The sequence below is a fragment of the Antechinus flavipes genome, chromosome 4 (genome assembly GCF_016432865.1).
Source record: "Antechinus flavipes isolate AdamAnt ecotype Samford, QLD, Australia chromosome 4, AdamAnt_v2, whole genome shotgun sequence".
NCBI lineage: Eukaryota > Metazoa > Chordata > Mammalia > Dasyuromorphia > Dasyuridae > Antechinus > Antechinus flavipes.
Window position 1 is genome coordinate 256178506 of NC_067401.1, and position 144179 is coordinate 256322684.

General features: G+C 35.1%; 1 protein-coding gene and 1 pseudogene across 1 annotated transcript; one reads left to right on the plus strand and one right to left on the minus strand.

The window, feature by feature from the left end:
* Positions 1 to 9210: 9210 nt before the first annotated feature.
* Positions 9211 to 99056, plus strand: LOC127561496 (hormonally up-regulated neu tumor-associated kinase homolog A-like). The gene is made up of 6 exons (XM_051996717.1): positions 9211 to 9373; positions 80305 to 80607; positions 82325 to 82617; positions 85380 to 85435; positions 90142 to 90280; positions 98921 to 99056. The coding sequence occupies exons 2-6, from the start codon at positions 80335 to 80337 to the stop codon at positions 99054 to 99056; spliced, it is 897 nt and encodes a 298-aa protein (XP_051852677.1). The 5' UTR covers positions 9211 to 9373; positions 80305 to 80334.
* On the minus strand, positions 29768 to 31691 carry LOC127561966 (actin, cytoplasmic 1-like; annotated as a pseudogene).
* Positions 99057 to 144179: the final 45123 nt, after the last annotated feature.

Genomic DNA, 144179 nt, shown 5'->3' on the forward strand with positions numbered 1-144179 from the left:
AATTGATCAAGGATGGACAGAAGCAGCTACACCCAAAGAAAGAACACTGAGAAATGAATGTAAACTATTTGCATTTTTGTTTTCCTTCCGGTTATTTCTACCTTCTGTATCTAGGATATACTGTGACATATTTAACATGTATAGGACTGTTTGCCATCTGGGGGAGGGGGTGGAGGGAAGGAGGGGAAAAATTGGAACAGAAGTGAGTGTAAGGGATAATGTTGTAAAAAATTACCCTGATGTGGGTTCTGTCAATAAAAAGTTACTTTAAAAAAATAAATAAAGAAAGAAAGAAAAAAAAAAAAAAAGAATAACAATTTTTGGAACACTGAGTCTCAGTATATCTGGTGTACATTATGATAAGGTTTAAAGAAATACTTAGAAGAGGGCAAACTATTTTTCCTGTCCACTACAATAAAGAGCAATAAATAATCTCTATATAAAAAGCACAAATAGGGAAATGCTGCTAGTATATTTTCTAACAAGTTGCAAAATTCCTACTTGGAAGGGGAAAAAAGGAGTAATTGCATGCAAACAGAAATAGAAAATTCTCCAAATTCAAGAGAATCAACAGTGAATTGAAACCATATCTTTGAAATGCTGGTTAATAAATTACTGTAGAACCTGCTTTTATTAGAAATTACAGTCATTTCCTGTTTGTTGAAATAAGTTGTAACAGGAGATATATTTAGAAATAGCATATTTGCAACTTTAATCCTTTTGGCATAAGGTATTAACCAACAATCACAGAATAGGTAAGATGGTTAGGATAAGTTTCTTCCCACTTAATGGGACTGATTGGCTGAAGCTTTCTCAGTATTGAAACTAGGCCTAAGTCACATGATTCCTAGTCCCAGAGCCGGAAGATGAGGTTTTGAACTCTGGGTCTTTTCCTATTTAATCTACTTCCGGCTGGTCAGGTTCAGGAGCACATGGCGGCAGTTGGGATGGTTCTCGGGTGTGTCTGAGCCTCTCTCTGCAAGGACTAAATAAATGCTTTCTCTTTGTACCTGAAGATGTCTCTGATTAGTTAATTTGGGAAAGGGGTCAGCACCCGTCCACAAACCACCTTTATTCTTATCAATGCAGAAGTAAATAACTTTTACCATCTTGGACACTAAGTGTGGGGGATCAAGAGCTCAACTCCTAGTCTAGTGCTTAACAGATAGAAGCCAAAGCTATAACAAAAGCAGGGGAACTAGGGTTTTGCCCAAGAGGGCTAAAATTTTGATGACACTGACGTCTCTCATGTCTCTTGATCTAAGACAATAGATAAACAATTGAGATTTTCACCTAGTTTGTGAGAATAGTTAATTAAAATAATAAAGACAGTGACTTTATCCTTTTACATCAACTACTAGTCATATGTCGGGTAAACTCTCCAGCCTCAGTTCAACTTGATCCTTGGAACCAGCTTTTCAGATTCCCAGAAGTTGTAGCAACAGTATAAGGTTATGGATAATTTTAGGGTACCTTTCCTGATGTTTGTGGCATTTTTTCTGGGTGTCAGAATTGCTGTTTCTAATTCTGAGAGAAGACGTTACTTTTTCAAGTTTCTGTTCATTAAGCCCCTGGAGCTTGTTAATTAATCCTTTATACGACTACCAAAACAAAACAACAACAACAACAAAAAAAAAAAAAAAAAAAAAAAAAAAAAAGAAAGTAATTATAGCATTGAGGTCTATAGAAGGCAGTTAGAAAGAAAATTCAAAATCTCCTAGCTTAACCTCTTTTCTTTATAGCTGAGGTCCAAATCACTTTCTATGATTTATCCATAGCTTGTGACCTTGAGTTGTGTTCAAGTTAAAAAAAAAAAAATCCAGGTCTTCTGAGACTCAGTCCAAGAATCTTTCCACTCAACTATGTTGTTCTCTGTGGATAAATATTTGTAAAGTAATTTTGAGTTTTTCTACAGAATCCGATCAAAATTCAAAATATTTTGGAACTACCCAGAAATCAGTGAAAGGAAGCTAATGCTGTCTTTAAAGTTTGGAGGAAGGGGAGTGGTGAATAAAACATACACAGAACAAAAGTTCTTTCCCTCAGATCAGGTTAAAAATGAGCCTTTAATTTGTGTTAAGACTAAAACAAAAAGATCTTCTAAAAGATGGATCATCCCACTACCATCACCACCATCATTTCTTTCATGTATGTCTTGAAGACATCTAGAGCCCTCTAGTCTTTGTCAATGTTCCTCTCACTTAGACTCTCCTCCAGTATCTACTATTCCCCTCCCAGCTTTCTTAGTAACCAGAAAAACACCAATGATAATACTTTATTTTTTCTCCTTCTGGATGGGTCAAAGGTAATAATAACAACCAACATATATATAGCACCTACTATGTACCACTCACTGTATTAAATAAGTGCTTTTTAAATGTTATATTGTAGGTACTGTCATTGGCTCCATTTTACTATGGAGGAAATTAAGACAAACAGTGGTTAAGACTGGATGACACAAATAATAAACATCAGAGTTTAAATTCAAACTCAGATTTTCCTGACTCTGGGCCCAGCATTCTAATATTATAGACCTCATATTGGGCAGCTAGGTGACCTCAAATCCAGTCTCAGAAATTTACTATCTGTGGGACCCTAGCTAAATCACTTAATCCTGTTTGCCTCAGTTTCTTCATTTATAAAATATACCAGAGAAGGAAATTGCAAACCACTTCAATATTTTTGCCAAGCAAATGCCAAATAGAGTCACAAAGAGTTAGACATAATTGGAATGACAACAAACATTCTTATTCCTAGGATATTTGAAATATGGATTTTTTTTTAAAAAATTGATTTAATTGGAAAAATACAGATGAATCCAGTGAAAACAATTCAATTCAGAGATATGACAGGTAAATAAAACTGAGAACCAATTTTTTCCCTAAGGAGAATATATGTGCAATAGTAAACAACAAGTGATGCAGGTATGAGATAGCAACATGATAATTCATCCCAAGAGATCAGAACAATTTTCAGTTATAAACAATGACATATAAAGTTAAAGGAGTAGAAGGAAGGGATTAGAGTTTAATCAATCCTTTCTGAGAGCCTAGCAAATCTTACTAGGAATGATGCATTCTTAGTATCGTAAAATCTAAGGTTTGTAGAAGTGGAATAGATATTATCAATCAAGTAGAATGGGAGGTGGGAGGCTTTGAACCCTAGATTTCATCAATATAGGGAACTCCCAGGGAAGAAACATCTTCTATTGTATATATTGGCAACTCCTCTATTCTTTACAATCTTGAGAAACACCTGGGGCATTGACAATTGATGATGGTCAAATAGCCAGTCTGTGTCCAAAATAGGACTTAAATCAAATGTTCCTGACTTTATGGCTTGCCTTTAAACCCCAAAGCCATTCTGCCTCTCATTAATAATAGCAAACATTTGTAATGACACTTGAAAGTTTATAATGTTTTATATACATTGTTTCATTCGATGCTCATAATAACCATGAGAGGGATGTAGAAGTATTATTATTGTCATTTTGTAGGTTGGGAAACTGAAGTTTAGAGAGAACATAGGATTTGGAGGTATAAAAGGCCATAGAGATTATCTACTCCAACCCTCTTATTCCCTTAAAAATTAGGTAACTTTTTTTTAATTAAGTAACTTTCCCAAGGCTACATGACTGAGACACTTAAACTTTGTTCTACTGACTCCAAATTCAGTGCTTTCTCCACTATTCTCTGTTGCCTTTAGGTCTTAGAAATTTCATTTACAAATGAGAAATCTGAGTCCTGGAGAAATAAAATGACATGATCAATGTCATGAAGCTAATTAATGGCAAACTCAGCTATTGGTATTTTACTTTAGCTGATTTATAAGTGCTATCCAAAAAAGAAAGAAAAGAAGAAAGAAAAGAGGGAAAGAGAGAGAAAGAAAGAAAGGTAAGAAGGTAGGAAGGAAGGAGGGAGGGAGAGAAGGAAGGAAGGAGGGAAGGAAGAAAGGAAGGAGGGAAGGAAAGAAGGGAAGGAGAGAGTGAAAGAAGGAAGGAAGGAGGGAGGGAAGAAGGAAGAAAAATTAACATGATTAAGAAAGTAATTCCCTTTTCTTGTCTCCTTACCATAATTATGAACTGATTATAGAACTAATATAGTTCTATTGAGAAAAGGAGCAAGAGAATGGGAACTATAAATGTATAACCTATGTCTCAGAGCTTCCCAAGATTGTGGGGGACTGATCCAATTCTGGAGTCTAATCCCATGAAGATCATTTTCTTTTTAATTTTTTTGTTCCCAAATGAGAATTGTGCTCCATGAAAATCTCCAATGTAAAGTTTAGCTATAACTCATGTGCAGATTACTCCAAATATGGATAATAAGACCCCCCCCCCATTTCTCATTTCAGTGTAATAAATGACCCAACAGACACTCATTGTATAGCATGAGGATCACATACGTATAGGACAACCTTTATTCTACCCCTACAGAATATACATAAGACACAAACTGTTCACCAGAAAACAAGAATAAATACAAAAACATAAAGCATTCACATAGTCAATAAGCCCTTACCCACCCCCACCTTCCACCCCACAAGGGACCTGAATTTGGAAATACAGTCAAGGTAATCCTTTGTCATCCTACCAAGTTCCTCTGCTTACAACCTTTACAAGCATTATTCTAGAGTGATTTGACAAATAGTCTAAAAAATAGTTAAAGGATTTAGGCTCATTTTTAAAAAGAAAAAAAAATGGAATACATTCTAACTTCCTCATTTTATTGCTTCTCCATCCTTTTAGTATCCACCTCAGATGGAATATTTTGATAATTCACTACTAAAAACAGTGTAAAAAATACTTAAAACAGAAGGTACAGAATGAATATCTACAAAAAATCTTTACTGTATTGCATATATAAAATCTGACTTGAGTGAAAAGGGGATAGCGATAAAAGACCTCTGAAAGATATAGTACAAAAAGATAGGTTGTTTCACCTTGAAATGGAACTAATTAGAAATAGGATGAATAGGGAAAGTGGCTTATTATGTGTCTGGAAAATTGTCTTCTGATGAAAACAATTGTGAACAATTTCTAAATATTGCTCTTCACTTGTGTCCAAGTCTTTATGACCCTATTTAAACTAGAACCTTCCTAACTTCAGGCCCTATACTATCTCTACTACAATACCTAGTTGCCCCAATTTCTAAATAGAAATGCCATAATTTGGGACCAGACCAAGACTCAAAGTTTACTTCATAGAGAAGTGTCTTCCCTTGGTTATGATTTCAGTTATTACACACATTTCTAGGTGAGTGACAAAAGACATGAAGATGAATCTTTTTTTTTTCCTTTACTCAAAGGAAATTGCACCTATGTATTGTACAGCTTCAGCATGTGGCTGCACACTGAAAAATGCAAACCTCATGCTTTTGAAGAGAAACAGAAGTTTTTCTGCCCCTGTGACAGAGAAGTGTCCAAGAACAAAGCCAGGAGTATTTGAGCCCATGATTGGTACCCACAGGATTTTTTTGTTGTTGTTGTGATAGATTTTTATGACCAGTTTTAAAGATGTTGACCTGCTGGTCTCATTCTGGTTTTCATTCACTGTATCCTTCTTAAAAGAAAAAAAAATAGTCCCCAGAGAGAGGCAGCATTTTAATCTTTTAAAACTGAACCAAGTAATAGGATGCTAACTTGAAGCTCATTGTTTCTCTCCCATCATACATAGAAACCCTGTTTCAAATAGAGAAAGGGGTAAATGGTATATGGTGGTGAGGAGTTAGATAAGAATCCCACATGTTAGAATCAAAATTCTACATGCCACTTCATATGTTTTGTTCCTCTTGGGCAATGTAGAAAGATAAAGTATTTTTTGTTGAAATGGTATATCTGATTAGCAATAAAAGTCCATGAAAATTTAATTTGGTGCTAAGGACAGGCCATCTCATCTCATTTTTTTTCTAAGCTGTGTCTAGATCATCATGCAAGGAACAGAAGGACAGAAAAATTGCATAAGTTCTAGCCTGATGTTTTCTCCTGTACAAACATATAATTAGGCTGTCTTAACCTCCCCACTCAGCAATAAACACCACTTCACAGTCTAATTTACAGGCTAAAGTCACAGAAGGAATTGGAAGGAACTCTCTAGGAGACACACACCCCTACTATTCAACTCCAAGAGGTATTTCACTGGTTCAAGGGGGGGGTGGAGGGAGGGGGGGGATGGAATGTAAAATTATAATAACCTTTTTGCACATGTTACAAACTGAAATGAGATTGAAGACTATATATTCAGAACTTTGAATGCATCAGCTAATAAAAATACATTTGTGATGAGAGACAGACAGAGACAGCAGGAAAGAAGGAAGGAGGGAGAGAGTGAGAAAGAGAAGGAGAGGGAGAAAGGGAGGATGTAATTGTGTTCTAGGAATGTCTTTTAATTACATTATTTGGAGAGACAAGTCTCAATAATATTGACTTTACTAACACTTCTACATTTTTCTGCCTACATAATTATGTCAGTCAGTAACACTTACCTGCTAGAGCTGCCAATATGGATGCAGATACTGAGAGGCAGGAATTGAAGAGTCTTTTTGAGGGGGATGGGACTTATTTCTCCATCAAGATATATTTCCCCAATCCATTTCCCAAAATGACTATGTTAGAAAAGATGGGGACCAGGGAGAATTTCATAGCAGACCAGCAGCAAATATAAAGGGAAGCTAAAAAGACTTAATTCTTTTTGATAAAATTTTAAGTTGCCCATATTGTCTTTACGGAGTCAGGAATTGGGGGTGAAGGGGAAGAGTGAAAAAGAAATTAAAGGAGAGGGATATAAGAAAGATGAAAGGAGTTCTCAGAGCTCTGAGATGCAGAATGAGATATGTATTCTCTGTCTTGAACATGTGACTTCCTTTTACTAGGCTTAACACATTTGTTACAAGGGAGTTCTGCTGGAGGTAAGGGTATGAGAATGGTAGATTAGTGGATCATGATATATATGGGGAAAAAAAGATGTCAGTAAAACTTTTTTAATGCAAAAAGAAAAATTTTACAAAGGACAGCAGAGAGACCAAATTGAACAGTTTTGTTATTTCCTTATTAAATTATATACATATATACAATACTTTTAAGGATATGCAGAAGAAATCTTATAATTTCTTGTTCTCTGTGAATTGAAATTTTTACATCTATTGATGATTGCTAAATTCACAATTTAAAAAAAAATAAAAGGTAAGGCAATGCCATTGATGAGCTATGTTGGAAGCTGGGGAGGAGAGAGTGATCTGTGATATGTGTATTTCACAGTGTATTCTCAATGTATATACACAGTGTATTCTTGGTATTCTTAGACTATAATTTAAAGCTAAATATAAATGTTTGAAGGATTATTCACATCATAATACTAATCTATTAACAAATCGAGTTAAAATACATTAATCAGAATGTAATTATAAGAGACAAAGTGGTATGTTGGATGACTAGAGTGAATAAATCTGTAATTGCGTATTTTTGTCCAATATCTGTTTTTATCTCTAAACCCTATTGTAACACTATAAACAAAACATGCTAATTATTCTGATATTTTTTTTAAATCACAATTTTTTATTTGTATGCATAGGAAATAGAAATGCTTAGACAATTATCCTATTTAATTAATAGGCAACCAAATAAGAACAATTCAGCCTTCACTTTTTTGACCCCCTCCTCCAATGGGACTTTTACATTTTCCTTGGCCGATGGCCATAATTAAAAATGTCATTTGATCTGCATATTTTTAAATACTGTTCCTTATGATAATAAAAAAAATCATATTCACATTTTCTATAGAAAAAAATGATACTTTTGTTTCCATCTAATAATTTTACGTGTCAGCTAAAACCTTTTCTTTGCTGGCAAATGGCAATTTCTTGATCTGACAAAGGTCTCCAGCTCTTGGCCTGAAGTCAATGAAGAAAAAAATGCTTTTGCTAGAATTTGAGTAAATATACATCTTCAGTCCTTTATTTCTGAAATTATATAAGATTAAACCTTAAACTCTCTCAAAATATTCCTACTCACATATATTTCATATCCCCAAAACCCAGCAATTATAAGGGTGTCTGAAAATTGTGGTTCTTGAATCTAAGATGATATACAACTGAATATATATATATATATGTGTGTATATATATATATACACATATATATGTATATATATATATAACCTGAAGCCTTGTGATAATGTCTCTAGTTGAGTTATCATCCTATTAGAAAACACATTTCCTGCATATATTATGACACAAATTTCCTTTTTAAAGATGTGTTTGCTATCTTTAATATATTTGAGAGGGATATTATAATAATCAGTCTATTTAACTTTTTGGTCTTTTGAAAATCCATAATAACTAAAAATCACTGGCATAAGGTTATATACTGCCATTGTTAAGTGAATAAAATGTTTGTTCCAACTAGATGAAACTCACTTTCAGAGTTATTACAATCACTTTCCTTTTGTTATAACTCTACTAGAAAAGAAATACACCCAAACTTCATTAGTGTCAAGTAATTCAATAATTCTTCCATTTTTCTTAAAGAAAAATGACAATGTTTCATGTCCTTTTTCCTATTGTTTATGAAAAAGAGAAACTGGGATTGAGTTGGAAGAACATTAAATAAAATGTAATCAGAATATGAATGCCAGAGAAGTATGGTGGATAGGCATCAGGTCTTCCAGTCAGAAAAACTTGAATGCAAATTTCATCTCTGATACATACTGATTCTGGGAAAATTGCTATATGACTCAATAACACTCCCCTCCCCCCGCCAAGATCTTCCACAATCAAAAATTGCAAAACAGAACAGTTACTGATATGCACTGGTAGATGGAGCTTGAATTTTCTTCCAAAATATTCTCTATACCAGTGAAATCACAGGTTATGAAAAAAGAAGGAAGGAAGGAAGGAAGGAAGGAAGGAAGGAAGGAAGGAAGGAAGGAAGGAAGGAAGGAAACCAACCTGTGGATATTTTAACATATACATATATATGCACATATATACATACACACATACATATGTGTATTTTGCATATGTTTGAGTAAAAAACCCTGTAGAAGGATCACAGGGCACTGGAAAGCTTATTCCTAGCAGTGAATACTCACCCAACCCTCCTAGAGTGAAACTCAGTCATTGTTGAATAGGGAAAATAAACACTACAAAAGAGTAAATGTAGCTAAGTGGAAATACTTGTTACCATAACACACTGGGTTTCACAAATACCTTCTATTTAAGGACCGACCCTCTGCTTAGCTGAGGCTGATGAAGGTGGGAGGTTGGGGGAAGGGAAGCTGGCCCAACCCCTCTCACCAAATGGAGCTGCAGTTCCGGCAAAACCAAGATTATATTGTATTACAAGAGTCCACCTAAGAAAAAGAGAAAATTCATCAAGGTAAGAAACAACACCATAGTTTAATTATGCGTTCTTTAATGTCTTTTCATAATCAGTTAATAAATACCTTAACAATAAAATTGAATTTAAGCTTTTAATAGGCTGAGCTGGCTTGAACCTAAACAAAGGCATTAGCAGCTTGAGGCATTGTGCAATAACCCTGCACTGCCTGGTGCCAGGAGAAACAAAGCATTTCAAGTACATTTTTTTTGTACCTCACACTAATAAACGCTTGTAATATTCCCCAATTTCTGGAGTGTAAGACGCAGATCTTATTTATCACAGTATGTGACACATCTGGCACAAGGATCAGGAAACAACTGTTTTACTTCATTTCTGTCATCACCTTCCAACAGCTTTCTTTCACATTCCAATTTGGATGGGAGGACTTGGACTTTCTCTCCATAAGTTCTCCATTAACAGTTTCACAGGAGAGAGAGAGAGAGAGAGAGAGAGAGAGAGAGAGAGAGAGAGAGAGAGAGAGAGAGAGAGAGAGAGAGAGAGAGAGAAAGGGAAAGGGGGGGGGAAGAGGTGGGGAGAGAAAGGGGGGGAGAAAGAGCCGGGGGGGCGGGGAGAGAGAGAGACAGGGAAAGAAAGAGAGAGGGGCAGAGAGGCAGAGAGAGAAGAGACAAGAGAGGCAGAGAGAGAAGAGAAAAGAAGCAGAAGAAGGAAAGAAGAAAGGAAGGAAGGAAGAGAGAAAGAAAAAGAAAAAGAAAGAGAAAAAAGAGAAAGGAAGGCAGGAGAAGGAGGGGAAAAAAGGAAGGAAGGGAGAGAGGGAAAGTGGTAGGAAAGGAAGGATAAAAGAGAAAGAGAAAGAAAGGAAGGAAGGAAGGCAGAAAAAAAGAAAAAGAAAGGAAGAAAACAATTGCAACAATTAATTATACCAAGCTGTGTGTTGTAAATGAGTTTGCAGAAAATATGTGCAATCACTAGTATTTATTTAGATAGGTTAACAACATCTTTATCATCAGCCCGATACACTCACTTTTTCACTGGAAAATGTGGATGGAGATTATTCATATGCAGAGAATAACGGATCACATCAGGCCTGCAAACACAAATTATAACTTTAGCTCTCTTTTGCCCCGTTTATTAATCAATGTTTTACTTAGAGTAAGGTTATTGGTTCCATCACCTGGAGCATTCTGCAGAGAAAGACTAACTGTACCAATAGTGGCCAACCTAGCAACCTCTAAGAGATTTGAGCTAAGCAAACTGTATGAACAACTGCTCACTAATAAAGCTTGAAAAGCTTGAATTACACTGTAACCCACAAAAATTTTCAAATTAAAAAGCCATATTTAGAGGACCCCTGTGGATAGTGTTTTTATTTGGTTTAATCCCCTCTTGTGGCCAATTAGATAGACACCCTTCCTTACAGGCACACACTTGGAGAGAGAGAGGGAAAAATATAACTTTAGTTTTGCGAAAAGAAAAATAGCAATATATCATTCTTTCATAGACAGAAATTATTTTTCCTGCCGTTGTCCTATAAAGAACCTGGCTATTAGAAATAAATGAGAATTGGATACAGGATGTTTTGTTTTTTTTTTTCTTTTTTGGTTTTTTTTTTTTTTTTTTTTTTGGTTTTTAATGTGGTGCTACAATCTTTCTTGGTCAGCTGAAGTGAATTGTAGAAGTCTGGGTGTTTATTTATTTATTTATTTGTTTTTGTTTTAATGAATAAAAGTAAAAGACTTACTGACAGAATAGAATTTCCCTGCCCATTCCTCTGCCTCCTCTGGCTAAAATGATTTCCTTTCTCCCTTACCTCTGATCGAATGGTTAACAATATTTTGAAGGTTTGCCCCCAAATTAAAGGTACTTGAAAGAAGTGAATTCCATTTGTATCCACTGCAACTGGATCTTGTATCCCCAAATTGAATTCAAATCACCCCAAGGGATAGTTCTGCTGCAAATACAATTCACCACCATGGTTCTTGTTTTTCCCTACTGTTCTTTCCATTAGAAGTGCAAAGTTTGCCTCTTTCTTCTCATCTAGTGGCAGGCTCCATATGTACCATATGAAAAAGGAGTTAATAAAAGGCACATTGGAAATATAAAACAAGGTCAAGGGCGACATTTTGAAGGCGAGGCCTTTCTTTCAGCGGGGAAGACAAAAGAGCTAGTTGGTTGTGGCCCATTGCAGCTGTCTGGGGAGCTGCTTATAGAGGGCAGTAGGCGCTGAAATTACAGCTACCTGTTTTCATGCTTTCCATCAGAACCACCGTTAGGACTCCAACATAAATAAACTGCTGTCTAGTAGCCTTAGGCTCTGTAAAGTTCTAGAAAGAAAAACTAGGCCATGTGGAGTCACCTCCTAATCTGGATCCCAAGGGGAGTCCATGGAATTAGATGGATAAGACTGTTGGGGTATCTGGCTGCAAAGATTGTAGCCTCAGCCCTGGAGTGACAGATCTGGTATAAGCCACAAAAACCCTGAAAATTCTGGTTGTTTTCTTTTTCCTCCTCTTTGTTGTGATGAATGAATAGCATTACTTTGCACAAGGGGGGGTGGAAATCACCCAGATTTGGAGAAATGTTTGAAACTTATTTTAGAAAATGAATACTTGGGATTCTGTGGTTGTGTGTATAGTACCAACTCAACCAACTGAAAAGTATATGGGGAGGAGTATAGTCAGAGAAAAAAGTCAGTCCATCAGTTTCTTCTTGTACATGGCCTCAAATATTCAGTTTGACCAGTGGTTTTGAATGAATTGGATTGATATTTTAGCACGGTGTCACATAACCTTCAGATAAAGATTTCCAATTTATTTCCAAATTGTTCTATAAAAAAGAAGAGTAAGAAAACACAAAAATCATACCACAGTAACTATTGAATAGGTTTATGAAATGAGATGGATGCCTTGAATTCTTTTTTTTTATTAGTCTTTATGATTTTTGCATTGTAGTCATATGACCTAAACCTTTCCTTTTGGTTCCCTGACTCCACTCTTTATTTTTTTTTTAACAACAAACAAACAAAAAACTAAGCAAAATTAATCAAATATAGCAATCATTTCCATCTATGCCCACTAGATTTAGTTTTAATACTCACCTAAGGTTTGGATTCCATTGTAGTTATTCATTTTGAGTTACCTTTTCTCATTGTTTTAATTTACTTTTTTTGAGGTCATTTTACATATTGTTCTTTATTTTGTATCAGTTTATTTAAGTCTTTCCAAGATTCTCTGATTTCACGTTCCTCATTCATGTTCATTTGTTCAGACATTTCTCAATTCATGACCATCCTGTTTTCCTTTGCTACCACAGATATTTGTGTATATACAAAACCTTTGTTTTTGCCTTTGATTTCTTGGGGTTATAACTCAATAGTTGGATCTTAAATCAGAAGTTTAATTCTTCAAATACTGTAGTTCAAAAAGAACCTATGGGAATATTTATAATTGTGAAGCCCATTCCAATAAATCTCTCCCCTGGAAGAGGGGGAAGAAACAATCATCAATCTTAATACAGAAAGGTGTCAAGTCAATAGCTGAAACAGAAATAGGTATCCATTGTCTATTAATGGGAAAATATCATCTCTGATAAACTGGAAGCCAGAAAAACTCTGCCAAAGATAGAGGGCCACAATAGAAAAAAGAAAAATAGTCTTGAAGGAGATCTTTGGGGGGAACAGTATGAGTATGCCAGTCTTAGAAGAATACCAAAAAACTCTTAAAGAATAAATAAAAGAAGGGATATGTGCTGTGTTCCTGGGGAGGAAGGTAGTTAAGAAAGAAAAATTCATTTCCTCATAATAAATTCTAGGCCTTATAGTAGGAAGAAACTAGTAAAGTGAGCCCAGGAGTATACAATTTGCTAAATGAACCTATCCTAATGATTTCATTGAATTTGAAAGAGTAGAAACAAATGGGAGTCACCTACTCTAGAGATAGATTAAGCAGTTACCCAAAAATTCATCCCTTTCCCAGCCAAAGCTTATTTTCCTGGCATTTCCACCTACACAAACACTTTGTCAATCTTATAAAAATGTAACAATTAGTTAAACAATTAATATGAATATTGTTATTATTTGGTAAAGATAATCCACCAGCACTCACTATTAATGAATCACTGTCTTGATGGAAAAGGACAGATCCATGAGAGGAAGTCCTCTGGTAGGCCTTAGGAAGCCTGGGTCCTCTGGAAGTAAAGAACACTTAAAGTTTTCCATTTCACACAATTTTGTCAAGTGTCAGCCCCTAGAAACAATCTATCCATTATGGGATTGGAATCAAGAGACTGGAACTACTGTTCCTACATTGTCATTAATTAGACTCATGATTTTCTGCCAGACATTTCACCATCTTAGTCCTCAATTTCTTCATTTTTGAAATGAGAGGGTAAAATTAGACAATCACTAAGATTCTTCTAGCTCAAAAGTTTAACTGTCACTCTCATTATAGAACATTATTATTATTTTCGTCATGCCTTTTCTTTAAAAATGTGTTTTATTTTGAGTGATTTTTAGAGGAAGAAGAAGGTTCTAGGCTAGTAACTCCAAAATTGGGAGATCTATTCCCTCCACTACTACTATTCTACAACTTCATTAATGAAGGGATGAATGAATACATTTTGAAAACATTTAGTAAGCATTTACTGTGTGCAAAGCACTGTGCTAAAAACTCGAGTGCAAACAGAAAGCTGAAGATAGTTCTTGCTGTCAAAGAGCTCACATTTTAATTAGGGAAACAATACATAAAGAACATTTCAGCTGTAAGTTAGATGGAAAGGTTTTAGGAACTTTAGGGCATAACAAAACAGATCCTAACACATCTTCTTTAATGCCATTTCCACTAATATAGTCATCTTTTTGATGTCTAATTATTTGATGGTACCAAGATCTTTGGTATTTAGGACCTTCTTTTCTGGCTTTTCAGTAGCTCTGGGAGGTGGAATCTTCAGCATATGCAGAAGCATGGGTTAGCATGTGCTGGGATGGAAGTATGAACAGTGGTCAGGAAGGTACAGGGCTTCCCAGTATTCCTACCCTTATTTGTCAGTGGTTATCAGCTAGTTAAATGGTTGTTCCTTGTTGTGTCAAAGACCGTCAACTCATTCCCCAGAAAGATTGTTCCCCTCAATGATGGTTGCAGAAACTAAGCTAGAAGTAGGAATTGTCCAATGATGTGGGGGGAGGGAAGGAATAATACTGACATTCCCAGGAATCTTGGGTTCCAAGTCCTGGAGTGTATCCAGTGGAGTCCAAGGGGAAATAATGATTGAGATAGTAGTGATGCTTTCATTCACCTAATACATAACACCGTCTATCTCTTATTTCTTTTAGGATACTTTGATGCTTTATTTGTTCTGTACGTGTGTGTGTGTATGTGTGTTCAAAAGGGAAAATAAAATAGGAATCACTTATCTTGAACTTAATTAATTGGAAGAGATCATTGTCTTATTACAGAAAGAGGTCTAGGTTTGGAGATTGAGGACATTTAGTCAGCTACTTACTACCTGCACGATCTTAAACCAGTAACTTTCCCCTCTTACTATAGATAGCTAAATCAAAGTATAGCTGTTTTAGTACAGGAAGCTATATAGTACAATATTTAGAGCACTGAGTTTAAAGTTGGGAAGTACAAATCCAGCCACAGATATTTATTAGCTCTGTGACCCTGGGCAAGTAACAATCTGTTTGCCCAACTGTAAAATGGGAATAATAGTACCTACCTTGCAGGGCTATTGTGATGGTCAAGTGAGTAAAGTCCTTAGTACAGTGCCTGGCATAGTAAAAGCTTAATGTATGCTTCCTTCCTCTTTTCTTCCTTTCTTCCTTCTTCCCTGGATACTCAATTTCCTTATCTGAATGAATTGAACTAAATGGTCACAAAATTCCTTCAGGCTATTGTATTGAGTCATTTTTCAATTGTAATTGACTCTTTGTGACCCTTTGGGGTATATTTTGGCAGAGATATTAGAGTGATCTGCCGTTTCTTTCTCCAACTCACTATACAGAAAAGGAAACTGAGGATAACAGAAAGGGACCTGCCCAGGGTCACACAGCTAGTGTCTGAGACCAGATGTGAACTCAAGATGTGTCTTCCTTACTCCAGACTTGGCAGACCTCTGAGTTCAAGATTTTCCTGACTCCAGACCCCATTTTCTATCCATTAACTGCCCCCTCTGAGGTATAACTTCCAGACACAATGCTATAGAAGAATTATGAGGGCTTGAGAGTGCTGAAATTTCTAAAACTTGGAGAGTGAAAGCAGGGGGAATTGAATGCATATTTTTTTCCTAGGTTTTAGTACAGGGCACCTCTAAATTTTCAAAGTACCAAGGCAGGCAAAACATTTATTGAGCTGAGCCCTGGTGTTTATTGAGATTGCCCACTTCTTCCTTGACTTGAGAACTCTGTAGGGGAGGTGACTTGACTTGAAAAAGCTGTTTTATAATTAAATTATTTTAACTAAAGGTTTATGTAACATGCGGTACTATTAAACAGTAAATAAAAAATACTGACAAATTTTGAGTCTCTCACAGGTAGTTTGGCACATCCTTAATTATCTGGTTTATGAGTAAATTGCCACCTCAGCTTTGGTTTTAAATTTGCACACCATACGGGCACACATACACACACACACATACACTTTTTTTGGCATCATACCAATGGATGAAGCTTTTAAATAAAGCTGCCAAAACATGTTGTAGGGGAGGAAGGGGGGTGGGGGTGGTGTCTAGTAAATAAAAAACTTGCAGTTTGCTTTGGAGATGTTAAGTTTGGTTATTGGTTTTGTTTTATTACAGCGATTCCGCCATCTTATACATTAATACAAGTTGACTGGTCCAGGAACCTGGGAGGTGATGGACCACATAAACACAGACTACATTTATAATCAATCCAGTGGCAGTTCATAGAGTTTGGTGTTGTCAATTTTCAATCATGTCCAATACTTCATGACCCCATTTGAGGTTTGCTTGGCAAAGATATAGAAATGGTTTGCCATTTCCTTCTCCAGCTCATTTTACAGCTGAGGAAACTGAGGCAAATAGGTTAAGTGACTTGCTCAGGATCACGCAGCTAATGAATGTCTGAGGACCCGAGTTCAAGGTCTTCCTGACTCCAGACCCCATTTTCTATTCACTAAACCACCTCGCTGCTTCCATAGGGATTGGTAGTGAAAGTTAAGAGAGTGTGTCAGAGCATGGATCCATACATTGTACTTCTTCATGGCAATTCAGGTGTTTCTTTAACAACTGAACAAATAGTACTCATCAAAAGAAATTTTTTAATGTAGCAGAACCAAGAGAGTCCTCTAAATAGATACAAAATCAAAAGTCCCTCTCGCAGAGGTCCTCAAACTTTTTAAATAGGGGGCCACTTCACTGTCCCTGACTGTTGGAGGGCCGGACTATAGTAAAAACAAAAACTTTGTTTTGTGGGCCTTTAAATAAAGAAACTTCATAGCCCTGGGTGAGGGGGATAAGCGTCCTCAGCTGCCACATCTGGCCTGCGGGCCATAGTTTGAGGACCCCTGCAAAAGGTTCTAGTCACATAACCTCAACTTTCACTAAAATAATTTTGCTTTGGACAGCATTTAAAGACTTTTGTCTTCACCTTATTCTTTTGTAAATGCCCTTTTCCCTGTAATAAAACTCCCCAATATTTGCAGCTTTTACTAATCTGAATAATATCTGAGAAAGGCTGAATTCTTTCAAAAAGTTCCTAGAAGCTAGACTGTTGGAATAATCACATTTCCATATCAGACTAATATGTGGATTGTCTGGTGGTTACTCGGCAATTCTCTACTACTTTAGGGAAATCCCAGTGAAACTTAGGGCAGTATCTTTCACCTGTAGATTTAGTGTGTCCATTAAAAAAGGAGTAAGCTCAATTACTATTTTATAACCTGAGTCAGGACATTCATATGATGAGTGCTATCTGGGATAGGGGGTAAGTGTGCGTACTTATTATGGAACATCATAGAGTCACCTTGCTGAATGTAAGGAATGTAATATTTTATTCAATTATCAGACTAAAGCAGCTTATCATTACACAGACATTGAAGAACATACCACATTGAGCTCTTTGAAGTATGTAAAATGTTGTTTTGTTTTAACTCCCCAAATCCTACATCCAGAATTGATTAAACAATGTCTGGACCTGACCAACATTATTAATATGTAGAATGCTGTTGAGATTGATTGTTCTTCTTTCATTTTCCATCTTCCTAACAGTCCTTTATGGGGAAGGCAATGCAGCTGTTGTGAATGTAATTGTCAAACTCATTTTATAACCTGTTTTGCTATCATACAAATAAGCAGTCTCTCTGCTTGATACAGAAATAAATCAAAGTGTAAAATGGAAGTTAAGGCTCAGTCAGGTATTGCTAGTAAATTCAGGTAATAAAAGATAATAAATTCTCTCCTATATTTTCTGACAACACACCTAGAACAAACACTTTTGGGGTTATAGAAGTAAAACCCCAGGGATCAGCTTTTCCTGACAGATGTTCATTTACTACCTCAGTATTGATGTTAATTAATTTGCTGACCCATAAAGGAAGAAAAATTCATAAACTATTTAAACCTGGTATCATACAAAATGTATTCTAGGGCCAAGGATTCTAGAAAAAGTAAGTTCCTAAAAGCAGATATTAGGCAATGTTTTTATGTTGCTATTTGTTGTTTTACTTAAGATTAAATTAAAAAAAAAAAAAAAAGAAGGCAAAATACTTTATTTCTTTGCCTTCCACATTTAGTAGCATGAAATATAGAAGAAATAGGAAGAGGAGATGAATTATTGTAATTCTCATCCACCCCTCAATTTCCATGCCCAGTGATAAGTGATAAATATATAAATAGATGATTTATTAATTGGGTACTATATGCCAGGCACTGGGTCTCATATGCTCAGCTTTAGTGGACCTATATATCAATGAAGAATATAAAAATAATGTGATTAAAAATCCAAGTAATCCAATCTTTTTTTATTCTGCTCTACCCTCCTAATAGCTACCTAATTAATTTTCTCAGGTTAACATTATGATCAGATCATTCTTCTATTTATAAAACCTTTAATGGCTCTACTGAAAATTGATGATTACTACTACTACTACTACTACAAATACTACCACTCTCACCACCATCATCAACAATAATATCAACAACATAATAACTTTTATTATGAATATGATAAGAACTTTAACAACAACTATTATTACTAGCTGACATTTATATAACACCTTAATGTTTTCAAAATACTTCACAGAAATTATTTCATTTAATTTTGATTATGAATATACCAAGTCCTCAATCTGGCATTCAGGGCTATTCACAGCCTAACTCCAATTTCTCTATCTAAGCCTTTCTTCCCTTATTCTCCTGTATATATCATACACTCCATCAAAATTGAATTACTATTTCCCAAGCACATATTGCCCTTTCCTGTATCCATAACTTTGTTAATGTGGTTTAAACAAAGAGATATGATTTTTTCTAGACTGACTGTCATCCTTCAATCTCATTGAAATCCTACTGGTCCCTAAAAGCTGAGTTGAAATGCCACTTCCTCAATTAACCTTCATATGACCATTGTCGCTAAAAATTCTCTCCCTAACAGAATTTCTATGGCATTTTGTTTGTTCTCCTATGGTTTTCATTGTGTTATAGTGGTTTTTCCAAATTCTTAGCAAAAGCTCCATAAATAATCCATTGATTCAAAACCTTCTGAAAAATACTTACTGACTTGTAGATAAGAACTAATATAGTAAATTTCACTTAATAGTTCAGAAGTAAATATTTTGTCATCAGTGAACAAATGGGGCCTCTTGTTTTTATTTCTAAGGATTCCCAGACTCTTTGGTCTACTATAATACATACTCAAGTCTATCAGTACTATACTGAAATCCATATTTCCCTTTCCATCCCAACTGAGAAGCAGCAACAAAACTAAGATAATGTGATTCAATGATTAGGAATCAGGATTGTGGTCCCACATCCAAGTTCTAATCTTATCTCTGATAATTGCCAGCTTTTTGATATTAGGAAAGTCATTTAACTTATTTTGGTCTCAGTTTCCTCATTTGTAAAATGAGATAATTAGACAAGATGATCTTTAAAGGCTCTTCCAGATAGTTCTAAAACTATTATCCTATTCCATGAACTTAGTATCAGAGAATAACAATGCACACTTTGTAGCAGTTTCACATTGTTATCAAATCAGTTAAAGTATTCTTAGAACAGATGCATGACAGATGACTAGATCTATAATCAAAACTTCCACAAGAAGTAGTATCTGTCTTTGCTTCCTCACTATTCACTAGTTCTTTAACCTTTCATAATCAGGTTTCTTTTCTCATCATTCTATCCCCAACAGCACTCTCTATAGTCAGTAGTGAACAAACTGTATGTCACTACCTCAGTTGTTCTTTTCTGTATTCAACTTTCCCAAAATCTCTCTGGTGTGGTATTTGTTTCTTTAGACCAGTACCATCTTTGGAATATCTTCTTCCTATGTTGTTGTTTTTAGTTGTTTTTTTCAGTCGTGTTCAACTCTTCATGACCCTATTTGGGCTTTTCTTGGTAGAGATACTAGAGTGGTTGGCCATTTCCAACTCTAGCTTATTTTTCAGATGAAATAACTAAGGTAATTTGAGTTAAGTGACTTGGCCAGGTTCACACAATTAGTAAGTGTGTCTGAGGTCAGATTCAAACTCAGGAAGATGTCTCCCTGACCCCAGGCCAACTACCTAACTGCCTACTTTCCTCCCTTTATTTCTACAATATTACACATTCATGTTCCTTCAGCATCTATGACTGCTCTTTGTTTCTTTTAGTGGATCTTCAACCCCTTTCCATGTTCTAAACATGAGTTATCCTCATGACTCTGTCCTTAGTCTTTTTCCTCAATCTATACTCTCCCTTGATGATTTCATCCATTTCTGTGCCTTCAATTATCACCTCTATACATTCATCCATCACCTCCAATCTTTTTAAAGGATCTATTTGTTATGGGCCATACATTAGGCTAAACAATGAGGATACAAAGACAAAGTGAAATAATATCTGATCGCAAGGAACTAATATTCTAATTGGGGAGAAAACAGAAGACTTAGAGAGATACACACAGATTAATATATATGCAAAAATAGCAGGTGCTGTACAAGGTCATTTTAGGAGGGAAGGCATTATTTGCTTCAAGTAAAGTAATAGATAGTACTTAAAATTAGTATTGAAAGAAACCAAGGATTTTGAGAGGTGGGATGTAAGAAGTAGTGGGAGGGGGAGAAAGCATTCTAAAAATAGGTTATAGCCTATGGGAAAAAAAAGCACAGAGACAGTAAGTGGGAAAAAGTATCATGTGTGGAAAAACAGCAAGTGAGTTAATATGGTTGGACCACAGAATGTGTAGAGAGGGAAATAATATATAAGATTTTTAAATTGTAGGAATGGGTCACATTGTGAAGAGCTTTAAATAAAAAAAAGGACCTTTCCGTTTAAGGGAGTCACTGGAGTTTACTGTGTAGAAACATGACATAATCAGATCTGTGCTTTGGGAAAATCACTTTGTTCATTGTGTTGTTGGCATATTAAAGCAGGGAAAAGGTTGAAGTGAGGGGACCTAGTAGCAGGCTGCTGTAGTAGTCCAGATAATAGATGATGAACTACTACACTAGGGTGGTGTTGGAGTGAGTAAAGAGAAAAGGACTAAGTGAAAGATGATATAGCAATAGGAAAAAATTAGCAACTGACTATGTGGGTGAATGAGATCTAGCAATTGAAGATGATACCAAAGTTACAAACTTGGGTTATTAAAAGAATAGTAGTCCCCTCAGTTGTAATAGGGAAATTCTTCAGAAGAAAAGTGGACTTGCATTAGATGAAAATGATGTTTGCTTTTGGACACATTTGATTTGAGATTCCCAGGAGACATTTGGTTTTAAATGTAAACAGGAAGTTTATAATGTAGGACTCTTGCTCAGAATATCTGTGTGAAATTAATAAATGAACCCATGAGAACTGAGGAGGTCACCAAGTGAAACACTAAAGAGAGAAAGGAAAAAATCCAAAATAGAGACTTGGGAGGCATATCCACATTTAGGGGCATGATATAGATGATGTTCCTACAGATATTCCTCTGACCTAGACCCCCAATAAACAGAGGCATAGCTCTGCCTTCATGAGTCATTCTGATATCTTAAATTCGATCTCTCCAAACCTGTCATCTTCTCAGCCCCCCCCCAAAAAAGTCTCTTCCCCTAACTTCTCTTTTTCTAATTCCATGAATCCTCCTTGTGTACAAGATCTATTATTTTTTTATCTTATCTCCCAAACTAAGAACAGAACCTTGCATATAATAGATGCTTAATAATTATTTATAAAATTGTATTGAATCCTCCCAGCCTTCAAAGCATATCATTTATAATGTGATCTTGGGGAAAATACTTAACTATAGGCCTCAATTCCCTTAATGTGGAAAATAAAAAGATTAGCTTAGATGGCCTTTAAGGTCCTTTCTAACTCTAAATCTATAACCCTTTGATTGTCCCTATCCTCATCAATTATATCTGATCAGCTACATATCGTGTGAAATCTACCTAATCTGCATCTCTCTACTCCTGCTTCAACCACTCTTGCTGTTTTCCTTAAATTATTATAATAGCTTTCAGCCTTTCTGTTGTCAAGCTGTAAATGTCCCAATCACTGCATTTGTATCTTTAAAGGATTACTTCCTTTCCTATTTGAGAGTATTAGTTTGTGCCATGTAAAGGATATAAAACTAAAACAGAATCATTTGGACCTTGGAATGAGATGCTAAGCAACTCATTTGCACATGTAAAAACCAAGAAAAAAAATGAGCAAGAGTTGAATACAATCAACTTATCACTGGCCCTAGAATGACTTTATATATTTGTATATCTGTAGGGATAGATAGATAGATAGATAGAGAAAGTTTGGGAAAGTCACCATAAATTAGGCTGAGGTCTTTTACTAAGGAAACGCAGTTCTTTACCTAGAAAAGTTGCTGAAAGAAGGTTCTAAAGGCAAAAAGACAATTTCTCAATGGAGCAACCCTTCTTTCCTACCTCCTGCCTAGGAAGTATCAGGCCTCAGAGCAAAGACAAAAGAATACAACTGGAGGGGCTGCTGCCAATCCTATTCTTTCTGAAAGAGAACAGTATTCCCAGATAAAGACTGAAACTGAGTCTGGAGGTGATTAAAAACTACAGCTATCCAATCGAGTGGATTCAGATGGGACAAGCCCAGCTCCTCAGGACTCGCATGGAAGACATATAAAGATAGAGAAAAGGATTCTGAGAGATACCACATGGAGCTAGGAGAGTAGAAACAAAGGTAGAAGAAACTCTTCACAAGGATCAGTACCTACATCTCCATGAACAAGATGGTTTAACTGAATGTAAATGTGAAAGTAAAAGCTATATCATTAAAAAAACCTCCTCAATTATAAATTTCAAAATGATAATTCTGTATTCTCTATTCTCTCCTACAACTCCCTCATTAAAGTCTGAGACCAGGAAAAAGTCTGTTTACTTTTTCTTGTCTTTATAAACAATGCTAACAACAGCCTAATTACTAGAAATATTTGGGAGAAATCAGTTAAGAAGAAAGCATCCTCATAGAATTTAGAAAACAACAATAACAACAATCCTGAAGTTTTATATCAGAGCACTATTTCTGGTTGGGGACTCAAAGCTTAGAAAAGATAAAACAAGAATTATAGATACTTTAACTTCCAAAATACAAGACTTTATCCTGGGAAACCTGTTTTGGCAATGAGTCAGTATGCAGATGGAAGAAGAAAATAGAATTGGTTAAACAGCCCTACTCACTATCCATCCCATCTCTGCTACAAGTCTATATATATCCTTTCTAATCCTTCTTCATATAATTTATTGTACAAGTAATCTTCTTAGTATATTCTGATTGTACCTCATCTCTACTGAAAAATGTTTCAACTGCTCCTTGTAGCAATGGTGGTTGTTGAGTCATTTTAGCTGTGTCCCAACTCATTATTTTGTCCCCATTTGTTTTTTGGGGGTTTTTTTTTGCAAAGATCATGGAGTTTGCCATTTCCTTCTCCAGTTTATTTTACAAAAGAAGAAACTGAGACAAACAAGGTTAATGACTTGCCCAGAGTCACTCAGTTATTAAGTAACTAAAGCCAGATTTGAATTCAGGAAGTTGAGTTTTTCTGACTTCAGGCTTGGCACTTTATTTACTGCACCACTTAGATGCCTAAGCTGAGTGAAGCATAAACTCTTGACATTCAAGATTGCAAAAGAAAGAAGGAAAGAAGGAGAGAGAGAGAGAAGGAAGAAGAAAGGGGAGGAAGGAAGAAGGGAAGGAAGGAAAGAAAGGAGGGAAGGATGGAAGGAAGGAAGTAGAGAAGGAGGGAAAGAAGTGAGGAAGGAAGGAAGGAAGGAAAGGAAAGGAGTAAGGAAGGAAGGAAAGGAAAGGAGTGAGGAAGGAAGAAGGAAAGGAGTGAGGAAGGAAGGAAGGAAAGGAAAGGAGGAAGGAAGGAAGGAAAGGAAAGGAGTGAGGAAGGAAAGGAAAGCAGAAAAGAAGGAAAGGAAAGGAAGAAGGAAAGAAAGGAGTGAAGAAGGAAGGAAGGAAGGAAAGGAAAGGAGGAAAGAAGGAAAGGAAAGCAGAAAAGAAGGAAAGGAAAGGAGGAAGGAAGGATAGAGAGGAAAGGAAAGGAGTGAGGAAGGAAGAAAGGATAGAAAGGAAAGGAGTGAGGAAGGAAGAAAGGATAGAAAGCAAAGGAGTGAGAAAGCAAGGAAGGGAAGGGAAGGAATGAGGAAGGAAGGAAAGGAAGGAAAGGAGTAAGGAAGGAAAGGAAAGGAGGAAGGAAGGAAAGGAAAGCAGGAAAGAAGGTAAGGAAAGGAGGAAGGAAGGATAGAAAGGAAAGAAGTGAAGAAGGAAGGAAGGATAGAAAGGAAAGGAGTGAGGAAGCAAGGAAGGGAAGGAAAGGAGTGAGGAAGGAAGGAAAGCAAAGGAGTGAGGAAGAAAGGAAAGGAAAGGAGTGAGGAAGGAAGGAAAGCAAAGGAGTGAGGAAGAAAAGAAAGAAAAGGAGTGAGGAAGGAAGGAAAGATAGAAAGGAAAGGAGTGAGGAAGAAGGAAGTAAGGAAGGAAAGAAAAGGAATGAGGAAGAAAGAAAGGAAAGGAAAGGAGTGAGGAAAGACTGGAGGGAGAGAGGAAGGAAAGGAGGGAGGAAAGGGGAGAAAAGAAGAGAGAAAGGGAAGAAGGGAGAGGAGAGAGAAAGGAAAAGAGAGAGGAAAGTAAGGGAGGGAGGGAGGAAATTAAGGGAGGGAAGGGAAGGAAAAAGGGAGGAAGGGAGGAAAGAAGGAAGTGAATGGATGGATGAAAATTTTATATAGTCAGTCCACAAAAATTTATTAAGCTCTTATTAAATGTCTGGCATTCTACTAAGTATTGGGGATACAAAAAAAAGGAGGGGCAAAAACAGCTGTATGTGACAACATTATGGTCATCATCTTCTTTAAGCATGTTTACATAATTCACAGTTTAAGTAAGTTCCATTTCCCAACCACCTGTTTTCCTGGATATCTGTTATCTCCAGAAATTATCATTATGCAAGATAAAAATGTACTCTGAAACTTTCACCTCCTCAAGTCATTTCCAACCCTGGTGGCAAGACTTTTTCATGTAAATGAGCTAAGTAGGGTAAACTCTCCCTCCTCTTTCAGCTTCTTTTTAGGTGTTATTTCCCCCATTAAATATGTTATCTCCCCGACATGCTACTAAATTCTTCCTTATTGACATAGGTACCCTATGTAGGGACATATGAAAAGGTAACAACAATGGTAAAATGATAAGATTTGTTGATTACTAAAACAATCCATCAGCTTTATTTTCATAGCTAGTTAAATCATTTTTAAGCTAACCATCTTGAGTTCTCTTTACTTAGAGCGGAAAACCAATTGTGTTTTTCAGTTAGATTTTTTTCTTAGTCTTTTTGGGAACTCATTTAAATAATACAGAAAAAGAAACCCACAGCTTTGTTGAAAGATTCCAAAATTGGAAATATATGCATAGTAGCTCTGAATAAGGAATGCAGTCTTGTCTTTTAAAAAAACAAAAACAAAAACAAAAAAGCCTATTTATTTTGGAAATAAAATGATGGGTATTTAAAAAAGAGAGCCTTCACAATATGATTCCTTGTCTTCTGACAAATATGCTCCCTTCTTGGATTTGCCAGCCTTTCTGCTCAAACTGGAAGGCAGGTTGAAGAGGTCAAACCAAGGGTCTTCATTTTATTCTTAAGTTAAACATAGTTCACCAGCAACAATAATCCTTTTCAATTTATCACCTCAGAAACAACATTATCTGGCAGCTATATTGGAGTTAGACTCCTAAATATTTGTTTACTAATATGTAATGGTGTCTCTCCATCCCTTCTTCTGCAGACTCACTCTGAAAACCACCTCTCCCACCACCCTAAAAAAAAGAAATAAACAGAAAATGAATGGATGAATAAATGAATGGATGAATGAATGAAAGAAGGAATAAGCAATGTACAGTTAAAAGAAACAATCTGATAATTCCTTTTTAGCTACTCTTTTCCTCAAACAGATCAATACAATGAAGCAGATTTATTTTAGATCTCTTAGAAGTTGGATTTTTCTCTTTCTCCTGTCTTTTGGTTAATATTTTTAAAAATTATTTTAGCTTTTTATTTACAAGATATATACATCAGCCTTGACAATTGCAAAACCTTTTGTTCCAATTTTTCCCCTTCTTCCCCCCACTCCCTCCCCCAGATGGCAGGTTGACCAATACATGTTAAACATGTTAAAGTATATGTTAAATGCAAGATATGTATACATGCCTTTTGATAATATTTTAAACCAATTTTTAAAATTATATCCTCACCACTCTTTTCTGAAGAAACAATCCTGAAGCAAAGATGGAGGGATAATATTTATTATGCACATTTAACATTTTCCTAAACCCTTCTTTCTCAGAGAGCAGTTGGAAGTTAACTATACTTAATCCTATGTCCCAATCCGATCTGGATTTATAAGAAAATACTACAAAGGATGATCTCTAGTTTTAGGAATCAAGGTTTCTAGTCCAAACTATAATTCTAAAGGTAGCTTATTCTCTGACTTCTGGGAGCCACAGTATTGTTGTTATTGTTGTTATTTTGGTATCTTAAATTCCCATTAGTTTGGGAGAGTTCCTTCTGACCCATCCAAAAGGGAAATTATTTTACAGGGTAGCATGATGTGTAAAGGCAAGTAGAATAGTATTCTTTTCCCCCCTTTTTGGTTAGGTCTTGAGCTCCAGAAAATTTCCCTGGAAACAAAGAAGAGTTGATTCCAAAGTAAGAATTTGTGAGGAGTTAGAATTTTTTAAAAATGGAGATTTTAGGAAGCTAGAGAAATAGGTGCACATCTAGTTCTTGACATATGTGTAGTAGAAGATTCCAATTCTCCCCCCACACACACACACACACATTACAAGATAGGTTCTGTTCCCAGTTCTCCAAGCCCAAAGCAAAACAAATCAAGCAGAACCATATAATTTATTTCACCAAACTGGAATTGCCCCCACCCACTTAAAAAATCTGGCATTATTTCAAGGAAATAGCAGCTTGTAGCCCTGGTAGTACTCAGTCAACGTGGGTGATCTGTATGACATGTGGCAAAAATATAGGACTCATCAAATTTAATAAAACCAAGTTCCTACAGGATTGGAAGGTCTCTCTCAACAAAGGCTTGGAGGGGTTACTACAGTCGGTCCCCAGACTTTCAGGAGAAATAGCCCCCTCAGAGTCCAAAGCATCCTCATCACTCAGATGTACTGACAGAGAAACCAGCTGGTTCATGGAACCATGTTAGGTAGGGAGAGCCATTTTGGGTGAAGCTAATTCCGTTTTTTAGAGTAAGGGAAAAGACAGGAACAGCAACAAGTAAAACCACCACAGGGGATGGATGAATTCAAGTTAATTTGGTTCTTTCCCCCCCGTCCAGTGATGGCTCCATTTATCTTTCAGTACATGCTAAAGGTGCCCTCTGCTGACTTTCCATTGAAGTACATCACAACGGCAAAGCTTTCCACAGTCTGGCAGCTAAGAATCACAGAATCTCAGTTTCAGAAAAGACCTTAGGGATTATCCAGTCTATATCTGAATACCTCTCCACAACAAACCTGACAAAATTCTATTTGCCTAAGCAAGTTGCTATCAGAAGCCCAGGGGAGAAAAGAGGTCAGATAGCACAGTATTACTGGCATAGAGCCTTCTCCCTCATCTGGAGATTTTTTTTTTCTTTTTTAAGCACCATTTGGACAACAGCTGTTGATCCCTCAGCCCCTTTTCAGCTACTTTATATATGGGGTCTTCCCTCTTGGAGTGTAAACTCCTTAAGGGCAGGGATTATTATTTTTTGTTTGTTTGTTTTTCGTGTATTGTATTCCCAACACTTAGCACAGTGCCTGAATCAAGTTCTTTTTTTTTTTTTTTTCCCAATCACATCCAGCTTTTCATAATTCCATTTGGGATTTTCTTGGCAGAGTACTAAAAATGGTTTGCCATTCCTTCTTCATCTCATTTTACAGATGAGGAAACTGAGGCAAATAGGACTAAGTGACTTGCCCAGAGTCACATAGCTACTAAGTGTCTGAGGTTAGAATTGAACTCTGGTACTCTTTGACTCCAGACCCTGGACTCTATCCACTGTGACAGCTAGTTGTCTATATGAATGCTAGAGACTATAAAAATGCCTATATTACAGGTGGGGAAACTGAGTCTGATAGTTCAAAACTTTGTCTCAATGGCCCTAGAAAAGTCACGTTAGCCGAAATAAAGATCTGAGGTAGGATTTGAATCCATCTTCCCTATTCTTCATGTATACTCTGTCTACTATTTATAGGTCCCTGGTAATCTATGAGTCAAAGAATCATTTTTTGTGTGAAATTAATAACATATTCTCTCATGTGTAGTGAATCTAAATTTTTAGATCTCAAGTTTATAATGTCAGGGCTCTCAATTCTATAGAGCATCATTTTTGTACTGTTCCTGTTATTTCATTGGTATGTGGAGATTCTAATTAGCAAATTCTTCCACAGATTTTTTTTGAGATTTACTGTCAGAGATTTTGTCTGCAGCATGGAGAAACTAAGGGTCTTGCCCAGGATCACATTGCCAGAATTTTTCAAGGATTAAACTTGAATCTTGGTCTTTTTAATTCCAAGGACAGCTCTCTACATCACATTGTATTTTATTAAATATACTGCTTATAGCTCCCAAAACCCATATTTTCAAATCAGTGTACTAAACACTTAGTGAAATGCTTCCTTCTTTCTCTCTTTCTAAAGACTCAGGGCTATCTCTAAAATCCATTACAGAGAGTGAAAAACCAAGAGAAAAGAGCATCACCCAAGTTGTGTATGTGCATAGGTATATAAATGAATATGTGTATATACACACACACATTTATATATATACATTTATATATATATATAGTATATATGTATATATATGTGTATTTATAAACATAGAAGCATTTGTATATATATAAATATGTATATAATGCATGTGTATGTGCATATAAATTTAGATATTATATATAAATATTTGTTGTATATTATTGTATTATGTCTGTATATGTGCTTATTGCACACATCAACAAATATGTGTACAAATACAAATGTATTGTGTACTGTAAACATACATGTATATTCATATTTTATATTGTGTGCATATATATAACTATATACTATATTATATTCTAAATTCATGTGTGTATTCTGTGTGTTTATTTTATCTGTACATATATGTAAGATATGTATGTGCTGATGTGTAATGTAAAGATGCATGTACATTATATGCTTGTACATGCATGTTATATTGTGTGACTATATCATGCTATAAAAAAGGAATACTAATAATAGCTATAGCCATAGTTGTACATACCTATATGTATGCAGAATTGCATAGTTTCCAGAGCTCAAAAATATTATGCTACTTCCTCACAGTCAATCAAGTAGCATCAAATTTGAGAGTGAAACTTGGGTCTTGTCATGTCAAGTCTTTTTTTCTAATTATACAGTATATTATATGTATATTAAACTTTTTAAAATACATATTTCTCTTAGGAATCACATTGGGAGAGAAAAATTAGAACACAAAGGAAAAATCATGAGAGAGAAAAACAAAAGAAAAAAGTGAACATAGCATATGATGATTTACATTCAATCTCCATAGTTCTGTTTCTTGATGAAGATGGTGTTTTTTATCCAAAGTTTATAGGGATTGTCTTGGTTCAAGTTTTTCATAATCAATCATCACACAATCTTTCTGTTACTTTGTACAATGTATTCCTGGTTCTGCTTGTTTTACTCAGCATCAGTTCGTGTGAATTTTTCCAGGCCTTTCTAAAATCAGCTTGTTCATCATTTTTTTTTTTTTTCTTTAACGTGTGCACTTTTATTTGAACTGGTCTTAAGTCAGTGTACAGGTAAAGCTCCTCCCCTCCCCCAAGTACTGGCACCAGTCTCAAAACTCGGCGGGAGACTTGTTAAGTCTGCATTCACATCTATGTTGGGGGCAGGGAGGGAATTTAGGGGGCCATTCTTTATGGCTCTGACAATTAAAAAAGGAACAAGTATTAAGGCGGAAGATACAAAAAGTTTTTTTTGTTTGTTTTAAAGGATTACATAATTTACATGTAAAGCAATACTAGTACCTTCCCTCCTCCCCCTTCCCTCCCCGCCTGGATTTTTAAGTAGCTCCTTTGCTCTGTGTGTAAGAACAGGACAGCCTTCATAGAGGCAAGTAACTCTGTAAAAATGCATTATACAATATTTGGAATGACTTAAAAAAAACAAAAAAAAACAAATGTACAATCAGAGTCCTGAAGACGCACTGTAGAACTCTGAGGATGTTTGCCTCCAACATACTTAGACTGCTCATCACCTTCACCGATCCAGTTTTTAAATCCTGAGTCAAGCGCCAAAAAAACAAAAAACAAAAACCAAAAAAAAAAAACAAAAAAAAAAAAAACAAATAAAGCCATGCCAATCTCATCTCTTTTGGGCAATTATCATGTCACACCCTTTGAAAAAACCAACCAAAAAAAAAAAAAAAAAACAACACAAACAGTCCATTTAGAAGCATTTGCGGTGGACAATGGAGGGCCCAGATTCATCATACTCCTGCTTGCTGATCCACATCTGCTGGAAGGTGGAAAGAGAGGCCAGGATGGAACCTCCAATCCAGAGCGCTCAGGTGGGGCAATGATCTTGATTTTCATTGTGCTGGGGGCTAGGGCTGTAATCTCCTTTTGCATCCTGTCAGCAATGCCTGGGTACATGGTGGTACCACCAGACAATACGGTGTTCGCATACAGATCCTTACAGATGTCAACATCACACTTCATGATGGAGTTGAAGGTAGTTTCATGAATTCCACATGATTCCATACCTAAGAAAGATGGTTGGAAGAGAGCTTCTGGGCATCGGAACTGCTCATTGCCAATGGTGATAACCTGACCATCCGGAAGCTTGTAGCTCTTTTCCAGAGAGGAGCTAGATGCAGCAGTGGCCATCTCCTGTTCAAAGTCTAGGGCGACATAACACAGCTTCTCCTTGATGTCACGTACAATTTCCCTCTCAGCTGTGGTAGTGAAGCTGTACCCTCTCTCGGTCAGGATCTTCATGAGGTAGTCCGTCAGATCACGGCCAGCCAGATCCAGACGGAGGATGGCATGGGGAAAGGCATAACCTTCATAGATGGGCACAGTGTGGGTCACACCATCACTGGAGTCCATCACAATACCAGTGGTACGACCAGAGGCATACAGGGACAGCACAGCCTGGATGGCAACGTACATGGCTGGGGTGTTGAAGGTCTCAAACATAATCTGAGTCATCTTTTCTCTGTTGGCTTTGGGGTTCAGGGGAGCTTCTGTGAGCAGCACAGCGTGCTCCTCAGGGGCCACACGGAGCTCATTGTAGAAAGTGTGATGCTAGATCTTCTCCATGTCATCCCAGTTGGTGACAATACCATGTTCAATGGGATACTTCAGGGTCAGAATACCTCTCTTGCTCTGGGCCTCATCCCCCATATAGCTATCTTTCTGGCCCATGCCCACCATCACACCCTGATGTCTGGGGCGCCCAACAATGGAAGGGAACACAGCCCAAGGGGCATCGTCTCCTGCAAAGCCAGCTTTGCACATTCCAGAGCCATTGTCAACAACGAGAGCAGCAATATCATCATCCATGGTGAACTTTGAAGTGACAAGTTTAAACCCTTAAGAGAGAGGAGATGGTGCCGCACCTGGAGGCAGGGGGGAGGCAAGTGCACGCTGGGTGGAAGAGCTCACAGCTTGTTCATCATTTTTTATAGAACAATAATATTCTATTATCTTTCTATACCACAACATATTCAGCCATTCTCCAATTGAGGGGCATCTATTTATTTTCCAATTCTTTGCCACCACAAAAAGAGCTGCTACAAACATTTTTGCACCTGTGAGTCCTTTTCCCTATTTTAAGATTTCCTTGGGATACAAAACCAATAATGGCACGACTGAGGAAAAAGATTTTGCACAATTATATAGCCCTTTGAGCATAGTTCCAGGTGGCTCCTCAGAATGGTTGGATCATTTCACAACTACACTAATAATTGCATTAATGTCCCAGTTTTCCCACATCTCCTCCAATGTTTCATTATCTTTTCCTGTCACTTTAGGCAATCTGAGAGGTATGAGGTGGTAACTCAGAATTCTTTTAATTTGCATTTCTCTAATTGATAATGATTTAGAGCATTTTTATAAAACTACATATGGCTTTAATTTCATCATTGGAAAATTGTTTATTAGTGTGTTTGACCATTTATCAATTGGGGAATGACGTGTATGCTTATAAATTTCACACAGTTCTTTATATATTTTAGAAATGAGGCCTTTATCAAAAACATTGTCTGTAAATTTTTTTCCCAGCTTTATACTTCCCTTTTAATCTTGTTTGTGTTAGTTTTGTTTGTGAAAAACTTTTAAATTTAATATAATCAGTTGTCCATTTTGCATTTCACAATGTTCTCCAGTTCTTTAATATAAATTCCTCCCTTCTCCAAAGATCTGATAAGTAAATTATCCCTTGCTCTCCTAATTTGCTTATGCTAACACATTTTATACCTAAGTCATGTACTCATTTTGACATTTTGTTTTGGGGTGTGAGATATAGTTCTATACTGAATTTCTGACATTATTTTCCAGTTTTCCAAGCAATTTTTGTGAAATAGTTATCCCAGAAGCTGGAGTTTGGGGGTTTATTAAATAATAGATTGCTATAGTCATTGATTATTGTGTTGTGTTATACAGTGCTTTTACTGAGCTCAAACTTCTTCCCAAAACAAAGGTCCATCTCTTAAACACTAAAGCACTGTAGAATGGATATAAAGCAAGAAATGTCACAATCTTTTAAGTACTGAAATGTTAAGTTACACAAAGACAATAGAGAGACTTCTAATGGAAATGAAAAGTTGCATTATGGAAGAGAAGTTATCATAGTGCATCACTAAAGAGATGAACGATAGAAGGAGGTAGACTGTTCATTAGAGAGTCCAAAGGATACTGGTTGTCTAAATTGTATACTTCATTAGTATATATTCAATGTTAAGAGATCAAAAAGAAAGCTGCACAGGACTTTTGCTGGAGGAATTACATATAGAATCACTCTTTACATCCAAATCAGTTACCTGTTTGACCTTATTTTGGTATAGAGTATAAGATGTTGATCTATGCTGAGTTTCTGACATGATTTTCTAGTTTTCCCAGCAATTTTTATGAAATAGTTAGTGAGTTTTTATCCCAGAAGCTGGAGTTTAGGGGTTTATCAAATATTAGATTATTATAATTGCTGATTATTGTATCATGTGTATCTAACCTATACCACTGATACACCACTCTATTTCTTAGTACCAAATGATTTTGATGCTTTATAATAGAATTTTAGATCAGTACTGCTAGACCATTATCCTTTGTATTTCTTTTCATTAATTCTTTTGACATTCTTGACATTTTGTTCTTCTGGTTGAATTTTGTTATTATTTTTTCTTGTTCTATAAAATAATTTTTGAAAGTTTGATTGATATGGCACTATCAACTTAAGTAGAATTGTCATTTTTATATTAGCTCAGCCTACCCATAGGCAATTGTTATTTTTTCCAATTGTTAAAATCCGACTTTATTTGTGTGAGAAGTATTTTGTAATTGTGTTCATATAGTTCCTGAGTTTGTCTGGGTAGGTAAACATATGTCTGAATCTGCTCACTAGAGGATTTTGGTACTAGCCTGAATCCTAATCATGGGGGAGGAGTGCAGGGGCAGAACTCCTGTAGCTTGTCCATTTATACAAAATTTTCTCAGTCTTATATATATACCTATGTACCTATATACCTATATGCATATACCTTATATACATAAATACAGCATGTTACATATGTGCTAACTATAGGATGCTGCATATGCAGACCACATAAACAACTTGTTATTGTGTGCAGATGTTTCCTTGCCACTTTAACACTTTACACTTTAATTACAACACAGGTTGTCATGCCCCCTGACTTCTCAGAAAGGCTGAGACACTCCTAAGAGGGATGGGGAGCCAAACCAGACCTGTTAGCTGAGTTCCACTGGACTAAAGGGTCTTATACCTCTCTCAGGATTCCCCACTATCTGTGTCCCTCTACAGACACCCAAATAATTTGTTTTGTTCATAGTTATTTTAAATGGAATTTCTCTTTCTATCTCTTGCTGCTGGGCCTTTTCAGTAATATGTAGAAATGCTGTGGTTTATTTTATATCCTGCAATTTTTCTAAAGCTTTTAATTATTTCAAGTAGGTCATGTCAAGTCTTTCAATGACCTTGTATTATACAAATTGTTCTCAGGATTCTGAAGCAGTTGTTGAAATTTGGCTGTGACAAGCTGTAATATGGATACCAAAACTCTTATGTGATCATAGGACAAATGTAACTTATCAGATTATAGAAAGAAGATGAAAATTCAGTTACTAATTATAAGCTTATGTAAGATAGAGAGTTTCCAGAATCTGAAGCCAGAAAAATAGATAAATGAAAGGACAGATTTTGAAATTTCATCATCTACCTTTGAAGTTGGAAGTGATGAACCGTACCACTGCTGCTGAGGGATGTCTGGCTGAACAGAGAAACAACCTGGAAGCAGAGAATCAGAGAACTCATACAGTGGGTCAATTAGTTTGCCTGCAACATTATGTTGTTCCCCAAATCTCTGCCCAGGGCCTTTCCTTTTCTTTCTCAATACCATTTCTCCTTCACTTGATGACCTCAACAGCTCCACTGGGTTTAATTATCATCTTTAGGAAAATGATTAATGCATCTATAATCTAGTCCCAGTCTCTTTTCTAAACTTCAGTACCACATTCCAGTTGCCTATTGGAATTTAACATTGTGTATTTTGGGCACATCTCCAAATCAGCCTCCCCCCAAAAAGGAATTCATTATTATTCCTCAAAAATCCACCCTTTTTCTAAATTTCTTTATAGAAAAGGCAGCCAGATGGCACAGAGTCTTGGCCTGGAGTCAGGAAGACTCATCTTCCCAAGTTCAAATATGGCATCAGATAATTACTACTATGTGAGCCTGGGATAGTCACCTAAGCCCATTTGCCTTAGTTTCCTCTTACGTAGAAAGAACTGGACAAAAAAATGACAAACAACGTTAGTGTCTTTGCCAAGAAAACCCCAGATGTGGTCACAAAGAATTGTATGTGACTGAAATGACTAAACAACAACAACAACAATTTATGTAAAAGATAACTGCTTTTCTTCTAATTTTCCAGACTTATAACCTCAGCATTAACCTTAACTTTTCATTTTTCTCACCCTACATATCCAATCAGTTGCCAAATCTTGCTGTTCTACTTCCATAAGCATTTCTCACATAGAGTTGTTGTTCATGCAGATACCTCATTATTTCAGATGCTTATGAATGTCTAAACTATTGCAGTGACCTCTAAATTGATCTCCCAATCACATTCCTCTTTACATTAATCAATCCTTTATATAGCTATCAAAGCAATCTTCTTTAGCACAAATCTGACCTATCACATATTTATTTAATAATCTGCCTCCATAATAAAATAGAAACTCTTCTGTTTACTATTTAAATCCCTCTATAACCTAGCTTCAAATTATCATTCTATCTTTATTTGTCATTCCCATTCCCACACTATAAAATCCAACCAAATTGACCTTCTCTCTTTTCTTTCATATGGAAACTCATTTCCCAAATTGTGTCAAATTCACTCTTTTCCCTCAATATACAGCTCAAGCACCAATTTGCTTATAAAGTCTCTCTTCATCTTTTTAATGGCTTGTGTCCTTCTTCCCTCCCTAGTAATCTGATCTTTAACTATCTTGTACTCATTCTATCTAACAATCAATCTATCTACCTATCTCTTTTATAGATTCTCAGATGTGTATACAATATTTTTCCCACTCGAATGCAAGGTCTTGGAAGGTCATCTCATTCTTTGTATCTCTAACACATAGCATAGATCCTGACACATAATAGCCATTTACTAAATGTTTGCTGGTTGTTCTTTTGTTTTTCTTATGCAGGACTTGATACTTAGCTCTTGAATAGAAAAGGAAAGAGACTGAGAATTATGGCAAATAGGGCTAATACACAGCCATCCCTTTCTCTCTGCCACTGTCACCTTAAGCCATACCATCATATCCTATCAGGGTTATCACTAGAAGAATAGCACCATTTTTCATAGTAGTACTGCAGGGATAGACTGGCTTTTATGTAGGTCCTTAGAAATTATAATTTTAGTATTCCTGCAACCATGGAAAATACAAAAATAACCTCAATGTTTTTCTACCACTAGAAGAATGTCAAAGTGTCATGGGTGATAGCTATCTTTATCCACAAACACACCCTGTTTCCATAGTGACAGGATGCAAGAGGTGTATATAGATTGACTGAATATACTAAGCATGCAACCTGGGAGAATGAAGAGTTGGAGAATCAGATGATATCATGAACACTTATTGTTTTTTCTGCCTTAAGGGGTAGGAAATTGGGAAATGAGTAGAATGTTGCATTCTGTGATACATGTTTTTATTGTCTTTTAATTTTACTTACTTAAAAATAAATTAAGTAAGCTATTTATTACCTATGATCACTGAGGCAGAGGTTGACCTGAAATAACACTGAGCCTAAAAGCCATGGAAGAAGTCAAGAGATGGGAGACTAAGTAAAAGAATGACTTGTCATGATTGACATACTCGGACAAAACCCTGGTTGTGACAGGGATAGTGTTGAGGAATTAACACCTACCTATTTCCTGGTTCTGACTGTTGACTAGGCTAAACTCTTACACATTTTTATATAAATGTATTACCACAGCTTTAGTTTTATCTCTTGTTGCTGTTTTAATCATTTTAGTAGTGCCTGATCCTTTATGACCCCATTTAGAGTTTTTTTAGCAAAAAAATAGGAGTGGTTTGCCATTTCCTTCTCTAGCTCATTTTACAAAAGAAGAAACAGAGGCAAATAGCACTAAGTAATTTGCCCAGTTCACACAGCTAGAAAGTATTTGAGACCAAATTTGAATTCAGGTCTTCCTAACCAAGGCCCAGTGTTCTATTCATCAGGTTTATCTCTAATAATGGAAAGAAAGAGTTTTCTCCTCTGTTAAATCTAGGATTGTCATGTAACTTATTAATTTAATCTTGGTACTTATTAGTTACTTACTTAAAGTACACTAAGTAGATAAGGGTATTCATTGTTTATTTCTCTCTAAGATCTTTGCCTTGGTTATAATCTGTAGAAGGCAAAAAAATGGTGCAACCATTACATGGAAGAAAGAGAAATCTGTAAGAAAAAGGATTTGGGGGATGGAAATTGGAAATGTCTATGTATCTGACTTGCTCAGGTTAGAGAATTGATTACTTTCTCTTGATCTTTCATACCATCAAAAGAGATGGAGAGGTTGGGATAGAGAAGAGAAAATTTAGGCAAGAAACTTCTAGAATGGAGGCTTCTTTCAGTTTGGGATCTTTACCTCACTTCATTTTTCTTCTAAAAACTGAGAAAATGAGAGGTAATGAGAGGAAAATGAGAGGTCATGAGAGGTAATGAAAGAGTCCTTCCTAGTAAGCCAAAAGGCAAAATCTGTGTATATAAAATATTGATAATATTCATTGGTAGCATGTAAAGTTTGTTTCTAACCTTCTTTCCAACAAATTCCTGAAAGCTCCAAAATAATCTATATGTTTGATTTTGGGTCCGAATCAAATTATTGGAACCCTGAGTTAAAAACATTTTATACAGCTATTCTTTAAGATTTTTCTTCATTCCAAAGATGGCTGATTTTCTGATTTTGGAAAAAAACATGCTTTTGCTCCCTCTTTTCCTTGGAGAAGTGGTAGACCAGGGTTGCAGAGTGCTGAATATACTGTCACATACAGACACAGTGTCATTTTTTTTCTCACCTGTATTTCTTTGATAAAAGAAAATCTCACTATATGACTGTAAAAATAAAAAGCATGAATAAAATTCCCATTTGAAACAAAATAATGCTGGGAAAGTCAAGCTCAACATATGAACTCTGGCCTTCCAGAATCATGGGAAAAAAAAAAACTAATTTTAATGCCAGTTATGACATTTCATTAGTATCAGTTTCTCAGTTCCAGATTATGTGCAAATGGTGGGTTTTAGCCAAAATAATGACAAAAACAACAAAAGAAGAAAGTTCAAAAACTCTCTGTATAGCTACTGCTTCTTCACCCAACATATAAAAATTAGTGGCTTCAGAAGTTCCATAAATAACATTTTTCTAAAGACCTTTTTCTCTGGGACCATGTTTCTTTCTGAGTAACATACATGGTCAAACTTGGTCCACTGAAAAAAGAAATTGCACTAGACTAAAAAAAATCTCAAAATGTTAGTCTATACAGGAAAAAATTTCACACATACACAGAGAGAGATGATAAGGAGTTCATTTTTTTTTTGTTTCAGAAGAGACATACTAGCAGAAATCCCATTCTAACTTTGACTGTCAGCGCATAAAAGATTTACAATTTCTAAGACAGTTTTCTCTAACCCTGTAGAATACACTTTTAAGAATCAGCATTTTGTCCTTTTCCAATTATCTATATCTTTTCTATTTTATATTGCTTCCTTCTCATATCTTTTCTCTTTCCCTCTTTGGTTCATCATTCCCTTTCACTGAGGCTTTTCATCTTTTACCCTCTCCAAGTATTCCAGTTATCATCTGGACTTCCCAACTCTGCCTTCTTTATAATTCCCCCAACAGAGTTATTTGATTTTATCTTTTCCTCCTTGACTTGAAACTATACCTTCAAACTTGGAAATGCAGAAGTAAAATTCAGGAACTGAAGCAGAAAAGATATAGCAGATATAACTAGGCTCAAAGATGCTCAAAGATGTCCATATTAACAAAGCAGATCATTTCTATTGATACAGAAACACATATACTTTCTTTTTTGTTGTTATTGTTATTGTTATTCAGTCATTTATTCACATCTGACTTTACATTATCTCATGTACTTTATCAATCTTCTTAGCAAAGATACTCAAGTGGCCTACTAATTCCTTTTTTTTTTTAATTTTATAATAACTTTTTATTGACAGAATCCATGCCAGGGTAATTTTTTTTTACAATATTATCCCTTGCACTTGCTTCTGTTCTGATTTTTCTCCTCCCTTCTTCCACTCCCTCCCCTAGATGGCAAGCAGTCCTATATATGTTATATATGTTGCAATATATCCTAGATACAATATATGTTTGCAGAACTGAACAGTTCTCTTGTTGCACAGGGAGAATTGGATTCAGAAGGTAAAAATAACCCGGGAAGAAAAACAAAAATGCAAATAGTTCACATTCATTTTCCAATGTTCTTTCTTTGGATGTAGCTGCTTCTGTCCATCATTTATCAATTAAAACTGAGTTAGGTCTCTTTGTCAAAGAAATCCACTTCCATCAGAATATATCCTCATACAATATCATTGTTGAAGTGTATAATGATTTCCTGGTTCTGCTCATTTCACTTAGCAACAATTCAACACATATACTTTCAAAAGCAAAAATTATATAATGTCATTTAATTGCAGTGGAAGCAGAGAACCTGGATTCTAGTACCAGCTCTGTCACAAAATAACTGCATAACTCTGGATAAGTCATTTAATATTTCTAAACTTCAATTTCCTGATTTACCAAATGAAAATATAGAATATCATGACCCATAAGATTATTTCCAGTTCTAAATGTTTATCTATTATGCTAAGAAGTAATAACCATATCTTTATGTTTACAACAAATAAATAAAATATATTTTAAAATAATTAGTCTCCTTAAGTTCTAATAGTAACTCAAAGCTTGAGTACCATAGAGTCTTTATTTTCCAATATCAAATATGTCATCAGATACAACTCACTTGAATCTCATCCAGTTTGTGTTCTGAGAAAGGAATCAATAAGAAGCTATTCCCAAATTGAATGTAAATAGCAATTATTTTTGTTCTAGCCAGAAACTCTGTAGGTCTTCTCCCAGGTTGATTTTTTTTTTCACTTTTGTGAAGGAAAAAGCTAGGTCTTTGCCTCAATTCTTACCTAGCCTTTAATTTCTGAATGAGAACTGCTTTAGACAAACAAACTTGGGAAAGACTTAAGCTTAAAAAAACCAAGGTCTCCCATTGCATCCTGAGTTGTCTCTAGTCATCCTGTCCTATGTTCTGTCATTGGACTCTGATGATGCTGGAGGAGAGAGTGATGCTGATGATTTTGCATAGCTCTATTTCACTTAATCCAATTCATGTGCAAGTCAAGACATCATCCTCCTGATGTCATTGGTCTTTTTCAAGAACAAAGAACAAACAACACAATTCATCCAATTATTAGACTCCTCAAGTCTATTTCTTTATTTCTGAACCACTTGTACTTTGGCTTCCAACTCAATCAGGCGATACTAAAACTCAAAGTTTACCAATTATCTCTTATCTGCTAAATCCAATGGCTTTTTCTTTCTCCATTTTCATCTTACTCACTTCTTTGCAATTTTTGATTATGTCTCCTCCATTGGATTTTATTTTCTCATTTGACCTTATCTGTCCTACTTATGTGAACATTATTACAGCTACTACAATGAATTTTTCTCTCTCTCTCTTTCTTCCTAAGCATAAGAGTTTCCAAAACCTGTGTCCTAAGCCCTCTTTGATTTGCTCTTTTATATTTTCTCTTTAGATGAATTCTGGATCCTATATGTTCAATAGTCATCTCCATGCAAAGGATTTCTAAAACAATATATCTTCATTTGGATATCCCATAAGTACTGCAAATTTAATGTGTACAAAAGAAAATTCATTCTCTTCCTTCCTAAATCTGCCACATCACCAAATATTCTTATTTCTTTTGGTCCCAACATGCTCTCAGGTTCCCAATCTGAAATCCATTCTTAATTTCTCATGTTCCCTTCACATTCTTCCTCCAGTATCTAATTAGTTCCAAGTTGTATAGATCATATCTCCATTTATCCACTTATATGTTGTTGTTCAGTTATTTCAGTCATGTCCAACTTTTGACAACCCCATTTGGAGTTTTCTTGGCAGAGATACTGGAGTGGTTTCCCATTTCCTTCTCCAATGGATAAAGTAGATCCAGTTTGCCAGGCAATCAGAAGTTAAGTGACTTTCCTGGGGTTACAAAGTTAGGAAGTGTCTAAGGCTGGATCTTAACTCAGGTCTTCCTGATTCTAGGATAAGTGCTATATTCCCTAATCCACTTGTTATCTCTCCATTTATTATGACAACTAACTTAATTCTAGGTCTTTACCACTTCTGCTAAATTACTGTGAGAGTATCCTAATTGATCTCTTTTCTTCTAGTTATTCTTCTTTCCCATTTATCTTCTACATTACTTCCAAAATAATCTTCTTAAGGCTTAGGTCATTCCTCAGTGACCTTTTGCCTCTGGACAAAATACAAATTCCTTATTCTAGCATTTAAATGTCTTCATAATCTGGCTTCAACCTACTTTTTCCTTTCCCCTCAATTTCTTTGAAATGAATATTACATCTCAGAGTTTTTTTTTTTTTTAAGGCTGCTATCCATGCTCTGAATATATTTCCTCCTCATATGTCTCTCATAATCCTTATCTTCTTTCAAGACTTAGGTCTAGAGGCACCTTCTCTATAAAGCTTTTCTCAATCCCCTCAATATTCTTCCTATCTAAAATTACCTTCTGTACATTTTTTTCTTATATAAATCTTGGTATTTTCTTTTGGGGGCACATATTTCATTCAGAAGATATGAAGTAAGCATCACTTTCTGTTGATAACCATCACCTCCCTGAGATACCTTCAACTGAGTGAGGAGTAAGGGGATGTAACATTTATTGGGACGATAGAATTAGTTTAACACAGTGTCGAGAAAAACTTTGCCTTTTTGCATTATGTTTTAATATTCTTAGTCTATCTATAGAGCTGGTATTGAGACTCATGAGAGAAGGGGAAAAAAGGAAGGAAAGAGGAAGGAAAAGAAAGAAGGAAGGATAATGAAATGTATAAATATTCTTAGTAAGTAGTAAAGAAGTCTTAATGTGCTCTTTGGTCATAGATTTAAAACTGGAAGGGCCATCAAAGTTAAATGGTCAATACTCATCTTACATAAAAGTTGGATCACTTGTCCAAGATCAAAGAAAAAGAAAATGTTTTACATTCTATTTTGGAAAACCAGTTTCATACAAAAAAGTAGAGAAGAAACATCTACAAAGCAAAGACAAGGTAATATAAATGTGTGGGGGAAGAAGCAACAGAGAAGGGGATCAGAAAATGCTTCATAAATGAGATAGCATATGAACTGAGCTTAAAGAGACGGATTCTGAGTCGCTAGAGTTATTGTCCTTGTCCAGATAGACCTGACATCCGCAATTTTCCAGCATCACATCTCAGTGAAACTCCATCAGTCCATGTATTCCCAGTAGAGACGAAGAAAATACCAAGGAAAAACACAGCTTTTCTAGGATTTGCCCCCAAACCTTAACTCTTAACCAGCATAGAAATGCCACAATTAGAACAAATAAAAGCAATTTTAGTAGCTACAGGTCACTCCAGATGTAAAACAAATAGATGTCTTCTTTAATGGGCACAAAAGTAAGTGATTCAGATGATATTCCAGCCAAAGAAAAAGAAAGAGAAGGAAAATAGAGAGGAATTACAACATGAAAATGAAGATCTATGTAATATCTAGTGAAAGGAAATAGGATTTTGGGAGTTATCACTCAAATATGACCTTAATGATCTAGTCAAGCAAACATCCATGCTGGCCTTTCTTGGAAAATAGAACTCTATCTTAATCACTTTGTAGAAATTCTATGTTGTAGGACAAAGTATGAAAATGGAATTATAAGTCTCCTAATTCCAAAAGCAGAAATAATGCAATCCTCCTGTGAACAAAGAACAAAACTAGGTAAAAGTTTCTTTCCCTTATTGGGATAGCAATGAAGATCATAGCCAATAACAACACTTCTTGAAGACTGCTTTTTTTAGATGTGCTACATAAAAAAACTTGCTCAGTGAAAATTAAGTTAATTACTAGACAAAGTCATTTTTATCTTGAGCAAAAGTTCCCTTCCTTTAACTAGACTCTATTCTGTTCTTTTTGGGAAATAGTAACATAAGATCCTAGTTTTAGTGCTAGAAGGAACCTTAGAAATTATGTAGTCTAACTCTTTTGTTGCACATAAGAGAAAACTCAGGTTAAAAAAAAAAAAGGTTAAATGGCAAAGAATTGGAAAAGTGAATAGATGCTCATCATTTGGGGAATGGCTGAATAATGGAATGTTATTGTTCTATAAAAAATAATGAACAGACCAATTTTAGAAAGGCCTAGAGATTTACATGAACTGTTGCTGAGTGAAATAAACAGAACCAGGAAAACATTGTACATAGTAACAGCAGGATTGTGCAATGACCAACTATGTTAGATTTCATTTTTCAAAGCAATTCAATGATCCAATGCAATCCCAATATACTTTGGATGGAAAACACCATGCACATTAGAGGGAACTATAGAGATTAAATGTAAATCAAAATATACTATTTTTGCTTTTTTCTCTCATGGTTTTCCTCTTTTCTTCTAGTTTTTCTCTCCCAACATGATTCATAAGGAAATATGTAAAAAATGAATATACATGTATAATAAAAATGTTTTTACATATAACTAAGGAAAATATTTTTTTAAAAAAAGATTTATCAAAGATTATAAAGGGAGTGTCAGAGTCCAGAATCAAACTCAAATCTGTTTATTCCAAATCCAGAGCTTTTTCCAACTCTACCATGACAACTTACTTTTGAGACCTATTAAAAGCTCTTGAAAAGATGTTTAAAGCAATATTTCCTTAACCTAGATATTTATTAATACCATTTCTAAAGTAATCCTCAATTAGAAAACAAATAGCCTATGACAAAAACAGGAACCAGAGGATGAGCTGAAGGTCATTAGAAAAGGGGAAACATTGGCACATGTTTAACATATATTAGATTGCTTGCTGTCTAAGGGAAGGCATGGGAGAAAGGGCAGGTGAAAAATCTGAAACATGGTTTTTTGCAGGGGTGAATGTTGAAAACTATCTTTGCATGTATTTTGAAAATTAAAAGCTATTATTAAAAATAAGAAAGAGGAAATGTGGATAAAAAATGAAAGGCAGATGTCTACAGTTAAGAGTATGAGGAAGGAGAAGGGGATAAGAGAAATTATTACATAATACTATCTCTTCTAAAGGATGTTCTGGGGACTAGATTTCTAAGGTTAACAAAAATTTGGTCAGAGCAGGCTTTTTATTTAAAGAAGAAATGGGATGGGATCATCAGGATGGATTAATAGCCACTTTCAATAAATTTATGCAATTCTAAGAAACAAAAAACTAAAAGGAATTGTCCATAAAACAGTGAATATATATAGTAAATATAGCAAAATTCTAACGATATGAAGCTAGAAATCAGCTTGTCCCTCATTTTATTCTATCCTATACACAAGGTAAGCTCTCCAAGAATTAATTTCAGAAAACTTTAATGCAGAGAGAGCCTCATTCAATGTCCCTAATACCAAATGATACCACATTTCTGCTGCAATAATCATAAGAATAGCACTTTATCCAGAACTATCTTTCCAATTTAATATCCACAGTTTGTGAATTGAGTCTCCAGAATTTCTCTGACTACTTTGGGTTTTAATGTAATTTGTGGATCTTCATTCCTATATAACTATACAATTATAAATCATCAACTCCTGACAAAACACAGCCTTTTTAGGATTTATCCATAAACCTTAACCCTGAACCAGGATAGAAATGCCACAATTAGAACAAATAAAAGCAATTTTAGTAACTACTTTGCTGGGTATAACTGGTTCAATTCATACTGCTCTCTTGGAACTGATTTGGTTCATCTCATCACTGAAGAGGGCCGCGCCCATCAGAATAGATCATCATATAGTATTGTTGTTAGGTATATAATGATCTCCTGGTCCTGCTCATTTCACTCAGAATCAGTTTGTGTAAATCTCTCCAGGCCTTTCTGAAATCTCCTGCTGATTGTTTCCTACAGAACAATAATTTTCCATAATATTAATATACCACAATTTATTCAGCCATTCGCCAATTGATGGGCATCCACTCAGTTTCCAGTTTCTAGCCACTCCAAACAGGGCTGCCACAAACATTCTTGCATATACAGGTCCCTTTCCCTTCTTTAAGATCTCTTTGGGATATAAGCACAGTAGAAACACTGCTGGATCATAGTTTGATAACTTTTTTGAGCATAGTTCCAAATTGCTGGATGTATTCACAATTCCACCAACAATGTATCAGTGTTCCAATTTTCTCACATCCCCTCCAACATTGCACATTATCTTTCTCTGTCATTCTAGCCAATCTGACAGGTGTGTAGTGGTATCTCAGTTATCTTAATTTGCATTTCTCTGATTAATAATAACTTGGAGCATCTTTTCATATGGCTAGAAATAATTTCAATTTCTTCATCTGAGAATTATCTGTTCATATCCTTTGACCATTTATCAATTGGAGAATGGTTTGATTTCTTACAAATTAGAGTCAATTCTCTATATATTTTGGAAATGAGGTCTTTATCAGAACCTTTGACTCTAAAAATGTTTTCCCAATTTATTGTTTCCCTTCTAATCTTATCTTCATTAGTTTTGTTTGTACAAAAACTTTTCGATTTGATATAATCAAAATTTTCTATTTTGTGATCAATAATGATCTCTAATTCTTCTTTGGTCATAAATTCCTTCCTCTTCCACAGGTCTAAGGGGTAAACTATTCTATGTTCTTCTAATTTATTTATAATCTCATTCTTTATGCCTAGGTCATAAACCCATTTTGACCTTATCTTGGTGTATGGTATTAAGTGTGAGTCAATGCCTAGTTTCTACCATACTAATTTCCAATTTTCCCAGCAGTTTTTGTCAAACAGTGAGTTCTTATCCCAAAAGCTAGGGTCTTGGGATTTGTCGAATACTAGATTATTAAAGTTATTGACTATTTTGTCCTTTGAACCTAACCTATTCCACTGATCAACTAGTCTTATGTCTTAGCCAATACCAAATGGTTTTGGTAACTGCTGCTTTATAATATAATTTTAGATCTAGTACAGCTAAGCCATCTTCATTTGATTTTTTTACCCATCAGTTCCCTTGAAAGTCTTGACCTTTTGTTCTTCCATATGAATTTTGTTATTATTTTTTCTAAGTCATTAAAATAGTTTTTTGGGAGTCTGATTGGTATAGCACTAAATAAATAGATTAGTTTAGGTAGTATTGTCATCTTTATTATACTTGCTCACCCTATCCAAGAGCACTTAATATTTTCCCAATTGGTTAGATCTGACTTTGTGTGGAATGTGTTTTGTAGTTTTGCTCATATAGTTCCCGATTTTCCCTTGGCAGATAGATTCCCAAATATTTTATACTATTAGTAGTTACTTTAAATGGAATTTCTCTTTGTAACTGTTGGATTTTGTTAGTGATATATAAGACCAACCATTCTGGAGAACAATTTGAAACTATGCATAAGAGGTTATAAAAGTATACATGCTCTTTGACCTATAGTACCAATACTTGGTCTGTATCTCAAAGAGATAAAAGATATATATGTGTGTATGTATATATATACACACACACATACAAATATTTATAGCAGCTTATTTGATTGTGGCAAAGAATTGAAAATCAAGAGGATGCTTATCAATTGGGAAATATTTAAGAAAGTTATAATGGAATACTCTTGGGTTATAAAAAATGACAAGCAGGATGGTTTCAGAGAAACCTAGGATAATATAAATGAAGTAAAGCAAGCAGAACCAGGAGAACATTATACATAGTAACAGCAATATTGTAAAGATGATCAACTGTGAATGACTTAGCATTCTGATCAAGACAATTATCCAAGATAATTCCAAAGGGGGATGAAAAATTATAGCCACTTCCAGAGAGATAATTGATAAATTCTGTTGGAGACTGAAGTGTATTTTTTACTTTTTCTTGTTTTATTTTTTGACTGTGTTTTCCCTTGTAAAATGGCTAATATGGAAATGTTTTGCATGACTTCACATGAATAAACAATGCCATTTAGCTTGCTTTCTCTAGGAGGAAGTATAAGCAGGAGGGAGGGATGGAATTTGGAACTCTTTTAAAAAAATTTAAAAATATGTGTAATGTTTTAGCATATATTAGATTTCTTGCTGTCTAGGGAAGGGGATGGAAGGAAGGGAGGGAGAAAAATTTGGAACACAAAGTTTTATATGGGTGAATGTTGAAAACTATCTGCATTTATTTTGAAAATAAAAAGCTACATTATTAAAATATGTGTGGGAAATATTTGATAAAATAAATAAAAATATAGCATTAAAAATAACAGCTATAAAATATGTCCTCTATTAACTAGAGGCACACTCTATACATACATAATCAGTAAGAAAAGTATACAGCCAGGTACTAAGACACATATATAGGGAATACATTTGGTCAAGGCAACTCATCTCCAATACTACATGGACCCAAAATTCTTTTTCTTCTTATGATTTCTGCTCCTCTTGTTCACAGCATCTTTACAGGACATGTTACTCAGCTAAACTCCCAGGGTCTATTCTCTACCATTTGACTTTTTACCATCATAGATCAGTCATTTTATTTATTCTCTCTTCAATCCATGGCTACATGAATTCTCTATGAAAGATCTTTTTCCTAGAGACCAATGATAGGGAGAGGAATAAAACCTTCCAACGTTCCACCATGCAGGCATCACAAAGCTTCCCTTTATGTGGGTCAGAGTGGTCAAGCTTGCTTTTCTAAGGGTCACCAAAGGCATGGCCAATCTCTAGTCAATCAATGGAAAGATGTCCTTCTAATTTTTCTAGGAAAACTCTTTCATACTCAGTAAAGGGGTAATAGGACATAAAACTACCTCTGTACTTCATTTAACACATTCATACTCATTTCTGTTACCTGGACTTCTTTAATTATCATTTTTATCACTTTTGAATGTATAGTCTAATACTACTGAGAGGGAAAGAAAACATAGTGTGTGTGTGTGTGTGTGTGTGTGTGTGTGTGTGTGTGTGTGTATCTTTGTCAGAGTTAGAAACCTTTCCAGTGTGGCATGAAAATTTTTCATTTCTTGTCCTGCTTGGGAGTACAGGAAGGAAAGGAATGGAACTTGGAATGCTTTCAGTTTGCCTGACCAACTTAGCCAAGTCTGTCAACAGCTGTCAAGATCAGAGAAACAAAGAGTAAAGCTCTCTTGAGCCTCTAATTCTTGACACTTGGGCACCCTCTTCTCTAAGAAGTACCCAAAGTCAAAAAATGGTGGAGAAGTAAACCAGGTAAACTCTCTCCTTCCTTACCATATCTGTACATCCACCCACCCACACATGTTGGCCATACATATGCCACTGAAATTCATTAGGTGTTAATTGATAGAACCCTATGGCTTAAAAATCATTTTTAAAAATAATTCATAACAGAATTTAGTTGGAATATATTTTGCTGCTAAAATGGGGCTAAAATATTTGTTGCCTCAAGACCAACTTAAATAGACCCTATTTTCACTATTAATTTGTCTAGAACTTTTTAAAAAATGCATTGCTAAGTATAGCAATAAACTTCTTAGATTAATAGCATCAAAGTCTGAGGAAATACGTTTTTAAATTATAATGAATATATATATATATGCGCATATATATATTAGCTCTCAAAATCAGTTAATCAAAAAGAAGTATTCATTTAGAAACTTATCCCATTGATAGTACTCAGAGAGTAGTCACTGGTACTCTTAATTCCATTTTCTAGTGTGCTTTGATTTCTTTCATCATTTTCTAGTAATAAGCTAAAATTCTACCTTCTATAGGAAGCTTTTCCCAAACGCTCTTAAGTCTAGTACTTTCCCTCTTGATTACTTCCTTTTTATCCTCTACACTTAGTCCTCAGTTATTCCCACGTTGTCTTCCTTGTTGAATTGCAAACTACTCAAAGATAGAGGTACACCCAGTACTTAGCATGGTACTTGACACATAGTAGATACTAAATAAATGCTTATTGACTCAAAATTATTAGAAGAAAATATTAGAATTTTTGAAAATTCTTATATGCAATAATACACTAGAATTATACAAAAATCCATACACCCCCAAGATGATTATTTTTGTTGTTGAGTTATTTTTCAGTCATGTCTGACCTTCTGTGACCCTATTTGATATTTTTTTGTCAAAGATGCTAGAGTGATTTGCCATTTCCTTCTCTAGTTCATTTTATAGATGAGGAAACTGAGGCAAATAGGATCAAGTGACATTCTCAGGACCACAAAATTAGTGAGTGTTTGAGGCCAGATTTGGACTCAAGAAAAGGAATCATCCAGACTCCAGGGACAGCACTATATTAACTGTTTCACCTAACTGCCCAAAGATGACATTAAACTCATGGTTAAAGATATATCATATTTGCCAAATGCAAATGCTTTGAAAATTCTGGGAAAAAATAGCAAATTAGAAATAGAAACTCATGAATCTGTTGGGGAAGCAGATTTGAAGGGAAAAGACAAAGAACCTGCACAACGAAGATAGAATCTAACTGTGCTCTATCCATAAAATAGGACCCTATCACTTTATAATTTTCTGTCTGCCCCTTAATAAATGGATAGTAAAATGGTGGTAAAATGGATAGAGTTTGGGGCCTGGAGTCAGGAATATCTGAATTCAAATCTATCTTCAAACACAAATTATGTGATCTTGGGCAAGTTATTTAAGTTCTATTTATTTCAGTTTCCTCTACAACAAAATGCAGATTATAATAGTATTTACCTTCTACAATTGCATGAGGACCAAATAAATTATTATTTGTAAAGTACTTCACTAAGTGTCTATACCATAATGGGCACAACATAAATGCTGGTATTATTATCACAAACATTACAAAACTAAGATAGCTTATCTTATGTTCTTGAGAGAGAATATAAATAGACAATTTAACACCTGAATAATTCTGATCCTGATCCAAAGATTTTCCAGGAACATCCATAAGTGATCTAGTTATAAACATGTCTCCTTTAAATTTTCAATTTAATTTAATTTCCTTTAAATTGTTAAAGTTTCCTTATAAATATGAGTCCCCCCAAAAGAAAGCAGTTTATTAAAATGCAACCAAAATCTAAACCAAAATGAATAATACTAACAACATGGTGCTCTGACTTCACTCTCTCCCCTATAGTTCTATACAACTATAACTGAGTTATTTTCTTCGTGAAAAAAAATAAGTCTAAAAGAGAGGAAAAAAGGAGATAATTTCTCACCACTGAGATTTAACCACTTGTTCAATTGGTGGTAAAAGTGTGTGATTAAAGCATGTTTATATCTGAATTGTTTGAACATTTATAACCCCTAAAGGCAGGGAAGGAGTCTCGTAAAAGGATTAGTTTTGTCTCAACAAATGATACATTGCTCATAAAAATAATGGTAATAATAATTGGCTGCCCTCAAGGGAGCCTCAAATAGAGTTTGTACTTAAAGGAAGCTCAGTGTTCTAGTACTATGGAAGCCTGAGAGATATTCCATGGATCACATTTTGACCTTCTATAAATAAAATCTTCTTAACAATTAGAGCTATTGTTCACTTATTTTACGTGCATACTATACTTAGTACAAGGGACAGACACAAGGACAAAAATAGTTCACCCTCTAAAAGTAATTACCTTCTATTTGGTAGATAACTGAATATTCATACTAATGTGTATTTACAAATATATTTATAAATAAATTCAAAATAATTTGGAGGAGGAAGACAGTAGCAACTGAGGAGATCAGGATAGACTTTGTGTAGGAAGGGACATTTTAGCTGAGTCTTCAAGGAAGCTAGGAATTCTAGGAAGCAAAGAAAGAATACATCCTGAGCAAAGGCATAGCAGTACATAGATAGATGATAGATGATAGATAGATAGATAGATAGATAGATAGATAGATAGATAGATAGATATAGATGGATGGATGGATAATAATCATTTTGGTTGACCACCATTTTGGTTGAAAAGGAGAATTACTAAGAGCTGGTAACACTCAATATATCAGGAAAGAATCTGGAGCCCAGTTATGAGGAATTTGTAGTTTATTCTGCAGACAATGCAGAGCCACTAGAGCTTTTTAAGTGAGGCAAGAACAAGGTCAGACTTTTGATTTATGAACATCAATTTATTATGTTGGAGAAGTTCTGAAAAAGTAGGCACTAGAGTGTTGATTTGACAGCTATGTGAAGGAAAAAATGAGAAGGTGATTAGCAGAATCCAGGGGAAAAATTTCATGATGGCCTCACTAGGTGTTGGCAGTTTACATGGAAAAAAAAGTAATGGATGTGAGACATGTTGAGGTAAGGTAGTACTAATAAGACTGCAGATGACTGGATGTGAGAGAGAGGGAAGATTTGAAGATGACTCCATCAACAGAAACAGAAAAGCTAGGAAGAAAGGAGAATTTTTGAAGGGAAGGATAATTCATCCTGTTTTGTCACCAGGATTTTGTCCAGGTCCTCATCAGAACATAAGGAATGTTGTAGCCAAGCTTGATATCTCCTGTTTATTAAGTCTTAAAAGGAAATTGAAACTTTCTTCTCAACACTCTTTTGAGAGCATGACATTCCTATTCTATAGCCAACAACAGACCTAGCTCTTTCCCAATCACTAGAAAACAGAACTTCTCTCTGCCTAAACATAAAGCATCTCTCTCCAACACACACACACACACACACACACACACACACACACACACACACACACACACATACACACCCCTCTTTCTCTGTTTCCCAATTTACATTGTTTGAAGATTTTCAAAACACATTGAAATTTAAAGAATCTTCTCTTTTTAGGCAGTCCTAGTCCCAAAAGCCTCTGGATGGAAGGGACTTTGGAGCTACATAATCCAAAAGTCCAAACTCCTCATTTTATGGATGAGAAAAAAGATCCAAACTGAAGTGATTTGGTCGAAGTCATACAATGGCATTACTAGGAGACAAATTCTAAATTCAAGTATGTTTTTACTGTACCACAGGATGAGAGAAAATCAATAAGAAATGATAGAAGGAAATTGATGTGAAAATATGAGACATACAAAGCAATTCCTAGATAATTTTAATCCAGCAGCATCTGGTTCAGCTCCTTTCCCAAGTTGGAAGGACAGAGGCTACTTACAGGCAAGGTGCCATTCTGATCTACATAGGAACTTTGATCTGCTCCCTTTCTGACTTAGGCTAATTTACCCTTCCTAAGGCAACTTGGTGGCTCTCTGCTTTTAAGGGCATAATTTCTTTTTTTCCTTCTCTTTCCTTTTCCCTTTCCTTTTCCCTTTCCCCTTCCCTTTCCCTTTTTCTTTCCTTTTTTGCTGAGGCAATTAGGGTTAAGTGACTTGCCCAGGGTCACACAGCCAGGAAGTGTGAGAGCAGATTTTAACTCAGGTCCTCCTGACTTCAGGGCTGGTACTCTAGCCACTGCACCACCTAGTTGCCCCAAGGACATAATTTCTATTAATGCCAATCTTGGTGCAGTTATGAGATTGACTTAACCCTTTGCAACTCAGAACATCTAAGAACAAAAGGTCTATCTGCCTTAACCTCCCCAGAGCAGGGCTTACAGGTATGCACCATCACAAGAAAGTCCATCTGTTTTATAGATTAAAAAAAAAAAAAAGACCTGAGGTATTGATAAATAATGATTTGTTCAAGATCATACTATGATGGGGCCAGGATTTGAACCTTTCTTTTTGGATTCAACTTCAGTCCTCCTTTTACTGTACTATTAGTCTAGAACAGAACAAATTGTCCCCCTCCAAAATATGGATCTAGAATTCACTCATGCATCAAGCCACATTTGCAGGTCAAAATTATAATTTGAATGCATTTTCTATTGGAAACTTTTAAATGGGATGGCATTTCAGGGAAAGTTTTTGACTTTCCCAATCCAAGATTATGTCTACATGTTTAAATTAACTTGTCATTTCAGAAAAGCAAGAATTTACAACTTGAATTCTTTTGTTTTCTGTTTTCAAATTGGCTAGATAGACTATCATTTGCTGAATTAGCTTCACAGCCTGGGAATGCACCCTCCCCAGAGTCTAACACTCCATACGTGGCCTATATTTTCTAAGTACCAAATGAATGTGACCATTCTGAATACTTGCAGATTCATGTTTTATTATGGAAAAAAAGAACTATAACTTTTCTCCTTGGACTAAGGAAGAGTGAATCAGCTTGCCCATGGCACCATGCCCTGGCAATCATACTACTTTATAGCAAATTCACAATGGTTATACTTCCTGCCCAAGCAAACCAGGGGGCTAATTATAAAAACAGTGCCTAAGATGATTATATGCTATGTGTGAATTATATAGTCAGTGATAATTATGGGTTATTGAAGTAGTTATTTGGGTTTGATTGATAGAACATAGGTACCTCTCTAGAAAGATTAGCCTTTCTGCAATTATGGGAAATGCATTGGCCTTAGCATTTCCTTCTTCCTGACATTTGTTAGATATTCTAAAAGTTAAAACTGTTTACAGCAACATAATATTGTTCAGGCTAAATGCTATTGATTCATATGTAGCAAATAAAATCATTTGGAGATAAATTTAAAAAATAAAGGGCTTGTGCACTTTGTGTCTTATATACATATAAACACATGCTATATAAGTATATGTGTGTGCACATAGATATATATATATATATACATATATATATGTTTATGTGTATATATACTCATATTGCATGTGGCTAGATATTGGTGTATGTACATACCACATACACACATGTATAAAGGTATACATGTTGCATATATATTCACACATATACAAAATACACAAAGCCCCTTATTTTTGCTTTTGTCTCCAAATGATTTATTTGCTGCACGTGTATGTGAGTGTAATACATATATGTATGTATGTGTACACTCATATGTATATGTAGATAAGAACAGCTAGTAGACACAATGGATACAGTTCTTAGCCTGAAATCAGGAAAACCTGAGTTAAAATTTGGCCACAGCTGCTTAATAGCTGTACGATTATGGGCAAGTCAATTAACCTGCTTGCCTCAGTTTCCTCATCATGGAGATAATAATAGCATCTACCTCCCAGGGTAGTTGTGAGGATCAAATGAGATGATAATTGTAAAGCACTTAGCACAGTACCTTGCACATTTTAAGTGCTACATAAATATTGGTTATTATTATTATTATTAAATGAAGTAATATTTATAGTTTATTACAGTGCCTGGCACATAGTAAGTACTATATAAATGTTAGCTATAGTTATAATTATAAAAGTATAAATATAAATACACATGTATTTATATTTATACTTATATATTTATAGTTTTTTATATATATAATTTATATATGTGTGTGCTTACAATTCCAAACTCGTCCTGCTCCTCTTCTGTGCCAGCCTTAGAATGGTGTCTAACACAATCTCACCATTTGCAAAGTTATAAAAAAAATTCCTGCAAATTAATTGAATACTCAAGGCTAGATACAAGAATAATAATTAATATTTATACCAACTTGTGCCTAACTTTTCATGGCCCATTATGGGGCTTTCTTGCCAATTACTGGAGCAGTTTGCTATTCATTTTTTTTACAGCAGATTAAGATAAACAAAGGTTAAGTGATTTGTCCAGCGCAAATTTAGTTGAACTCAGGTTTTCCTGACTCCATGCCCAGGTTCTATTCACTGAGCCACATAGTTACCTCCATAAAACCAACTACTCTGTGTCAATATTGTCCTAGATACTGAAAATACAAATAGAAGAGGGAAACAGTTACTGCCCTCAATAAGTTTATATTCTACTAAAAGAATACCACAGGTTCACAGACAATAAGTATAGGATACATAGAAATAAATACAGTGATTGGAGAAGGATAGTAACAACTTAAAGGAATCAGGAAAGATTTCTTGAAGAGAACTAAGGGTTTCAAGAGGCAGAAATGAGAGAAGGAAACATTCCAGGTGGGAGACAGAGCCTATATAAAACTCAGTATCAAGGTGGTATAGGGGAAAATAGCATTGAAGCCAATTTGAATGGGAGTGGGGAGAGCTATGATGGAGTTGTACCATACTTGCTCAAGAGAGCCAGCTGTTAAAATTTCACTGGAAACATTTATACCTCAGAAATTGGTAAACACTACAAATTAGGGTTTAATTTGTTGTTTTGCCAGCTATCTAAGTTTAAGAAAGAGATACAGAAAATGTTAACACTATTCAGATTAAATTTAAAAGCATATCCTATACAACTTCTCCACCCAACCCTTGTAAGTCCATTTTTAAACATTTATGAGCACATCACTAGTATAGTATATCAGAAGTAAAGTTCAATTAATTGGGGGGGGGGGAAGGTTAAGTTATAATGTGAAAGGCTCAGAATGCCAAACAAAGGAGTTTTATTTTATGCTAAAGATGATGAGGAACCATTGAAGTTTTCTGAGCAGGAGAGGCATAAAATTTGATATTTAGGATTATCAGAGTGTCAACTATATGGATGATTGAGTGGATACTTGGTAGATTAGTTGTGAGAAAGTTGTTATAACAGTGGTAGATATTATGTAGTTGCATGGGAGTGGAGAAAAGGTAATGGATGAAAGAGATGTTGTAAAGGAAAATTAACAAGATTTGGCAATTGATTGGATATAAGAGAGTATGAAGAGTGAGACTGAATAATAGAAGTCACTTAAGTTGCAAACATGGTTCACTAAAAGAATAGTGAGGAGGAGTGGGTTTAGGGGAAAGATAATGAATTCTGTCTTGTACATATTGTGTTAAGATATCTATATATCATCCAGATGTATTTTTATATATCTTCATACATTCTCTTAAAATGTAAGAGTTTGATTACAGTGACCTTTTCTTCCTTTTTCTAATTTCTTCCTCCAATTTCCAGCTCAGAGCCTGTCACAAAGTATGTGGGTATTTAGTAAATTTTTCTTAAATTGAATCATAAGAGATGGATTCTATAGATATCATTATACCCATTTTACAAATAATGACACTGAGGCTCAGAGAGTTTGCCTATTTGCTCAATAAATGCTAGGAGAAACCATTGAATCAGGGTCATCTTGATTACATATTCATTATTCCATGTTGTCTAAAGCTACTTGGAGCAACCCATTTCAGCTCATTTAATTACTGTGGTAGAATAGCTTCAATGACATGGTTGAATCAACAATTTATCATATTGTGCAAGGTACTACTGGGAAACAGACACAGCACTTTATTCCAACTGAAAATGGCTATTTACTAACTATAGGTATTTTCATAAACATATATAACTATATGTATTTTCATAAAAACTTTTTTCAAAGGACCTCAGAGAGAAGATGATATAGTTCAATTCCCTTCTAAAAGAGGAATTCATCTACACTATAGCTGAATAAATGGTACTCTAGCTTTTGCTTAAACACTTTTCAGGATAGGGAATTTATTGTCTACCAAAGACATTTGCCCATTCCATTTGGGTCCTGCACAAATTATTTTTTCCAATACATGCATACATATTTATACAATTATCTTGCTGTACAAGAAAAATCAGATCACAAAGGGGAAAAATGAGAAAGAAAACAAAACACAAGCAAACAACAACAAAAACATTGAAAATGCTATGTTGTGATCCACACTCAGTTCCCACAGTCCTCTCTCTGTGTCTAGATGGCTTTCTTCATCATACCATCATTGAGACTGACCTGAATCATTTCATTGTTGAAATAATCCACATGTATCAAAACTGATCATCACATAATCTTGTTGTTGCAGTGCACAATGATCTCCTGGTTTTGATCATTTCACTCAGCACCAGTTCACGTAAGTCTCTCCAGGCTTCTCTGAAATCATCTGCTAATCATTTCTTATAGAACAATAATATTCCATAACATTCATATGTCATAACTTATTCAGCCATTCTCCAGCTGAGGGGCATCCACTCAGTTTCCAGTTTCTTGCCACTACAAAAAGGGCTGCCACATTTTTGCATATGTGGGTCCTTTCCCCTCCTTTAAGATCTCTTTGGGATATAAGTCCAATAGAAACATTTCTGGATCAAAGGATATTTTGGTAGACCATTGGGCACATCTCCAAATTGCTCTCCAGAATGGTTGGATCATCCATCAATAATCCATCAACAATGTCTTACTGTCCCAGTTTTCCCACATCCCCTCCAACAACTGTCATTGTCTTTTCCTGACATTTTAGCCAATCTGAGAGATATGTAGTGGTATCTCACATCTTAATTTGCATTTCTCTGATCAATAATGATTTGGAGCACCTTTTCATATGATTAGAAATGGTTTCCATTTCTTCATCTGAAAATTGTTCATATGCTTTGACCATTTATCCATTAGAGAATAGCCTGAATTCTTATAAATTTGAGTCAATTCTCTGTATATTTTAGAAATGAGGCCTTTATCAGAACATTTGAATATAAAAATATTTTCCCAGTTTATTGCTTCCTTTCTAATCTTATCTGCATTAGTTTTGTTTTTAACTTAATATAATCAAAATTACCTATTTTGTGTTCAATAATGAAGTCCAGTTCTTTTTTGGCTACAAATTCCTTCCTTCTCTACAGATCTGAGAGATAAACAACCCTTTTTTCTTCTAATCTGCTTATAATATCACTCTTTATGTCTAAACCATGAACCCACATCAACCTTTTTTTGGTATATAGTGTTAGATGTCAGTCAATGCCTAGTTTTCTACCATACTAATTTCCAATTTTCCAAGCAGTTTTTGTCTAATAGTAAGCTCTTATCTCAAAAGCTGAGGTCTTTGGGTTTATCAAACAGTAGATTACTATTGACTATTTTGTCCTGTGAACCTAACCTATTCCACTGATTGACTACTTTATTTCTTAGCCAGTACCAAATGGTTTTGATGACCACTGCTTTATAATATAGTTTTAGGTCTGGATACCTTCATTTGCATTTTTTCATTAATTCCCTTGAAATTCTTGACCTTTTGTTCTTCTAGCTGAACTTTGTTATTATTTTTTTGAGATCTATAAAATAATTTCTTGGGAGTTTGATTGGTATGGCACTGAATAAGTAGATTAATTTAGATAGTATTGTCATTTTTATTATATTTGCTCAGCCTACCCATGTCCTGCTCAAATTATTAGCAAGGTTTTATTTTCCTTTTATTGGGAAAAAAAAGTGTCTCTCTTTAATTTTTCATCTTAGGTCCTGATGCTGCCTGATGAGCCCAAACCAAATAAATCTAATCTCTTTTCCCCATGGCAAATTCCCATCAGGTATTTGAAGGCAATAATTAAACCCTCTTCAAGTCTGTTCTATCTAAGATTAAACACCCCAAATTTCTTCAATTGATCCTCATATATAATAATCCTAATTCTCTTTACCAAACTGATGTCCTTCTTCTGGATACATTCTATGTTGTCAATGCCCTTCTTAAAATTAGTACTCAGAAGGAAACATGATGCTCTAACTGTAATATTCTCAGGACATATAGTATCCTAACCCCCATGTCCTACTGTTCAGCCATGTACAGAGAGAGAGAGAGAGAGAGAGAGAGAGAGAGAGAGAGAGAGAGAGAGAGAGAGAGAGAGAAAGAGAGAGAGAGAGAATTAGAGAGAGTTGGTTATACTTCTTTATGAAGTTCACTTAACTTTCCAGTGCTACAAGCAACTTCTTAAGATGCTAGGTTATTGATAAACTGCCATATGTACCAGGGGGAAGGGGTTCCCCACACTTATGAAATCATAAAATTTTACCCCAAAACTTAATTATAATAATCCCTAATTGGCAGGAATACACATCATCATTGGTTGGTTCATTGCTGCTCTTCTCTCAAGTCAATTCTCTATTTTAAAAATGAGGCCTTTATCAGGATACTTGAATGTAAAAATGTTTACCCAGTTTATTGCTTCATTTCTAATCCTGTCTGCATTGTTTTGTTTGTACAAAAACTTTTAAACTTAATATAATCAAAATTATCTATTTTGTGTTCAATAATGAACTCCAGTTCTTCTTTGGCTACAAATAACATCATTCAGTTAGTGTCAAGGTATAATATGTCTAATGGTGTCTGATCATAACAATAGGATCTTGGAATGCTCTACCACAGATTGGGCACAAATAAGCAATGTGGACATTTGGAGTAGATTCTCTAAAACTGAGCATCTTGTGTTTCTTGTGAGGTACTTTAATTATGCTTTACTCATAGAGAATAGCATCTTTATTGATAAAAGCACACCATGAAATACAGTCATATAAATAAGAAAGGAAGAAATAGTCTTTCTGAAATGTGGAATTCTCAGGTCAAATAGACTCTGCATCATGGTGTGACATCTAACCCAGGGGAAATATTTCCAACAACTTGCCATTTTCCAGTTCCAATGTTTACAAGATTCTCCATCCCCTTTTCAAAAATTCTTGAATGTTCTTGAATTGCCTGGATTTCGATTTAAACTTCAATATTTTTATTCCAAGAGCATAGGATAGTTTACCTGTCAGACCTGTGGAAGAGGGAGGAATTTATGACCAAAGAAGAACTAGAGATCATTATTGACCACAACAGAGAAAATTTTGATTATATCAAATTGAAAAGTTTTTGTACAAACAAAACAAATGCAAACAAGATTAGAAGGGAAACAATAAACTGGGAAAACATTTTTACAATCAAAGGTTCTGATAAAGGCCTCATTTCCAAAATATATAGAGAACTGACCCTAATCTATAAGAAATCAAACCATTCTCCAATTGATAAATGGTCAAAGGATATGAACAGACAATTCTCAGACGAAGAAATTGAAACTATTTATAGACATATGAAAATATGCTCCAAATCATTATTAATCAGAGAAATGCAAATTAAGACAACTCTGAGATACCACTACACACCTGTCAGATTGGCTAGAATGACAGGGAAAGATAATGGGGAATGTTGGAGGGGATGTGGGAAAACAGGGACACTGATGCATTGTTGGTGGAATTGTGAACACATCCAGCCATTCTGGAGAGCAATTTGGAACTATGCTCAAAAAGTTATCAAGCTGTGCATACCCTTTGATCCAGCAGTGTTTCTACTAGGCTTATACCCCAAAGAGATACTAAAGAAAGGGAAGGGACCTGTATGTGCCAAAATGTTTGTGGCAGCCCTGTTTGTAGTGGCTAGAAGCTGGAAACTGAGTGGATGCCCATCAATTGGAGAATGGTTGAGTAAATTGTGGTATATGAATGTTATGGAATATTATTGTTCTGTAAGGAATGACCAGCAGGATGAATACAGAGAGGACTGGCGAGACTTACATGAACTGATGCTGAGTGAAATGAGCAGAATCAGGAGATCATTATATACCTCAACAATGATACTGTTTGAGGATGTATTCTGATGGAAGTGGACCTCTTTGATAAAGAGAGCCTTAATTGATCAAAGATGGACAGAAGTAGCTACACCCAGAGAAAGAACACTGGAAATGAATATAAACTGCTTGCATTTATGTTTTTCCTCCCGGGTTATTTATACCTTCTGAATTCAATTCTCCCTGTGCAACAAGAAAACTGTTTGGTTCTGCATACATATATTGTATCTAGGATATACTGCAACCCATTCAACATGTAAAGGACTCTTGCCATCTGGGGGAAGGGGTGGAGGGAGGGAGGGGAAAAATCGGAACAGAAATGAATGCAAGGGATAACGCTGTAAAAAATTACCCTGGCATGCGTTTTATTAATAAAAAATTATTTAAAAAATATTTTTATTCCAAAGGGGAAACCACAGGATCTCTGGAAGGAAGATTATGAGTCACAGTGAGAGATTTTGGAGCCTATGAGATAGCATTAATTGTCTGCAAAGGCCTTTAACATTTTGCAATTTGTTCTGTTCTATAAGGTGATGATACCCAGTTAAATGTTTTCTGATTTACATGGGAAACTCTATCTTTTTTTAGTAGGCAACTCCTCATACAAATTAGTCTTTGAGAGAGTCTTAAGAGATGAAAAGAGCCAGATTTTTACACCTTCTTAGACCATTATAAATGCTTTTTTTTAAAAGGGAAACCTTGCTTGAAAACTGCTGAGCTTGCACATGCCAACCAGAAACTTTTAAAGTAAACTGCATGCTTGCCAAAAGGTGTGTAAGAAGTCAGAAATAATACACGACAGGGCATGAGTTAAATCATAAAAATGGAACACCTCAGGAATATTGGGCGGCAAGAGAGCAAAGTCCAAGAGCTCCTAGAACATAGGCGCTACCTAGGTCACCATTAAAAGGGTGTTGCTGATTTTATAAGATTGTTTTCATTTGATGAATGCTGTTGAGGTTTCTCTTGCTTTTTGAAAAATTGTCTGCCTCATTTTCCATACGTGGAACTTGCTTGGGGATTAATGCTACTGAAATAGACTCCCAATAGCTACATTTAAAGTTTTCAAAGTTCTCAGATTGTAAATGATTCTTGGAAACCAGTTGAATTCTCTATACTTCATTTTTTTTTTTGCAAGAACCCAGCATTTATTTGTGAACTATATAGGATACCCCTCAGAATAGGGAAGCTTTGCTTCCCCAAATACAAGCATCAGGCTGGTGACATAGAGAAACAACTGAATTAATAAACTAGGAATAGGAATTAATTGACATCAAAGCACCAGAAAAGATGCATTGCATATATCCAGCAGGGGGCTGCACCATAAATATGAAGTGATTCTTGAGATGTTTTTAAGACATTCAGGGGCCATTAGATAGCATACTGGATAGAGTACTAGGGCTGGAATCAGAAAGATGAGCTCAAATACAACCTCTGATAGCATTTATTACCTGTGTAACTCTTTTTCTCATCTATTAAATGGAGATAATGATTGCATCTGTCTTCCAAGGTCGTTATAAGGATAAAATGAGATAATAATTATAAAATGCTTTAAACATAGTAAATACTATATCAATTTAGCTATTATTATTATTATTATTATTATTATTATTATTATATTAAAAGAAATTTTAGAACCATACAGAATTTCTGGAGTCCCTAGGATTTCTTATTTAAATAGTAGAAGCCCAAAATGGTGTTCAGGATGAATGTCCCCTTTTTTGTGGCTTTTCAAAATGAACCAATAATAGCATGTAAGCTTCTTAAGAGTAGAGCCTATTCTGATTTTGTCTTTGTAATCTTAGACTCCTGGGCAGTGACTGAAATAACAAATACTTATTAAATTTATTTGAGATTAATATTTCTTGCTAACATGTAGAAATTCAAGATTGTAGCTACAGCACATGAAATAAATGTTTGGTACAAGTATAATTAGTAAAAATTAGATTGTCTAATTTCTTATTATATTGTATACTTCAACAAACTAGGTAATATAGGTCTAATTGTTTTGATATTAACAATAGCAGTTTCAGCAAGTTGTCCCCAGATGTCTACAAAGGATTGGGAATTTTAATGAAATATGACTTCTCTCACTTCTTCCCTCATAATCCAGCTCTTAAAACTGTATTGGATTCAGAAAATGGTATTTTTTTCAACACCCTTCTTTCCATCCTCTACTTCCCCATTTCCCCATGGAAATATGCTTCTGCTATTTAAGAGAAAGATCACATGCATCAGAATTTCAGGTGAATGACTCTGGCATAGTCATTTTCTGACTAGAAGCCAATATGGTCAGCTCCAGGATTGTCCCACAGCTGCCTTTCTGCTGAAGTCTATCTTGGACTGGCTTGAAGCCACTAATGAACCCTTGACTCTATAACTTTCTCCTGGGCCTTGTCAGTGTAACAGGACATTAAAACACATGCTACAAACCCAGCCAGAATGGTCACCACTGCTCCGAGCTTCAGGCAGCTTTCATATTCAAGATTTGACTTCAGTTGGCTAAGGGTCAGTAACAGTAATCTGTTTCCCAATACAAAGACAAACTGCTCTGGGCAATTTTTTTAAGACTATGTTTTGCCAAAAAAATTACTTTTAAATGTTTTTGGCAGTTCCTTGGCCTCAACATCTCTCAAAGGTGTCAATTTGGGCTTGTCCCCAACAATAGCAATGATTAGCTTAGCCAACTATCAAGTTTGTTGCATTTGTAAGAGGTTTTCTGCTTCCTTCAAAGTTGTTGGAGGAGTAAAGGCTGTCAGCTATTGTTCCCCTTTTAAATGAATACAATTTTTTTCAGTCTTATTTTCTATTCTTCCCACTCTTTTATAGTCCAAACCTAGGAATAGAAGATGCTGAAATGGAGAAAAACAGGCAGAACTGATGTGGGGTGACAGAGAGGGGGGCTCAGTCTAATTCTGTTGGACTTTCCAGATCTATCAATTTCTTTCAATATCCCACAAAGTTTGCAATTTGATCTCACAGCCTTTTCTGGAAGGATTTAAAGGAATGACAATATTCTAATAATCTTTCCTAATGAAGGAAGGTTCTCCCTTCTGAAATCCAGGTATATAACATGGAAAATTCCAAGTCTGACTTTTTTTTCCCTGAGCCTAATTACATTTGAGTAGAGGAAGAAAACAGGACACGGCTCCATAAAAGAGGGAACAAATTTAGTTATAATAAGGTATTCTCTGAACAAGGCTCCATAGTCACAGTTAAACTTGGTAAGGTACTTGTTAAGGAAAAGGGACAGAAGGATAAGCTTCATGCTCTGAAACCTTATTGCCAGATTTCCCAGCTGGAGCTCCCTCCTATTGATTGGCTGATTCAGACACAAGGCAGAACTCTTGTGGAAAAAGTAGCCATTTCTACTTCAGGTATATAAGATCTGAAGAGCTAAATTTTTCCCCTGGCTTTCCTCTCCCTTAGCTTTCTATATTTGGAACAACTAGGTTGGACAAGGATTAGTGAGAAGCTTATATTTGATACTAGAGATGTTAGAGCTATTGCAGTTTGTTAAGAGGTGAAAAACATTTCAGGCTATTTCAGGCTCCTTAGAAAGCTTTACAAAATTGTCTGTATAGTTAAGATGGAGCAAAGGGAGGTCCGAGAAAGGTACTATCACAAATTCAAAGAGGAAAAGATCACTTTTTTCCCGGAAAAGTTTAACAAAGGGGAAGGAATTTTTAGGAAGAACTGAGACAGGAATTAAAAGCAAGGACAGAGGGAAGGCATACAGTCACTGGAGATGGACTGATGAAGGAGAGGTCATTCCAAAGAATAACTGCAGGAACTAAGGCCTAGAGAGAGGAGCTAGTTCTGACAACAGTGTAGAGCATAATAAAGGGAAAATAAGAAAAGATTTGGAATAGGCTGGAATCTAAGACAACCTTGAATTCCAGGATCAGGAGTTTTCACTTTCTTCCTCAGACAATGGAGAATTATTATTTTTTTTTAATTTTTTTATTTAATAATTACATTATATTTACACTCATTTCTGTTCCGATTTTTTTCCCCTCCCTCCCTCCACCCCCTCCCCTAGATGGCAAGCAGTCCTTTATATGTTGGATATGTTGCAGTATATCCTAGATACAATATATGTTTGCAGAACCGAACAGTTCTCTTGTTGCGTAGGGAGAATTGGATTCAGAAGGTATAAATAATCCGGGAAGAGAAACAAAAATGCAGATAGTTCACATTCGTTTCCCAGTGTTCTTTCTTTGGGTGTAGCTGCTTTTGTCCGTCATTTATCAATTGAAACTCAGGTCTCTTTGTCAAAGAAATCCACTTCCATCAAAATATGTCCTCATACAATATCGTTGTCGAAGTGTATAATGATCTCCTGGTTCTGCTCATTTCACTTAGCATCAGTTCATGTAGGTCTCTCCAAGCCTCTCTGTATTCATCCTGCTAGTCATTTCTTACAGAACAATAATATTCCATAACATTCATATACCACAATTTACCCAGCCATTCTCCAATTGATGGGCATCCATTCATTTTCCAGTTTCTAGCCACTACAAACAGGGCTGCTACAAACATTTTGGCACATACAGGTCCCTTTCGCTTCTTTAGTATTTCTTTGGGATATAAGCCCAATAGAAACACTGCTGGATCAAAGGATATGCACATTTTGATAATTTTTGGGCATAATTCCAGATTGCTCTCCAGAATGGTTGGATTCGTTCACAACTCCACCAACAATGCATCAGTGTCCCAGTTTTCCCGCATCCCCTCCAACATTCATCATTATTTTTTCCTGTCATCTTAGCCAATCTGACAGGTGTGTAGTGGTATCTCAGAGTTGTCTTAATTTGCATTTCTCTGATCAATAATGATTTGGAACACTCTTTCATATGAGTGGTAATAGTTTCAATCAATTCAAATATTGTATGAGGACATATTTTGATGGAAGTGGATTTCTTAATTTTTTAATAAGGAAGCTAAGTCCTGGGCTATCCTGATTGTGGCTCTATGATATTTGAATTGTTCATATCCTTTGACCATTTATCAATTGGAGAATGGCTTGATTTCTTATAAATTTGAGTCAGTTCTCTATATATTTTGGAAATGAGGCCTTTATCAGAATCTTTAACTGTGAAAATGTTTTCCCAGTTTGTTGCTTCCCTTCTAATCTTGTTTGCATTAGTTTTATTTGTACAAAGGCTTTTTAATTTGATGTAATCGAAATTTTCTATTCTGTGATCAGTAATGGTCTCTAGTTCATCTTTGGTCACAAATTTCTTTCTCCTCCACAAGTCTGAGAGATAAACTATTCTATGTTCCTCTAATTTATTTATAGTCTCGTTCTTTATGCCTAGGTCATAGACCCATTTTGATCTTATCTTGGTATATGGTGTTAAGTGTGGGTCCATGCCTAATTTCTGCCATACTAATTTCCAATTATCCCAGCAGTTTTTATCAAATATTGAATTCTTTTCCCAGAAGTTAGGGGCTTTGGGTTTGTCAAACACTAGATTGCTATAGTTGACTATTCTGTCTTGTGAGCCTAGCCTTTTCCACTGATCCACTAATCTATTTCTTAGCCAATACCAAATGGTTTTGGTGACTGCTGCTTTATAATATAATTTTAGATCAGGTACAGCTAGGCCACCTTCATTTGATTTTTTTTTCATTAATTCCCTTGAGATTCTCGACTTTTTATTGTTCCATATGAATTTTGTGGTTATTTTTTCTAGATCAATAAAATATTTTCTTGGAAGTCTGATTGGTATAGCACAAAATAAATAGATTAGTTTAGGGAGTATTGTCATCTTTATTATGTTCGCTCGGCCGATCCAAGAGCACTTAATATTTTTCCAATTATTTAAGTCTGACTTTATTTGTGTGGAGACTTTTTTATAGTCTTTTTATAATTTTGCTCATATAATTCCTGACTTTCCTTTGGTAGATAGATTCCCAAATATTTTATGGTATCAACAGTTATTCTGAATGGAATTTCTCTTTGTATCTCTTGCTGTTGGGTTTTGTTGGTGATGTATAAAAATGCTGAGGATTTATGGGGATTTATTTTGTAGCCAGCTACTTTGCTAAAATTATGAATTATTTCCAATAGCTTTTTGGTAGAATCTCTGGGGTTCTCTAGGTATACCATCATATCATCTGCAAAGAGTGATAGTTTGGTTTCCTCATTGCCTACTCTAATTCCTTTTATATCTTTCTCGACTCTTATTGCCGAGGCTAGTGTTTCTAATACGATATTAAATAATAATGGTGATAGTGGGCAACCTTGCTTCACTCCAGATCTTACTGGGAAAGGTTCCAGTTTTTCCCCATTGCATATGATGCTTACTGATGGTTTTAAATATATGCTCCTGACTATTTTAAGGAAAAGTCCATTTATTCCTATGCTCTCAAGTGTTTTTATTAGGAATGGATGTTGGATTTTATCAAATGCTTTTTCTGCATCTATTGAGATGATCATGTGGTTTTTGTTTGTTTGGTTATTGATATAGTCAATTATGTTAATAGTTTTCCTAATATTGAACCAGCCCTGCATTCCTGGTATAAATCCTACTTGGTCATAGTGTATTATCCTGGTGACAATTTTCTGTAATCTTTTTGCTAATATTTTATTTAAGATTTTAGCATCAATATTCATTAGGGAGATTGGTCTATAATTTTCTTTCTCTGTTTTCAGCCTACCTGGTTTAGGTATCAGTACCATATCTGTGTCATAAAAGGAGTTTGGTAGGACTCCTTCAATCCCTATTTTTTCAAATAGTTTATATAACATTGGAGTTAATTGTTCTTTAAATGTTTGGTAGAATTCACATGTAAATCCATCTGGTCCTGGGGATTTTTTCTTAGGGAGTTGATTGATAGTTTGTTCTATTTCTTTTTCTGAGATGGGACTGTTTAGGATATTTACTTCTTCCTCTGTTAGTTTGGGCAAGCTGTATTTTTGGAGGTATTTTTCTATTTCATTTAAGTTGTCGAATTTATTGGCATAAAGTTGGGCAAAGTAACTCCTAATTATTGCTCTAATTTCCTCTTCGTTAGTGGTGAGTTCTCCCTTTTCATTTTTAAGACTAACAATTTGATTTTCCTCTTTCCTTTTTTTAATCAGATTTACTAAGGGTTTGTCTATTTTGTTGGTTTTTTCATAGAACCAACTCTTAGTTTTATTAATCAATTCAATAGTTTTTTTACTTTCAATTTTATTGATCTCACCTTTTACTTTTAGAATTTCAAGTTTAGTGTTTGACTGGGGGTTTTTAATTTGTTCCTTTTCTAGCATTTTTAATTGCAAACCCAATTCATTGACCTTCTCTTTCTCTATTTTATACAAATAGGCCTCTAGAGATATGAAATTTCCCCTTATTACCGCTTTGGCTGCATCCCATACATTTTGGTATGATGTCTCATTATTATCGTTTTCTTGGGTGAAGTTATTAATTATGTCTATGATTTGCTGTTTTACCCAATCATTCTTTAGTATGAGATTATTTAGTTTCCAATTATTTTTTGGTCTACTTCCCCCTGCTTTTTTGTTGAATGTAATTTTCATTGCATCGTGGTCTGAAAAGGATGCATTTACTATTTCTGCCTTACTACATTTGAGTTTGAGGTTTTTATGTCCTAATATATGGTCAATTTTTGTATAGGTTCCATGAACTGCTGAAAAGAAAGTGTATTCCTTTCTGTCTCCATTACATTTTCTCCAGAGATCTATCATATCTAGCTTTTCTAGTATTCTGTTTACCTCTTTGACTTCTTTCTTATTTATTTTCTGGTTTGATTTATCTAATTCTGAGAGTGCAAGGTTAAGATCTCCCACTATTATAGTTTTACTGTCTATTTCTTCTTGCAGCTCTCTTAGTTTCTCTTTTAAGAATTTAGATGCTACCCCACTTGGTGCATATATGTTTAATATAGATAGTGCTTCATTATCCATGCTACCCTTTAGCAAGATATAGTGTCCTTCCTTATCTCTTTTAATTAGGTCAATTTTTGCTTTAGCTTGATCTGAGATCAGGATGGCTACCCCTGCTTTTTTGACTTCACCTGAAGCATAGTAGATTTTGCTCCAACCTTTTACCTTTAACCTGCATGTATCTCCCCGCTTCAGGTGTGTTTCCTGTAAACAACATATTGTAGGATTCTGGCTTTTAATCCATTCTGCTAACCGCTTCCTCTTTATGGGGGAGTTTACCCCGTTCACGTTTATGGTTAGAATGACCAATTCTGTATTACTTGCCATCTTGTTAACCCCGGTTTATGCTTTCCTCCCTTCTTTCCCCTTTCCCCCCCTTCCAAGTATTAAGCTTGTGAGCACCCCTTGCTTCTCACAGCCCTCCCTTTTTAGTGTCCCTCCCCCCACCTTAGAGTTCCTCCCCCTATCTTACCCCTTTCCCTCCCAGTTCCCGTATTCCCTTCCGCTTAGCTTATTCCTTCCCTTTCCACTTTTCCCTTCTCACTTTTCAATGAGATGGGAGAAGTTTCACCATAGATTGAATATGTCTTAAGATTTTTCACTTAAAGCCAATTCTGAAGGCAGTAAGATACCCACTATATTCATCCCCCTCCATTCTTTCTCTCAGATATAATAGGTTTCCTATGCCTCTTCATGAGATGTACTACCCCCACTTTACCCTTTTTCTGGTACAATGTCCTTTCCACATCAATTTCTAGAACAAGGTATACATGTATTCTTTATACATCTATATAGTCAAAATATAGTTCCCAAGATTAATCTTTACCTTTTTAGATTTCTCTTGAGTTCTATATTTGTAGATCAAACTTTTTGTTAAGTTCTGGTTTTTTCATCAGAAATAGATGAAATTCGCTTACTTCGTTGAATGTCCATCTTCTTCCCTGGAAAAAGATGCTCATTCTCGCTGGGTAAGTTATTTTTGGTTGCATACCAAGTTCCTTAGCCTTTCGGAATATCATATTCCAGGCCCTTCGATCTTTTAATGTGGATGCTGCCAGATCCTGGGTGATCCTTATTGTGGCTCCTTGATACTTGAATTGGGTTTTTCTAGCCGCTTGCAATATTTTTTCTTTCACCTGAGGGTTCTGGCATTTGGCCACTATATTCCTTGGTGTTTTGATTTTAGGATCCCTTTCAGTGGGTGATCGATGAATCCTTTCAATGTTTATTTTTTCCTCTGTTCCTATGACTTCTGGGCAGTTCTCTTTGATGATTTCCTGGAAGACAGTGTCCAGGCTCTTTTTTTCATCATGTTTTTCTGGGAGTCCAATGATTCTCAGATTGTCTCTCCTGGATCTGTTTTCCAGGTCTGTTGTCTTCCCCAGAAGGTATTTCACATTTTTCTCCATTGTTTGATTTTTTTGGATTTGCTTGACTGATTCTTCTTGTCTCCTCGAGTCATTCAATTCCACTTGTTCAATTCTGATTTTCAGTGAAGTATTCTCTTCACTCACTTTTTTAAAATCTTTCTCTAATTGTCCAATTGAGTTCTTTTGTTCTGTGGAATTTTTTTCCATTTCGCCAATTTTGTTTTTTAGAGAGCTGTTTTCTGTTTCCAGTTCACTAATCCTATTTTTCAAGGATTTTACTTCTTTATCCACTCTCTCTTTAACTTTCTCCAGGCTCTTTTGCCAAGCCTCCCTCTCCTTTTCCCAAGCCTCCCTCTCCTTTTGCCAAGCCTCACTCTGCTTTCCCCATTTTTCTTCTAGCTCCCTTGTGAGAGCCTTTTTAATCACTTCTATGAGGTTCATCTGTGCTGAGGAACAGACGATTTCCTCCTTTGGGGAATCACCTGGGGACTGCCTGTTTTTAGTCTCCTCAGGATTTAGAGTCTGCTCTCTATCTGTATAGAAGCTGTCAAGGGTTAAAGTCCTCTTCAGCTTCTTGCTCATTCTGTCTATTAATCAGAGATAAACTACCAAAGAAAAACAGAAAAAACTGGAGTCTTTCTTTGGGGGGGGGGGCTGGGTGTGTTATCGAGCTTCCTCTACAGACTGCAGGTGGCAGCAGTGAGGCACTAGCAGGACTGTGCTGCGCCTGCGCTCTGAGATCCCAAAGCGTGCTGAGTCACTGAGGGGGGGGAAGGGGGGGGGGCCAGGTCCTGAGAGACTCCAGCTGTTTGCGGTTGTATTCTTCAGCCCCGGTGTTTTTAGCTTCTCCGCTGGGCTGTTGACTTGCTGCAGGTTCCAAACCTGTAGCGAAGCTCTCCCCGCAGAGACGGCTACGATCACTCCCCACCCCCTCTCAGCTCTGCTCCCGTGCTCTCACTGCTGCTGCCCTCAGCCTGCGCCCGATCCAAAACCGCCCCAGCCCTCCAGTAAAGACAGACCTTTCCTGGCGGATCTCAAGGATGGCTTCTCTTGGTAACTATTTGTGGGTTTTTTTCAGTCAAGCATTGATTCAGAGGCTTGTAATGAAGTGGATAGTGAGAGAAAGCGCGGAGCTTATGCAACTGTGAGCCTCCTCTCTGCCATCTTAACCGGAAGTCCCCCAATGGAGAATTATTGCAGATTTTGAGTAGGTGAGTTGCATTATTTTTAAAAATGAATTTAATATGGTTTACATGATTACATATATATAACCTCTATCAAATTGCTTACTGTCTCAGGAAGGAAGGAGAAAATTTAGAACTCAACGTTTTATTTAAAAATGAATGTTTAAAATTGTCTTTACATATAATTGGAAAAAATGAAATCCTATTCAATTTTTAAAAGGGGAGTCATACAGCATGTGTGACAACTCTGTTCAATTTGTACCTAAGCAAGAAGATTCCCCCCCAGAAACATATCCTAGCAGCCATCCAAACTTTGCTTGAAGGAAAACTCTGAGTCAATTATACTTTTGGCTAGCTATAATTGGGACATTTTCCCTTACAAGCCTAAATTTTCATTGATGTAATTTCTGCCCCATTTTTCCTAGTCCTGCCCTCTAGGTCCAAATGGAACAAGTTTAATCCCTGCACAATGATAGCCCTTCAAGTGTATCTACTTCCTCCCAAATTCTCTCTTTTGCAGAGCCAAATATTTCTAGTACCTTTGATTGGCCCTTATATATCAGCATTATATCAAGGCCCTTGACCATTTAGGCTTGCATTAACATGAAGTTCTCTCGATTATCGGCTTCCCTAAAATAAGACACACAAAATTGAATGCAAACCAAAGCAGAATAGAGTCAAATCTAAAAGTTATTTCTAAAAGTTATTTGTCTCTTAATATAGTCTAATTCCACATTCTTTTGTGGTAGCCACTATATTATGTAAAACTAGGTGATTCAGATCTTTTTCAGATAAACTATTGTTTAGCTATGTTCCCTCTTGTCTTATGCTTGTAAGATAGCATTTTTTTGAAAGGATGGATAGCTGTTTAAACCTTGGTAAGTCACTTAACCTCTGTGCATTTCAATGTCCTCATGTATAAAATGGAGAGAATAATAGCATCTACCACCTAGGATTATTTTAAAGATCGAATGAGATATTTTAAAAGTATTTTGCAAATCTTAAAACCATAAATTGTATACATTTATTTGTATGTATGTATATATGAATGAACACTCTATACCCGTTTGTTTCCCTGGTTTCCAGTGGAATAAAGCAGAGTTATGTGCTTCCTCCCATCCTTTTTAGTATGATTTTTCTGCAATGTTGTCAAATGACTTTTCTACAATGTTGTCAAATGACTTCAAGATCACATAGTCACTGATGGTAAATAACATAATTTGAAAAGGCTATAAGCCAAGATTAAATGGAAAGAGAGTTTTGGTGCATGTCTTTTTGTTTGAAGATCATTATACAAATTTGAACCTGATAAACAACAAAGTATGGATTGATTCTCTGCTGTTTGTGCTAATTTTCTAGCTACTAACATCAAGAAACAGAAGTTCTCTACCAGCCAGCATCAAACTATTGATACATGGAACCATCAGTTACAGCAAATAGATTTTGAATGCTGTGGATAAGTTTACTTACCTTTCCAAGGGTGTATACATAGGCTGGCACAGGCATTGCCAGAGCTCAGTGTTTAGGAGGCTCCAAAGGAAAGTGTAGGAGTGGAGATGTGTTAGGCTGTGTTAGGTCTTCAGAACTATTGTGCTGAACTTATTGTGTTATGCCTGTAAAACCTGGAAAATAGATCAGCACCATGCCAGGAAACTGAATTGCTTCTATTTTGATTGTCATAGAAATATCTAAAGATCACTGGGGAAAAACATAATTCTTATTGCTAATGGTGATGAAAAAGTATTAGCCTACCAAAGATTCACTCAGGCATTAGGGGACAAGTTTTACAGGCTCACACAGGTAGAATAGGCAGATACCCCATATGGCCAGCTTAATTCCCTTTAACTTTTGCTTACAAGAGAAGTTGATGCTGGCCAAAATGTATGCACTGTTCCCTTTCCTGCCTAATTCACTAAATGCAAAACAAGTGATTCTGAAAAAATAGTAGTAAAAATGTTCTATCTTCTCTGTTTCTTGTAAGTATTGTCATTATGGTGCTATCGAGAGTTTTGGCTTGATTAAAAAGAAAAATGCCATGGGACTGCAGTCCTCTTCCATGATTCTTCCTTACCAGTTCCATTAGTATGCTAATAAGACTCGTGCCAGTTATGTTATTTGATAATGCTTGTTATGATATTTGTATCTTTTGTTTGCAATCCAATTGTGCTCAATAATATGCTTGTAAACTGCATACCTGAAATAAATCTAAGTACTAATTAAAAAAATAAAGATTACCTGGCAAGAAAAAAGCCCCAGACATTGAGGTTATTTCTTAAGTTGAATTGTTAAGCACTCAAACTTTGTTGCAGAGAACACAACTCCAAAGGGCTAGCCATGTTGTTCAAATGCCAAAAGTACATTTGCCTAATTTTTTTTAGATTATATAGAGAATTCATTCAAAGAAAGCGTTCACATGGAGGTCAGAAAAAGCAATACAAGGACTTTCTCAGGGTGTCTCTGAAGAACTTAGGAATTGATTGTGGGACAAAGAAGACGCTGGCACAGGACCACCCAGCAAGACATGCCCACATCAAAGAAGATGCTGCACTCTATGAGCAAAATGAAATTTCAGTGGCTCAAAAGAAATGTGAAGTGTGCAAATCTAAAGATATCTCTGCTCCAAATGTTTATATGAACTCATTTTGCCCAATTTATAGAAAGGACTTCCAAGCTTGTGTTGGTCTGATCAGCTCCAGGCAGATACACAATACCTTGACTCTAACATAGTGATGTCATTTTGCTCCTTTGAGAACAGACAATCAAACAAGTATAAATGCTAAATATATTTTTTATGGGATAGTAAGATAATGGAACAATATGGGATGAATAAGAAGAAATTTAGTTTAGTTGAACTACAGAATATAGGAGGAAAAGTACTGTATTTTAAGTTTGAAATCTCAAACTTCATTGTGAAGGGTTTTAAAGGCTAAACAGAGGAAATTATAGTTGATCCTAGAGGCAATGGGGAACTATTAGAGTTTATTGGGCAGTAAGTGAAAAACAGCACAGGCTCAAAGACAGATCCCAAAAGAACCCCACAAGGTAAAGCCTTCCTAGTTAGAATTGAACTATTAATTATTACTATTGAATGACCAGTCACTTAATCAATTCTGGATCAGTTCAATTCAACAAGAATTTATTAAACACCTATACTATGGATAAATCACTCAACTAAAGGCTAGCCTTTCTCTATCTGTTTTGTTTCAAAGATAGAACTAATGTCAAATACATATCAGAAATCTAGGCAAACCATAGATACAGCATTCATCTCATCCCCTACTTGAGTAGTCAAGTTCATTGGCTCATGATTTATAAATTCTATTTTGAAAAATCAGGGGGCAGCTAGGTGGTGCAGTGGATAGAGCACCAGCCCTGAAGTCAGGAGGATCTGAGTTCAGATCTGATCTCAGACACTTAACATGACCTGGCTGTATGACCCTGGACAAGTGAAGAAGAAGAAGAAGAAGAAGAAGAAGAAAGAAGAAGAAAGAAGAAGAAAGAAGAAGAAGAAGAAGAAGAAGAAGAAGAAGAAGAAGAAGAAGAAGAAGAAGAAGAAGAAGAAGAAGAAGAAGAAGAAGAAGAAGATGATTCAGGACAATGTTTGCTCCCCCTTTTCTTTTAGTCCCTTTCCCATTCTCCATGAGATTTCAAAAATCACTGACAGAGACTAGTAAAACCATTTTACAATGTTTACAGGACTCTGGGTTATAGTTCCTCTACAACTGGTGACTTGAATGCATCAAAATGTAACTATCTTATTACCTTTCTATTTAACTGAGTCTCAAATTCTTGTTAATAAATTTTGGGTTTTTTTTCTTTTCAGCAAAGACATCATTCTCCTTGTCTGAGAAGGAAAAATAAAGTGTCCATAAAAATCACCTAGTCTGGGCTTTTCATTTTAGAGATTAAAAAAAAAAAAAAAAAAACTGAAGCCAAGAAAAGTTAAGCTTGCTCAACATTAGAGAGTAATTAGCATAGACAGCATTCAAATCCAGGTCCTCTGACTCCAAATCCAGCTATCTGCATAATTTCCTTTTGGAGTCCTACATGATGTTAATATGCCATAATTTGATGAAAGCCTTCAAGGCATTATTTTTCTACACTGTAGTTTAAGTTTTTTTAATCAACAACAAATAAGTTTGATACTATTTTTGACTTTCTATACTTTTCAATTCTATCTGGCTGTAAAAATATAGAATTTTACTATAGAATGTAATTTGGAAAATCTTGCCTATAGCACCTTCATCTAGGATGTCCTCAATATCATCAAAGATTATTTTATAGAGACACTACTGATTTTATTTTTGACAGGAATATAGATTTGTTTCGAAGAACAAAGGTGAAAGGTGTTAGCTTCAAGTTTATTTGCATGGCAACCTGAGGCATGATGGAACTGATCAGAATACCTTAATCTTCCAATTTTGTGTCCCTGGGATTAGAGGAAGAGGACCCTTCCTACTGAGTCTGGAATAAAATTTAAAAGGAATGGGATCCCATAATTCATGTGAGAAACTGTTAAAGGGACTGAGCATGTTTATCCTAAAGAAAAGACTTAAGGGGTTGTCATCAAGTATTTGAAAGACTTAGAGGGAAAATTAAATTTATGTCATTGGGCTCCAGGGGACAGAATCAGGAGCAATAAGTAAGAATTACCAAGAGGTCAGTTTATGCATGATAGCAAGACAAACTTCCTGAAAATTAAGAGCCATCAGAAACATAAAGGACTGCTGACAGATGTTGTTTGTTTCCTTTCCTTGGAGGTGTTCAAGCAGGCTGATCAGTCATTTATTGGTTATGTTATGATGAAGATTGTTTTCACATGTGGTTTAGACTAATGGACACTGAGTTCCTTTCTGGGATTTTATCACTTAGATAGAGATATCCAATATAACACCAAAATGAAAAGGCTTCAAAAAAACTTTAAAAAAGGTTTAGAAGCTTCATGGCGAATTCTTAGCTGAGGAATTTGAAAGATCTAAAGATGGTCTGGGGGATGTCGAGCTAACAAAATGATCAGCCCCCAACCTAAAGCCTCATATTAGCTAATGGCCAGCAGATAATAGAAGATAATGGTAACAGAATAGCAGCAGCAGATTCCTGCAGAGAAGAATACAGAACAAATAAAGATACCAAGTCGATGTGGAAAGAAGATCATTGAATGTTATTAGAGGATATCAGCAGCTCTGCAATAATAAGGCCCTTAGCTATGTTCTCTGGCCACATGCATTCTCTACACATCTGTTTAGCTTTGTGTGTTTCCTTATTATTGGTGTCCCTTCCTCAACTGGTGTTGCATTAACTTGTGAGAGTACATTTCTCTGGATGCCTGGCAAAATCATTCTTGTTACTTATATTGCTGTGTTGTCAGTTAAGTGTCTTTTTTTTGGATTAATCTGTTCTAGGGTTGACTAATAAAAGAAACACATTTGTGAGGATTTAAAAACTCTGGTTTTAACCAGATTTTGGCATACATCTATAAAATGTCAATCCTGGAGTAGAGTGTTTTAGGAGGAAACCAAAATACAATCTTCTTATAAAGATTTTGAAGAGATAAGAGAAAGGGGGGAAAGAGGAGAGAGAGGGGGGATTTATTAAGTGTCTGATATATGCTAGACACTTTTCTAAGCATTTTACAAATATTATTTCATTTGATTCTCACAAACACCATGGAATGGGAGGTCAAGGGATGGGAATAGGTGCTATTATTATCTATACTTTATCAAAGGGGAGACTGAGGCAGAGACTTGCCAGGTTCACACAGCTAACAAGAATTGATCTGAGGCTAGATTTTAACTCAATTCTTCAGAATCCTGGATCAATATTCTATTTACTAAGCCACCCAATTGCCCATAAGATGGAGCTTCAAAACCTCCTTGTGACAATTACTAGTTGTTGACCACAGGCAAGTCACTTAACCCCAGTGTATTCTCTGAGCTACAGGCTGATTATGAGTGGCACACCAACAAAATCTTAGGAAAGGCTAAGTGACTGAGTGGGACAAGGTCCTACAAATAATAAGCAAAACTAGGATTTAAATCCAGGTCTTTTTTTCTCTAAAACCAATATTTTTTCTACCCTACCCAACCTAAAAAGGCCTATATATCTGATTTTCTCAGGAGGCACTCTCCATTAGAATACTAAATTCCAAGAATCAAGTGAGAACTCTTGATATATATACAACAGCTATTAAATTTTCCTGTATTTTCCCCAACTATATTATAAACTTCTTGAAGTTAGGGACTGTATATTCTACTTATATGTATTCCCCATAATGTCTGGCAAAGGCTTTTCTATAATAATATATGCTGTAGATGAATATTTTTAGTGAATCAATCTTATGACAAATAATTCTATGGATTATTTTCTTTCTTAGACTTATTCTATCTTCTTCATCCCTTGACTCATCCCAACTCATGTTTTACTGCCAATCTTCTATGCCCAAATGAAGTCTAGTATCAGATCACAAAATCATGATTTAGGAAAGAATCTAAAACACCCAATTAACTTCCTCTCACCTCCATTTTACAGATGATTAAACTGAGGCCCAGAAAAGTTAGCCCAAGACCGTACAAGTAATAAAAAAGAAGAAATTTGAATTCAGGATTACAAAACCAGTATTGTCCTCATGACTCTATACAATTATTCTGAAAAGTCCTTCTAGCATTTATGTTGATAATATAACAATGTCTAAACCTTTGTGTCATGAGTCAATAATTTTCTTGTTGTCCCTCATTGGTATCAAATGACAAACAGTAACATTCTTCCTGTTCATTCATTTATTTCCATTATTCTGGTTGAAGGAAAATGTTATATCTCATTAGAGTTAGATATTTTTTTTTCATAGAATAGTAAGGTTTGCCTAGATAAAAACGGGAAAATAATTTCAAATATCTCTTCTACCGAAAAGCCTTTTATCTCTCTTATTGCTTCTTTACCTCAAATTAGTTAGCCCATTTCATCCTTTTGATGGATTTTAAGAATAGTTATGGTTGAAGGTTAAAAGTCTGAGATGTCAAATAATTGACATAATTTGATAAGATTCTCTAGAATAGCAGTTTCTCTGTGCTGTTCCTTGGTTAGTGGAGGCAATGATGCTAAGGACAGAACACAAAAGTAATCATACTTTCTTCCTAGTTGGTTTCCTTTTTTCTTCTTGGTACTCATCCAAAAGACATTGATTGAAGACTAAGTAAAATTTGCTCAAGAAAAAAAAGGGAAGGAGAGAGAACAGGATAGGGGAAACCCATAGACAGCAACAATCAAAGGGACTGAAAATCCAAAGATGAAAATGTCAAATGAATTGTACAAATCTGTGTGTACACACTTATCTAGATTACTCATAATTACTGTATTTATAAGTTCATGAGAGCTTTCTTATCCAAAAAGGGTGGATTTGTAAAAGGCTCTAATTTTCTTTGTTTACTCTTTTATATAAAGTTCTATAAACCCAGTGTTCCAGTTGCCACTCAAATCAACTTACAATCCTGATAAAATTGGTCACCCCATGGATAGCTCTTATGTGTACTGTGGCATGTCCTAGGATCAGAACAAAAGGGACCAAGGTGGCTATGCTACAGCCCTCTCTGTAGCCTTTGTTTTAATGTTAATAAATTATGACAAGGTAAGTTTTCTGTGAATGCAAACTATGTCCCTCTTATGCTTTTAAAAAGATTAAACCCAAAACACTTAGCTGAACTGAATTATGTTTGTTGCTGTGTTAGGTATCATACTCAGAGTTTCACATACAGAAATGTCAATCTATTGGAATTTAACTTCCTTGTATACCATCTATCCTCCTTTCATCTATCTTTAAAAATACTTTCTTAACTTCAATTTCCCTCCTAAATTTGTATCTTTATGAGAACCATTGCTCTAGACTTTTCCTCAGAGGCCAAGTAGTTAAATTCCCTTTTTTACAGCAAAATGAGATGATTAAATCATTTTTACCAAAACAACATAGATAATAAACTCAAAAGAGGGATTTGAGCTCACACCCTGGGACTCCAGAGCCAGTTTTCTCTCCACTGAAAAAAATCTCTTGTTTTCAGTAAAGGAATTGCTGATATACTTTGGATACTGTACAAAACACACTTGAAAGACTATTTTTATGCCCATATGAAATTTGATCAAAACTGGGCAAATGTTCCAAAAATTATTATGGTATAAACAAGGAGACAGATGCGAAATGTCAGGTAGTTGGATTGAAATGGGACTGTATCTTATTAAGGCAATGTAATAAATGAGTGCTTGGTTTCCAGCTTCTTTAGTTTAAAGAATGAAATGAGATAACTGAACTCCATATGTGTGGTGCAAGTTTACCTTCTGTCAGAAAGAGAGAACCCTTTGACAGAATTGGAACTAGAAATGTTTGCACCTGTGCAGGGCAAAGGAATATAGAATAGAACCTTCAATTTGAGATGGGAGATGGGGAGGGTATGGGAGAAGGGTAGAGAGGAAGGAAGAATGAGAGAAAACTTCAACATAATCCACAATTTGATAGCTTCCTATTTTAATTATTATCCTGATTAAGAGGTGCTTTGTTATTTCTAGGTTGCTAAAGAACCACAAGTACCAACAACACCCTCTAAATTTGGCACCCTAGGGCAAAGCTCCAAACACTCCACCCTAGCATCTCTGTCTATAAGTACTGACATATAAGAGGCAGCACAGCTCTGCATGCTGTCACATGACAAATGCTGTGGTATATGCATTGAAATATCTTATGCAACAGCCAGATCTGACCAAAAGTTCAATTTAAATCTTCTAAATCAAATGTAAATGGTTAAGAATATGGTATGCCTCTGTGTGGCAGGTAGGAAAGCATCAGTTGAAGGCAGCAACAAGCATTGTTGTTAAAACATACAATGTTTTAAAATGTCATTAAAAGAGTCTCTGCTCTTTACATGTAGAATATCAAATTTCCCCTTGAAATTCAAGTGCAGGACAGTTTCTTGCTTTAAAAAAAAAGATTTCAAAGATGCAAATTTGGATCAACTTTTCAGTCTAACCATAAAATAGGTGTTTCCAGAAAAGATTTCAAAAACCTCTCTTTCTGGACAATAAAAATCAGTAAGGTAGGCTATGTTTTCTGGGGTATTAATGTAACCTCAGCATGAGAGCTTATTTAAACCCTTACCACAAATTTCTAGCTAATTGCATTTCATTACCCTATTTGCCTCCAAAGTCACAGGATGCCTTTAGGGACAAACAGTTTAGCTCCAAGATCCATTCAGAAAGGCATATTAAGAGACCCAATTTCAATTTAGCTGATTGGCTGATCCTTGGCAAGCTTTAACACTTGGTTTGTGAAGGAGAATGGTTTATTCAAGGTAAGGACTGGGATTGGGTATCAAGGGAGTTGGCAGTGAGGAGCCATTAATTGGCATCATGTATCAGGTTTGGTTAATAATCTACACATTGATTCTGCTTGAACTGATCTGTGTGCCTAGAAGTCAGGAGAATAGAAATAGGTGAAGAGGAAGAGTCAGTCCCTGCATCCTCCATGAAGCTCAGAAATATCTGTAGTGTTAAGATTGATATTTGTTATTAATCACAGGCTATCCCAGCCAGAGTATGTTTAGTGTCAATGAAGATGCCTGCAGCAGCTAAAACAACCCTAGATGGTCTACTAACAGATACTAACAACCTGGACAGAGCTTTACCTGAATTGAAAAAGAAGAAGAAAAAGAAGAAAAGAAGGGATTTACAGATGCCTGCATGTTTTAGGAGGATGTCTCAAGAAATAGCTAACACTTTCCCTCACACCAAACAAGTTGGGACTTATCTAGTGGGGAAAATGATCAACAAGGGCTCCTTTGCCAAAGTGATGGAGGGATTGCATCTTCCCACAGGTGAAAAGGTAAATGCATTTAGACAAAATTAATCAAGCCACTACTAACATATGATTCCCTTTCTGTGAGCATATGGGAAGGAGGGGGTGAAGGAGTGAGTGAGTAAAGCCTAAATACACTAGAATTTCAGAGGTTTTTCCATAAGTCACAGTCAGGGGTCAATGAATATATGTCTGCAAGTGTAAGTCTTTTTCCACGCAAGGTTATATTGTTTAGAATTTGAGCATACTAAAATATACGATGAAAGTATTTTCAGAGGAGATGACAGCAAAATAAAGAAAAAGGCCCAATATTTACATTGTCAACTAGGGGTTTCCAATAAAATAGCTGTTGCTCTGTTTTTGCTCAGTAAATTAAAAGATGGAATCTTCTTACTATCAAGATTTTTATGGCAAGGAGAAATATAGAAGCAAGTGATAGAAGAAATAAATGGTATTCCTAGGATGTTACGTTGCAAATTTTATTGTCTTGTTCCTAAATTTACGCTGTGATCAGAAGAGCCTCACCTTGGAATTAGAGGATGGATCTCTTTTCTCTCTCTCTCTCTTTCTCTCTCTCTCTCTCTCTCTCTCTCTCTCTCTCTCTCTCTCTCTCTCTCTCTCTCTCTCTTTCTTTCTCTCTCTCTCTCATTGTATGCAATACTTTCTGACCCCACTTGGGGTTTTCTTGCCAAAGATGCTAGAGCAGTTTGTTATTCCCTTTTCTACATCATTTTACAGATAAAGAAACTGAGGTAAATAGGGTTAAGTGACTTGTCCAGGATTGTATAATTAGTAAGTAGCTGAGGCCAAATTTAAACTCATAACTTATTAGTTATACTGACTCCAATTCTGGCACACTATCCACTGTGCTACTTAGTTGCCTCCATACAAACATTTATGATAATAATATTTTAATATCAGTGCTTCATTAATTGTCAAAAATAGCAAATCAAAATTAGTTATTTTAATTATTAATCAACAATTTAACTAATTTATATTAATTTAATTATATTGTCTGGTGGTTTGATTTATAATTATATGTAGTATCAAAACCAAGTATTAATTTGTTATTACAAACTTTAAAGGTTTGTAAAATGCTTTATATCTACGTCTCTCAGCATATAGAGTGAAAATGCCTGAGCTCAAATCCTGTTTATGACTTTTTGGCAAATCACTTATTATTTTTCTCAGCCTCAGTTTCCTCACTGCAAAATGGGAATAATAATAGCACCTATTATGCAATTTATTGTGAGAATCAAATAAAATTTCATAGTTAAAGCATTTTGACAACCTTAAAGAACTATATAAATGCCAATTATTATTAATAATATTATTATTATAACAACCCTTGTAGTAGATGCTATTATTATCTCCACTCTACAGAAGATGAAATTAATTGAAGATTATTCCTCTATAGTCAAACAAGATTTGGACTCAGGTGTTCTATATATCCAAAAAGAAAAAATCCCCCAAAATAAAGCTAGTGGTTTTCAAAGACAAACTCTATTTGGCTGCACATGGTTCTTAGGAGTTTCTAATTAAAATTTTATATATTTGTTAAGAATGTGGAGTTATAGTCATTTATAAATAATTAAAAATCTCTTTAAAAAAATTCACTCCTGTCACTACTTAATCCTCCTCACTCCGAGTTTTGTCTTCAATATTCAGCAGGGTTTTGCTTTTTAGTTGAGCAGAACTAGTTGCTGTGTTTCATGCAGTTTCCTTTCTGTGTTCACTGATGAAGGTAGCTATTAAAGTCATCAACAAGACAAAAGCCCAACAGGACTCCTATATTTTAAAGAACATGAAGCGGGAGCCCCGTATTCAGCAGATGGTCAAGCACCCTCATATTGTTCAGCTGTATGAAACCCTGGAGACAGAAAACTCATTTTACATGGTCATGGAGTTGTGTCTGGGTGGAGATCTCCTGGACAAGATCTATGACCAAAAGAAACTGGATGAAAAGGAAGTTAGGAGGTTCATCAAGCAGATCATGTCAGCCGTGGGTCACCTCCATCACCATGGCATTGTCCACAGGTAAGGTGCATTTTTCTTTCTCTCAAAACTCTTGAAATTCTTCATGCAAAACATATCAAAACCCAGTTCTGAGATGAGAAGATACTAATCATACTTGTATCCTAACAATATGTCCATGTGATTAAACCATGATATGTCTATTAGGAGACAAGCATTCCAAAATAGATGGGCAATTCATTGTCATGGTGGATAGAGTACACTATGTTTGTTCTGTATTCCAAAGAAATCATAAAAAGGGGGAAAGAACCCACATGTGTGAAAATGTTGGTAGCAGTCCTTTTATTAGTAACAATGAAATGGGAACTGAGTGGATGCCCATCAGTTGAGAAATGGCTGAATAAGTTATGGTACATGAATATTATGGAATTTTATTGTTCTATAAGAAACAATTAACAGGCTGATTTTGGAAAAGTTTAGAAAGACTTACATGAACTGATGCTAAGTGAAGTGAGCAGAGCCAAGAGGATATTCTATACAATAACAACAAGATTATGTGATGATCAACTGTGACTGACTTGGCTCTTTTCAACAAGAATGAGGTAAGGTGATTCAAAGAAATTCCAATAGATTTGTGATGGAAAGTGCCATACACATCCAGAGAAAGAATTATGAAGACTGAATGTGGATCAAAGTATAGTATCTTCAGCTTTTTTGTTGTGATCATTCGTTTTTTTTTCTTTCTCTTGTTTTTTCTCTTTTGACCTCATTTTTCTGTGCAGCATGACGAATATGGAAATATGTTTAGAAGAAATGCACATGTTTAATCTATATTAGATTGCTTGCTGTCTTGGGGAGAGGAGAAGACAGGAGAGGGAGAAAAATTTGGAAAACAATGTTTTGCAAAGATGAATGTTGAAAATTCTCTGCATATATTTGGAAAAACAAAATACTATTAAAAGAAAAATAATAAATTAAGCTCATAATGCTCATATCAGTCCTAGAACATAATAAAATTAAGAGTTTTCTGCTTAATGTTCCATTTTTGATAAGTTGATAATCCCTGATATTAAAATTCATATAAAACAAGAGTGAAAATAGTAGAGGTCTGTTTATTTTCATCTCTATTAGAAGCTATAATAAAATGATTGGGAGTTGAAGGGATCAATTGATAATTAAAATTTAGAATTATAAAAATTATCATTAGATTTTGATTTCCTCATTCTCATAATCTATGCATCTCCTTTTGAATGAATGAATGTTCTGTCCATCCAGTAATTTGAATTTGAAGGAATTTGGAGGCCATCATGATTTTCAAAAAGTCAGGAAAGTGAGCTACCCAAGATCTGAAAGTCTAGGAGTCCAGAGGTTGAGCCCCTCATATTTCTATTTGGGTTGTTGCAACTAGCCCAGGATGCATAAGAATCTAGGAACAACCTTTGGGATCCATTCCAGAAGTCACTGGCCATTCTAAGAATATAGCAAATTGAAATAAATCTCTCATGCCCTGGAAAGAGCATTTAAAGTCAAAGACCTTGGGTAAAATCTAGTTAGTACTTATTACATTTGGTTACAATCTAGCTAATACTTATTATATATGGAAACCTTGGGCCACCACTCAACTGATCAATGGACATTCGATATATGTCAGGTATTGTGTATACAAATACAGAAAAGTGATAGTCACCATCCTAAGAACATTCATTCAATTGGGGAAATAACTTATACCCTTATAAGTATATTCAAGGTTGAATGGGAAATAAGCATGAGCATCTCAGGAGTCAGGAAAGACCTCATGGAAAATTATTTGATCTCTCTCAGACTGAATTATTTCATCTACAAAGTGAGAGGATTTAGATAGATAGCCCCTGAACAAATTTCCAGTTTTAAATTTTATAATCAGCAAGTTAACTGATATTTATTAAGCACCTATTATATATCAGTTATTACTGTTAACACTGGGAATATAAAGGAAGGCAAAAGACAGTCCTTATTCTCCAGGAACTCATAGCCTAATAGGAAAGACTATATGTAAAAAAAATTATGTGCAAACAATATATTCTAGATATAGAAAAGATAATCAAGAAAGTAAAGGTACTATCATTAAGGGGATCAGGAAAATTTTTTTTAATATAGAAAATGAGGTTAGAATAGACTATTTCCAAAGCACTTACTACGTACATTATTTCATTTGACCCTCACAATAGCTCTATTATTAACCTCATTTTACAGTTGAGGAAACTAAGGCAGACAGTTATGTGACTTGCTCAGGATCAAACAGGTAGTAAATATATGAACTCAAATCTTTCTGACCCCAAATCAATCCTCTGGACACCAGCTGAGAACTCAAAGAAGCTAGGGAAAACAGGTGACAGAGATGAGAAGGGAGAGAATTTTAGGCATGAGGGACAGATACTCAGTGAAAATTTTCCACTTTGAAAGATGGAGTATTTTATCCAAAGTACAGCAAAGAAACTAGAATCACTAAAATGCAGGGTGGTGGAGGATTTTATTTTCATGTGTATGAAAATTGGAAAGGTAGAATGCTTTAGGAAGGTACCTAGAGTACCTATTTCACAAAAAGTCAGAATTAGATGAAATCATGTGTAAAGTACTTAGATAATCTCAAAGTGCTATATTAATATTAATTTTTATTATTATTCTGGTTTGTTGTGGAAATATCCATTAACATTTTAGATATAAATGGATTTGGGATAGGAGAGGGAGGCTATTAGGAGAACGAAAAATGTTCTGTGAACAACTATAATATTCCAAAATAACAGCTTTCTTCCATCTAATAAAGCTTATTTCTCATCCTCTTTTAGGGACTTGAAAATTGAAAATTTTCTTTTAGATGAAAATAATAATATCAAGATTGTGGGTAAGTATAAGTTTAGCTACTCTGTTCTTCACACATGATATGATCCTTTGTAGAGGTACCAGTCTGAAATGGCCCAGGCTTTCTTACCTCTGTCCCATAGAGTTCTCTCTCAAAATTAAGCACCAACTTTGTGAAGCTTTTTCTGATTCTCCCAAACTGCTAGGGTCCTTCTTGTCTTATGTGTCCTATGTGCACACACTTATGTATATCTATGTATGCATAGATATACACATATATGTATATGTATAAATGTATATGTGTATATATATATGAGTGTATATGCATAATATTGTGCATTGTGGTTTTGTAGTTATTCACTCTATATTTATATATGTAACATATATAAATATAATAATAAATATATTTATGCTTTATATATTGTTAATGATAATATATAATTATGACATTATATGTAATATATAAATCATACATAAATTTGTATAATATATATTATATACAATATGTATTATTTATTATATATAAATAACATACTTGTTGTTTTCCTCATTTTCATTTAAGCTGTTCATGAATAGGGATTGTTTCATTCACTGTATTTGTATCCCCAATACTTCGAACAGAATCTAGCACATAGTAGGCATGTAATAAATATTTGCTGATCAAATGACTGATTTTGTTACACTTTTATAATCAATAATTTACAGAATCACAGAATTAGAAGGAACCTTTGGAAGCTCTTCTCTAGTCTATATTATTTTTAAGCTAAACTACAATGCTTCATTTAATTTATAATCTATATTATAAACCCATAATCACACTAGTACATTATTTTATTATTTTTAATTCAACACAAATTTTTACACATTAATTCTGTTTAAGAAATTATAGGTAATAACTTGAAAATAATTCTTTTTTAATTCAACCCCCCTACATTGAATCTTGAACAACTATATAAAACAAAAACCAATGTTCTGAAAGTACAATTACGAACCACATCAGTACATGAGGTGTTTTCTGTAAAATCTATGTAGAAAGAGGCTAAAGAGATCAAGTCTCATAAATAAGGAAACTGAGGTCCCATGTCCCTCTATAATATTCTACTACACTATTCTCTTCAAAATGTACTTATTAGAATATAATTGAGAATATGGAAAATTCAAAAACTGGCTTTCTCTTGGAACTTTCTACTACAATATAAGTAAGGACAAATAAATTGAAAGCAGTTTGTATGGAACAAAAACCTTAATAACTTCTGTAGCATAAAAGTCAAGCTATAGATAAGGAAGGTTTTTTAAAATCAATATTAGTCTCTATTGCCACAAAGCTAATTAATTAAAACTTTATAACTTTATATTGACTTTATTTAGAATGTAATTTATAACTTTAATAACTTTCAACTTTCTAACAGTGATGGGTTGTACAACCTAGATCTGGGTGAAGGAAGCAGTTTGTTATAAAAAAAAAAAACAGTAGTAATCAAGGAAGATTTTTTCAAGAGGATGAATTTTGAGATGAGTTTTGAACAAATTCAACAGAAAATGAGAAAGATACATCTTTTCAGAGCAAAGTTTGAAAAAGAAAGGAAAGTACTTTGTATGCTCCATGGTGAAAGTCGTTAGGAATAAGAAGTAGGGCACTATCAAAATAGTTAAGTTTAGATGAAACACACAGTGAGTAATGGAAAGTTAAGTGGGGAAATTAGTGTGGAAATAGATGGTGAATGACCTTGAATCTCCGTCAAGAAGTTTGAACTTTATATAGTTGACAAAAGTAAGTTTCAGTAAGTCTTTGACCATAGAAATGACCATAACCAAGTCTATATTTACAGAAAATTAAGCATGTGAAGTATGGACTAAACTAGAAAAGGAGTAAAAAAGGAAAGTCTTATTGGAAACTAGTACTTCTAACAGATGTAATAAGAACCCATGTTAGGTTGGCAGACATGGATTACAAAGGAAGGCACAATTATAAGAGAAGATGCTGCAATAGAACTGATGTGGAGGAGAGAACTAGTGAAGTCAGAAGAAAAAGTGGGAATCCTTTATCATATACACATAACTAAAGTGGTTTGTTATTTTATTACTTTCAAGTTAACAGTTTTAAATATCTACTATGTACAAAGCACTGAAGATTATAATTTGATGGCAATGTTAACTTTTCTGTTGAAATTCTGTTAATACTGCTAAAAATCTAAAACCAGTGCTGCAAAAATAGTTTAAAATGACATTAATAAATTAATTTTATTTTCTATGAAATCTATGTAGAAAAAATCAAGAGAGATGAAGTCCCACAAATAAACAAACTGAGAACCAAAAAGATCAAAGTCCAGAGGGGAATTTCATGTGTATAATGCAAGAATAAGATATTAACAAGAGCAAAGGACTCATTGGAAATGATACTATTATTGTTATTCGATCATTTCAATTGTGATTCTTTATGACCCTATTTGGGGAATTTTTTGGCAAAGATGGCTTGGTATTTTCTTCTCCAATTCTTTTTGCAGATGAGGAAACTGAGGTAAACAGGATTAAGTGACTTGTTCAGGGTTACACAACTAGTACATGTCTGAAGCTGGGTTTGAACTCAAAGATGAGTCTTGCTGGTTCCAAGCCCAGTGTTCTATTCACTGTATCACCTTGCTGCCCTAAGGCTAGTGTGGTACATCTAGAAGATCTAGTTTTGAGGATAGTTCTGTTAAGGTGAGCTATGTGATACTAATGAGTCTCTTCCCCTTATGGATCCTGTTTCTCCATCTACAAAATGAGATAATCACTAGAGAAACTTTCTGAATTTATTCAGTTTCTGGGGTTATCTCAGTTCTGCCAATCCCCACCTATTTTTGACTTTGATAAATTATTAATCTTTTTTTTTCTTTTTTTTTTTTGCTGAGGCAATTGGGGTTAAGTGACTTGCCCAGGGTCACACAGCTAGAAAGTCTTCCGTGTCTGAGATCAGATTTGAACTCAGGTCCTTCTAACTTCAGGGCTAGTTCTCTATCTACTGTGCCACCTAGGTGCCCTTGTTTTCTAATTTCTAAAATGAAGGAGTTAGACTAAATAATGTCCCAAGTTCCTTCCAGTTTTAGTCATTTCTATGTCTATGACATATAGACTAGGAAATCCAGATAGGAGAGGATCTTTCATTCCTGACCCCATCACTTGTATTAGGATCACTATGACCCCAGGAGGCAAGATCAAAATAATAAAGAAATGAAAAAAAATTCCTCTCCTCTGCTTTTCTCCCTTCTTTCCTTCCCAGAAATTGCCTCTCTGCTGGCTGACTTGGGATGTGGAACCCTGTCTCAGAAAGGGAAGTTATGTTTGGGCTCTTTTTCATTGTTGTTGTTGCAGTTTTCTAGGAATCAGGCAAAACACTTTGGTTACCACACAAATAACTGCAACTCTTGTATTTGAGCATAGCTGGCCATTCCATGTAATGATAACAACAGTTCACATTCTCAGCTCTGGTCTTTTTCTCTGGCTATTCACTATTCCTGGAATGCTCTCCCTCCTGATTTTTGAGGCTTCTTTTAAGTCTCAGCTAAAATTTCATCTTTTACAACAAACCTTTCCCAACTCCCATCAATACTATTGCCTTACTTCTTTTAATTATTTTTTATTTATCCTACATATAATTTCTATATAATTGCTTACTTGTTATTACCCCAATTTTGCCACTTTCCCAAAGGGCAGCTAGGTGATACAAGTTAGGGCACAGGGTATGGAGTCAGAAAGACCCAAGTTCAAATGTAGCCTCAGACATTTACTAGTGTGACACTAGGCAAGTCACCTAATTTTACTTCCCTCAGTTTCCTCATTTGCAAAAGGTGCTAGAGAAGGGAAATGGCAAGCCATTCCAGTATCTTTGCTAAGAAAACCCAAATGGAATCACAAAAAATTTGAAACAACTGAAAAACAATAAAATTCCTCCATTAGGTTGTGACATCTTTGAGGGCAAGAACTTTTTTTTGCTTTTTTATATATCCTCAGGACTTGCCACAGTATCTGGAACATATTCAAGGCTTAAAAAATTTATATTGATTGATATTTAGGTGGGTATGGATGAGTTCCCATGGTCAGAAGGAATAAACCAGAGATAAAGTCACAGAATCCTTTGTGTATCCCAGTATTTAAACTCACATTTCCATAGATCTTTAAGGACAAAAAAGCGCTATTTTTTGAGGAGTAGATAGATCACTGGTTTTGGAGTCAGGATGATCTGAATTCAAATGTAGCCTCAGATACTTTCTAGCTATGTAATCCTGGACAAGTCACTTACCCATATTCCCCTTAAACCTCCCCACATACCACACACACAAAAAAGGTACCTTTTCACACAACCTTCCAAGGCAAGGGTAAGTTTCATTACAAAGATGAAGTAGTGATTCAGCTATGCTCTTATCCCTGGCCTTCTGTCCAGAGTTTTTTCCTCTCTGACATGCTGTTGTACAACCTAAAGAGGAAAGCAGGGATCTAGGGGAAATTCCAGAACTTGTTAAAAGAGAACAGTGTTATTTGAGGAACTATGAAAACTGGTTTTAAGGAAAATTCCTGTGCCTTTACTGTAGACATATTCATATCCCTCCAAGAACCACTACTCTGGTCAAAGAAAGAAGGCATTCCACAAGTCAAGTACCATAAGGTTTATGATTACACTTACACTTTTTCACCCAGACCACTGGTCAAAAGAATTAAGTGGTCTCTGTCAAAGCTGAATGTTTTAGGTCTGGCTGTTTGTAAATCTTTCAGACTTTGGCTTGAGCAACATTATGAAGGTGGAGGGTCTTTCTCAGGAGCTGTTAAACACTCAGTGTGGAAGTCCAGCCTATGCTGCCCCGGAACTTCTGGCTCATAAGAAATATGGTCCAAAAGTGGATGTTTGGTCCATGTAAGTAAATCACCATTTTACCATGTCAGCTCAGGGATGATGAATCATAATCACAATGGATTTAAGGCTATAGGAAACCCAGTTGGTTAAATTTGCAGACCGTTGAGCAAGATATTTTTCTCACTTGGTGTTAAATACACACACACACACACACACACACACACACACACACACACATTTTTATAACCAAGAGCAAAATTCGACTAAAGTGATTGAATTGTGCTTCCATGAAAAGCATTTTTTTTCTGCTCTGGACACCACATTTTAGGCAATCAAGATAGTAAAAAAGCCTCTAGTTTATGTCAGGTGAAGATCAGTTGAAAAAAATGGGCATTTTTATCTTGGAGCAGATAGGTGTGCAGTGGATAGAGTGCCAGAACTGAAGTCAAGAAAACTTATCTTCATGAATGCAAATCTGGCCTTAGACACATTAGCTTTGTGACCCTGGGGAAGTCACTTAATCCTTTTTGCCTCAGTTTCCTCATCTATAAAATGAGCTGGAGAAAGAATGACAAACCACTCCAGTATCCTTGCCAACAACCCCAAGTAGAGCCATAAGAGTTGCACACAAGTGGAATGACAGAACTATAAATATTGGGGAAAGGAAAATGTATAAGATACACAACAGCTGCCTCCAAGTATTTGAAGGGCTATCATATAAAAGCTAAAAGGTTGAACCAGGCAAAAAAAAGAGTGCAAGCAATCACTAAGTAACTATTACTCTTGTAAGCCCTGTATTAAGGTACTAGGAAAATCAAAGATGAAAAATGAATTTCTTGGTGCTTGCTTTATTCAGTGTCTACAATTTTTTTAAAAATAAATGTGTAGAATAAATACAAAATAAATGTAAGGTAATTAATAAGGCAAAAGTGGAAGTTATTAGTAGCTAGAGAATCATGTAGAAGCTAATCCTTGAGCAAAAAAAAAAATAGAAATGTGAAGAGGCAGATTTGGGCTTGATATCAAGGAAAAAAATTCTTAATAATCAGATTGGCCCCAAAGTGTAATGGCCTGACTGGGGAGACTGTTGGTTTCTCCTCACTGGAGGCATCAAGCTTCTAGGTAGGTAATGATACAGTAGAGATTCCCTATAGAGATTGGATTAAGCTGCCACTGGGGGCCCTTCCTACTTTGAAATTTCATGATTTAGATATTTTTATTTAAAAATTTAGTCCTGATGATGAAACACTACCAGACCTCCTAGTCTTAGAAAATAGATAGATAGATAGACAGACAGACAGAATTGGTCATTAAGTAACTGCTTTCTCTTAAATATGTTTTTTTTAAAAATTTATTATTATAGCTTTTTATTTGCAAGTTATATGCATGGGTAATTTTACAGCATTGACAATTACCAAACCTTTTGTTCCAATTTTTCTCCTCCTTCCTCCACCTCTCCCCCAGATGGCAGGCTGACCAATACATGTTAAATATGTTAAATTAACTATGTTTAACAGGGGATTGTGTGTTTCTACTGTTCTTAGTGGAGGTGGGGAGTAGAAGATGGGAGAGAAAGAAGAAAGAAAGTGAGAATGGAGGAAGACAGAAAGAAAGGGATGGGAGTGGGGGAGTGGGAGAGAAATAGAAGAAAGAGACAGAGAGAGGGAAAGAGAGAGAGACAGAGAGAGGAGAAAGAAATATGGAGAGAAGGCAAAGAGAAAGAGGATGGTCACTATGGATTTTTTAAATTAATTTAAAAAGATAAGGAGTCCTGAGTTACATGGAGAATAGAAAAACTGGAATTCAACTATGAGGGTCGAAGCAATCCCTATTACTATAAATTTTTTTCAATGCTACTTTCAAAATAAAAATAAAGCCAAAGATATGAGAAAAATAGAGGATGTCAAGCCATTCCTATATATGTCAAGTGAAAATATTAAAAAGTTAAGTTGTTTTCCTATTAGTGAAGCATCTGAGAAGAAAGAGGATGTAAAATTCAAATCTATGAATTTCTCTAGCTGTTCATACCCTTGGTAACATATATGATGGAAACTAAACTCAAGTTATTTAAATGATCCTTTTGGATAATTCGTCCTTTTTAATTATCTAGTGGCAGTGTAGGATTAATGGACCTGTTCTCAGACTCCAAAGTCCTGGATTCAAAGTTCATGCTTCAGACACATATGTAGATACATATAATAACCCTGGGCAAGTCACTAGGCAACTCTCTATGATTTCAAGTTGCAGAGAATGTACCAAGTTTCACTGGTAGAGAATTTCTTCTCTGTGATGTACTTTAGATTGAAATCACACATCCAGTCTCTCTATTCCCATCCTTCACTCCACAGCAACTGGGTATAGCTCTACCATTGAGTTTAATGAAGGTTCTCTCCCCATGGAGCTCAGAGTAATATAAGTAGAACCTGCACCAAAGAATTGTTAACAAAGTTGACTGGCTAAATTAATAAGTTAGATCCTATATGCAAAGCTTGCCAGAGTAATTTCAAGTACAGGTCAAAAAGAGTTTACTTAATAAATAATTATTTTTAATTAGTAGAATATAATGAATGCACATATAACTGATATCTCCATCCATAAAAATACTTTCAGTTTAATAGTCTAGAAAGTCTCTCAAATCAATAATCATTTATTAAGTACCTACTATGTTCCAGGCACTATGCTAAGCACTAGAGAAAGAAACAAGGGAAACACAAGAAAGAGACAGAGTGGGGAGACAGAGACAAAGAGAGAGGGAAAAGAGATAGACAAAAAAGGAGGGGGGAAAGAAATACAAAGAGGGAAGAAAAGAAAGAGAAAGGGGGTACAAAGAGAATTTATTTGATCCTCAAAGAAATTACAATCTAATCTATCAATTACATTTGAAAAAAATTATTTGCTTCCTAATCATTTTTAAAAGAAATATTACAAAGGTGAACCTCAGGTCCCTGGTTTTAAATTTATCACAAATTTTGAATCAATAAAATAAAAAGATTTTAAAGAACCAAGAAAAACAGAATAGTCTGGGGAGCTGTTTTAATACTGTTTTTTTAAAAAATGGAAAAGGGCGAAAAGGAGAAAGGCTCTAAAATTTCCCTTTTTCCCCTAAGCCTGCATTTTTCCTAAGCCATTCTCTACTACTTGCTTTGATATATTGATCCCAGAATTAGGTTTTGATTTTTTCCCAAAAAAAAATTTGCTTTGAGTGCCCACCCACAATTTTTATCAGATTAATTTTAATTATTTCCCATCACTACCACCACTCCCCCCTTAATGTTCTGTTTTTATTCAAATTATGTCATGAAAATAAAGCAACAACAAGTGAACTGATTCCCTCAATTGTCTGGTCTTTGATTAAAAACTCTTTCTATTGCTCTCAGAAAAGATGATCATAATTACAGCATAGCAACTCTCCCTGGAAAAAACAAGAAGCCTGTTGTTGGTCTGCCATTCCATTCAACACATTCCAAACAAAATCTGCAGTAACATAATTAGGAATCCATGGAGGAAACACCAGCGTTCACTGTGCCTGTCCGTGATTTTTGTGTATCCAATTTTTAGATCCTTGGAAGGACTGAAGCATGATTAACTTTCATCCACTGGCCAAATTAATAAGCCAGATGCTATATCCAAAGGCTGCCAGAGATTTCAGTGGGATGGAAGAATTCCATTCTGTTACAGCCAATAAATTTTCAAGCTTAACATATCATCAGGCTCCAGCCACAATTAAATAGTAGACTCACACTTGTTCAACTACATATGTTTTGTGTGTCACCTTTTGAACCACAGCACCATATGAATTTACTAAGATACCTTCTTGTGGTTTTTGTCTTATTCTCATTTCTAGAGAAACCAATATTCTAGTAAGATTCATGAGAAACAGGAAAGAGATTTCCTATTCTAGCTATTATAGATGTAACCTATGCATTCTGTAGACAGCAACATGGATGGCCATGGCAACAAGATGGCCATTAAAACGGCTATTTTATTTTAATATCATATGATCTTTGTGATCCCCAAGATGGCTCATGCAGCCATTACCCAGTGTTTAGGGATTTCCCTCTCAGACTGCTTGCTGTTCTCCTTTACTCAGCTCATAGCATCACCCTAAAAAACATGACCTCGAGTTCAGTCCATCTGAGCTTCCCTAGAATATTAACACCCTCCACTCCCAGCTCTAAACCAGCATCTTGGCACACCACACTGGAAAACAGCTGAAAAATATTTGAATCTGGGTGCTTAAGTGGCTTAGAGGATTAGTAATGGGATCAAGAGTCTTTTGGCTTAGAGGTGCCTGATTCAGAGGCAGCCCTGGTTGATAGTGAATTAAATTCTGGTTGATAGCAAGTGTGAAAGCCATTGACTTCCAGCTTGGGCTTCTCTGAACTGCTCTCACTCTTGGTGGTCTCTTGGCTTTTTCTCCATATCCCTTTACAAGGAGTAAGACTTGCCACCAAAAGATGATGAACATGTCTCTGAGGAAAATGTGCATGTTAGTCACAAATTCCAAGAGGATTTGGTTCTACTTTCTTGTAAGTCTTTTTTTTTTCATGCATATCTAAATTTTCTGGTCCCAACCAAGGTTGGATGAGTGGAAATTCCAAAACACATACTGAAAGAATCATTTCAGTAGGGATACAAATATGTTTTCATTTTAGCCTTGACACCTTAAAACCTATAAACAATTAAAGTCATATGTTGATCATGATCATCCACCCCTACTTTCAACAGGTGATAATTGGTATATTAAAGTATTTTGGAATTGAATTTATTTTTATAGAAATAACCTTACATCATGCTCTTCCCTAATAGCTCTGTTTCTCATTGAAATATTTTTAGTTGGATAATATAATCAATCACCCAATATCATCAAGTTCTAACCCTCGAATCAGAACTGGAAATGATTTTCAATCTGACTCCAGAAAAAATTATAAAGTAGATAACATTTATTTGGGGTACTCTTCCATCTGTCTTTTTCACCCTCTCCCTTGACACTCTCTCAGAATCATAAGAGAGAATACCTAGTTCAGCCTGTACTTTAATTGAAATACCCAACAAAGAATTACCTAACACCAGCTTGAAAGCCTCCAGTAAAAGGAAATCTTCTGTCTTCTAAGAAAATTCATTCCACATTTGGACAGCTTTAACTATTTAGATATTGTTCTTTACATCAAACCTAAAATCTGCCTCACTGCAAATTGTACCAATTAACCCTTATTATCCTCTTTGGGATAAGCAGAAAAAGTCTAGCTTCCTTTTCTGCAAAACAAGAGTTATTCCTCATTTCTTCTATAAATCCTTAGATAGTATGGTCTCCAGCCTGTCTTCCCTCCCCCAATGTACTGATCATTTTCTTCTGAATTCCCTTCAGTCTCTCTATGGCCTCCCTAAAATGTGAAACCTAGAATTGAGCACGAAACTCCAGATGTGGCCTGAGCAGAGCCCAACATAATGGGACTATCCACTCTCTCATTCCTGAGACCAATTCTTCCAATGTAACTTAAGATTCTAATAGTGTACTGAATCACATTTTGAACTGCAGTCTGCTAACATGCCTAGATCTAGTGTCGAATTACATTTTATAACTTACTTATACAGTTATTGTTGTTGTTGTTGTTTTTAACCAAATGTAGGATTTTACTTTTTTCCAGGAGAGGGGAGGAAAATCAGATCTATAATTTCCTCAACATAAAGAACTCCTAGAAAGGAAAGATGGAAACAACCATTTACTAATTATTTTACTATGTACCAGGTACTAAGTTAAACACCTTATAAATATTCTCTCATTTGATCTTCACAACAACTTGGTTCTAGTATTATCCCCATTTTATAACTGCAGAAACTGAGGCAAACAGAAGTTAAGTGATTTGCCCAATGTCACCTACTAAGTGTCTTGGGCATGGTTCAAAATCAGTTCTTCCCCAAGTAGAATACTTGAACCACTGTACCACTTAACTGCCTTAACTCTGTAGGAAACTCTCTTCATTGTTGAAAATAAACATCTAATTTGTAGTTTAGAGTCCTAGAGGGTCACCTAGGACCCTGACAAATTGTATCTATCCTATGATCACATAGCTAATATATATCAAAGACACAGTTTGGATTCTTGACTCCAAGGTCAGCCTTCTGTCAACTACTCAAAAACTTTATTCTCATTTACATTTTTACACTGAAGCCATCATCCTATCTCATAAACCTGATGTGTTGGCTGCAATTTCCAGTTTCATATCATCTACAAACTTGGTAAACATTACATCTATGTCTTCGTGGGATCATAAAATCATATATTTAAAGCTGAACAGGAACTTAAAGGTAAACTGATGTAAGATCCTCATTTTATGGATTAAGAAAGTCAAATCCAGAGTCACATGCCAGAGAAAAGTTTTGAAGTGCATGTCCTCTGACTTCAAAGCTATTGTACCACACTTCTCTTAACAATGAAGATGATTAAGATATTGAGAAAAATGTTAACCAGAATAAGGCTAAATTGAAAAGCAGAAGTCCTTGCCCATCCCAATGGCATTCAAGTTCTCTGTTTCTAAATTTCCTTTCCCTTTTCCAATCTCCCTAGTCGCCTTCTCTCCCCCCCCCAAAAAAAAATTAATCCATTGTGGAATTGATTAATTTAAGGAAGACAAACTCATTAAAGGCATTTATATCTTCATATGAACTTTATGAATGATAGCCTTTTGCCTTCCTAGTGAGCATTTGCATTGTAAAAGAGGAATCTATTAATCTGAATTAACTTCCAGTTGGCAAAATGTATATAGATTGTTTTAAGTGGGGAGGGATGGTTAGAGGAGGAATTTTCCAGGTGTCCTTTTCCTGTAGACCACATCTCTCTCTTGCTTCTCTGTCATAAGTTCAGGGCTCAGCAACTTGGTGTCTTGTTTCAGACAGGCTTCCAACTAATACATCAATCTGCTATCCCCTCTGCTTCTTCCTTTTAACCTTGATCTCAAATTTTTAAAAGCTGCTTCTATCTCTTTATACATGCAGCTGGGGAAAACAATATTCCTTTGAAATACAAAAGGAGCTTCAAATAAGCTTACTTGCTGGGAAGTTATTTCTCTCCAGTAGTTGTAGACCTCTGAGTGTGGGTGGGAGCAAAGAAATAAAACATAAATTTAACAGAGAATGTCAGTCGGCAAGTCCCATTGAAATCTCCAGAAAAGCAAGGAACATTGAGTCTCACTGGATGGTCAAGGAGACAGAGAGATACAAATCTAGAAACTTGGCCCAATGCCTAAGCACATAGATGCTTAAGAGCTGTTCATTGATTAATTGGACACACACACACACACACACACACACACACACCACATAAATCCTACTAGACAATGCTCATTGGAAAAATCATTCTAAGTATATAGGAAACAATAACACAAAAATGCTGGATTCAAAGCAAAGAATTTGTATACAAAAATCATTTAATACCTGATATCAGTTTCTGATATCAGCATTGGTGTGTCAATAGGAAATCTAAAATCCTAAAAGAGATTGATATTGGATCTAAAAATTCTACCTTTACTTAAGTAGTTAAAAGAGCCTAGATTGTGCACTATTTGATGATAATAATAGTTGTTGTTGGTCAATCACATCTAACTCTCTGTGACCCCAGTTTGGAATTTTCTTGGCAAAGATACTGGAGTGGTTTGCCATGTCCTTCCCCAATCATTTTACAGATGAGGAAACTGAGGCAAACAGGGTTAAGTGACTTGCCTAGAGTAACACAATTAGTAAATGTCTGTGACTGGATTTGAATTCATGAAAATGAGTTGTCCTGATTACAACCCTAGTGTTCTATTTACTATGCCACCTAACTGCCCCAGTGATGATGATAATGATGATGATGATGATGATGAATCATAACTGCCATTTATATTAATATTTTAAATATATTATCTTGTTTAACCCTCACTTTAATCATTTAATGCTCAATATATTATGCCCATTGGAACAGATGAGGAAACTGAAGTTGAGAAAGATAACTAATTTCTCCAGGGTCACTTAATTTGTAAATATCAGACATGAGATTCAAATCTAGGTCTCCCTGACTCCAAATCAATCAGCTTTATACTTGCTATCTCATGCTACTATTTTTTTTTATCCTGCTTTATCAGCCAATGGTGATGATGATGATCTATTTAATGTACTTTTTGGGTAGGAGGTTAGCCATAGTGAAAAGATGGGCTTGGAGCCCAGAAATATGCTAAAATCTCTTTCCAAGTCTTCCTAAGAGTTTACATACCACAATGACTTTATAGAACTCTTTTTTGTCCATAACAATCTTGGAACCCTGTTTGTGAGTTTCAAAATGCATGAAAACAATACAAATTTATAAATTAATAAAATAAAATCCATTTGGAATTTGTGACCAATTTTCGAATTTGCCTCCAGGACATTCTAATCATTTTTTTAAAAAGTGTACATCTTACACCTTCCTATAAAGGGACAGAAGGGAAGAAAAGTGATCATCAACATGCTACAGTCCTAGGGAACCCTTCATAGTTTCCTTGGGGTTCCTGCAGATGTTTAATTTTTGTCCCATCATTCTTTTCATTCTATCGTAGACTGAATCAGCATTCTAGACAAGTGTTTAATATATGACAATTAAAAATCCATAAATTCTCTATTATTAGAAGCATTTTGTAAAAGACTGATTTCTAAACTTTTTAGCTTTGATGGTCATTCTCTTGACAGAGGGGTTAGTATGTTTGCTATGCTCACGGGCACGCTGCCATTTACTGTGGAACCATTCAACATCAAGCAGCTTCATCAGAAGATGGTGAATAGAGAAACCAGCTCTGTTCCAGATGACATCTCTTCTGGTAATTAACTCATGGGTATTTACCAGTTTGTTAATTAGGGATCAATCAATAGTAGCCATTTGGGAATATAGCATCATGCTATAGATCTTTGGTGCTCATTTCCAGGGGAAAAGATAACTAAATATAAAGGCCCAAAATTTTAAGGTGCTCTGGGAACTTCTGTTTTCAGTTTCCATAAAATTATCTAGAAGGAGAAAGTATATAACTTCTGCTTTTTATAATAGCATCATCAGTTCAAAAAATATTGTAGGCAAGACGTATGGGAAATATCCATCTGAATAATTCCCTTCAACAAGAATTTGCTAGGCATCGGGTACATAGAGACATAAACTAAAAGGAGGGCAATCCCTACCCTGAAAAAACTTAGAATATTCATGGAGATAAAGAGATAAAAATTAATGGGGGGGGAGGTAAGAAAAGTACTAACAATTGAGGATATCAGGAAAGGCCTTGCTTGTGTAGGTAGTGGTATGAGCTAAGCCTAAAAGGGAGTTAGGGATCCCAAGAGATGAGAAAAGATAATGAGATTAGAGGAGAAAGAAATATTAGCAGTTGAATAAATACTCTTCTACACCTTCTAGGGATTGTTCATACTGCCAGATTTTTATAATAAATCAACTGATCATATTCAATCTGTCCTTTCTGCCTTACACACACATACACACACACACACACACACACACACACACACACAGCCACAAAATATATCTTGTAAAAGACATTTGGACATTCTAAAGTTCCAAAGCATAGCTTGAGATGCCTAGGTTGCCACCGAAGCTACTGACTTTTATAGTTAAACTGAGGAAACGTGACTTACGGTCAGATCATTAGTTGTTTCAACAGAAGAATCTTGCCAACAAGAGAATCTATGGTTCAGTGGTTCAATACCCCAAACTAAGGTTTTTTCATCCCCAAACACTTCATCTGAATTGCATTCCAGGAGCTGTGCATTTTATGCACTCCTTACTAGAACCTGACCCAGCCAAGCGGCCTGCCATTAAAGAAGCAATGAAAGACAAATGGCTGAATGAAGGATGGAACAGGAAACCACTAAGTTCTATTACATATAAGAACAGGTAATTAATTTCTCACACCTCTCCCATTCCTTATTAACTCTGTTGTATGCCCAGCTTCCTCTTAAGTCCTCTGTACCACTGGGATGTGCCTTCGTCAATCCTGGTATGTCAACACTTAATAAAATACCATGACCACCTCTATGAAACCAGGATGCATTCCAGACTTAATATGGAAGCCCAGGAAAGATGTTGGAAGGAATGGATAAACTTCCTGAATTTACTTACATCATCTGGCCATCAAGCTATGGAAAGTTTTGCCACTTATTAGTTGTGTGATCAACGGACCTGTCACCAAGACTCACAGAATTTCACATTCCTAATCTCCAAAATGCAAGGATTGGGGTGGATGACCTGGAATCTTCCTCCCATCTTTGAATCTCCGATTTAAAGATTAAGGAAATTCAACAGCTGTTTTTTAAAAAATTTATAGAAAGAAAAGGAAAAAAATAATAGATCCCCTCTCATCTGAACATGTAATCTTGACCAAATGTGAAAATTATAAACCAGTCAGCCTACTAATACCTAACACTTCAAAGTTTAGAAATGCTCTACCAACATGATCTCATTTGATACTCAAAACAACTTTATGAGGTATCTGCTATGGTAATTATAATTTTTGGTTACAGATGAAAAAATTGAGGATCAGAGAGGATAAATGATTTATCCTTAATTCAGACAGCTAATAAGTGTTAGAAGGAGAATCAGAACTCAGTTCTTGAATGAAAATTTCAATAATCCAGTCTTGAATGTGATGATCTTTATTCCCCTCTTTCCATGAAGACCTCATTTATAGCATTTCATCTGTCTATGAAATTATTGGTTTCCCCCCAAAAAAATTTATAAGAATAGTTAGTTGGACTTATAATAAGCTAGGAGTATTCTAAAACCAGCTCAAACCAGCTTAAGTTTGTAGTGTGACCATGTATACCTTGAAAATCAGCAAGAACTGATTTGTAAATTAGGGTTTGATTTATTGTATTGCTAATTACCTAGACTTAAGGGCACAGCTAGGTGGCACAGTGGATAGAGCACCAGCCCTGAAATCAGGAGGACCTGAGTTCAAATGTGGCCTCATATACTTAACACTTTGTAGCTGTGTGACCTTGGGCAAGTCACTTACTCCAATTGCCTCAGCAAATAAAAACACAACAAAAAAAATTATCTAGACTTAAAAAATAATGGGAAAATGTTAATAAAGTAGAATAAACTTTAAAATGTCAACTGTACTTTTTCAGATTGCTGATTGCTGGATATGAAGCAGAAAGAAACAAAATTTTTCTAGTTCTACTTTTTTTTCATTATAAGACTCACAAAATTGCCTTTCTGAGCATAATCAACCAAAACGCTCATATCCTTCTATCAAGTTATTTTTCTAGTTCTCTCTTGGGGAAAACATCAAATTGACATGATTTAAAAATGTGGGAGCCAACCAAGGAGAACATATGGATTTAAAATATCTGCCACCTATTGTTTCCTCTATCCACTCTACTGACTTTGGTGCCAAATTCAGCTACAGTGAGGTTAAATAAACTTTGTAGAGTAGCGTAGAGACTAAATTCTATTTCTAATATTACTTCTATGTGTTTCTGTGTTCAAATTTCCAAACAACCAAGTTATAAATCAACTTTTCCAACAACTCATTTTTTTTTATTTGGGGATTCCTCTTATACATTAAGTTGTTATGAGATATGAGATATGAATAAATGGCTACACAAACCTGAAAGTGAGCTCAGTCATGAGAGGAATCTGCTATGCCTTTTAGATTATGGCAGTTTCCCCACATAAAAAAATTATTCATTTTTGGAAAGGTTCCTTATAAAGACACAGGTATAATAAAAGAAACCTGTGGAAGTAGAGTGACATTAGAGCAGAAGTAACCTTATGAGATTTGGTTGATAGCTTTAGAATTGAAAGAAACTTTAGAAATTATCTTGTTCAAATTTCCTTACCTCAGTTTTCAAAAATGGAAACAAGGACCCATAGGATCTTATATTTAAAGCTAGAAGCCATGGAGTCCAACTCTTTCATTTTATAGATGAAAAAACTGAGGTCCAAGGAAGTTAAGTGCCCAGGATCATATAAGTAGTAGTGTCCAAGTCAGAATTTGAACTCAGCTCTTCCTGACTCCAAATTCAGCACCTTTAATCACTATGCCATCTATATCAATGTATTGCCCAAGATTTAGACAAATTAAACTAGATGATAATCCTACGCTAAGCTACCCTGGTTAGATAATATCGAGATTATGGAATTCAATTATAGACACCATATGTTACAAGGATATTTAGTCCTTTTTAAAAGTCAGTCAATAATTACTTTAGATTATAAATTCCATGAGGACAAAGAATATTTTTTGCCCTTCTTATGGATCCCTAACACTTAGCACAGTGCCTAGTATACAGTAAGTATTTAAAAATGTTTATAAATTGATAGACTAAAGAACCCTTAGTCTTGCAAATTAGGAAATTGAGACCTAGTGAAGTGGCCAGTCTGAGGTCACACAGATAGGAAGTTAAAAAACCAGCATTCAAACAAATTTTTACCCCAGATCCAATTCAACTTCTACTGTTCCCATATCATCACTATAATCTACCACCAAGCCCCAGAAGGGTAGGTGTTAAACTTGGAAGCTGGGTAGCTAGAAAGAGTTAAGCAGTTCAGTGGATAGAGTCAAGAACACCTGAAGTCAAATCCAGACTTAGATCCTTATAGTGTGATCCTAACCAAGATACTTAATTTTTGTCTGTTTCAATATCTTCATTTGTATAATTATAGCACCTACCTCAAAAAGTTGTCATGAGGATCAAATGAGAAACTGTAGATAAAGCACTTTGTAAACCTTAATGTATAACTGATAGGTGTTATATGTGTCCCAACTATCTATAGCATCTCAATTATAAATTCCCAACATGGATTCCTAGTTTTTACTAAGAAGGTAACCATATAAAAATAAACCTACATGCAAAAATAAAAACTGAAGAACAAAAGAATCAAAAAAGGTTTGAAATTTATCCATTTTATAAAAGGATTTTTCATATTCACAGAATAATTTCCCACAGTTTTCCTTTCTACAAAACTCCCCTAGTGCATTTAAAATATATGAAACATTCTGTGTCAAACCATCCAACTCAGCATTTGTTCTCTGAAAGTGGCACCAAGGGACATGTTAAGGAAAAACATGATTGTCTTTCTTAACATCAACCTCAAAAGTTAAGGCCATTCACTCAAATACTCTAATTTCTCTTAGTAACTCATTAAGGACCTGTCATTCATGAATGTATCTGACTCATTTTTGAAGCTATTTATATATTCCATCTGTACCAGTTTTAGAGGTAATGGATTCCATAAGTGTATTACCCAAAAAGTGAAGTAATACTTATTTACCCTAAATTTTCTTCAAATCTTCAAGTATAATAATGCTGATAACTGATAAACAATTTGAGCAGCAGTGGAAGGATAATGTCTAGAATATATTTTCAATAATTTTAGCAATGAAATATAGGATCAATAACTAAATGAACAATAAGGGTTGAGAGGAGAATTATTAGCATTGGAGAAACCTGAGAACATTTGTAGGGAAATCTGAGTTTCAGGTTTAGGAGGCAAGATAATAAGCTTGGTTTTCAACCTATTGAATTTTTTTGGTGTAGTGATTAAGTTCAAGGAAACAATTAATAATACATGAGGAATACAGGGAAATGATATTCCAGAATGAGAACAGGAAAAGACTAGAGAGAATGAGATAAAAAATGCTGGTAAATGAGTCTTAAAAAGTTATAGAGATAACTTGTCACTAAAAGGTAGTCAAAGAAAGTAGATAATATTTTTTTTTAAATCTCTTAAAAAATTAAGAAAGAAGACCAAGGGATTTCCTTATATTGCAGGTAAGTAGAATATTCTGTCATATGCTATAATTATCTGTCCTCCATATATTTCCCAAAAAATTTTAATGAAATAATAATTCAATCATAACTCCTCAGTTCAATACAACCTAATAACTTTATATTCATGTCTAAATTCCAAACCAAGTCCCTATTGTTTGTAATATCCCATCCAAGTTCCTCTATTTTAGCATTTAATATCCATTATATCTTGCTTCCAATTTACCTTTCCAACCTTCTTCCCCAAGCCTCCCCCCCCCAATTATTCTTCTTCACATATTCTACAATATAGCTATCCAGGTCTGTTTGCTGTTCTTCACACACAATAGTCTATCTGCCATTTCTATGACTTTGTACATAGGTTGCTCCCCATGTCTAGAATTCACTCCTCTTTACATCTAGCTCAAAAACTCCCTAGTTTCCTTCAAAGTTTGGCTCACATAAGTTTAACCTTGAGGCCTTTCCTGTTCTCCCCAGGGCCTTATCCCACAAATTACATAATTAATTTCATAAGCGCTTATATTTGTATGTATCAATTTGAAGCTAGAATGTAAACTCCTCAAGAGCAGAAACTGCTTGATTTTTGTTTTTGAATCCCTAGCAATTAATACAATGCCTTGTACCTAGTAATCCTTAACAAAAATTAGAGATCATAATTAAGAACCAGTATTGAAGACAAAAAGAAAACATTTGGAATAATGGCTGTAGGGAATGAGATAAGGGTTCTATGAGGACAGAAAGATAGTATAGCAACTGTGAGCAGCCACATGAGATTATATAACATAAATCTGCTTAAACACATTTTTACATTCAATCTGTTACATGTTGTTTTGGTTTAAGTATCTGAAGAAAATCTGAGCTCATGCAGATATGTAGTTGGAAAAGAAAAGACTATTTTAATAGACAAATAAGCTCATAGGAGTTTTATAAAAATAGTTTTGACCTCTCAGACCTTCTGAAAAGATCTCAGTTACCCCCCCCCCAGAGGTCCATAGACCATAATTTGAGAATTACTGATTTTTGTAATTTTAAACTTTGATAATATACCATCTTCATTATTCCAAGTTGAAGCTTTTTATTTCTTTTTTCCTTCTCCTATAGCAGGATCCCTATTCCTATCATTATTTTAGATGCTGAAACTTCTTCAATTTGATGTTATCTTTGTTGAAATGTAGCAAACAGAGCTACAACACAGAAATCTATGCACAGATAGTTGCATTATTGACTTACAGGAAATCATGTCATGCTTTCTGTTTTATTTCAATTTTTAACCTCTATTCTGTCACCAATTTTCTTTTTCTTTGAAAAGCAGTTTCAGTCACAGCAGTACTCTGAGCCAATGGCTTTAGGGAATACCTTATGTAAATATTTCTCACTCCTTTCTCTAATTTCATGCCTATCAGCCTAATAAGGATCATTTGAATTATTTTTATCAATGTGAATTGTCCTATAGCAGCCCACATTGATGTATCTCAGCCCCTTTTCTGCTATGTTCTTAACTTTCTAAATCCTTCCTGCAAATTATGATTGTCAGCTTAACATTCCTTTGCCCTATAGGCAATTTTTCTCTATACTTTGCCTCCAAATCATTTATTTTTTTAAAAGTTCCCAGTGATGTCAGTCTTAACACTTATTCTTAGAAGAAATTACTAGTTATGATTTTCTATCTGATGAAATAGTTATTAATGTACCTTTTGTTTCTTTTCAATAAGCAAGAATTTTCTCCTTGAAAAAAAATCACATCACATTTTTCCCTTATAACTAACCCAAATATAAATACCCTTAAGATTTTCATACCTCTGTTGTCATTGTGAGTATTCAGACCCAAAGATTATCCATTTATCTATCCTAAGAGTTTAGTAGTACCTTTGAGTCATTGTAGAATTGATTCACAGACCATGTTCACCAAGTGTAATTCTACTTTTTATATAACTTTCATATGTCCAAGGAAAGTGATTTTCTCAGATAGAATTTTGTTTTCATGTAGCATTTTATTTTTCCCCAGTTATATGTAAAAACAATCTAACATTTGTTTTTAAAACTTTGAGTACCAAATTTTCTCACTTCCTCTCCTTATTGAGAAAACAAGCAATGTGATATAAGTTATACGAGTGTAAAGCATTTCCATATTAATCATATTAGAAACCATAGACAAAACAAACCTCAAGAAAAATAGAGTAAAAAAGTATATGTCAATCACCATTTCAGACACTTTTAGTTCTTTCTCGGACTATGGATAGCCTTTTTTTTTTCATCATAAACCCTTCAGTGTTCTCTTGTAATATTATATCATTGAGAATACCTAAGTCTGATCATCTGACAATATTGCTGTTACTTTGTACACAGTACATTTCACATTGCATCAGCTCATGGAAGTCTTTCCAGGTTTTTCTGAGAGCATCCTGCTAATCATTTCTTACAGCACAATAATGTTCCATCATAACGCCATACTAAAATTTGTTCAGCCATTTCTCAATTAATGGACATTGCCTTAATTTCCATTTCTTTGTCTCCAGAAAAGAGTTGCTATAAATATTTTTGTACATATAGGTCCATTTCCTTTTTGTTGTTTATCTCTTTCAGAATTCAGACCTAGTAGTGGTATTGCTACATCAAAGGAGATATATATATATATATATATATATATATATATATATATATATATATCCCTTTGAGCATAGTTCCAAATTGCTTGAATCATTTCACAATTCTACCAGTAATGCAGTAATGTCTCATTTTCCCCAAACCCCATTCACTATTTGTCATTTTCCTTTTCTTTCCTAATAGGTAGAAGGTAATAACTGAGAATTGTTTTAATTTGCATTTCTCCAATCAATAGTGAGTTAGAGCTTTTTTTTTTCATGTGTTATAGATAACTCTGATTACTTTACCAGATAAAATATTTATAATTACATATCAAGTCTGGCATCTGTTCTATTGGAACACATCAACATAGCCTGGACTTTCATGCAATTGGGTCCAACACTCTCACAAAACACTTGTCATGACATTTTTAGGCTTCATCCTGAGGATCTTAACTTCACAGTTCTGAACTACATGGCAAACACCATGGAACCTGATCTCTCAGAAATTATCAATGTGCTGATAAACAACAAGCCATCTTCCATCATGGCTTCCTATAGCTTGCTGCTAAAGAAACTAATGAGGTTTCAAAAGGAGCTTAAAAACCTGAAGGTAAAAGATCTCAGAATTGTCATATGAATTTTACTGAGAACAAACTTATCAGATCAATTCTTCTCAAAATATTTCCTTTTTAAACACTTTCCTGAGATTGAATAGCTATGGTACTCACAAAATAAGTATGGGGGCTTGTTAAATGTTTAATTAGATCATGGTAATGATAAAGATGGATGCTGCAGATGAGTCAAATTTTAGTATTTTGCTTTCTAAGCAAGGACTTTGTATCATCTTTCATATCACAGAATATTTTTCTAGTAATTCATATACTTATCAAACATTTCTTAGGCATTTACTTAGTGTAAAATCTTATGCTAATCACTATGGAGGATGACAATATTTAGTGGATTTGGAGTGGGAAGGCTTGGCTTTGAACTTCAACTCTGCTCTAAACCATCTGTGTTACCTCTAGCAAGCCCCTTCTTCTTGCTTGGCTTTATTTTTAAAATGAGAAAATTGAATTATATATCATCCCTCAAGTCCACCACAAAATACTATATACTTTTCAGGGAAATACAAAACCTGATCCTTGTCCACAATCTATCTGGGAGAAGAAACTAAGACCAAGAAAAAAAAAAAAAGCTAAATGACAAAACATGAGTAATGTAATTATTCATGATACCAGTGTTATTATGTTTGATTCTGCCCTTTCACTCTGGAGCTATTTCTCAGATGTTGAGGTGTTTCCTTTTTGAGATCCTGGATTAGATAGTTACCCTTGCCAGGGTATGTTGTCAGTGTCTGACATGGGCACAAAGGAAATTGGGAATCAGTCTTCAGGCCCTTTCTCTGAGGGGAACTTAGTGAGGAAGACATCTTCCAGTTCTGTCTAGACACCATAGACCATTCTGAAATAATTCTCTCACATTCTCTGGTCAACACCCCCAGTCCTGTCACCAGACCACACCTGCCAAAGCTACAATAATATGACTCATATAGGCAATCAAGCTAAAATAACTACCCCACTGGCTCTATTCTATGTGGAAGGCCAAATGCCTTTTTACAGATTTTCCAGCTTCCCTCTTAGAATCATCGTAATAAAGATGCTTCCCACAATTCAACCATTAAAAATTTGCCTCAGAAAGGCAGAAATTTGGCAAGCAAAGAGTTTGCAATTTAACTTCCAAGGAACATGTGCAATAGAAAAGTTCTTTTCCCTCAGAAAAAAAAAAAGAAAGGATAACTATCATTTGGTCCAAAGACTGATCTGTGCTCCAGAGAATGCTTATTCTTTTATCCAAAGTTGCCTTAGTTCCAGAAGAGGGTTCCCTCCTTCATATTGAGATTTTGCAGGCTTTGTCCCTGTTGGCTTAGATGGATACTTTAGATTTTTTAAAAATTATATTGAATTCTTAAGTTGAGTTATTCATGTTTGAAATGGAAGAGGCAAAGAATGATCCTGCTTTGTGCCAAATGTCTAGAAAAGAATGTTTATTTTATTTGTTTTACTTACTTTAATCTCCATGGGGGAGGAAGATCTGATTTTTTTTAAAAACTGGGTAGGATGATAAATCTGCTATAGTTAATAAAGTTCAAACTAAATGTGGATTTATTCATCCATATTTGCATACACACACACACACACACACACACACACACACACACACACACATATACATACATTTCTTTTTCTAAAGTGTATCATCCAAAGCAAAAGAAACAAAATTTTCAAAAAATTTTCCTCCATGCTTCCTCCAAACCTGAAAATCCCAGCAAAATTAGAGTGCTTATCTCACTCCCAAAAAACAGACAGTGCTCAATACCTCTTAATGTCATGTTTCTTTTTTCTTTATTTCTTCATGAAACTTTTAAAAAGGGGAGAGAGAATAGAGGAAGGGTCCTTGGTGTTGACTCTTACATAAAGTCATTGATTAGTTATAAATAAAAAGGCATTGAAGGTATGGAGTGAGACATACCAAGTTTTGGCAACAAGAATGATCCCTCCTTCAACACAAAAGAGTATACTCTCAATGAGCTACCATGGGACAGTTAAGTCCAGTGGATAGAATGATGTGACTGGAGTCAGGAAGAGTCATTTTCCTGAATTTAAATATGGCCTCAGACACTCACTAACTATGTGAACCTGAGCAAGTCACCTAATTCTATTTACCTTAAATTTCTCATATGTAATATAAGATGGACAAGGAAATAGCAAACCACCCCAGTATTTCTGCCAAGAAAACCCCAAATGGGGCCATGGAGTATCAGACATAACTGAAATGAATAAATAAAAATGGGCTACCCTCCTCAACAGAAGGAAAGAAGATATGCACAGGGACTTAGGTTGACAAGGGAAACACACTTAGAGAAGCTTACTTGTAGGGATTTGGACATATACTAGAGCTGAAATCATCAGGCAAATTGCTTTCTTAACTGAGCTTGGATGGATATTCTGTTACTCTATTCTCTCTGCTAAGTATCTTCACTGAGGTGCTGTTGCTTTCTATATATCTTTAGCTACCATGTGGTTTCTTTGTGTCCTTTACTTGTACTGTGCTACTATCTGCTTTTTCAGTGAATCGCAATTATTATATTCACATTTTCTTTGAAGGGTCACAGAATCATAGATCTAAAGCTACAGATAAGGAAACCGAATGTGAAGGGAACAAAAAGACTTAACACAAACAGCAAGAATCAAAGGAAAGGTGAATCTGAGTTCTCCTTTGAGCAAATTCTCTCAAATCTCTTCTCTCCAGAGCCAATAGTAGCTTTACCCATCTGGACATACAAGAAAAGCCAAAAGATTTTCTCAGGCTTAGACTGTCTATCTTTCAAAGTTATTTTTTCCCTTATTATTCCTCTGATTCCCTCAAGACAAATTCTTAACTAAATTAAGGTCCAATTAATTTTTTCAATCTTTCATACCTCTGGGTCATATATCTGACCCCCTTTTGAATAATCCTAGAAATTATGCTAAAAAGAACCACAACAAAGCTGGATAGAACTGGGGTGAGAAGTTTCCTTTCAATGTTCATAACCTCTCTCCTCCCCCTTATTGCCATGCAATCAGTATAAGAACTAGATTGGAAAAGATCAAGTAGAACTGATGAATTTTGATTTACTTTCCCTCAGCAAACTGTAGTGCCCAACTATTTTTTTAACTTATCAGATATCTCAGAAAGTTTTTTTGTTTGTTTGTTTGTCTTTCCCCCCATCTATATCCTAATGGGAAAAATTACCATGGATTCATCAGACTTCTTAGTTCATTTGATCCAGAAAATTTTGAGGATTTCGGTTATCTGTCTACTGTTAGATATCAGTGGAAATTCAAGAGCTGGATTTGGAACCAGAAAGAACTGAGTCCAAATGCTGACTTAGATATATGTCAATAATCAATAAATATTTATTATGTGCATAAGTATATATCAAGCACTGTGCTAAATGCTCATAATACAAATATAAAGAAAAAAATTAGTCTCTGCCTTCTAGAGACTTACAATCTAATGGAGGAATAAAAAATAAAAGAAAGATGATGAGGGGAGGAAGTGGTGTGTAAGAGGAAAGACTAGTGCTTGACATGAGGATATGGTGAACTCAGAAGTCCCAGTAATACAGCCAGCTGAAAAATAGGATCTTCTGAGTTGTGTTTCCTCCTTAAATAGAAGGATTAAAGTTTAGGTTCTTATACTCCAACAGATGAACTGGGATAATGTTGAACTGGACTATCAAAGCCAATGTGATTTTGTAAGATCATCATCTTTCCCAATAAAGAGCCTCCAGAAACAAAACAAAGAAGTCTCAAAGCAGTACAATCAAGGGAGAGTTATTTTTGTTTTTTGTTTGCTTTTTTATACTCTAGACAAGTCATTTAATTTCTCACACATTCAATTTTCTCATCTATAAAGTGGAGATGATAATAATAATAATGAGGTTGAGAAGACTAATTGGCATTAAATGATGATATTCAAGCAGGCACCAAATGGAGTTTGGCATCAAATGATGAGGTCTCTAGTTCAAATATAAGGCACAAGATTCATACAAAGAGCTCAAAAGAGTTTTGTCCTTGTAAAAAAGTACATTTATTTATGATAGAGGTTACAGACAAAATGAAAAGGTAAAATAGATACCAGGAGTGGTAAATACGAAATAGATTTGGGAGAGCATTTATAGTTAGTGAGGAAAGGGATTTTAACAATTAACAATGGAAAAGACAAGTTCCCCAGTGGAACTCGCAATTAACCAGGAGAAATGAAATATTCCATGAGGTTGGAAGATGCCATTAACTGGCAGTCTAAATCCAGAGAGGAAAATAGCACCCTAAAAAAAATAGCTTGGCTATAGCAGGGAGAAAGATACCATGAGGCATGGAAGAAGGGATGGGGAAGAAAGACACCACAAGACGGAATGCTGTGGTGGACTGACTCCAATAGGGATCCAGCAAATAAGGTATAGGCCATGGGCAGATTTATAGGAAAAATTTAGCCCAGGTTTTGACATCATAACTTGGCCTTCTGATTGGATACAACCAGACCTCCACAGGGGTGTGACAGTAAAGCTGAGCTGATCCCCATCAGTACCCTTCCCTATTTGCTTAGGGAATATTATAATCTTATCAGTACTTCAGGATTTTTTCTGTCAACTCCACATTCTTAACTAGGACTTTATCAATAACATGTACTCACAGAATAGTTATTATTGTTCTGTTATTATTATTTACAATTAATCTGTTCTTTTTTCATCATCTGACAAAGTCAAAATCTGAGAAATGGAATTACTTTTCTGACTTCTGGCTAGAGTACTAAAAATAGCCTATTTATAGCTGAGAAGTATTAAAATAAATAAATGCACTTTCTATTTTATGGGGTATATCCTTTATTTCACCAAGACCCTTACTAAAAATAAGCATTTGAATTTACTGACATAGTTAGGAAAAGGTGACAATACTAAGCCTCAATTCCAGGAAAAGACTTCTAAGAAATGCCTCTGTTTCTGAATTTTTTAAAAATAAAACCAAATGAGTAGCCATTTCATGTAGTAGATAGAGCACCAGCCCTGAAGTCAAGAGGACCTGAGTTCAAATCTAACCTCAGACACTTAATACTGCCTGGCTGTGTGACCCTGGGCAAGTCACTTAACCCCAAATGCCTTAACAAAAAAAAAAAAAAGCTATAGTTTTAAATGACCACTTCATAGGTAGGGTTTTATAGCAAACAAACCAAGTAAAATACTAGGTCCTTTATTGTTCTTGCTAATATTTTAAATAGATGATGCATTCAGAGTCCTTTTTTCTTTATTAGCTATGACAATAACTAGCATGCCTGCTTTTTACTTAGGGTTTTATTAAGATTTTCTTCTTGGTTTTTTTTTTTTCATCTTTTTTAAGGAAGGAAAAAAATATAACCTAGGTTTTCCTTACTTCTTAAGAAGGAAAATTTTGTAAAAGGAACAGCATAATTTTATTGAATGACGTTGGATCAATAACCCGCTATCTATAGATAGATAGATATAGATATAGATATGTGTCCCTTATACATAGATAACATGAATTGTAAAACAAAATAAGCATAAGTAAAATGTTTTAAAATTAAATGTTCAAACACTATACACTGAGGAAATTTATCCTTTTTAAAAAGCTGAGTATGATGTTAATAAGATTTCCCTATTTAAAATGTAATAAAAATAATAGCTGACATCCATAATGCTTTAAGATTTGCAGAACTCTTTACACATATTATCCTTTTTTATCCAGCTATGTGGCACAATGGGTAGAACACTGTCTGGAATCAGAAAGTTGTTGTTCAGTCATTTCAGTTGTGTCTGACTCTTTCTAATCACATTTGGGATTTTCTTGGCAAAGATATTGGAGTGTTTTGACATTTCTTTCCCCAATTCATTTTTATAAATGAGAAAACCAGGGCAAACAGGGTCAAGTCCCTTGTCCAGAGTGACCTAGCTAGTGAAGTATTTGAGGCCAGATAAGTCTTCATTCCAAGCTGTATACTCTATCCACTGTGCTGAAGACCTTAGTTCAATTCCAGACTCAGACACTTACTACTAGCTCTGTGATCTTATGCAAATCATTTAATCTCAATTTGCCTCAGATTCCTCAAATAGGAAACCTACCTCACACAAGGTGATTGTGCAAATCAAATAGGATAATATTTGTAAAGTGCTTAGTACAGTATTTGACACATAATTCAATATTAAATACTTATTCCTTTCCCTTATTCTCACAGTAACCTCATGAGGAAAGTGTTATAGGTAATATCAAGAATGAAGACCAGACCTATGAAACTCCCTGTAATGGGCTGAGGCTCGAGTTGATGCACTGAGGTCCCAAGCATATGAGGCTAAACAGTAATTGGACCATACTCTATTAATATATATGCTTGGAGAAAGAATGGCCCTGTCCACTCTTTGTGCAAGTCCTGATGTGTTATATAGGAAATGATAATTTTGGTGGGTGGAGGCCGGGGAGTGGAAAGGGAAGCGGAAAGAGAGACTGTTGGCTGGCGTCTTGACACAGCTGCTCTCATTGCTATCGGGACCGCCCTTCACCTCTGATCCCCCTCTGCTAGCTGGCTTCCTGTCGCAGCTGCCCATATTGCTATCGCAATCCCCCCTTACTTCTACTGAGAATAAAGATTGAAGATTTTCCCCTTAAACCGGAATTCCTGACTCCAGCTGATTTTAAATACACGGTCATCACAACTCCCCATTACCAGTGAAGGTCCATACCTTCTCTGTAACTTAAATGTCTTAGAGAGTTGATTACAAGGCAATGATTACTTGTGTCAAAACTTGAACTTGAGAGGTTTTCTTGGCTTTAAAATCAGGTCTCCATCTATTATGCCACACTGCCTATTAGGCAAAAATAAACAATATTGTTCCAATTTTATAAATGAGCAAACCGAGGCTCAGAGAGTTGTTACTCCTATCCCCCCACTCAAGATAACATAGTTAGAAAGTAACCCCATGTTATATGAATCCCCACTTCCTGATTCCACTTTCTGGTTCCAAAACCTGAGCTCATTCCACTTACAATAAAACCTAGTGTAGCATATACCACCTTATCCAAGTGTTGTTTTGATGCTGGATGAATAGCATCACTTATGTTTTATAATGCTTCTTTTATATAGTTGTTCCCTTGTTCCCAGAATTCATAATGATTCCATTTGGGTTTTCTTGGCAAAGACAGTGAAGTAGTTTGCGAATTCCTTTTCCAGTTAATTTTTACAGATAAGAACATTGAGGCAAACAGGGTTAAATAATTTACCAAGAGTCAGGTAGTGCCTTTGGCCAGATTTGAACTCAAGGAGATGAGTCTACCTGATTCCAGCTGCCTGTTCTATAGTGCAGAATACCCAATTACAATTAGCTATCAAAAATTTCATCCCTGGATGCTGAAGAAAACACAGTTTCTGCACAAAACTTTCTCACTCATATACTTTATTAATTAGCTTTTAAGCAATTTGGCAATGAAACCAGTAAGAAGAGGTTTTCTGATACGATATATGTGTGTGTATAAATATATAAATATATAATAATATATATGTAGATAGTCTGCAAAAATAATAATGAAAATCTGGCAGCATGTGAAACATTGAAAAACTATTTGACTACTTTGCCTAAATGTTTATGATCACTCAAATTCCCAAAACATATTCAGATTAAAATAATAAAGTGAACAGTTTCTATATATATAATATATATAAACCTAAAGATAAATTAAATTATATGAATATTCATGGAAGCACACTCAATGTGCCCTGTTAAATGGAATAATAATAATTCAAGAAGAGAATATTTTATATAATTTTATCTTCACTATAACACTGTAAAATAAAGAAGACCAATACTATTAGGCCTATGTTGCAGAAGAAGAAATTGATTCTCATGTAATAAGTTATCTATTTCCAAGGTCATGCAGCTTAGAAGTGGTAGACCCAAATTAAAATGGAGGTCTCCTAATGCTAAAACTCTCTTTTTATAAATTTCTTATAATGTTATTTAAATTTGAAATGAAGTTTCACAAAATTGGACCAAACAGATCATCTTAAAATAATATTCATTGCTATTGCATCTTGTAATGATAAGTAAGAAAGAAATATAGGTTGGCAACTAACTTTTTGAATTTTTGTTCACTGCTAAACTATAATCATTTTAGTGACATCATAAAGAGTTGTCTTAATATTTTCAGAAAAGCTGCGTGCTCTCAAAACATGATAACACACTTCCCAAAATAATGAATCCAAATCCAGAAGGAGAAACTCATAGCCTGCAAGAGACCAAAGCAATCATTCCTGGAGCCTTCAAAAGAGGTGAAGATAAGACTTTTCTCTCTGCACAATATCCAACAATGCTAGATGTCACTCAGAAAGATGAAATTGCTATAACTTTGGAAAAACCAAGAAAATTTTCTGGCAGGTATTGTGGTGAGACATGTATTTGCTGCCCTGTTTTATATTAGTGCATCTAGAGGACTTCGTTGCCCAACCCAGGAACCAGAAAGTTCCTATTCCTTTCTGGGTTTTGAAGGGTTTTCTTTTGCTTTATTTGGTGTTGCTATTTATGCTTGTTTATTGAATTGTCCACATGGCCAAGGACCTATGCTCTATAATGTCAGTAAAATATTAATGGGGATTGAATAACAAAGTAAATAGGAAAGAAAAGTCAAGAAATAGAATTATTTTTACTCTCCATATACAATTGGACTAATTCCCCTAGCAAACTAAGGTTTAGCTTCAACATCAACTGCTTTATATCACAGTTGGAAATTTTTTTCCCTGTCTATATCCTCCCAACTCTCTCTCCCAGAAGCCTTCACTCATTCTTGACTCTGTCTCCAATAACACTAGAGCATGATCAAAAAAATATGGCCAGTCATCTAATGATAAACATCTTTATACTCAGCAAGACTTTTCCTCAGAGTGCAGACTGTACTGGATTCTGTCCTATACTTGGCACTAGTCCTGTACTTGATAAATTTCCAAGGTGGTAAACCCTGCAAGAGCCTGCAAACCCACCTTTTGAGAACCTGGCACTTTGTGTCCTATTTAAGTTTTTTTTTTGGTAAATAATGCTCTGATGCTTCATTACAGCCTGAGGATGACCTTTGTTTCTTGAAGGATAGCTACAATAGCAGACTACAAACTGTTGTGTTCTATCATTTGGAGAGGATTTGAGCACAACAAGTGTTATCTGTGGTCTGAAGGCCAGCCTATCTAATTGCAGAGAACTTTCCATCCATAGGCCAACCACTTGGTGCAAAATTCTTTGGCTAAAGAAACTCATGAAATAAAGAATGTACCAAACACCCCTTATTTTTGAGCAATCCCCTTTGATTTATGTATTGATACCAGCAATTTTGTAGAAAGAGGAGAAGAGGGTGCCAAGAATCACATAGTTTTTAAACCATCTATAAACATTAGCTTAATTGTTCATAGTTTAAATATGTGTTATTCTTGTTCAGTGACATATGAATGGATATATTACTGGAAGAATTAAATTGTAGCAATTTAGACATTCTTAATAGAAATTAAATCAAGAGAAAAAAGAGCTGCAAAATAAAAATTGGGATACAGGTCCTTCTAAAAACTAGGAGAGTAGGAGAGCTTTACATTATTTTGTTGTTCAGTCATGTTTAACACTACATGACTCCATTTGGGGTTTTCTTGACAAAGATATTGCCCTTTCTTTCTCCATGTTATTTTGCAGATGAAGAAATGGAGGAAAACAAAATTAAGTTACTTGCCTGGGATCACACAGCTTTTAAGTTTCTGAAGTCTGATTTGAACTCAAAAAGATGAGTCTTCCTGATCCCATACCTAAATCTCTATCTACCCTGCCACTTAGCTCCCCTATTCAATTGATTCAAAAATAGAGTGAATTCAAAATCCCACTGTGCTTATTGTTAAGTTTGAATAACATTTGAAATAATAGAAAAAATATGCTGTCTTAATGACTTTTCTCCAATGAGCTGATTCCTATGCATATATTAAACCATATAATATTCCTTGAAAGATGGAATAATAGAAAACTTTAATGATATATAACTTTATTAAAGGAGTTGACCACTCTTGGAAGACATCTAATGAAAAGTCCAAAAGGAAGAGGGATCCCTCAAAAGGGTGAAATCCTTACATGCGCCTATTTCCAGTTGCCATTGTATTATTTATATCAACTCAGACTATCACTCAAATCATATCTTATATCATCACTTAGAAGAATTCAGCCAAACTATTCATAGAGAGCAAATCAAGTGAATAAAGAATGATTACTGTTCAGATCATAATATGCAATCTGGCTGGCCTTTCAATAAATACATCTTGCATAGTTGCTAGTCTATACAAATTGGTCTTTCAGGGTATGAATATTGTATAGATCCTATATAGAGTAAACAGGTGAAATTTTGAATAGGAGGAAAAGAGAAACTGGAATGCATTTAAGAAATTGTGGGATGCTTGAAATCATTCCAAATTTATCCCTGAAATAAATATAAGTCTGTGCTTTCATTGTCAGAATTCTTCAAGTGAGACTGTGTTATTATGAGTTATGGGATACCTCAGACTCTGGAGTTAAAGTTGTAGAAAGGGACAGGTACAGTGAATAGAGTACTGGCCCTGGCATCAAGAGAACCTGAATTCAAATTGGATCTCAGACCCCTCCACAATGTGTGATCCTAGCTGTGTAATTGACTGCCTTAAAAAGGTTGTATATAAAATTTAATAAAGATAAATGTGTATTCCTCAAATAGTGACTAGAAAACGGACTTTGGAGTCAGGAATACCTGAATTCAAGTCCTGGCTCTGGCTCTGACACATATTGACAGTATAATCATAGGCAAAACCCTTAACTTTTTAGTGTCTCATGAAACTCTGTAGGTCTAAACAGTGCCTCAAAGTTCCTAAGTTGCAATAGTAGAGAAAATTTCCTTATCATGAGTTCTCTGTCCCAGTAATTGAGCATACTCCCCCAAAAGAAGGTAAAGTTCTTGCCTTCAATGAAGCTATATTCCAATAGAATGTAAGGGCTTGCTTGTTCTTTTTGTTGCAAGTTTCAATAATTCATTTGGAAGGAGACATGAAGGATGGTCTATAATCGATAAGCAATGGGAAATGATGCTTATGACACAAGGTGCTATATAAATATGAATATTACTAAATGTTTTGTCAACCCAACAGTACAAGAACTATCTTCTTTTAACTGGTGACATTTTACCTTTTAAAAAAATGTGTTTTCTTTTTTACTCCTATACTTAATTTTAGAAAAACTTGAAACAAAATGAAGAAAAGATACAATTTGCATGCTTATCATGAGCATTCAGTTCATTTGGGCTCCCAAATATTTATTATTATTATTATTCAGATGCATTTTATTGTTGGAGAACAGGATCACTGTTGAAATCATAAATCCTAGAAATATTACTGTTTTGAGAAACTAATGCTATGATATGTCTTCCATCTTTATAAAGTTAAGTGGAAAACTGAGTTAATGAATGAAATAATTTAGACCAAAAACAATATCTCTTTCATTTGAATATCCTGATAATTGAAACAGGAATTTTCCTTTTCTCTAATTATTCTGTAAGTTCAACTCTCCATTTTGTATATTATGAAATTAGGCATGCTTAATTATCTGTCTCTATTCTTGGGACAAGTATTTTTTGTTAAATATCCCTTGTATAATCATGTAACCAATCATCATCTCTTATTTATTCTCTATTCTTAGTTTCTACTTTTTCAGAGCAAGACCAGAGTAACCTCAAAACACTTACATCTGCAAATAAAAAGGGTTCAGATGACCAAAAAAACCAGCCATATTTGGAATTTCCTCTGAATACTGATGGTCCCAGAAGTTCATCTAAAGCCCAGATAGCATATCTTTTTGAAGTACTACCTCTCAAATTAGAAGCTCACTCCACAAAACTACCAAACCCACAATCCAATTTATCAGCAGCATCCTATATAGGCAAGAGTGGAGGGTGGAGCCCCATACTTCTGCATGATACAAGATTTAAAGATCTCCTGAGACCTGAGGATGAAAATATTCCAAATCCAACATGGCAGCCCCAAGAAAAGGGGATTTCTAACACATCAATGAATACATCTCCACAGTTTACTCCCTTACCTAGGCTTAGACACATAGCCTTGAAAAAGAGTCTTGAAAAAAAAGATTTTTTGAATAAAAACATCTCAGCAAGTGTCAAGTGCATCCTCTCTTCTTCTGGCCAAAAGTTCCAGACCACCTGTTCTCCCATGTCTCAGCAACAGATGTTTCTGAGAAGAAGTTTGAGGCAATATAAGGAAAAGCCAAGAATCCTCTTTAACCACAAAAATAGTAGAAATATAGCAGAACATAAAAACATAAAAAATGATACATCTGAATCTCCCAGTGTTATTGTCCCCTTGTCTGACTTGGCCAGGTAAAAAGTCTGAGGTCTTAAAATTAAATTTTGCTCAAAATGAATGAATTAGATTTGTTCAGTTAAAAAGAAAGCAACATCGGGTTGGCTGCATCTTTTTTACACCCACACTAAACAAGTAAGGATCATCTGGAGTCAAAAGTATACAAAGTAAAAATATGACTTTGATCTGAGAAGATCACAGTTTTGAGTTCTGTGCTTGTGACCTAATATGCCTTATACCATTTTTCTATGTAATACAGGAAGTGGTGATCAAGAGCTGAAAATATAAATTTGGAAACAAGCTTAGTTCTAATTTTTACTTCTATAATTAATTTTCATATATTTAACATAGCTGTATAGCTCCTTTAAAAGTTATGCCTATTTATGCAAAATAAACCATTCCTCAAGGATACCTAAAAAATATTTTAATGCGTGCTTCATAATTTCACTAGTAAAATTTTTCTTCAGTTAAAAATTCATTTTTTGAATGCCTATTTTGTTCATGACATTATGACTGACATAGCCATAGTATCCCAATATTGGGGATATACATTAAAAAGTCATGTTGGGATCTTTTTTCATCACAGTAAAGATCCATTAAATATCATGATGAATCTATTATAGTATCCACACTGTGCGAGTTAAAAAATTATTAAGACAGTCCCTAATCTAAAATAGTATAGAATTAATTAACTATATAGTAGAGAGTTCCAAACTTTATATACTTATGGGCTCATTTTCAAAATTGTCACACCTCTCACTTTTCACTAAAAAAAAAAAAAAGAAAGAAAGAAAGAAAGAAAGAAAGAAAAGAAACCTATGCAAATAATTTGCTTAGCTCAGATTTTATTCAAATAAAATTTGAATTTTGTTACAACTTGTAATACCATAAACTTTAAACATATGATAAATATAACATTTACAAACATATAATAATAGACAAAATATTTATAATTCATCTTTAGAACCTATGAACATAAGCATAATAATAGTATGAAGAGAATGGGTGAGCTTTTGTAAAGTAAACTTTATTAAAAGCATGGTTATCACTGAGATACTGACATTCGTATTTTGAATCACTCAACAAAATCAGTATTTTGTCCTCATAAAGATTATAGTTGAAAAAAATCTTTTTCACACAAATAGTATTATGATTTATAACTTTGTATTTTCTTTGACAAAAACAGGTTTTATCACCTATGACCAAATATAACAAAAAGTTATTCACATGATAAGTTTACTGATTAATCTTCTTTGGATAAAGTAATACTAAATGTTTGGCATGTGAGTTTTTTCATGAAGTCATATATAGAAATTTCTATATCTTTAATATTAAATTAGGAATTTTTTAGCATAGCAGGCTTTTTCAAGTTGGGAAATATATCAAATATATTATTTTATAAATTTGTTATCAATAGTCCTTAACTTTAAAAAAAATGCAGTCACCTTATCTTTCTGAATCAATGTAAGTTTGAAGTCCTTGTGTTGACCCTCTTAGGATCTTTAATTTTTTCTAAAAATATTCACAAAACTATTTCAAGAGACTCAACAAAAGTTTTAAGAGGAAAATTTTGTTATGAAATGAAATTTGCTTCATCTTTAATGCTAAGAAAAATTGCAACTTATGCTTTTAGTTCAAACATCATTCAGAGTACATATGGAAGTCTGTTTTGCAATAAAACAAACAACAAAAAAAACTTAAATAAAAATCCCCCCTAAAAAAGTTCTCTGATCTCCTCCCACCATCATCTCACAATTTTGCAAATTGTTTTATGAAGTTAATTCCTTCATATAATTAAATTGTACCTCTAAAAATTATATATAATTACTCATTTGTATTTCTCAATATAAGCAATTTTAAAACATGAAATATGTCCAAATTATGAGGGAACACACTTTTAACTATTGCTCATAGACCTGCTTTTCATCCTGATATTGATTGAACACTGTCAGCTTAATCCAGTACAATTATTTCACATTATAGCATTTATATTTTCAAAATTCATCAATTATCTAGAATTTTTCTTGGAATGGTATTATCTTTAATAGTTTTTCAACATAACATTATCCAATATGATTTTCAACAACATATCAGATAGTATTTTTAACTATTTTCTGTTGTTTTATCCACTTTCTCTGCAAACTAATAAATTTTGGGTTTCTCAGTTTATTGATGGCAAAAAATCTTCGAACATTTAAGCAATTCTATTTTCTTGAATACTAAGTAGAACCTTTTAAAACCATCTACCAGTCATCATTTCTACTATATCAATAACTGCAGAAAGCACTATTATTTCTTCTACTGGATGAGATCTATTACAGTTAGAAATTCTTTGTGCAATCTTATACAAGGCAAGCAATCTTTTTTCTTAGACTTTTTTAAAACTTGTTTTTGCTTCCTAAAAACATTTAATTTTCTCAGGAAAGGTTCTTGTCTTCTGAATATGAAATTTCAAGATACAATTTTCAATTCCTTAATTCTAATGCTATTTGAGGCTAATGTAATCATACAAAGTAAACAACAATTTTTCCTCTCCTTCAATAATTGTATTTGTGAATCTCAATGATAGTTGATCATATTTTCTGAATTTGACCTTTCTAGCTTGTATTTTTGTGTTTCCACTACTATAATTATTCCCACTGTCTTTATTTATATTTATTCCAGATATGTCAGTGAGTTTTATCTTTATTATTTATCGCAGAGGAATATTACTTTGCTTTTTAAAATTTGAATCAATAAAAATAAGAAAAATAAACAAATTTGATCACTGAAAACTTTAAATGGTTATTTATAATTTTTCAAAATTTTGAAAAATAAAAATGTCATTACAATCTTATAAAATTGAACTTACCAAAATGAATAATATGAAAAAACATAATATACAATTGCATTTTAACTTCCAAATGAAAATTGTTTAATTTTGAATTTAGATTCTTTTTATTCAAATTCAGCAAACTAAAAGATTGCATAATTCATGTCATAAGCCTATGATGATGATAATGGCAGATCATGTCCAGAAATTGTCAGAGCTTATGTTTTGCTAGTATAGCTACTGGGTGATCTCCAGGCCACAATAAAGCAATGGAAGATTGCTTTTGCCCCCCCAAAAATATATTATATATCTATATCTATGTAGATATAGATATATAGATATATATATTTGTGAGTAAATGAAAGAGTTAGGATTTTTTTTTATATTGGGAACTCCTAGATTGGGAAAAAAACAATGCAAATTATAATTATTTATGTTAGCAGATAACTCTGGGAAATTCTGAGGCACATGGAGGTTAAGAGGATTGAAAATCATAACTATTAAATGTTAAAGATAGGATTTGAATCTATGTTTTCTTGACTGTAGGTCTAGCAATCCATTCATTATACTACAGACATATATATACACAATTAGATGTATTTGGGGCCAGGTAAGTGGCACAGTGGGTAAAGTATTGGACCTAGAGTCAGAAGACTCATCTTCCTGAATTCAAATCTGCTCTAAGACACTTACTATTTGGACAAGGCACTTAACCCAATTTGCCTCAGTTTCTTCATCTGTAAAACAAGCTAGGCAAACCACTCTTGTATCTTTGCCCAGAAAACCCAAAGTGAAATGACAGAAAGTTGGAAACAATTGAACAACTAATGGGCAGACATTAACTAAGTTGTGGAAATAAAAAATACAGAAGTTAAATAATTCTGGCTCTCAAGTAGTTAGCATCCCGGGGGGGGAAGGAAAAATATAAATATATACATATACATATATAGAAAGAGAGACATACATTATGTACAGAATAAATACACACACACACACAGAGATGTATACATATGTATACACATATATATTTAATTATTTATATGATACAAGGTTGTTTTGAGAAGGAAGATTGGGAAAATTAAAAAAGCTTCAGGTAGAGGGTGGCACTTTAGTTGAGCTTTGAAGAAAATCAGAGATTCCAGAATCCCCTCTTCCAAAGGTCCAGAAAATAGGTCAAAAGTAAACACCTAAGTAGCTAACATGCAATAGCTATATGACAGCAAAAATAGCATTTTTAATGCTTTAAGGTTTACAATGATTTATAAATATTATTTCATTGTATTCTTTCAAACAACTTTAGGAGCTAGGCATTATTATTTAAGAAGAATGGGGGAAAGGAAATAAGTATTTATATAGTGCCAATCATATTCCAGGAATTGTATTAAGCACTTTTTACAACTATTACCTTATTTAATCTTCAAAACAACCCTCCCAGTAAGATATCACTATTGTCTCCGTTTTACAAGGAGGAAACTGACGCAGACGGGTAAAGTGAGTTACCCAGAATCACACAGCTAATAAGTATTTGGGATGTGGATTTGAACTAAGATCTTCCTGATTCCACGCCCAGTTCTCTATGCTAATTAGCTACCCCTATTATCATCTCCATTTTACAAACGAGAAAACTGAGACAGATACTGAGGCAATATTGGACAAGTCACTTATTCTCTTTGGATCTATTATCTCCTTTATAAAATGACAAAGTAAAACTAGATAATCTCTAAGGTTCTTTCCAAATTTAGATTCTCTGATGGTATATTTTTCCAGTCACATATATACATGATAGATATGTGAAGATGTGAACATGTAGACACACTATACAGAGAGCTTCAAGAGTCATGCCAAGTGATTTGAAAGGTAACAAACTGAGCAGGTAGTTGACTCAGTGGATAAAGAACTGGGTGGACCTGGAGTCAGAGTTCAAAATCTGGTCTCATATAGGTACTAGTTGAGTAACCCTAGACAAGTCATATAACTCTGTCTACTTTAGTTTTCCATCTGTAAAATGAACTAGAAAAAGAAATGAAAAACCATTCCATCTTTGCACACACAAAATACCAAAATAGGATCACAAAAAAAAATCAAACAACTGAAAAACAACTGAACAACCACAACTATTACTACTCTTAAGAAAGTGGTGGATAAATGTTAATAATTCAGATTATTAAAAGTATTTCAGATGTACTTTTTTCAGAGAATCATTTGTTAAACATTTATCATTATATCCCTGAATAAAAATTCTTTTGGTATGCTACAACCACATAATTCTCCAATTAAAATTTGCCTAATTCCAAAGCAAATAGGTAGAAATTGACCTGTGGAAAAGAAATAATCTTTTCCACAGGTCAAAGAAATAATAAAAGCAGCAATTATAAATCACAAGTCCCTCTCTGCCATTTGCCTTGTACAACTCTTGCTGGATCTCATAAACAAATAAGCATACTCTAATCAATAATGGATTGGTAAAGGATTTGAGTTTACCCTCAATTCATCTTTTTAATAATTCAGAGGAAACTGATATTAGATAGCCTTAGCTCAGTGGAGAGTATTCACCTAGTGTCAAGAGTGAAGAGAGACTGAAATAAGTTTATTACAAAACTGAGACCTCTCACATTACCATCACTAGGCAGAAAATAGTATGAATCAAAAGCCTGCTGGTATTTACTCATAAAGGAATAAGGAAGAAAGAGTGCTCTCTGCTAAGTATTTACTCCCCACTCCCACCCCCAAAGAAGGTCAACTATTTAAAAAAGATGTTCCCATAGTCACTAAAGTATAACAACCATTTTACGGTGGCAAAAAAACTGGAAACAAAATAGATGACCAGGGATGGAGAATGGCTAAGCACATTATGGCATGTCAGTAGAATAGAATATACATGTACCATAAGAAACAATGACTATGAAGAATATAAGGAACCATGGAAACACTTCTATGAACTGATACAAAGTAAAGTAAGCATAAGTGGGGAGACAATAAACACAAAGTAAATGACAACAAACAAAAATCTAAATTCTGTGAAATCATAAGGATCAAGCTTGACCCCAAAGAAGAAATACAAGAATTTACCTTCTTTCTTTTTCCAAAGAAGTGGGGAATGGAGGGAGAATACTGTATAGAATGGTAGCCTTGGTTGATGTGGTAGTTGTATCACTTTCTTCCCTTTATTTAAAGGATGAAAGACAACAAACAAAAATCTAAATTCTGTGAAATTATAATGATTAAGCTTGACCCCAAAAAAGATATAGAAGAATTTGCCTTCCTTCATTTTCCAGAGAACTGGGGAATGGATGGGGAATACTGTGTAGAATGGTAGCCTTGATTGATGTGGTAGTTGTGTCACTTCCCCCCACCCCCTTTATTTAAAGGATATGAGAGGATAAGGGAAGGATATATTGGGAAATGAAGATGACATGGTAACAAAAAATCAATAAACTTTTTTTTAAGTGATAAAAGGCAAAAATAAAGAAATGTTTGACAAAGGATCAGTGGCCTATTTTAGCCATGTTCCAATGATATAATATAATACTTCTAGTCGTTGAGCCATCAGATTTACATAGGATTAAATAGGAAGGAGGGAAAAAATAGGAAAAAGGATGCATCATAATTTTATGGATTTAGAAAAAATTAAAAGTAGAAAGGCAAATAGATTGTCACTACTAATTTGTTGGATGGAAACTGGAATGTTTACAGAATCGGTTACAGAGTTTGTAGTCTGCAAATCCAACTCATATTCCAAACTTGAATACCCAGTCTTACACAATGAAAAGGAATTTACAAGTCAAAACATGACAAGAATGAAAGAGGAGAAAATGACATTAGTTATTAGTAGAAGAGTTACCTTCTGCATGTTACAGAATTCTTCTGGTAGACTTCCTTAGTGAGTTAGTTCCCTACCAATCAGATACTGGGATACTTAAAGTAGAAAGTGACTTTTCATTCATAAATCTCCCCTTCACTCCCCAGATCAAAAGCTTAATCTGATGATCATGACTTTTTAGAAATCAGAGGTGGTAAAGTGGATAGTGCACTGGGCCTGGAACAGGGAGAATTATCTTCCAAAGTTCAAATCTGGCCTCCAACACTTACCAGCTGTGTAACCTTGAACAAGTCACTTAACCCTGTTTGCCTCAGTTTTCTTAACTTTAAAATGAACAGGAGAAGGAAATGGTAAACCACACAAGTACCACACAAGTATCTTTGCTAAGAAAATCCCAAATAGCATCAGAAAAAGTATAATACAACTGAAACAATTGAACATTAGCATCATTAGAGAAGGTTACTCTCTTATTCACTCACCTTCTCCTAGAATCCCTAATTTTCTTCAGAGTTCAGCTCAAGTTAGCTGCTCCAATTACAGTGAATTTATTTTATGTATGTATGTGCAAGCAAGGGTGCAAATACATATTTCTTTCAAAAAATAGTAAATTCCATGAGAACAAGGACTATTTTCTTTTTCTTTTTATATACGCAGTAGCAGTTTAGGATCTAGCATATAATAGGAACATAATGATTACTGGCTTGATGCCATTGTCAACTTAAAGTACTTAAGGTATCTTAAATGTTTTCCAAATCTCTCTGAAATTTATACATGACTTCAACCTTCTGGAGCTCTAGAACTATCCAGTGCTTGGCATCTAGTAAGTGCTTAATAAACATTTGTTGATTAATTGATAAACTGTTTGATGAGTCAAATCCTGCAAAGTGACACTAGCAGACTCTCTAACTGGTCTCTCTAATTTTTAGAAGCATAGAATTTTTAATGAGAAATGTTAGAAATCATTGTTTCTGACTCTGTTCTTTGCTGTTTGTGTGACATTAGACAAATCTCTATTTCTCATTGAAATTTGATTTCTTTATCAAAAGGGCTTGACTATATCCTATGAGCTCTAAAGTCCTATACTCACATGTTTATTTAATTTAGATACCTCTAATCTAAATTTCTCATTATGCAGATGAGGAAAATAAAAGAGAGAAGTGGAATTATGGGCCAGATCCCACAGGGATCTTTTTATTACCCCACACTTTTAGAGTATACAAACAAGAGCTACATGACTGTGATAAATACAGTTATAAGAAAGCATCTAGCAGTTATCAGTGAGTTAAAATCCAGAGAGACATTGTACAAGATCCCAGATTACTCAGATAACAGATAGATCTGATGGATTGTTTGTGAATTTTGAAAGCATTGTGAAAGTTGAAAAATCTTGGAAATAGGATTGAGTAATGTTAATCTGGATATAGAAAAAGGATATCCTAATTGTTAGGGGAAAAAAAAGAAAGGAAAAAGAGGAAAAATAAAAACCTAGCATTTATATAGTATTCTTAAAGTTTCTAATGTGATTCGCAATTATCTCATATTATTCTGAAAATAACTCTAGGAAAGATGTGCTAGAAGGTAGCAAAGGGGATAGAAGGGAGAGGAGGAGAAAAAAGGAAGAAGAGGGGTCAAAAAGGAAGGAAATTAGAAGGGAGAAGAGAAGAGCGAACAGAAGAGAATGGAAAGGAGGGGAGAAAAAAAACAGCGAGGAAAGAAAAGGAGGGGAATCAAAAGGGTAGGGAAGGGAAGAGGAGAGGTGATAGAATGAAAGTGATAGAAAAATAAAAGATAAATTTTAGAATATCTCTGAGCTTCAGAGATTTCCTTATTTGTAAAATGAGATTAATCATTTCTACAATGCCCCATTCCCAGAGTAAGGATCAAATGAGATGATATATGTAGAGCGCTATACAAATGGAAACACTACACTGATTCGTGAACATTCAACTACTAGTTTCACCACAGTGACTAAGAAAAAACAAACAGCACAAGAAAAAATCCTTGGGAGTCAGGCTAGGTTAAAGAAGCATTGTGCTGAGAAAATCACAGGAAAACTAGAATACTGATCTAAGGTCCTAGATTGAAGGTGGTTGTATCAGTTGTATCAGCAGATATTCCGCCTTTAACAGCCAGCTACATCACCATAGCCAAACACTTTCTTACCTATAGCTTCCTCCAGAATATCAAAATATGGAACCTATTTACTGGGCCACACATATTCCTCTATTTCATATTCTAAAAATAAGAGCATCTCTAATACGATATTAAATAATAATGGTGATAGTGGGCAACCTTGCTTCACTCCAGATCTTACTGGGAAAGGTTCCAGTTTTTCCCCATTGCATATGATGCTTACTGATGGTTTTAAATATATGCTCCTGACTATTTTAAGGAAAAGTCCATTTATTCCTATGCTCTCAAGTGTTTTTATTAGGAATGGATGTTGGATTTTATCAAATGCTTTTTCTGCATCTATTGAGATGATCATATGGTTTTTGTTTGTTTGGTTATTGATATAGTCAATTATGCTAATAGTTTTCCTAATATTGAACCAGCCCTGTGTTCCTGGTATAAATCCTACTTGGTCATAGTGTATTATCCTGGTGACGATTTTCTGTAATCTTTTTGCTAATATTTTATTTAAGATTTTAGCATCAATATTCATTAGGGAGATTGGTCTATAGTTTTCTTTCTCTGTTTTCAGCCTACCTGGTTTAGGTATCAGTACCATGTCTGTGTCATAAAAGGAGTTTGGTAGGACTCCTTCAATCCCTATTTTTTCAAATAGTTTATATAACATTGGAATTAATTGTTCTTTAAATGTTTGGTAGAATTCACATGTAAATCCATCTGGTCCTGGGGATTTTTTCTTAGGGAGTTGATTGATAGTTTGTTCTATTTCTTTTTCTGAGATGGGACTGTTTAGGATATTTACTTCTTCCTCTGTTAGTTTGGGCAAGCTATATTTTTGGAGGTATTTTTCTATTTCATTTAAGTTGTCGAATTTATTGGCATAAAGTTGGGCAAAGTAACTCCTAATTATTGCTCTAATTTCCTCTTCGTTAGTGGTGAGTTCTCCCTTTTCATTTTTAAGACTAACAATTTGATTTTCCTCTTTCCTTTTTTTAATCAGATTTACTAAGGGTTTGTCTATTTTGTTGGTTTTTTCATAGAACCAACTCTTAGTTTTATTAATCAATTCAATAGTTTTTTTACTTTCAATTTTATTGATCTCACCTTTTATTTTTAGAATTTCAAGTTTAGTGTTTGACTGGGGGTTTTTAATTTGTTCCTTTTCTAGCATTTTTAGTTGCAAACCCAATTCATTGACCTTCTCTTTCTCTATTTTATACAAATAGGCCTCTAGAGATATGAAATTTCCCCTTATTACCGCTTTGGCTGCATCCCATACATTTTGGTATGATGTCTCATTATTATCGTTTTCTTGGGTGAAGTTATTAATTATGTCTATGATTTGCTGTTTCACCCAATCATTCTTTAGTATGAGATTATTTAGTTTCCAATTATTTTTTGGTCTACTTCCCCCTGGTTTTTTGTTGAATATAATTTTCATTGCATCGTGGTCTGAAAAGGATGCATTTACTATTTCTGCCTTACTGCATTTGAGTTTGAGGTTTTTATGTCCTAATATATGGTCAATTTTTGTATAGGTTCCATGAATTGCTGAAAAGAAAGTGTATTCCTTTCTGTCTCCATTACATTTTCTCCAGAGATCTATCATATCTAACTTTTCTAGTATTCTATTTACCTCTTTGACTTCTTTCTTATTTATTTTGTGGTTTGATTTATCTAATTCTGAGAGTGCAAGGTTAAGATCTCCCACTATTATAGTTTTACTGTCTATTTCTTCTTGCAGCTCTCTTAGTTTCTCTTTTAAGAATTTAGATGCTACCCCACTTGGTGCATATATGTTTAATATAGATAGTGCTTCATTATCCATGCTACCCTTTAGCAAGATATAGTGCCCTTCCTTATCTCTTTTAATTAGATCAATTTTTGCTTTAGCTTGATCTGAGATCAGGATGGCTACCCCTGCTTTTTTGACTTCACCTGAAGCATAGTAGATTTTGCTCCAACCTTTTACCTTTAACCTGCATGTATCTCCCCGCTTCAGGTGTGTTTCCTGTAAACAACATATTGTAGGATTCTGGCTTTTAATCCATTCTGCTAACCGCTTCCTCTTTATGGGGGAGTTTACCCCGTTCACATTTATGGTTAGAATGACCAATTCTGTATTACTTGCCATCTTGTTAACCCCGGTTTATGCTTTTCTCTCTTCTTTCCCCTTTCCCCCCCTTCCCAGTATTAAGCTTGTGAGCACCACTTGCTTCTCACAGCCCTCCCTTTTTAGTATCCCTCCCCCCGCCTTAGAGTTCCTCCCCCTATCTTACCCCTTTCCCTCCCAGTTCCCGTATTCCCTTCCGCTTAGCTTATTCCTTCCCTTTTCACTTTTCCCTTCTCACTTTTCAATGAGGTGGGAGAAGTTTCACCATAGATTGAATATGTCTTAAGATTTTTCACTTTAAGCCAATTCTGAAGGCAGTAAGATACCCACTATATTCATCCCCCTCCATTCTTTCTCTCAGATATAATAGGTTTCCTATGCCTCTTCATGAGATATACTACCCCCCCCTTTACCCTTTTTCTGATACAATGTCCTTTCCACATCAATTTCTAGAACAAGGTATACATGTATTCTTTATACATCTATATAGTCAAAATATAGTTCCCAAGATTAATCTTTACCTTTTTAGATTTCTCTTGAGTTCTATATTTGTAGATCAAACTTTTTGTTAAGTTCTGGTTTTTTCATCAGAAATAGATGAAATTCGCTTACTTCGTTGAATGTCCATCTTCTTCCCTGGAAAAAGATGCTCATTCTCGCTGGGTAAGTTATTTTTGGTTGCATACCAAGTTCCTTAGCCTTTCAGAATATCATATTCCAGGCCCTTCGATCTTTTAATGTGGATGCTGCCAGATCCTGGGTGATCCTTATTGTGGCTCCTTGATACTTGAATTGGGTTTTTCTAGCCGCTTGCAATATTTTTTCCTTCATCTGAGGGTTCTGGCATTTGGCCACTATATTCCTTGGTGTTTTGATTTTAGGATCCCTTTCAGTGGGTGATCGATGAATCCTTTCAATGTTTATTTTTTCCTCTGTTCCTATGACTTCTGGGCAGTTCTCTTTGATAATTTCCTGGAAAATAGTGTCCAGGCTCTTTTTTTCATCATGTTTTTCTGGAAGTCCAATGATTCTCAGATTGTCTCTCCTGGATCTGTTTTCCAGGTCTGTTGTCTTCCCCAGAAGGTATTTCACATTTTTCTCCATTGTTTGATTTTTTTGGATTTGCTTGACTGATTCTTCTTGTCTCCTCGAGTCATTCAATTCCACTTGTTCAATTCTGATTTTCAGTGAAGTATTTTCTTCACTCACTTTTTTAAGATCTTTTTCTAATTGTCCAATTGAGTTCTTTTGTTCTGTGGAATTTTTTTCCATTTCGCCAATTTTGTTTTTTAGAGAGCTGTTTTCTGTTTCCAGTTCACTAATCCTATTTTTCAAGGATTTTACTTCTTTATCCACTCTGTCTTTAACTTTCTCCAGGCTCTTTTCCCAAGCCTCCCTCTCCTTTTGCCAAGCCTCCCTCTCCTTTTCCCAAGCCTCCCTCTGCTTTCCCCATTTTTCTTCTAGCTCCCTTGTGAGAGCCTTTATAATCACTTCTATGAGGTTCATCTGTGCTGAGGAACAGATGATCTCCTCCTTTGGGGATTCACCTGGGGACTGTCTGTTTTTAGTCTCCTCAGGATTTAGAGTCTGCTCTCTATCTGTATAGAAGCTGTCAAGGGTTAAAGTCCTCTTCAGCTTCTTGCTCATTCTGTCTAATAATCAGAGACAAACTACCAAAGAAAAACAGAAAAAAACTGGAGTCTTTCTTTGGGGGAGGGGCTGGGTATGTTATCGAGCTTCCTCTACAGACTGCAGGAGGCAGCAGTGAGGCACTAGCAGGACTGTGTTGCGGGTGCGCTCTGAGATCCCAGAGCGTGCTGAGTCACTGTGGGGGAGAAAGGGGGGGGGGCGGCCAGGTCCCGAGAGACTCCAGCTGTTTGGGGTTGTATTCTTCAGCCCCGGTGTTTTTAGCTTCTCTGCTGGGCTGCTGACTTGCTGCCGGAGCAAAGTATCCAAACCTGTAGTGAAGCTCTCCCCACAGAGACGGCTGCGATCACTCCCCACCCCCTCTCCAGTCTGCTCCCGTGCTCTCATTGCCACTGCCCTCAGCCTGTGCCCGATCTAAAACCATCCCAGCCCTCCAGTAAAGACAGACCTTTCTTGGCGGATCTCAAGGATGGCTTCTCTTGGTAACTATATGTGGGTTTTTTTCAGTCAAGCATTAATTCAGAGGCTTGTAATGAAGTGGATAGTGAGAGAAAGCGTGGAGCTTATGCAGCAGTGTGCCTCCTCTCCGCCATCTTAACCGGAAGTGCCATTCTCCAATTGATAAATGGTCAAAGGATATGAACAGACAATTTTCAGAGGATGAAATTGAAACTATTACCACTCATATGAAAGAGTGTTCCAAATCATTATTGATCAGAGAAATGCAAATTAAGACAACTCTGAGATACCACTACACACCTGTCAGATTGGCTAAGATGACAGGAAAAAATAATGATGAATGTTGGAGGGGATGCGGGAAAACGGGGACACTAATGCATTGTTGGTGGAGTTGTGAACGAATCCAACCATTCTGGAGAGCAATCTGGAATTATGCCCAAAAAATTATCAAATTGTGCATACCCTTTGATCCAGCAGTGTTTCTATTGGGCTTATATCCCAAAGAAATACTAAAGAAGAGAAAGGGACCTGTATGTGCCAAAATGTTTGTAGCAGCCCTGTTTGTAGTGGCTAGAAACTGGAAAATGAATGGATGCCCATTAATTGGAGAATGGCTGGGTAAATTGTGGTATATGAATGTTATGGAATATTATTGTTCTGTAAGAAATGACCAGCAGGATGAATACAGAGAGGACTGGCGAGACTTACATGACCTGATGCTAAGTGAAATGAGCAGAACCAGGAGATCATTATACACTTCGACAACGATATTGTATGAGGACATATTTTGATGGAAGTGGATTTCTTTGACAAAGAGACCTGAGTTTCAATTGATAAATGACGGACAAAAGCAGCTACACCCAAAGAAAGAACACTGGGAAACGAATGTGAACTATCTGCATTTTTGTTTTTCTTCCCGGGTTATTTATACCTTCTGAATCCAATTCTCCCTATGCAACAAGAGAACTGTTCAGTTCTGCAAACATATATTGTATCTAGGATATACTGCAACATATCCAACATATAAAGGACTGCTTGCCATCTAGGGGAGGGGGCGGAGGGAGGGAGGGAGGGAAAAAAAATCGGAACAGAAACAAGTGTCAATATAAAGTAATTATTAAATAAAAATTAAATTAAAAAAAATTTAAAAAATTAAAAAAATAAAAATAAGAGCGTCTATAGATCTTGACTTTAAGGATGAGTGTGAACTTCATTATACACAGTCATTGAATAAGTTGTTAAGCAAAGACTCGAGATAAAAAACAAAAACAAAACCAATCTATCTTTTAAGGAATAGTGATCATAAAAGCATAGATTAAGTGTTGAAAGGAAATTAAAGGTCATCAAGTTCAACCTCTTGGTTGCACAGATGGAGGAACTGAGGTACAGAGAAGTTAAGCAATTTGTCCAAAGTTATACCACTAGTAAATATCTGAGGGACAATTTGACATAAATTTTAATAATTCCAAGCCCAGTGCTCCATGCAAAATTTCACACTACCACCTTCTGTGTATATATAAACCCAACATCTAAACAAATATTCTATATATATTTACACGCAGAGGAACTGAATTCAATTCCAATCTTTGGCACTTAACTACCTATCAACATAAACCAGTCATGTTAGCAGTCTAGTTTCACTTTCCTCAATCTGTATAATGCGTGCATTGAGTTAGTAGGTCTTCCCTTCCAACTGTAGATCCCAGTGTCTCAGTTTCTCCATCTATAAAATAGGGATAATAGCACCTGTCTTCCAAGGTTGTTGTAAAGACAAAAAAAGATATTTACAATATGTTTTACAAACCTTAAAGTACTACATAAAAGCTCATTATTATTATCATACTATCCAATTTTTCTCTTCTCCAAGCTAAACATGATCAGTTTTTTCAAAAGTTCTTCATTTGATCTGGTTCCCAGTGTACCTATTATTTTTGGATGCTTTGTCTGGAAGCATACCTTAGCCTTTTGTAAATGTGGAATTTGAACTAAATACAATATTCTTCATGTGACCTGACCAAGACAAAGTATAACAAGATATCATCTCCCTCATTTTAATTATCATGCCTCCTATAAACAATATAATTTGCTGCCATAATTGCATTGTTTATTCATATTGAACTTATGAGGAACTAATACTCCCAGATCTTTGCCACACAATTTCTCTAGTCATACCTTCCTACTTTTTTGTGGAGCTGATTTTTTAACAATAAGGATTCATATTAAATTTCATTTCAATAGATATAATCCATCATTCTGGTCCATGACAATATTTTTTAGATACTAACTCTAGTATACAATAGGTTTATTATTCATCCTGAGTTTGTAACACTTACAAATTTATTTAAAATTTTTATATCAATATTCATTAGGGAAATTAATCTAAAGTGTTTTTTCTTTGTTTTGGCTCTTCCTGGTTAAGGGATCAGCATTATATTTGGGTCATAAAATTAATTTTGTAGACTCCTCAGTAGCCTACTTTCCCAAATACTTTGTATGGTATTGGAATCAATTGCTCTTTAAATGTTTGGTAGAATTATCTCGTTAATTCATTTGATCCTGGAAACTATTTCTTAGAGATTTTATTAATGGTTTATTCGATTTCTTTTTTAATGAAATTATTTAATTATTCTGTTTCCTCTTCTATTAATCTGGGTAATTTATATTTTTGTAAACATTCATACATTTCACTTAAATTGCTACATTTATTGGCATACAATTAGACAAAATACTTCCTAATTATTGATTTAATTTCCTCTTTGTTGGTAATGAATTCATTTTTTTTCATTTTTAAGATTGGCAATTTAGTTTTATTTTTTTCTTTCCTTTGAATCAAATTAACAAAAGATTTGTATATTTTGATATTTGCGAATTTAAAACTGAAATGAGTACCTGGTACAACGGTGGCCACAGTAATAGGAGCCTTCCAGCATATGTGTTTAAGATCAAATAGTTTTCAAGTTTATAACTTTGGGTTACCAAAACTAAATATTATCCTACTATCAGCTATCAGTCCAGAATTTGGAATATGCAATTTATTTAAAGGGAAGGGCACAAAGTAATAGATTGTAAATCAGTTACTATCACACTGTAACCATGTCACTTCTGTGATTTGTCTCTTTTTGCCAAGGAAAGTTAAAAAGAAAAGCAGCATATTCTGTTCCCTCCAAGAGTGATATAGCAGACCAGAAGAGAGAAAGATTTTTGAGAGTTTTCCAAATCATTCAGTATCATTAATGATTTTACCATTTGTGCTCAACAGTCTAATGACTCTCATAGAGAAGAAAGCTTCCCTTTTGATACATAGACTCAAATCAAGACCCTGAAAGGATGTAAAGGAAAAGAATGAGTTACCTATTTTTGTATGTTGGAGAGATGGGTTTAAATCCTGTCCTAGCATCAAATTCTCCTTATCTAGATGCTCTCATCCAACCCCTCATCACATGGAAAGACACATTTTTCATTAAATGAAGAGGTCACAAGTGGCATGCACAGGTAGAACTGTGTGGGGAAATTTGTACAGCACCTGGCTACATATGTTTGGCTCCATGCCTTTCTTTTAGGTTCTCTCCAATTAAAAGCACATTTATTTACAACATTAAAAATACCACAAAAGACCCAATCCTAAAGAATTTTCTTAAATTAAGAAAAAATCCTCACTATATACAGGTTTTTAGTTAATTTCTCCACTGAAGTTTTTTGTATCTTTTTCCCCAGCTAGAAATCAAAAGGAAGCATCCTTTATTTTAATTAGGTGTACCAAAGGTGAGCTTTTGCTGATTACTCCCCTTTCATCATAAATCTTAGGCTTTTTTGTAACCCTGATATCTTGCTTTTTGGCCTCTTTCAGCAAGGAATGACCAAACAGCAGCCAAATTGAAAGAGAAGCCAAATTCTTGGCCATCATGGAACTTAATCACCCAAAGAGTCAGAAGAACTAAAAAGCATCTTATGACACATGACCTAGTGAGAGAAGGAAGGGAGAGAAGGGAAACAAACTCAACTGAACTATAAATTGTTCTCTCCTAGGAAGGGATACCATTTGCAGAGAGGTTTTAGGTTGAACCCTAAAACTCTTGTTTTGGATCATGGCTATAAACTGGTTCAAGTCTACCTAAAGTTGGGAAAAATTACAACATGTCGTCATATGTAATGCTTCAAAGTGCATAAAGCTTCTTACATTCACTATCTCATTTAATCCTTTTAATTTAACTTAATTTAATAAAACATACCTCCAATTTTAAACAATTAACGATTAAAAACAACAACAACAACAACAACAACAACAACAACTGAGGCTCAGAATGTACCTTGCCATGTACCAGGGTCATACAACTACTAAGTAGATAAGAGAACATTAAAACCTTAATGTCTTCAGACTCCAAGAACCACATTCTTTCCACAATGAATTAATTCAATAGATATAGCCTAAGATTGCATTAAAGTCTCCACTTAAAGCTCCACTCTGATATTTCACCATGGCATGGAAGATACTATAAAACATCAAATTGTATCCAGAGGAATGTAATAATTATTTTTACATATTCCTTCTTTTTCACAAAATTATCCTATTTGCCAAAGTGCTATCAAGGAGCAAATATATCAATTAAAATGATATAGGGAACATAATGTGTGTTTACATTAACTTGATTTGACTTAGGGTGTGAAGCCTTATATGAAATAAACTTGTTGGGCCAAAGACACCATAGAACTATGGTGTACTACTACTCATTATTATGAGAAGTAGCACAGTATGAGAAAGTAGATAAAGAGCCAGTTTGGGGGTCAGGAAATCATGGGTTTGAGTCATGGCTGTGATATATGCCAGTGGTATAAAGTATGGGGAAATCACTCACCCACTTCATGCTCCCTGGCAATTCTCTAGGACTTTACAATTGAGTAAATTCCATCCATTTGCATTAGTGGAAGTAATTTTTGTAATGGGAGCTCCCTACATCAATGAAATCACTGTCCTAACTTGTTATAAAAAGTGTTAACATATAATACTGTGGGTTTTTTTTAACAAATGACATAACTGAAATATCACTGCCAACATACACTGGCTTCTGCTAAAAGTTTGTAAAACTTTAAAAATTCAAGCCACTTAGTACTATATTATTGATGAAAAGTTTTTTTTTCCCTTTTCTTTTTTTCTTTTTTAAGATTAATACAAGTCACATGGACCCACACAACACCATATACCAAGATAAGATCAAAGTGGGTCCATGATTTAGGCATAAAGAATGAGATCATAAATAAATTAGAGGAACATAGGATAATTTATCTCTCAGACTTGTGGAAGAGGAAGGAATTTGTGACCAAAGAAGAATTAGAGATCATTATTGATCACAAAATAGAAAATTTTTATTACATCAAATTAAAAAGCCTTTGTACAAACAAAACTAACGCAAACAAAATTAGAAGGGAAGATACAAACTGGGAAAACATTTTTACAGTTAAAGGGTTTGATAAAGACCTCATTTCCCAAATATATAGAGAATTTACTCTAATTTATAAGAAATCAAGCCATTCTCCAATTGATAAATGGTCAAAGGATATGAACAGACAATTTTCAGATGATGAAATTTAAACTATTACCACTTATATGAAAGACTGTTCCAAATCATTATTGATCAGAGAAATGCAAATTAAGACAACTCTGAGATATCACTACACACCTGTCAGATTGGCTAAGATGACAGGAAAAAATAATGATGAATGTTGGAGGGGATGCGGGAAAACTGGGACACTGATGCATTGTTGGTGGAACTGTGAACGAATCCAACCATTCTGGAGAGCAATCTGGAATTATGCCCAAAAAGTTACCAAATTGTGCATACCCTTTGATCCAGCAGTGTTTTTATTGGGCTTATATCCCAAAGAAATACTAAAGAAGGGAAAGGGACCTGTATGTGCTAAAATGTTTGTGGCAGCCCTGTTTGTAGTGGCTAGAAACTAGAAATTGAATGGATGCCCATCAATTGGAGAATGGCTGGGTAAATTGTGGTATATGAATGTTATGGAATATTATTGTTCTGTAAGAAATGACCAGCAGGATGAATACAGAGAGGCTTAGAGAGACTTACATGACCTGATGCTAAGTGAAATGAGCAGAACCAGGAGATCACTTTACACTTCGACAACGATATTGTATGAGGATGTATTCTGATGGAAGTGGATTTCTTTAACAAAGACTCAATTTCAATTGATAAATGATGGACAGAAGCAGCTACACCCAAAGAAAGAATACTGGGAAATGAATGTGAACTATTTGCATTTTTGTTTTTCTTTCCGAGTTGTTTTTTACCTTCTGAATCCAATTCTCCTTGTGCAACAAGAGAACTGCTCGGTTCTGCACACATATATTGTATCTAGGATATACTGCAACATATTTAACATATATAGGACTGCTTGCCATCTAGGGGAGCAGGTGGAGGGAGGGAGGGGAAAACTCGGAACAGAAGTGAGTGCAAGGGATAATGTTGTAAAAAAAAATTACCCTGGCATGGATTCTGTCAATATAAAGTTATTATAAAATAAAATAAAATATTTAAAAAAAGATGATGAAATTGAAACTATTTCCACTCATATGAAAGAGTGTTCCAAATCACTATTGATCAGAGAAATGCAAATTAAGACAACTCTGAGATACTGCTACATACCTTTCAGATTGGCTAAGATGACAGGAAAAAATAATGATGAATGTTGGAGGGGATGCAGGAAAACTGGGACACTGATGCATTGTTGGTGGAGTTGTGAATGAATCCAACTATTCTGGAGAACAATCTGGAATTGTGCCCAAAAAGTTATCAAACTGTGCATACCTTTGATCCAGCAGTGTTTCTATTGGGCTTATATCCCAAAGAAATACTAAAGAAGGGAAAGGGACCTGTATGTGCCAAAAATGTTTGTGGCAGCCCTGTTTGTAGTGGCTAGAAACTGGAAAATGAATCGATGCCCATTAATTGGAGAATGGTTGGGTAAATTGTGGTATAGGAATGTTATGGAATATTATTGTTCTATAAGAAATGACCAGCAGGATGAATACAGAGAGGCTTGGGGAGATTTACATGAACTGATGCTGAGTGAAATGAGCAGAACCAGGATTTCATTATACATTTCAACAACAATACTGTATGAGGATATATTCTGATGGAAGAGGATTTCTTCGAAAAGGAGATCTAATTCAGTTTCAATTGATCAATGATAGACAGAAGCATCTGCACCCAAAGAAAGAAGAATGGGAAATGAATGTGGATTACTTGCATTTTTGTTTTTCTTCCCAGGTTATCTTTACTTTCTGAATCCAATTCTTCCTGTGCAACAGGAAAATTGTTCGGTTCTGCACACATATATTGTATCTAGGATATACTATAACATATTTAACATGTATGAGACTGCTTGCCATCTAGGGGAGAGGATGGAGGGAAGGAAGGGAAAAGTCGGAACAGAAGTGAGTGCAAGGGATAATGTTGTAAAAAAAATTACCCAGGCATATTTCTGTCAATAAAAAGTTACAATCAATCAATCAGTTAATAAAGATTAATACAAGTCAAGGTCAAAAGCAGAAAGCAAATTGAAGCTAGTTGGGGTAAGATACAAAATCATAAATCAGTCCCTAGATGAGTTGGGAAATAGAGAAAGCTCTTTGATTGAAGCTAGTTGGGGTAAGATACAAAATCATAAATCAGTCCCTAGATGAGTTGGGAAATAGAGAAAGCTCTTTGGCATCCCTTGAAGGCATTGGTTTCTAGAGAACAAGAAAAGTCTCCAAGGTTTTTCTTTCTTGTTCATCCTATAACCTTATGGAACCAGATGTAGGATTAACATCAGCATTTCCTCCAGGGAGTTAGAAGTTGAACCTAACAGATAGGGAAGTAGTAGCCCGTATCCATAGCTATACTACCCTCTCTCCTATAATTTGAATGGCCAACAAAAGGTCCCAAACCCAGTCCCACTTTGTCTTTGGTTTTGGTCCAGAGTGACTGTAAATAGCAATTGTCCTTGTTTTGGCCAGAAAACCCTAAGGGTCCTCCCCTTCCAAGTAGATTTTTTACTAGGTAGAAAAGGACATTCTTTGCTTTATTTCTTTCTTACCTAACCTTAATCTCTGGATGAGTGGTTGCTTCAGTCAAATTAAGACCTGTTAAAGACCTTAGTTTAAGAAGGTTAAGGTCTCCCTTTATATCCTGGACCATCTCCAGTCATTCTGAGCTATATCCAGTCACTGGACCCAGCTGGTTATGAAAGAGAAAGTAAAACTGGAGGCTTGGCACAGGCCTCCCTCCATTTAAATCCAATTCGCTTGTACCTCAGAGCATCACTTCCACATCACAGAGGACAAACAACAACTAGCTCCAATTTGCTCTCTGCTACAAGGAGAATCAGAATTTCTGGGACAGTATCTTAGGCTGATGTTCCTATTTTACTGTGATTGGAGAGCAGAACTAGTGGACTGTCCTTGATCTACAAAGAAGTGAAAGAAAAAGGAGGGGAGACACAGAGACAGGCAAAGAAGTTCAGTTCTTTGTGATTTTCCCTAAATTTCTCTATATTCCTCCATGCTGGATGCCCCTCATGTGTGAAGATGTAATATAAGCCACGGGCATAAAGAACACTGAAAGGTTTGGATGCTTCTGATTCTGTCATTGATCTTTCACAAGATTAGTGTTAGTTATTTCCTCCATAACCACTTCTGCACTGTTCCTCAATTTCTCAGGTATACCTATGTAAGAAATTGTGGAATACTGGCATTATTTGCCTTATCTTCTGATAATTCTGCCTTCCCAACCAATCATTCAATCCTATAAAGCCTAACAGCTGTCCATCGTACTGGATTTTCTTTGCATTGTCCTAAGTAATGGGAGTGAGGACCTAAAAAAAAAAAAAAAAAACAAGTGAAATTATCATCCTGTCTGAAATTATCATCCATGAGTCATGTATACAAGTAATATGAGCAATTCTTGTTTATGTATAAATGGATTATCTGCTTGGGGTTATCTATACTTTTCTGGACTTTTCTCTCCCTACCCCAGACAGCCAGCCATCTTGACAAAGCTGCCACAGAAGTGTATGTCAATGAGAGTATTTACATATGTCCAAGTGTATATCTGTCTATATTCCAAAGCCAGATAACTCTGTTTGTTTCCCCCCTTTTGTATTATCCCCATGACTGTTCATATTCATTAGTATGGATAATTCAATTTGAGAAGTTTTGCCTTCCTGTACATATATATTCTTATGTAAAGGATGAAAAAATGGCATAGAATAATAAATTTAGAACTGGAAAGGTCCTCATTGTTTTTTTCCAGCTGTGGTTGACTCCATAACCCCCTATGGAGTTTTCTTGGTAAAGATAATGGAGTTGTTTGTCATTTCCTTCTCCAGCTCGTTTTACAGATGAGAAAACTGTGGCACACAGCATAAATGACTTGTCCAATGTCACAGAGCTAACAAGTGTCTAGAACTAGATTTGCACTAATGAAGATAAATCTTCTTGATTCCAAGCCCAGTGCTCTATCTATTATGCTACCTAGCTGCGTTAGGTCATTAGGAATCATTAAATACAACCTCTCTCATTTTACAGGTAAAGAAATGGAGACACAAGGTTGGGGGTATAAATGACTTCTGTAGAGTAATACAACAAACAAGCCTATGAAGAGGGATCTGCTTAACCCAGAGTCCCATCCAATGTCAGGTGGCACACAGAAACATCCCAGTCAAGCTGTCAACTCCAAAGAAAAGTGTTTTTCCAGCACCATAGCCTGCTGCAATGCCAACTAAAGAGGCAAACTCTAAGTCCAGAGAATATCCTGGAAAAACATTCTGCAGGTCCTACAAACTATTGCCAAGTAAAACTCTTGATTACAGACTTGAAGGCTAGTGAATACAGAGGAAGAAGGGGAAAGGGAACATGTGCAGCTTTCCTGCCAACTCCAGAAGCAAGAGATTCCAAGAACACATTGAAATTACCAGTAACTTCCCCTCTGCCAAGGCCTGCAGGATACCCAACCTCCACTCTTTTCCATCTCTGTGAAGAACAGATGCCCAAACTCAGATCACCCTTTCCCAACCATTTACTGCACATTTGAACACAATTACACTCCAACTCCATATGATACCTTAACAATAATAACATCTGACATTTACATAATGGTTTTAAAGTTTACAAAGTACTTCCCATATGTGATCTCAGCTGATCCTCATAAGACCTAGACTAATCAATGTTACCTGCACTACAGGTAACATTATTTTACATATGGCTAGATTGTCACCTTCTAGAAATGTAGCATAATTGAGATCATTCAACAAGCCTTTATTAAGTGCCTATTATTTGCCAGGCAATGGGCTAGAAAATGGAATAATAGATAAGAAAGTGCTTGGTAAGTTGCTTTTCAAAAATCACCTTAGGTTTAATAATAGCACTGATGTTCACAGAGATAAAATATGAGCTAAATTGAGAAAAACTGACTAAAAATGATGTTCAGGAACAGGAATAAGAGTAAAAAGGGAGCTATGCCAAAGAATTTAGATGCTGAAGACACATCTACATTTTTATAAAAAGGAAGAGCTTCAAAAATGTGCATCAATAGATAGGAAAGGATAGAGGTGAGATGACTGATTAAGTCAGTTTCTCATTTTGTGAAAATATAGAAGGAAACAGAAATCTTTCTGGATGAAGGCCTAGGCAGCTCCCCTAGAAATTATTTACAGACTCAGAGAAGTTTTGTTTTATCACTTCACTCAGGTACTTGGGGTCACTGGTATCTTTGGTAATAAAGGTATATCTGATTTAAACCAAGCCAATAGAAAAGTAATCAGGGGGCTCTTTGAGGGTATCAAAGAGGAACAGGAAGGCTTTTTGTAAGTTATATTCCACAGTAGTCTACATCTTCACCACTAGATCTACTGAAAAGAATAGAAAATATAAAATTTCTCTATGTTTATTTTTTGTTAATAGTAAATAAGCATTTGATCCAGCAGAGCAAGACATTGCCTTAAATACTTTCCTCCAATAAGTTGTCTCCTGTACCTGTGTTAAAATTATATAAATCTATAAAATTATAAATGATTTTGTGTCTGGTGGTTTTTTCTGTGGAAGGTGAGAATTGGTTTTTATTACTGAAAATTTAATAAGAGATAATTAGATGTTAAAATTCAAGTTTATCATTCTCAAAGTATTAATATTGCTCATAAACATCCTCAACTCAAAATTTGAAAAAGAAAAAAAAAGACATTTTTCCTCTATATTCTTTAGCTCCGAACTATAGCTTTTTCTTCTCTATGAAACACTTCCTAACCAACCATAATGACCCTTCCTGAACACCTACAGAAATGACTTATAATTCCACTGATAATAACACTTAGTACAGTAACATGTATTATTAATTATCTTCTTTGTACATGTATGGATGTCTTCAAGTAGACTATAAACTCCTTAAGGATAGTGACCATGACTTTCTGGTACCTGCAATGGCAAATATAAGACAATACTTTAGTGTCTCTGGGATTTCATCACCATGGATGACTCTGTAGATCAGAGGTTGCTAAAGTAAAGGGAAGGGGAAAGCAAAACCCAGAGAGAAGCATGTTATGATGAAGAGTACCATGTCCTGCCTTGAAGGGTCCATGGACTAGCCCAAAAGGTA

Coding starts and splice junctions, on each gene's coding strand:
- LOC127561496 (XM_051996717.1), top strand. CDS start 80,335: ATGAAGATGCCTGCAGCAGCTAAAACAACCCTAGATGGTCTACTAACA. Junction 80,608..82,324: donor ATCTTCCCACAGGTGAAAAG/GTAAATGCATTT, acceptor TCACTGATGAAG/GTAGCTATTAAAGTCATCAA. Junction 85,436..90,141: donor TAATAATATCAAGATTGTGG/GTAAGTATAAGT, acceptor TAAATCTTTCAG/ACTTTGGCTTGAGCAACATT.